The sequence below is a fragment of the Xiphias gladius genome, chromosome 20 (genome assembly GCF_016859285.1).
Source record: "Xiphias gladius isolate SHS-SW01 ecotype Sanya breed wild chromosome 20, ASM1685928v1, whole genome shotgun sequence".
NCBI classification, from domain to species: Eukaryota; Metazoa; Chordata; class Actinopteri; order Istiophoriformes; family Xiphiidae; genus Xiphias; species Xiphias gladius.
Window position 1 is genome coordinate 23637464 of NC_053419.1, and position 144179 is coordinate 23781642.

The following is a 144179-nucleotide window of genomic DNA, read 5'->3' on the forward strand; positions in this document are numbered from 1 at the left end:
GCGGCCGCTGCGGGATTCGGGGGCTCGCCAGCCTGTGAGTCAGCCACGGCGACGCCTTCCAGCAGCTAACACCAGCTTCTTCTGCTTCTGATCAGATGACACAGTCGCAGTCTTTTTTTTTTTTCTTCCTTTTTTTGGCTGATTTTCTGGAAATTTGATTAAAACTCACTACATTTAGACGGAGAGCCGACTAATGAGATCGTATCAAAAATGGGGTCTGATTTCATGAAAATCTTAAGGATTAGAACTTTCAGAGATGTATTCTGGGATTCTTACATTAAATTACTTACAAGTGAGAAATGTTTGACAAAAATTCTAAAAAGTGCTTGAATCACCTCATTCTACATTCTTCACACTGCGTCCTGTCCCCGACTCCTTCCCCTTCTCCCCTCCTTGACTCCTTGTTGTGCCACTTCACACCCAACGTCTCCTCCTTCCTCACCATGCTGGATTCTCTCAGATGATCTTTGGGTCTTCTCTCTCTCCGTCCCACATCTCCCGTCGTCTCCCGGCGTCACCGATCCACGCGCATTTCGTCTCCTATCTTCCATCGCGTCTTCAGAAGCTGTCACGTCAAAAAGGAGGAGAGAACGGGACCTGTCGCCGCGTTTCGCGGCAGAAGGGGCTGGACATCGTCTGTTTGTATTTACATCGCCTCCTCCTGGGCGGAGAGGGAGGGAGGAGAGGCTGAAGAGTTAGGGCGAGGCGGTCGGTCTTGGTTCAGAAATGTCTTTTGCGGGGCCTGTCATATCGATACCTCGTATTCACGAGTGTCCTGCTGTTGGTGAAAGAGAAGGTGGAAGAGACAGAGGCAGAATTAACAGCGCGAGTGTCCCCCGTAAGACTTGCCGTGGACGGTTAGCTGTTCAATGCACTGGAGACTCACCCCTCCTGTCTCATAGAGCGGGTTGTCAAACTCTGTCTCTACCGTGATCTGTCGGTAAGGGTGGGGGTAGATAAGAGGCAGCCTCAGGTTGGAGTGATATCTGCACCTGATGCACAGGACGAGGGGGAGACAGAGACAAGAGCAAAAGGTGAGGACAATTCGGCTTTCAGGGTTTATCATCAATTACCTGCAAAGCTAGCGACGTTCCCGTCAGCCTCAGCGTTACTCTGTGTTTAGTGCTAGTTAGCAAGCGTTAGCGTGCTAACGCGCCAAACTAAGGCGGTGAACGCGGTGAACACCACAACTGCCAAGCGTCGGCATGTTAGCATGCGTCAAAGCACCGCTGTCTTTCCTTAACTGACTTTATCGATTCATAATACTGTTCTTACTTATAGAGACTGCGTCATCTGATCCAAGGCGAGAGAAAAAGCGAGTAAGTGGAGCTTTAGCTGTGATTGTTTCGTCAGCCGCTGTTTCCGAGGTCGAGAGTAAACTGCCGAGCTCAACTTTTACACAAACACAGACGAGAAGTCCTGTAGTGCTGCGGATAATACGCACCCCCTCTTTTTTAACAGATCATGATCATCGATCAAATAATCTCGTCTCTCTCTGTAAAGCTCTTTGGTCACCATGTGATGTTTAAAGCTTCTCTACAAATAAACCGGGACTTGATTGAATCTGCTGATTAAGGCTTTTGAATACAGTTAAAAGCTTCAGAACAAGTGAGTCAGAGGAGCTTGAGTTTTCCTTTCTGTTTGTCCACTGACGAGTTGCGTCAGTGGATTTAGACTGGATTTTGGATTCAGATGACATATGAGAGAATTTGAATTCACCGTCGGCATTTGACACTATTTCTACAAGAGAATTTCTTATGTTTTAAATGAATAAAATAAATACTGCAGATGTAATCACTCCTTGTTTTGGTATATGTATAATTCATGATTTTTATGCTGCTCTCCGGTTATCCCCAGACCCAGTATTGGAAGAAATATTCAGATCCTTTGCTTAAAGACATAGTTTGACTTCTGGGAAAATAAACTTATTTACTGTCTGGCAGAGAGTTAAATGAGAATATTGAGTGTGTATTGAGCAGCGTCATTAATGTGTTAATCAGTGAGCTTTGGAGCTGCTGGTACAGCAGGTAGGATCTGGTTGGCCAGGTTAGCGGTTTCCCCGTCAGCCAACACCAGAATAGGCCTTTGATTATCAACAAATGAATTATCAAAATGACTTTTCTGTCGATCATCTTATCGATTGATTGACTAATCATTCCAGCCCTACTGCTCTTTGTGCTAAGGTCTGCTAACCTGCCGATAACGAGAGCTGTATGAATCTTCTCATCCAGCGCTCCGCCGGAGAGCGAGTAGCGCATTTCCCAAAGAGTCAGACGGTTTTTCTTAAAAGTCGTGCAGAGGTCTTACCGTGTGACGTAAAGGTAAGCGCCTCCCAGCAGCACAGACAGCAGGAGAACGAGGATGAAGATGGCCAGTGCTATGTTGCCTCCATCCAGAGTGGAGCCTGCAGTCGCCTCTGCAACTGATACACAGCACACGGATAGAACCGGGTAAATTAAAGGCAGGATCTGATCGAGAGAGCAAATGAACCTGTAAAAAGTCCGGTCGAGGGCGGCTTAGCAAACGTAGGTGCGTTCTACAGGTAAACAAATGAGTAACCACAGGTGGACGGACAAACACACACACACACACACACACAGTGGGGATGAGCTTGGCAGGCAGATGTTTGCTGACGCAGGCAGAGCAGACACACGGAGGCGAAGCGCCTGCGTGGCCTGTGTGAGGGTTTGTTTGAGGTTCTTGTCAGTCTAGAGAACAAACTGTGTGGTCTTTTCAGCCCACAGCATCAGAGCACACCAACATACACGGACGGACTCACCTTCCAAAGCATGGTTGCCAAAGCAGTCATGGTTGGCTGCAAGACATCATTCTGTCAGTCAGTGCACATGAAAATTGACATCACACTTTCTGTGGAGCTTTCTATTTGCAACAAGGCTGCTGTGAATTCTGCTGCGCTCGTCTCACTGCTACCACCGCCGTCAAGCTCCCTGCTCTCGCTTCAGCGCTGGAGGAAGCATCCAGAGCCCATCGCTTAGAGGAGAGGTAAAAGTGCCGATACCACACTGTAAAGTCCTCCACCGCGAGTAAAAGTCCCACACGGAGAATGTTACTCAAGTCCAAGTATAATCAGGAAAACGTACTTGAAGTATTAAAAGTACTCGGTGCAGGAAAATGGGTCCTATACTATTACACATTATGTCATTAGATTATTATAACTCATTGATTCGTGCGTAAGCAGCATTTCACAGCTGGTTATGGTGGAGCTCATTTGTTTTTTAACCCATATTACACAGGACTGCAAATAATGATTATTTCCGATAAGAATTACATCGTATATCATATCATATAATAAGGAATCCCCTGATTGTTTTTGACCAACTGAACAGAAAACAGAACTAGCCAGAGCCCAAAGTGACACCTTCACAGCGCTTGTTTTGTCCAACCGATAATCCAGACCTCAAAATTATTAGAGATAAATTGGATTAATGAAAAGAACTGAAAGGGAGAGGTGCAAATCATCACGGTTGAGATGCTGTGACCCTGAAACGTTTGGGATTTTTGCTTGAAAAATGTTTTAAACGATTATCAAAATAGTTACCAATTATTATTATTTATTTTTAATTTTTTTGACCAACTGACTAATTAATTAATCAAGTAACTGTTTCCGATCCACCTGCTTATACAGGTAGTTTAACCTACAACAAAGCGTCAGATTTTACAAGCTCTTCATATGTTTTATATGCAAACAGCCTAATGTATAAAGGCTGTAGTGGAATAAAAGTACAATATTTCAAAATACTCCAGTAGAGTACAGGTACATAAAAATTGCACTCATGTCCGGTATGTGAATAAATGTACTTAGTTACATTCCACCTCTGCTCAATGATTGATCGAGAAAACAACTTGCCGATGAATCAATAATGATTATGAATGAATAAATCGTGCAGGTGTGTGCGTAAGTACATGACTTGAGTAAATGGGCTTCATTTGTGACTTTACACAAACTGCACATAAACAGTTTAGTTCTAAAATAAAATGATGAAGAAATGACATTCGCGAATCCTGTGGATTTTTAAAATATTGGCACAGAAACAATTCTACATTTATTTTATGATACGATTAGAAATAATCAGCTCAGGAGTGTCTTCTCTTGTAAGAGCTCAATTATCTTTTTTTTTTTGTTCAATATTTTCCCAACACGGAGAAACTCTGTATCATTCATCGATTTATCAACGGGTCTAAATCTAGTCAAGAAATACTGGAATCAGCCTGAAAAACATCCGTCGCTTTTTAGTTTTCACGGGAACCCTCGGCGTCCTCGCTGGCGGCTACAGCCGGGACAAGGCCCTGACTATTTCTCTGAATGGAGCGCTTTCGCTTTTCATACTTCAAGTTCATTTGGCGAAGACTTATGTACTTTTACTTCAGTAACATGTTCCGGTGGATGACTTTTACTAGTAATAAGAGTATTTTTACAGTGTGGCAGCCTATGACAACTCTTACTTGCGTAAAAACTATCTGAACACCTTCCTCCACCACTGCTTGATCCATTCCTTACACTTCTGCTCTCGTGTTGCTGGTTTTTTGGAAAGGGCTAAAAAATAAGGACGGAACCCTCCGAACTCTGCAGAGGCTGTGACTCAGCTCGGGCGGGCTGGGCCGGGGCTTGACGATCAACGTCTGGGAAAAGGAGTTTTGGCCAGCTGTCAGTTGCATGCAAGTGTGTGTGTGTCTGTGTGTGTGTGTGTGTGGGGGAGGGGGGGGCTCTTGTGTACGTGCATAAATCTAAAGGTAAAGAGAGCAAGGGAGCGTTTCATTCCACACCAACGCTGCGCAAAACAAAACAAAACACCCAATTGTGCAAAAGCCTCACCCCTGCAGAGAGGAAGCGGGCCGCTCCAGAAGGACGGGTTTCCCAGGATACATTTAATCGCCACCTCTCCAATGAGCTCGTAGCCCTGGTAACAGACAAAGGTGAGCGACTCGCCGGGCAGGTAGAGCCTCTTGGACAGGATCTGGTAGCCGTTGTCGGGGAGACCGGGGTTTTCGCAGGAAACCGAATCCTCGGCTATGAAAGAAAGATTAGAAACGGAAAGAGAGAGAGAGAGAGAGAGAGAGAGAGAGAGCTGGATGGATGCCGTCAAGTTCCTCAACAAGGAATCCGAGGTTTTGCGTCAGCGCTCGACCGACAGATCCGACGGGCTCCGGCTGATGTGACATGACTCACGGATAATCCACTCCCCCTCCCGCAGGTGGCTGAGGGCTGATTGCTACGGCGCATTAGCACGGCATTTGCATATCAAACACTTCACGCGAGCGCCAGCAGCACCGGCAGCGCACGCGTGCGCAAACTAAGACGCACGCGGGCGCAAACACCTCGTCGGTCCTGAGGAGGGAGAACGCGGGAGACGAAGCGGAGGCGCTGTGATCTGTGTCAGCGGGAGGGGGGGGGGACCGGGCCTGTTCTGCCAGAAATCACACAAACCCACCCGTGTTAGATCCCACGGCGGCGGCGGAACTGTCACGCGCAACCGTCTGTCCTGACGACGGCTCTCTGAAATCGCGGGGGCCGGAAAAGCCACCGGTGAAAACCGAGGCACGGGCGCGACAAGAATAAACGACCGGTCTCAGGGACACTCACAGACGCAGTGGGGGAGTCGGGACGTCCACACCGGGGTCCCCGGCTCGCGGCCGTAGCAGGTGATGGTGGCGCCGCCCTGCAGGATGAAGCCGGGGCTGCAGCTGTACTGGATCGTCGTGCCCACCAGGAGTTTGGGGTCCGACAGGGACCTGGTGGAGTGCTCCACGTGGCCGGGATCCGAACAGTACATGACTGCGGGAGGAGACAGCAGAGGAAATGAGCAACGTGATTTGTTTCCATGCCTACAACAAGTATATTTATCAAACCTTATCAATATAAAGAAATGGCTTTACAGCAGCACAGAGATAATCAGAAATGTAAAACGTCAATTCAAACTGGTGTCGGGCAACAATAAATGTGAATCCTAAGACTAGCATTACTACCAAATGTCTGAAACCAGGCTAGAGACCCTCACTGAAACACTAAACGTGCTATTCAGTACCAGGGTTTGAGATGAAAAGGGTTCATCCTCTGGGGAGAAAGAACGTGCTTGGTTCATTTCAAGGAAATCTGTTGAATAGATTAAGGTTGCCCCCCCCCCACAATGCTGGAGATAAATGACATGATTTGTCCTCAAGATTTTGGTAAATCCAAAAAAAAACCCAACAAAAATCTCCCAAAAAGCTTCATTCTCCGAGGACCCTGAGCGTCCTCAGTAAATGGAAACTCATTAAAGCCCTCTCAGACAGTGAACGGTTGCTGCCGCCACCATTAGGCCCCCGGTGTCAGCGTGACGCACGGCAGCCGTGCCCAGCTATTTCCCACCGCCATCTGAGTTGATTAAGGTTCAACCCGCCGCGTCACCGTGGCAACCGCAGAGCCCGCGGCCAGGGAACCTGCGCGGGGGCTGATTTCCCTGGCGTTCGAGTTCCTCGAATTATCCACCTCTTCACCAGCGGGGGACAGAGACATCAATTAACAAACACCAGTTTTAGGAGCAGCATCCGCTTCCAGGTTTGATTATCTGGTCTGCGACAATAAACAATGTTTATGATATCACTTAGTTAAACTCGTTGTATTTGATCATGCCGTATTGCCAACCATTTCCTCTATTTTAAGCCACGACCTGCCCCGCTGTGCCATGAGATTAGAGTAGGTGGATAGCAGCAGTAACGTATGGTTGTTAGTAGGATCGGCAGTAGCAGGTGGCCCGCGGCGGTGAGTTGCACCCTGCTGCCGTCCATAAAAATCTCGCCGGAGAATCTCCAAAATACAGCTTGATTTGAATCCACCTTAATTCCCCTCGTTTTTGTTTTTTTTCCCCTTTGGCCTTGGCAAAGGCATGAAACGCTGGAAAACTGAAGGTGATCTGTGGCAGGGAGCCTGCACACAAATGTGAGGTGACATTCGAAGGGTACTACATGTTTGCATCGTTTGTACTGTCTTTGCATCGACTGTTCATTTAACAGCACCGTGAATAATCAATGCTTTCATCGGCTCAACGCGAGGAAACTTTGTTATGGCGACACTTTCTTGTTTCATGCCAGTGGTGGAACGTGAATTTATCTACTTGTAATGTAATTAAGTGAAATTTTTGAGGCACTTGTACTTTACTTGGGTATTTCCATGTTATGCTGTTTTTAGAGAGAGAAATAAGTACTTCTTACTCCGCAGCACTTCTCTGAAGAAGAGATTTGGACACTGAAATTAGTACAAACTATCCTGTGAGGACCATGAAAATGTTAAATTTCAGAGGTGATTCCTGTAAACAACAGACGATAACAGCACGCACAAACGCAGCTGTGCGGTAGATGTATGAACAGGACTGGAACTGACTCTTTTCACAGAACGGGGGCTGCGAGCTCCAGGAGAGGTCCAACTGACAGGTGAGGGTCTCCCGTCCCACTAGGTCATAACCGGGATCGCACTGGTAGGTGATACGAGCCCCTCGCACCAGTGCAACATGGGATGTTGTCTTCCAGCCGTTCTGGATCTCGGGCAGGTCTGGGCAGGAGTCATTTCGGGACACCTCTGGGGAAAAAAAAGAATAAAAAAAAAAGAAAAGAAAGAAAAATGTTGATGAATGGCTCCATTATGACGGTGTTATTGCTTGTGGTCCAAGTTCGGCTACAGTGAAGGGGCAAGAAGCAAACAAGATAAACAACAGTACATGTGATTTTGACAGGATCCTGGCACATGCTCTCTGTGAGGAGGAATCCATCTCGGCGTGGAAGATTGATGGACTTATTGTTGGACTACTAGACCGTGTGACAGAATGATGGATTTTATCTGTGTTGGACGGTCTTCAAATATCACCTCCTCAGTGTTTCTACTCTGACAAGCAGAGCTGGTCACTGAAGCTGCCGTTTGAAAAAGCCACTCAAGTTTTAAGTCAGACACTCCACTGAACCAGTCCTCAGTAAAATTATCACAAGCTGTCAGTTATCTGTCACAGTTGTGCTCATCTGACTTTTTTGACTTCTTTGTTCCAATTTGACAAAATAATTCTAACTCAAGGAGTACAAGAAATTTCATGCTCAATTTTTTTGTAGGTGGGAGTAAAATTGCTATATATTGATTTTATTTGTGTTTTTTAAAAGAATCTATATTCCTCTGGAAATGATCAGTTTTATTTAAAATCACAAAATCAGAGTTGCTCAAGACCTGAAGCTGTGTCATCTTCCTTTAAAGCAGCAATCCTCAGTTTTTTTAGTCCACTTGGGGGCAGAAGTTCACAACAAACTGAACATAGCGCACAAGTTTGACATATCTTCACATCATTTGCCTATTTACACACTCAGCAGACATGGAGCAACATTAGCATTCATTTAGAGTTGCTATTCTATAAATGTGACAAATCTAAGTCCAGCACTCCCCCTCTTTCAGCTCTGTTTTTGGTCTCAACCAGCTCCTGAGGGAAATATCTGGCTCTTTTAGCTGCTAAATGCTCCGCTATGTTCACTAGCTGGTCTCTGACTGTGTCTGTCCGCTGTTTGCTGCTCAGCAGGTAGAGAACAGTAGGTTTTTACAGCTTATTTGGTGGAAACAGCTGCCTGTCGATGCAGGAAATGAAGCCCCGAGGCGGAACCAAAACAGTTAAGTTGTGGGCCATTAAACCAAAACATTTAGCTGAAAGACACAAATTGCTCCATACAGCTGAGAGGAACTGTAGAGTCAGGTGATAATTGTCTGTGGGTTTTTCACTACGAACAGCACCTTTTTAATTTACACACAGTCATAGGACCCATTGTTCATATGAAAATATTGATGTGTCACTTTAAAGAGGCTGTTTTAAACTCTCAGTGCACCAAATGCTCTCCCTTATGGTGTAGAGTCAGGTGTTGCAGAACCCTGTTTGTTTTACTAAGTGAAAAAAAAAAAAAAAAGAAAAGAAAGAAAAATGTTGATGAATGGCTCCATTATGACGGTGTTATTGCTTGTGGTCCAAGTTCGGCTACAGTGAAGGGGCAAGAAGCAAACAAGATAAACAACAGTACATGTGATTTTGACAGGATCCTGGCACATGCTCTCTGTGAGGAGGAATCCATCTCGGCGTGGAAGATTGATGGACTTATTGTTGGACTACTAGACCGTGTGACAGAATGATGGATTTTATCTGTGTTGGACGGTCTTCAAATATCACCTCCTCAGTGTTTCTACTCTGACAAGCAGAGCTGGTCACTGAAGCTGCCGTTTGAAAAAGCCACTCAAGTTTTAAGTCAGACACTCCACTGAACCAGTCCTCAGTAAAATTATCACAAGCTGTCAGTTATCTGTCACAGTTGTGCTCATCTGACTTTTTTGACTTCTTTGTTATGTGCTGATTTTTTTTTATGATAAAATGTTTTTCCAATTTGATAAAATAATTCTAACTAAAGGAGTACAAGAAAATTTCATGCTCAATTTTTTGTAGGGAGAGATTTGTGTTTTTAAAGAAAGCTATATTCCTCTGGAAATGATCAGTTTTATTTAAAATCACAAAATCAGAGTTGCTCAAGACCTGAAGCTGTGTCACCTTCCTTTAAAGCAGCAATCCTCAGTTTTTTTAGTCCACTTGGGGGCAGAAGTTCACAACAAACTGAACATAGCACACAAGTTTGACATATCTTCACATCATTTGCCTATTTACACACTCAGCAGACATGGAGCAACATTAGCATTCATTTAGAGTTGCTATTCTATAAATGTGACAAATCTAAGTCCAGCACTCCCCCTCTTTCAGCTCTGTTTTTGGTCTCCACCAGCTCCTGAGGGAAACATCTGGCTCTTTTAGCTGCTAAATGCGCCGCTATGTTCACTAGCTGGTCTCTGACTGTGTCTGTCCGCTGTTTGCTGCTCAGCAGGTAGAGAACAGTAGGTTTTTACAGCTTATTTGGTGGAAACAGCTGCCTGTCGATGCAGGAAATGAAGCCCCGAGGCGGAACCAAAACAGTTAAGTTGTGGGCCATTAAACCAAAACATTGAGCTGAAAGACACAAATTGCTCCATACAGCTGAGAGGAACTGTAGAGTCAGGTGATAATTGTCTGTGGGTTTTTCACTACGAACAGCACCTTTTTAATTTACACACAGTCATAGGACCCATTGTTCATATGAAAATATTGATGTGTTACTTTAAAGAGGCTGTTTTAAACTCTCAGTGCACCAAATGCTCTCCCTTATGGTGTAGAGTCAGGTGTTGCAGAACCCTGTTTGTTTTACTAAGTGAAAAAAAAAAAAAAATACATACATGGATGAATGTTTTGCCCCTGATTAATCTGCTTCATCATTTGAGATCCGAGAAGGCGTCGCACACCAGCATGTCCTGATTACACAGGCAGAGAAGCAGCAGGGAGCTCAGAACAATCTCCAGTCTCTCGGATCGTTCTGAAGATCTTTTCGAATCAGGAGCCAGGAGTGTTTTTTGTGTTTTTTGCCACATCGTTGCCACGTGTTCTTAAAATCAATGGAGCTTTAGAGTTTGCTCCAAGTCAATAAAAGTCCACAACCACAAGAGGAGAAAAACTCACCCTTCAGATCAATTTGGAGTTGAGAAGACAAAAAGTTTACTGCATTGGCGGTGGCTCTGTACAGCTGTACGAGCTAAACATCATCATCTTCCTTCACATCCCTCTAGCAGATGTGGGCATGTTTCACCGTGGTTCAAGTGATAAATATGACAAACTGGTGGCACTAGAGGAAACGTAAGGGGATCACCTATGATTCATTCTCCGCGGACCATGACAGAGTTTACAGAAGTTTTAGCAACATGCTCAGCATGACAGTGTCGACACAGGTCATGCTCACAAATCTTAGTGTAGCAGGTTAGCGATTAAACAAATAATTATCACTAAACAGCTCGGGTGGTAGATGGGGTTGTTCTTTAATAATAGGGTTGATGTCCACATATCAAAGTGTCTATGAGTGTGGGGGAAAAAAATTTAAGTTGCCTTAGATGAAACTGTCTGCCAAATTGTAAGCTCTATGTAAGCTGAGGCTGAGGTCATTGGTTCTGCATTGGTTCTTGCCACAGACCATTTAAGACAAGGTGAAAATTTTGACCCAATGATGGCACTTGATGCAAAGTGAGGAGATCCCCAAAGGTGTTACAGTTCATCCCCTGGGGACCATAGACATCAAAAAGTTGTGAAGATATTTCCCTCAAAACCAAAAATGTCAGCTGCGGGTGGTGCGATGAAAAGTCAGAGGATCACCTGCGTCACTAGGAATCATTCTCTTGGGACCATGAATGTTCCCACCAACTTTCACAAAAAATCCATCCAATAGTTGTTGAGACATTTGAGTGTGGAGCGAAGATGTTTACTAACCGACTTCCCATCCCTGAAGCCCAGCTGCTACCGTGGCTGAAAACTGGAGCCATGCCAGCGTAATAAAGTGGCTTTTGTTTTATTTTTATTTCAACAAAAACATCTAAAATCCAAGCAGCAAATTTGTGTTTTGGTGAGATGGCGGGCAAACAGCTGCACCGGTGACATGGATTAGCTGGTGAAACAGGATCTCGCTTTCTTAAAACTCACTTTGTACATGGAGGAAATATCTGCCAAGAAACGAAGGCCTGATTTCCTCTTGAACGGGGCGGACACATCCTCTGCACTTTTCAAAATATCCTATTTTTGTCCCTCTCACTTCTATCGCTTCAGATGGATTTTCTTACAATTGAACGTTGTCCTCTGACTGTCCAGCCCCCATGGTTCAGAGGAGGGAAGAGCTGAGTTAATAAAAATGTCTTTACACTCATCTGAGTCAGCTTCAGTTGTTACCACACACTCAGAACAATAGGTTTAATGATCAGCAGCAGGTGGAGCCTGCGGCCAGTGGTTTAAATACTTCTTTCGCCCTGGGTTTCGTCTCTCAGGCTACATACAGTCTGTCCTACTTTAGTGGGGATGTATGCAGCCTGAAAATGTTTTTTCTTATATTTCATTTTACTCTCTTAAATCCAATTTAAATGTGTCTATTGATATTGTCTTTTTTCTATTGCCTTTCGTTTATTTTCTCGATGCGCTTTATGTTCTATGTGAGCACTCTGAATTGCCTTGTAGATGAAAAGGCGCTGTACAAATACACTTGTCTTGAAAGGGGGGAATGGGGTGACACAACTCAGGGCTGAGAAAAGGTTCCACATGCTCAAATGTGAGAATTTGCTGCTTTTGCTGGGTTTTGGATTGTTGGTCAGACAAAACAAGACATTTCGGAATGTCACCTTGTGCTCTAGGAAATTGTGTTTTATAGACAAAATGATTAATTAATCAATTAATTGAGAAAAATAACTAGTAGATTAATCGATGACGGAACTATAACGGGAAACTAAAACTATTTTAAGTGAGGTTGCAATACATGTGTTTACGCAGCATTTGTCTTTATTGTTATATGACCATTATTATGGGAAGAACAAAAACAGGGTTTATCATAAAACATGTGCTCGACTGACTTATGATTTTTTCTTTTTTTCACTTCATTGTGAACTTCTGAAACCAAACCTACGCTCTTCCCAAGGAAACATTGCTGCAGTTGCATCAAATCAGCTGAAGGTTTACTCTCACGTGCCGTCACAGACTGTCTCCGTTTTTCCCTCCCATGCATAGATTCACGGGAGCATTTGTTGCTCCGTGATTGCACAGTGTCTCGAGTGTACAGTAGTCTTGAACCAAAGAAGAACAAGACAAGATCACCTCCGGCAGCCGCTCGAGCCAAGGAGAAAAATACAGAACACTGATAACATTTACACTGATTAAAGCTGGGAACAAAAAAAATCATTACAGCCTGGAGAAACATATAAATAAGTGGCCTCCTGTTAGGACTGGTGTGTGTCTGTGTGTCTGCATATGCGTATCTGGTGATTGGTCGGGCAGCATACAGTATTGCATTACATTGTACAATATAATAGGCCTACAGGGATTTGTAAGTCGAAGTTCCTGGATCAATTATTCATTTACTATTGACTCGGTTCTCCTCCTTCGTGCCGCCTCGGTGTGTGTGTGCTCGGTAATTTATTCTGAGCACAAACACACACACACACACATTCGTGCACACACACATATAATCAAAGATACTAGCCTACGTATTCACGCTGTGTCTACTTGATTTACTCCTCTGGGAAATGTGTGTGAGTTTGCGCTGTCGGGAGGGTGACAAGTAAATTGGACGGTGTGTGCGATTCTAAATTGGTGTCAGGTGTTGGATGTGGGCAGCACTGCAGATTACGGTGTGTAAAAGGATCGAGTGAGCTTATTTGGCTGCTTGTGAGACTCCGGGCTCGTGTGTAGATGAGGGCCATTGCGACATGGTGAAACAAATGGGATGTGATTGAATAAGGGCAGAGGGAAGTGAGAGAAAAGACAAATAAAGATGAGAGGAGAGAGAAGGGAAGATGAAAAATGGAGTGGGCAACTCGAGGAGAAAAGGCAAAATCTAAATGGACGGGGGGGAAACCGAGAGTAAACCTTTCCAGATCTACTTAAGGGATAATTCTGGTGTTCTACTGTATTCTTGTTATTGTCAACAAATCCCATGAAAAGACCAAGGCTGAAGGCTGCATTAGCCACTACTGGTGTAACAGACCCGCATGTCCAACCAAACTGTGGTTTAGTTGCATTTTGGGAAATGTAGGCGACGCGTTTTGACAAGGAAGAAAAAAAGACAATATCCTCTGGTCCTGCTGCATCGATCCATCCATCACGAGTCCGACGATGAGTGCGTTTACTTGTGCACCAACATCCCTGTTTCGAGCCTTATCCTGGTATTGATGTTATTCGGGATATGATGTTTACGTGGAGCTTGAGAAACGTGGTTATCGATGTCTCTGTACACATGATTCTAACGGAAATGCTGACTGGATCTACTGAGGAAGGTCAGTCTATTAGCCATGTGACTCTGCTACTCTGTGTGAGAAACTAGTAAACAGTGCCGTGAAACAACACCGGTGCCATGGTAACTGTACGCAACAAAGATTGAGACAGCTTTGGCCGCAAAATGCTTAGAAGAAGATGAGCCTGAATTGTCACTGACGAAAACTGGACCAAAGTCTCTTTAGCTTTTGTGGACTAAAGATAACAGAAGTCAAGCTCCGAAATGATCTCTGTGTCCAGGTTTCTGAAAGCAGCACAATATTCACATGCCCAACATTTAACTGGGATACTCCAAAAACCTGATCCTAACCAGGATACCGCACATATGTAAACGCACTCAGTATTGCAACTGATGCGAAATCAGTTGTTACTGGTTAACTTTATTTGCAGTGGTCATGGTTTAAACGTTGTTGTTTCAGAAGCATCCATTGGTTCACAAATTAATGCAAAATCTTCTGTGACTGCATGAAACCAGTGAGTGGTCAAAGCCTATGAGGAGACTGTAGGACGACACTCTGACAGCTAAATGTAGGAACGGACACAGATTTAGCTCCCAGTTAAAACTATTTCTAACACCATGTCCAATTCTCTTTTTATCTTCACTGGACAACGTCTGCAGTCGTCTGATACAATCGGCTCAATTTTCTGATACCGCCAATAGGGACGCATCACAGTCGCATCATTTTCGGATTCTAAATATGCACTAGGGGGCTTTGAAAGGAGAATTAATTTAAAATTGTATGCTTAAAAGATAAGGCTAGTGCTATTCTACATTTTCTTCTGTCACCAAATCCCATTAAAAGACTAAAACTCTCCCCTCCCTTATTTCTCCAGTATCACACCGTCCGTCTCCACTCGCCGGTATGTGCATTTCACTATACTGGCACTTGTAAAGTTGTCTTTAGCAAGCAGTGCTAGCTTAAGGTTGTGCTAAACTAAGCTAACTCCTGTTTGGTCTACGGATTTATCCCATTTGCGGAGGAGCCAGTTCGGGAAGCATTATCGTCAGGTTCTGATTAACTGTGTATGTGTTTCCGTCTCACGTTGCTCTGCTTTATGTTTTTTTGTAATCCTCTGAATAAGTGGAGATCCAGAGAGATCTCAGAGTCATGGCGTCTTCATTACTAACCAACGCAATGCAGAGGCTCAGCGGTCACAGATTTAATGGGATCAGTTCACTGTTGTTTTGGTCTTTTTGTCGGAAAATAAGAAAAACGCAAACTTTCGCCAGACTTATCCTCTGGGGAGAACTGGCTTCGGTTGACGTTGAACTGGCTCAACCCTCACCCATATAGTTGATGATGAAGCCCTCGCCCTTGCCAAAGACGAGCCCCGCCGGGTCGGAGTGGAAGGTGACGGTCAGGTCGGGGGTGGTGGAGGAGAGCTTGAAGGGGCTGCTTCCTCCGACGTAACGTCCCAGGACATGCGTCGTGACCTCATCGCCGTCGGTGATGGTCAGCATGTCACTGTCGCTGATGTTCAGCCTGAGGACGGGAGAAGGAGGGGAGAGGAGCAGACAGAGGGAGAGAGGCGAGTGTAGCCGGTGGTATCAGATCGGGACACGTTCTGGTGACTCAGAGCGCAGTCATGTCGACAGCCGACTGTGTGGGAGACAACATGACCTCAAAGGCTAAATGCTGCATTCATCCACAGGTACTGAAGTGTTTAACAGTCTGTAAACAGAACCATGTTTTCATTGCCCCAGAGACGTGTGTTTCACCGCACCACAGAGGCGTCTTGGAAATTGAAATATCTATAAATATGACAGGACATATTTCCACCAAAGGACTGAAGTGTGTAATTGGATTAGTGCTTGCTGGGAGTCACACCTCATACCGCAGAAAAAACAAGTTAAATGAGTAGAAATTCATTTTACAGGATAGGGCCGGTCTAATTGAAACCTTACCGTTACTTACTATTACTGTCATTGTTATTGTACCCATTACATCTCGATTCACTTTCATTTCTTACATTAACCTCACTTCTTTCTATGTTGTGAAATGAAGCCGAACAATACGCTGTGGTAAATTAAATACTTTGAGGTGGAGTAATTCTACTATGTTATTTCTGGACTGTTGCCTTATCACATACCAAACACTATTAATACTCATGTTCACGTGTACATTTTTAAAGAAATAGCTTGGCATTATGGAAAGTAAGTGCATCCACTTTCTTGTTAGATGAGAAGCTTGATACCAGCCTTAAATCTGTGTGAAGTACGAAGCAACGACTGGGCGTCGACTAGCTTAGCTTAGCATGAGACTGAGAGCAGGGGGAAGCAGGTAGCCCGGCTCTGTCCAAAGGTGACAAAATCCACCTACGAGGGCGCCTCTAAAGTTCACGTCATATCTTGTATGTTTGATCCAGATGTTTTCAAAGTGTCTATTAATCTTGATTCCTGCACAATTTCTGCCAAAGAGTCAGTAATTTGGGAAGAGTTTTTCATCCCTTTCCTACTTTTGAACCTGTCTTTTCTCCACTTACGTAACGTAGCCAAGACGGGTCCCATTTTATCCAGTTCAGACGAGAGAAAAATCCTTGCTCGTGCTTTCATAACATCCAGAATTGATAACCGCAATGCGCTTTTCTCTGGCCTACCCACGACGGCATTAAGGGGTCTTTATGTTAGTCCATGTTGATCATATTACACTTATCCTGATCTGTCTTTGCACTGGCTACCAGTGCGAGCCAGAGCTGATTTTAAAATCCTCTTTCTGACTTACAAGGCTTTAAATTGATAGGCAGTTCTAGTTATTCAGTCTTGTTGCTCCATATACTCCAACACATCTGTTATACTCTCTTGATGCTGGTTATCAAACTTTTTCCTAGTTTTAACAAAAATATTTGGAGGGCATAGCCTTTGCTATTTGAGCTCACCTTCTCTGGGGTAAATTCATCCTGAAAAGTTCAGGAGGCGACTCTGCTGAGATTTTTTCCAATTTTGCCTTAAAACCCATCTTTCCCCCCTGTGCTCTGGTCCCTCCTGGTTTCACAGGCTGGGTAAACACTGAGGAGATTTTTCTACTTTGATAGCTAGTTACTTCAATTCTGTTTGGGTGATGTGCACTCGACCTGGAACTGCCTGAGACATGAAGGAGGGGGATAGATGAAAAAGTAAATATTCCATCACGCAGCATCACATGCCAGCTAAAGTAGAGAATCAAGACGAGGGCAGAAATATCATTTGCAGTGGAATTCTTACTCGCATGCTCTCTGACGTTGTCGAGTTTGGAATTTAATGGTTCAGTATGAGCAGGAAAACAGAATTATCAATATGCACGTCGAGACCGGGTGCTGGACCCCTCACTGAGCCTCCACACTCAGAGACCGATCAGCCACAACACTGAAACCAGTCTAACGTTGCAGCCGGCTGGCGAACATTTTCAGTGATAACATTTGGCTCTCGGTTTGGCCCAACTTTGGACCGGAGCCGAGGTTTCGATTTGTACGAGTCTGTGTGTGCTGGTGTTTTCCTCACAGTTGTACATCGAGCAGCACTCGTTTGTCCTCCCCGACATGTATCCTCCAGCTGCAGTCCTCCCCCTCTCCGTACCACTCTGGCCAGTTGGGAGACAGAATCACCCCTCCTGGGCCAGTCAGGTCTCCTCCGCACTGTGCTGCAGAGAGACAGGAGGAGGATAGAGTGAAGAGTGGGGAACAAGGGAGACTAAAAGAGAGATGGAAGATTTAAAGCAGTAGCTAGAGTTTTACGTGTGCTGGTAGGCAGATTTTGTCTCCCGTGGTTAGAGCCAGGCTAGCTGTTTTCCCCTGTTTTCAGTCTTTAGGCTAAGCTAAGCTAAACTGACTCCTGACTGCAGCTTCACATTTATTGCACGAACACAGACAGTGGTATCAATCTTTTCATCTAGAAAACTCAGCAAGAAAAGAAAAATAAGCCTATTTCCCAAAACGCTGAACTATTCTGTTATGGAGACTGCAGCAGTTAAAACATCAGACACACATTAGACGGTAACACTGTGCCTCATGCAGGATCCTCCGCCGGTACCAGCAGATTATTTCTTATCTGGCAAGTACACGTGATTGATTTTCTCTTTGGTACAAACAGTGGGTGCTAATTCCTGCAACCTATAAATCCAGATGAAATCGGTTACTGTGCTTTATATAAGGCAGAGCTGCATCATTTCTGCACTTTGACTAATGTTTTTGAATTAAACATATATATATATATGTTTTGTTTTTTCTAAATCTGAAAACCGTGCAGAGGAAGTGGCGGGACTTTTTTTCGCCCCGAGTAGCGCCTGCAGTCTTCCTCTCAGGCTGCACACAGCCCAGACGACATCCGCCAACAGTGCCATGGCAGCCTGTATGTTGCCGGAGAGGCGACGTCAGCAAGGCGCTCGCTGCTGCTCCCTTTGAGCGCACGGTCGTGGAGGAAACAAAGTAGAGGCTAAATTTTTTTACGTTATATCTGCTGATTTCTGACTGTGAGGGATTTGTGTTCTTCGTTTTACTCCTGGGCGATATTTTTTTTTTTTAACAAAACTTGCCACAAACGGAGTGGAACAGGTAGCCTTCTAGAGCAACCATCAAGTCTCACAAACGTGCACCCACTCGTGAACAAGTGGCATTCATCTGGATGAAATGAGTGATTTCACTTTGTGCAGTAAAGAGAGTTTACTAGATCCAACTTGGAGCAGTCGTAAACACAAACCTCAGAGAACAATGTAAGAGAGTTTCAAGATAAAAATACAAACATGGTCTTGCTTGACGCCCATTGCCTCTTCCTCCTGCCCTCAGTGTTACCTTTGCATAGCGGCTCTGTGTCATTCCAGTATGGATCCCTCGCACTGATGCACTCAATAACGGGGGGGCCTTGTTCCAGCGAGTGGCCCGGGTCACAGGTAAACTGGACCACGGCCCCGACTCCGTACAACGGGTCAGAAGTTGTGAAGTTTCCGTTCTGGAGGTACGGCTCATAGCAGTGGCCCCGCTCGAAAGCTGGAGGAGAACATGAGAAAACGGACCAAGTGAAGGCTCAGTCCACTGGACAATTATTCGCAAAATGTGTCTTATTAAAGTCGCTAAACATGACTTTTTGAATAAAGTTTTTTAATTTCCTCTGTGATACCCCTGTGTGATTTCCGTAAACAGATACCCAGGCGATTGATAGCGCCTGTGTTTCCACTTGCAAAGATGGTTTTTTGGCTTAGCTTTTTTTTTTCTCCTTACTGATGAGGATAAACATGTTGGTGGAGATTTTCCCATCCCTCCACAAACTGACATTTCCAGGAACTCTGAAAGCTTTGGCTCAGATTATGTTGAACAACCAGCCCTCTTCCTGGCAATCCAGTCAAAATCCACTTGGCAGTGAACGATGTAAACAGAAACACAGAGCTTCGCAATCTTCTCAGGAACAGTCTTGTTTACAAAATTATACTATAATTTTAGAAATGACATATACAACACATCTTAAAACGTCTAAATTGGCCTGCAGACATACATGTTTTATGTATGTGTGTAGGTCTACAGTAGCTTCTTTACCCTCATAGCGGATGTTGAATCCTGTGTTGTGGTTAGGCTGATCAGTGATAAACTGGATCCTCACAGCTGGGCCTTCACTGATCACCCCCTCAAAGGGTATCTGCCCACCCCGACCCGAGTCGAACAGCACCACAGAGCCGGCGTCCAGCCCGCTCCACAGCACCAGCCTGCGGGGAGGGAAAGACTGTCTGCATGAGTGAATGTGAAAGTGAATGTGAAAGTGAAAACCTTTAAAAAAAAGTTAAGCTGGAAGAATCTGACCACCCAGCCACCATGCGGGGACCCGGAGGAAAAAAAAAACACCCATGGTTTCAGGAGTTGCACAATGTACGTACAACTGTAAAAGAGATTGTGGGATATACCATCCTAAAAAACTGTGCTGTGAATGTACAGGGAACAATCACGAGAAAAATATCTGAAAAGAATTTTGTTTGTAGCCTGAAGCTTAAAGCTCTGCAGCCTTGAGCCTAACCTAAAGCTGTGTACTGCTGATCTTCCAAAGAAAAGATAATATCTACTGGATATTGTTCCGTTTCATGTGTTCCGTGAAAAAACTGACATATCTCTTGAGTTTCACCTGCATTAAGTGATTTTTTTTTTCACATGGAAGAAACAAGCTGCAAATACAGTACGTAGCTTATTCTACATCCAGCAAACACAGAGCAACTTCATCATTCATCTGGAGTCATGTTTTCATCCCACTAATGAATCTAAGTCTGGACCCCCTCTCTTTTAGCTCTGGCTTTGGTCTCCACCAGCTCCTCAGGGAAACATCTGGCTCTTTAGCTGCTAATTGCTTCACTATGTTCTGGAACTAGAAATGAGAATGTATGTCTGAGTACCCTCCGACAGCTGTTTGTTCCATGCTTTATTGTACTTGTGCTATTGTCACATGTTTTTTCTAGATCTGAAAACACAACAAAACATTTAAGTATAAAAAATAGATTGAGAACGTTCAGACTGATGGACCGGGTAGCTCACAGCTGCCTTAGAGGAAACATGGTCCCAAAAAACACTCTCACATCTGAAGACAGGTGCCCCTACCTGTCAGTGGGTCCCAAGGCCAGTCTCTCCAGATGCAGGTGCAGCCGCTGGTCTTTGGGTGCCTCCAGAGACCAGGAGCAGGAGCAGTCCTGGGTGGCATTAGGTCCGTGGTGGGGAGAAGGGGACAGCACCCTCCCCACTGTAGCATTCTTCACTGTCCCTCCACAAAGAGCTGCGGAGGAGGAGGCGCGTTTACTGCACTTTAACATGCGGCCAAATGGGGCATCTTTTTGCTGCATATTAAAAATTTTCAAAACGTCCTGTCAAACGGTGTCTTGCTCTACTTTGAAATCACACTCACCCCTGCAGACGGGCTCCTTGCCGCTCCACGCTGGCAGGGAGGCGTTGAGGCAGGTGAGCAGCGGCTCCCCCTGCAGGTGGTAACCCATGTGGCAGTGAAAGCGGGCGATGCCTCCAGGGAGCAGGTCCAGCACGGACACCTCCCCAAAGTGAGGCCTCTTCGGCAGGGAACAGCTCAGCCTGAAGACTACATACAGGGAAAAAATGGAGAGGAGCATGACAGGTGCTATATGTATGTTATGACTGCAAGTAAACATTAAATATAGTATAGTAATAACACTCTGCTTGGGTCACTAATACCGGACAGGCTTTCATAAAGAGACGGTCACGCCTTCTTTACTGGGCAGATATACGCAGGCCTAAATGAAAATGCATAATGATGTCGAGCAAGTTCATTTTTCCTGCGCAGCAGCCCGGCGCTCTTTCCAGCTGATGCCATGGCGACACTCATTCCACGAGTCAGAAAGAAATATCACCCCCGCCGCCGCCCCCACACTCAACGCACACCCTTTTTCCATTCTCATCCATAGCCAGACTTAATGCTAAATTCAAGAGCACTCAAGAGCAGGCCTATTTATGTTGTTTTTATTCTCTTACCGTTGTTGCTTATGCCTTTTTATCGTGGCCACATCTTTCTCTGCAAAGATATTTTAATCTCAGTCAACACTCCTCTGCTCTGTTCTCCTACCTGCTAGTGATGTAAAAGGATTAGCTGGCCGTGATTAATGGCACAGGTGGGTCTTAACACTCTGACGCCTCCCCCTTACCAGTCTTTGTCATATCCATTATGGGCCTGCACAGCTAAGCGCGCCCACACACACACACACACACACACACACACACACACACACACACACACACACACACACACACACACAAACGACACACGCACGCACGCTCTCTATACAAACTCCCATATTCTCAGCCTGCTAATGAGATGAGAGCCAATTAATCAGAGCTCTAATCAGCTAATTCACACGACAGATTCAATCACCGTGCTAAGTGATTAGATGAGAAGATTTTTGATTATGCAATTAGCATGTACACAGTGTTCAAACAGCCCCTTAGGCCCTAATGATGAATTCACATTTATTGAATATGTATAGCATGTTTGTATGTATGCGTATTCCTATTTGCATCATGACATACTTGAGTTTGTGTACATAGCGCCTGTGTGTGTGTGTGTGTGTGTACACATGCGGTGCGTGGCCTCACTCTGATAGTGCAGCTGGAAGATGCCCATGTTTCCCTCCGGTGCAGAGCAGTAGTAGACGGACAGAGTGTTGGTGGGACTGCGGATCACCTGACCTTCAACCAGCAGCGTCTGGTTGGCCAGGACCAGCAGGGACCCTCGTTCGTCCACGCCCCTGATGGACAGCTGCTCACCCTCCGACAGGTTCACACTCTTCACCTGGACACACAGGGAGACGCAAGTGAAAGAGCCAAGGTCGACATGCCCGAGATTGTTTTACTGTTCAAAAGGCTTCCAAGTTACTAGTCCCTGTGTTGTTTCGGGCTTTTAATCTTCAGATGTTGCAGTGGTAAATAAGACAAAACGTTCCTCAGGTTGCACTTAAAAGACAATATAAAGGGATGCTTGTTATAACCTCCCGATAACACTCACACAGAATCACTTCCACCAAAATATCACAGAAGAAATATTAAAGCTGTTCTGAATAATGTGTGTGTGTGTGTGTGTGTGTGTGTGTGTGTGCTCGTGTGTTTTAGACCCTGGGGTTAAGATTAGGCATTCATAGCTGACTGCAAACGGGAGGTCACGAAGTACTGACTTAGTAGGGTGCCCACACATTTGCACATGCCACGATTACAGTTGAATTTTTTTTTTCCATTTCTTAAGTTCACGAAACAAAACGCGACAGAGAATTAACATTTGAAGAAAGGCTCATTTTCAGTTTCTGTTCGCTGCAGTGGGTGGATTTACTTCTTTTCACTCCAAAACTCAACTAAAACATGTAATGTGGACAGGGGTGCCCCGACGTTTGCATACAGCGGTAGTTAGGGGCTAGGGAAGGCTTTATGTCAGTCAGGGTCCTCACGAGTATAGAAAGACAAAGGCGTGTATTTGTGTGTAAGAGAGAATGTGAGCGTGCTAATGTTGTGCTAATGTTGTGCTAATGTTGTGCTAATGTTGTGTTAATGTTTTTCCCAAAAAAGATGGAAATCTGCTGTTGAGGAGTTTTTAAAAGAACTTAAGTATCACGAATTGTCAAGTATTTCCTTCCTCTTTATTCCTTCCCTTCATTTTTTCCTTCCTTATTCATACTGTGCTTCGGCAACCCTGTCTCTCACAGGTCGGCAAATAACGGCCCGTGGGCCAAATCTGGCCCTGCACCCAAAATATTTGGCCCCCGACAAAAAGCTAAAGTTTTCCATTTTATAGGTTGTATCAAAAACTTTCATATAATTTTAAACGTCTCACTGTAGGTAACGTGATGAAAAAAACAAAACAAACAAAGCTTGTTTAAAACCCCAATAAACAGCGACCTTTACACATCTGACTGTTCTCAATCATTTGCATCTCAAACACAAATAAGTGGCAGGTAGACATTGTGTGCTGATAAAAAAAAATTAATTTGAGGGAACAACAACAAGGGTGCTTCCACTTAAGCATAAAACAAACAGAGGACTGTTTGTCATGTGTGAAGAACCAATCAGTCACATGTCAAGTCTTGCAGTGCAACACAAAACGACTGTTGACGCAAGCTGCTGTGACTCTGTAAAGGGGAAAATGACATCTGCCCTTGGCGACATTATTAAAACAACCTGTTTTATAAATCTGTTATACTTTTAAAAGACTTAAAACAATCCGGAAAAAAAATTCTCTCAGAACAACAACAACAAAAATCAGCATGTACGACTGTGTCCCCACTGCACCTGTAAAACTATGTTGGCCCCCCTATTGAACAGCTGTGAGAAGGTCCACGTGTCTGACTGTGGCCATGCAAATAAAGCCGGAGAGGGAGAGAGACCATAGCACCTTTTATACGCTCTATGTGAAAGGTATGAACACGGAATGGTGGTGGTGGCGGGTGGTGGGGGAGGCCTCGTTGTTCCGGCAACAAACCGACAGTGGATGTAGTCACAGAGCCGGAAGGACGGGACAGACGCCGGCGCTCTTGAGTTACACATCACACCTCTGACCCTGGAGCGCACACTGGGGCGGCATTACGCCGGCTTTGTTGGCTTCAGTGTAAACAAGCAAAGCTGGCATAATGGTGGGGGGGGGGGGGTCGGTAGCAGTACCAGCTGCTGTCGCTAGGAGGCAGAGTTCACCCTGGGATCAGATCAGGTTACTGCAAAACTTTCTTACTGCAAAATGATGTCCAGCATGGTAACCAGGGAATGTGTGATGGTTCAGCTGCAGTCTGTGTGTGTGTGTGTGTGTGTGTGTGTGTGTGTGTTTTATCCTCATGCTGCTGATGTGTACCTGCAGCTCCACTCCGTAGCCGGTGTACACGGTCACCGTGTAGGTGCAGTGTAAGAAGGTGCCGTCGGGCAGGGGGGGGTCGTCAGAGGAGTCTATGTATCCCTCTGGGTCGGAGAAATTCACCACGCAGCTTTGCACGGCTGAGGAGAGAGCAGAGGAGTTTATTTTGCACTGGACTTCCCCCCCCCCCCCCTTCTGTACCCTGCCTTGTAATCTCTTTAATGTGAGCCTTACTAGAAACTCAGTGGAAATCCCCGCTGTGTATAATTAATGATGGAAATTACAGGGCTCAGGACCGCTACACAGCAACACAAGGCGCAGCGGGGACCCACGGCTGTCACAGTGACTTGAAATAAATAATCACCTCCTCTATTTTCTATTTTTGTAAGATCGGTTGTGGGGAAAGTATTCAGATCCTTAAGTAAAAGTAGTAATACAACAATGGAAAAATAGTCCATTGCCAGTAAAAGTCCTGCATTCAAAATGTATTTCCTTTTTCTGGTTCTTCATACTTGCACTCTTGTACTTTACCACACAAAGTAACTAGTTACTTTGCAAATAAAAAAACGCATGAGCAAGTTCTTCTCCAGAACCAGTACTCTTACGTTACATGTTGATACTTGAAGAACATTTTGCTGATGATACTTCTGTGCAGTTACTTAAGTAAAAAAAAAAATTAAAGGCAGGAATTTTATTTCTAATTTAGTATTTTTTATGTTGTTTTATTGGTACTTTTTTTTCAAGTAAACAATCTGAGTACTTTTTCCACCACTTGCTGAATAAAATGTACTTGACGTATCAGAAGCGCTCGACAAAATGACCCCTGTCAGCGTTGCATTGTGACTTATTATAATATCGGATTATTCTCTCTGAGGCCTCAACGCACAAGCAGCGTTTTAGTCTACAGCCATGCTAGCATGGCTTTGAGCTAAATGCTAATGTCGACATACTGACGTGCTCACAGTGACCATGCTAACAAGCTGGTGGGTAACGTGTTCCTAGTTTAACAGTTTAGCGTGTTAGCATGCTAACATTTGCTCATTAGCACTTAAACACGGAGTACAGCTGAGGCTGATGGGAATGCGATTAGTTTTGCAGGTGTTTGGTCACGAACCAAAGCATCTGACAAATTTAAGTTTTGACCTGATGGTGGCGCTGGATGAGAAGTCGGGGGATCGCCAAAGTTAATACAGCTCATCCTAAAGCGGAACATGAATGTCTGTAGAAAATGTCATTGCAATCCATCCAACAGACGTGGAAACATTTCACTAAAAACCACAACTATCGACCTTATTGTGCCGCTAGATTAAAAGACAGTACGATTCATCCTCTGGGGACTGCGAATGTCTGTGTACATTTTCAATCCGTCAAACAGTAGCTGAGATATCTCAGTGTGGATTAAAGCGGCGGAGCGACCAACAGTCGACCAATGTCAGTGTCAGACGGGCCGACACTGACATCCATAGAGAGAGGCCGCTAGCATCTCTGGAGTCTAAGGTCTGCCTGGAAACAGAAAAACAAATAAAACAAAGCTTGACTGAACGGACTTGATTACGTTCCACCAGAGTGTAACCTTCCGTCGGAATTAAGACCCGTGTGCACATTTCAAACTAAATGACTGCCACTCAGACCTGATGAGGGTGTCCCCGTCCCGGCGTCCAGCGTCGTGGCCACAGTGGTGATCTCAGCCTCCTGCTCAGGAGTGCGTGTCTGTGTGTGAGGCAGCTGGGAGTGTGTGTCTGTCGGAGGGGGCTCAGTCGGATCGCTGCCCCGGCCTGACGCTGCAGCTGACGCTGGGGGTTTTACCCTCCTCAGTAATCCCCCGCTTTGATGCTCCAGGGAATGACTTCCAGGGAGGGAGCTGATGCTGAGTCCCCTGCCCAGAAGAGGGAGCAGGTTCTGGGGCAGAGCAGAGGGGAGGATCTCCCCTTTCTGGGAGACAAGTCGTCCCTTTTTAGCCAGCACTGACTGTATCAAACCTTCGGCCATGGCGCTGGAGCTTTTGCCTTTGGGGCTGCTTTCATTTGTGCTCCCTGGTGTCACCACTGGAGATGGAGTAGAGGGGGCGGCTGCGGGGACTTCTTTATCTGAAAAGAGTAGCAGACAAGGGATGAATCACTTCAACTGGCAAGACAGGCCAGAAAAAAAAAGTCTTTGAAAATGCCGAGGGAGTAGAGCTCTGGGTGGTTCTGTCGCTGTCCTGCTGGTCTTATCGGGAGTGGGGTTATCTAGCCGGCACAGCCAAAGCCCAGTCGAGCTTACCTCCAGTTCGCACACACACACACACACACACACACACACACACACACACACACACACACACACACTCACGCGCACGCAACATACTGAGCATGCACACATACACGCAGTAAGACAGTGTAGTGGAGAGACAGGGCAGTTAAGCATGACGGGAGCTGTGCAAAGAGGAGGAGAGAGAAACTAAAAAAAAGAAAAGAGAAAGAGAAAGAAGAAATGCAGAGACAGGCAAACCGCTCTGCCGTGCATGCTAAAATGCCGTCTCCAGCAGCTTAGTTCATGAACAGCACAGACCAGCATGTGCACACACACACACACACACACACACACTCACATACGCCCCGTCTTCTTGCCCACATCCTTTGCAGTCCACCCTCACAACAACAAGCGGCCACACCGCACACCCGTAGTCCCCTGAAACACCGCTCATGGTGCAGTCTCAGACATGAATCCACATTTGAGTATCATTTACACACCCCTCGAGCAAAAACGCGTAGGCCAAAGCAGCTGTCGTTTTTATCAAGAAGGAACTAAGTCAGGGGAATATATCCTCCCTGTGTTGCCAACAACACAAGCGCTTTCTTCTTGTTTTGCGGGTTTTCATCTCGAGGGCGGATAATAAATAGCCTCTTTTATTTCCGAATATACCGGCGTTACGCGCAATGTGTCAGACCGCCATCATTAGGAAACTCATTTCAGCTTTCACATCTCGCAATTACTTAGGCAGTTGCTGAGCAGCAGATGCTGACACCCACACGCGCACACACACTTCTAAAGACACTGACAAACCTTTATCCTACCTGTGGTTCTGTTCCATAACGCTGCTTTTGATATTTGAAGTTGTTAATTTGACGGAAAATCACACTGTGTGTGGTGATCCATCCATCCACTGGCTTTACTGCTTATCCTCTGAGGGTTATTTATGGTGACGTGAACACTTAATATGAACAAACTTTTTTAACGGAGATCCCTTGAGTTTAGTTATGAAAGAATCATGGCCCAGAATTTGCCTAAGCGGAACATTTTACAATTGAAATTTAAACTCGTTGGTTGCCCCTCGGGTGGACAAAGTATGTGAAAATCCTTGTTGTTGATTGTCCAAAATACTGTGCGTGGCCTAGTGACGTACCATACTGACCCGAACATAAGAGGATATTTTCTCCTGTGGATAGGTTTGACACAGCGGGGGTCGGTTTATATTTGGGGTCTATACAGTTACGTATTCACAAGGTCAGACATTCTTTTAGGAAGGAGAGAGGGCCAGCGTATTACAGTCTTCTACAGAGAGTCTTACACTATGGGTTGTTTGTGTGTTAGCGTGTGTCATGTTAGGTTGGCGAGCGCTTTTCGGTCTGTTTATGGCGAGTCCCTCGAGAGTCAGTCGGCGCTTGAGGTGTCTCGCTAGCCCGGTTTGACCCGCAGGAGTTTCTGAAAGCCGGTGCAACGGGGTCTCTCCGCCACGGAGGAAACAAATGAATGGCGCCTAAAAAACGAGTTTGACGTCTTCACTGCGGAAATCTGTCCCACAGCCAGGAATTACGTCTGTCGCGGATGACGAGCTCGGAAGGACTGAAGCCCGAAACACATTAGCCGTCAGAGAAAATGATTCTGACCAGCTCGACAGTCTGACAGGAGCGAGTGAATATGTCACCGAGAGACAAACCATATTAATGTGGGTTTTACCTCTCACCGTATTTCGGGTTTCACTTCTACGAGCGAAAAGGCTTAAATGATGAGGACTCTCTTCTCCTTGGATTAACGGGATCTCAGGGAAACTCTCCCAACAGGACGAGCGTCAAAGTGCTTCCTGTCCTCAAGAAGTCCCTTTCCCAAAAACAGGTGCTGTTAAAGGAGGGTCATATTATAATAGGGGACGTCCTATCCCATCAACTGACACTGCAATAAACCGTGAAGATTAGCATGACATTACATTATTTCTGCCACCGAAATGAGCTACGTCATGCTGCATTAGATCATTACTCACGGGTGCAACGGAGCCCTGTCTCGCTGCTGAGCGATTTAGGTGAGGATCGGGGAAAGCATCGCAGCGATAGGGCCCACCTCACACGTTGGTGTACACCGCCAAATGGTCGGCAGTGAGTGATGTTCTGACAGAATGGCGTCGATGCTACAACTTCACGTCCTACTACGGTGGAAATGAGAAATGAAGTCTGTTCTGAAACAGGCCCAAAAGTCTTTTTCTGCACTTTGCTTCACACTTGTGCACAGCTGCACCTCTTTTAAAATGTCGCATTTCACTGGATTTAATGCATCCTATGTATTCTAATATATCTTTATCTTTACCTTATTATTAATATTATTCAGAAGGTTTTATTTTCCATCCTGTGTTACATTAATGATATCACTCTATCCCTGCTTTTATGTTCATTCTATCTCTGTTTTCATGTGAAGCACTCATTGCATTCAATATTCTTGTACGAGAGGTGCTATACAAATTCTTCCTCTTCCTCTTCTTCCTATTATTAATATTAATAATCACCTCCTTGTTCTTATTCTTATTCTTCACCTGCCACTGTGACCGGTGAGGAAGTCAGCTATGGTAAATGATTCATCCACTCTCAGTTAAGAGTACACACAATGTTTCATTGAAAATTTCAAGCCCACCTATGGATTTGTCTGTGGGTTAGTAATCCTTATGTTATATATACTACTCCGCTACCTGTGTGTGTGTGTGTGTGTGTGTGTGTGTGTGTGTGTGTGTGTGTGTGTGTGTGTGTGGGTGGGGCGGGGGTGGATGAATGATATAACAGTTGGTAAAGACTGAATCAGAAAAACTTCCCTGAACCTTGAAGGGAAATTGCCTTGTTACAGTTGCTCAACACTCGGTTAGTAAATGAAATAATTTAGTAAAAAGTAAGAACTACTCCAGGTTGTAATGAGGAACAAATACGCAGTAAGTGAGTAAAAAATGTAAATGTGCAGAGAGTAAAAAATAATGTGTGTGAGGATGGACGAAAGCGCAAAAATAGATATGTTCAAAGTAGATTAACAGCAATTTAAGGCCCGGAGCAGTGGGCAGCAGTTAGCGGGTCAGGTGCCTTGCTCAAAGGCACTTTCCTCATGGATGGTGGAAGAGGTGAAAGTGCCGTTCATTCACTCCCCCCAGCCATCTCTCTGTCTGCCTGGGATTCGAACTGGCAACCCTTTGGTCCCGAGTCGTCTTCTCTAACCTCTCTGTCCCCAATGGCAGCTTGAAGCTCAACTTAAAAGTGACCGTGCACGTGGACAATGTGCTCTGTGACCTGGACATTCCTCGAGTTAAGCTGGTGTATTTTTGACGTTACGTGACTCGCGCCTTTCTACAGCTTGGATGAACAAAAGATGAACAACTGCGTTGGAAAATATCTGGTTCTTGTTATAAAAAGTCAAAGCACAAACCCCTGGACATAAGAACTGCGACTTCCAAGGTGCGTTGTAGCAATAAACCTCCAAACTCATGGTTTTAAATTCTGTTTGGACGCGTGGAAGCTAAAGCCTACAGCGTTGAGGGATCTCATTTTAGGGTCTGCAGCTTAAATCAATTTAACAACGTCAGTAAGTACGGGGCCGTGTTTCACAGATTCAACAGCTAATTGTTTTGAATATGCTGCGGCTCCAACTGGCCTCTTCTCCATGGCAACAGCGGCCGAGGCTCATGGGTACGGTGGTATCGAGACCTGCCGCCGCACGATTTTTCTCAGAAACGGGGTTGACAGACGTTAAACCGACAGTCATAACAGGAACCTATTTTACTGTTACATAATCTGGGAGAGTCCTGCGTTTCCATGTTAGGTAACTTTCACAGGATCATTATGAGAAAAGTCTGACATGGGACTACAGAACGAGGGAGATCCAGAATCCGCGGACCCTCCTACCCTTTCAGACTAAATGACACAGTTCGTTGCCTGAGCAGCACATTCGTGTCTTTGTCAGCTTTAGAGTGTTGACCAAATTTTTCCAGGAAGTGTCTGAGCCATCGGTGGCTGACAATCCTTTTTCCTTAATTTGTTCTCCGGTGCGTGTGAAATTTTCATTCACCGTCCCTTTGTTTTGCTGCTGCACTCATCCCAAGTGCCTTATTTATAGTAAGAGGGTCATCATCTGACTTTGAACCATCGAAACAACGATGCATAATGAAAGACACACAGGAATACAGATAGATTAGGGTAGATAGGCAGAATCACAATGAGCTCTGGCTTAAACGTGGCCTCTCGCCTGAACCACACGACCCCACTGAGTACAACAGTGTATTGTGAAGGAGAAAAATCAATAGGCTTGGGTATAGACAGTGTTTTGGAAAGTCCATAAACTTATTGATCGAGTTTAAAAACCAGAAACTGCTGAACATATTGTACAATTAATTTCCTGTCATGTGTCAGAAAAGCACGCTGACAGCTTCCATGGCCGCGCTGCTTCCCGAGTAATGTGGTTCAGTCATCGGATGAGAGCCCAGATGTTGTGGAGTTTATTAATGCACAGATTGTGTTTAGATCCGACCCCCCCCCCCGACGTAGTTTTTAAGATTAACGTGCACCGTTTAGCTTTGGTGAGGTGACGACAGACATGTCGACGAGGGCGGTTTTTTGTGAGGTTGGTTTGATGGAGATTTGCTGTGACAGTTCTTATTGTGACAGCTACGGTTCGATGGGGCATTCGGCTTTTTGAAAAGACTGTCAGCTGAGAGACTTGTCACGCAGTACACGGATCAGACCGGAAAAAAACGGGGCGATTCACGGAAAACAAATGACGAAGAGGCCGAAACAATCAGCAAATAAACAACCTTAAAAAGGATCTGTCACAGTGGACCCCTTCAGCAATCAGATTCTGTGCGGTCTGACACGTGAAATCTTACTTTTAATCCTTAGATCTCATCTAAACTGCTACAGGGAGCGATGAGTTTGCAGATTTCCATTCCACTCAGAGAAACCAGAGCAGCTGATTCCAGTGATCAGCAGCTTCAATCGGTGGGAGGAAATAATCGGTGGAAGTCAGTTTGGGTCCGGGGGGGCTGACATCTAAGCGCAGGCTTAGAACTTTCCTCTTTGACACAGCCTATGGTGACGGCTGGCTCAGCTGAGCCCCGAACCACCCCTCGGTTCTGCTGCTGTAGGCCGAGGCTGCCGTGGGAACTCCCATGATGCACCCAGCACTTCTTCCTCTCTCTCGCTCCCCCTCTTCCCATGCATTTACATCACACTACTGTTATTAATATTAACTGGTGCCGCTATCATTGTCGCTGTTATTATTAAAGACACTATTGCACCTATAAGTATCACTATTATAACGACCAGTCTGACAGAGCTTGAATACAACGGTGTGTGCAGCTGTTCCTGGTCTCTCTCGCCCCCCCCCATTTCTCTCCTCTCAACCCGACTGCTCGAGGCAGACGGCCCCCCCCCCACCCCGAGTCCGGTTCTGTCGGAGGTTTCCTCCTGCTAAAAGGGAATTTTTCCTCTCTGCTTTCACCAAGTGCCTGCTCATGGTTCGGAACCGTCGGGCTTCTCTCCGTAATATCGTCAGGTCTTGACTTACCCCGTAAAGTGCCTTGGGATAATGTTTGTTATGATTGGACGATTATATAGATAAAATGAAACTGAATTGTTTTGAAATGAGGCACTGCTAGTTTTTCACCACACTGCTGGGACTGCGGCACTAATAGAGCACACAGAGAAGCAAACCCCAAAGAAAAGCATCACAGGCGAGGTGTATCGAGGAATGATATAAGGCAGAAAAATAAAGCGCCGCCAACCTGAATGTTGGGCAGAAAAAAAAGGTCGTATGACACAGCTGGGACGGGAAAAGAACCCCTGGGAGAGATTAAACACTTTAAAACTGATGAAGTGGGATTGTCGCCATCGTTGGAACGGCAGATCCCAAGCACTGGCGGAATATAGATAAATTACCCAACGCACACTCACGCTACATCGCAGCTGGAGGTCACCCGTTTGGGTTGTGAAAAAATAAATCACACGGAGCTTATCATATCTAGAAATGCCAGGTCAGCACTTGTTTTCATTCTGAAGAAAGCACCTTCCCAAATCGTCCTGCTCCGTACTTAAACCTGCAATAACTGTTTTTCCAAACTAGGGGGCAACAGAAACAAGTCGCTTGGTTATATGCAGCTTTCACGGAGCCACACGATGATTCACCTGGATCTGGTGTTTGTGTCACCTGGTGAATCTAAGTCCAGCACCCCCTTCTCTTTTAGCCCCGGTTTTGGTCTCCACCAGCTCCCGAGGGGAACCTCTGGCTCTTCGGCTGCTAAATGCTCCGCTGTGTTCGCCAGCCGGTCTCTGACTGTGTCCGTCTGCTGCTCAGCAGGTAGTGGACGGCGGCTTTTTAAAGCTGCCTCTCTGAAAAACATCTGCCTGCTGCGGCCGAAGACGAGGCCGTGAGAGCGGTGAGGGTGAACCGGAGCAGTGAAGTCCTGGTCTGGACAGACCAACAATGAGCCGAGACTCACTGTAAAGGTTCCATCAGTGACCTCTTTCACGGTCACATTGTTTTCACATTGTCATGTCATACATTGTTACTATAAAAATACTAATTATAGCCGCTTTAAAGCCACTTTGTGTACAGTCCTTGTTTTTAAAGCATCTCTCAAGTCGTCCTGATGTCAGAAGCTTTTGTTTGACGAGAAATGAGACAATTCCAGTCGAAGCTGGTGCAGTCTGTCTTCGGCCCATTCATCTCGCTATCATCCGTTTAAGCGCAACTGAAATGAGACGTCTTTTCTTTTGTCTGCTACATCACACATACAGTTTGTGCTCTGTGAATCACGTGTCCTGTTCTCTCCCCTGAGAAACATTGTTTGTTTTGGGGTTTTTTTCGGTTTCGTGCCGGCGCCCACAGTTTTCTTTTGCATTATTTCGATGAGATACCAGTGGTTCTCGGCCTCTTTTAAAACAGAGACCTTGTGTGGATCCCGCCATTCAAATGTTGTGCAAAGCAGCGATGTCAGCGTTGTATCATACAGGCCGAGCAGAAGGCCCCGCGGAGCCGGACGGCAGCTGCTGCTGCTGCTGCTGCTGCTGCACCGCGCAGGAGCCACAGGCGCTGAACAGCAGCCCCCATCAGCTGCCCCGCTGAAGTCTCCCCGTCCAACCTCCGAACGTGGACGCACACCGTGTCCTGCAACCGCAGCCGTGGCCGGGTTTGCTCGCTTTTGTCTCTCGTTCCCCGCCGGGGCTCAAGTCTGTCAGCTGCTGTCAATCAAACGCGGGCACGGGCACCCCCCCTCCAGCGGCTGAAAAGGAGCACTTCTAATATTTCCCATTAGTACAGATGATTAAAAAAAATATCGCAATCTTCACGGAAACTACGAGCCCCTGTCAGTCCTGTTCCGGTTGGGGGGGGGGCAGTTTTGAGAATGTGGACTACCACAATGTAGATTTTGATTTTGATTGGTAGAAAGCAGCTAAGCACATTTACTCAAGTACTGGTTTTAAGTACAATTTTGAGGCACTTCTATTATTTCTATTTCTATATCTAATAGTATTTCTCTCATCTGCTACTTTATACAGCTACTCCAATACAACCTGGAGGCAAATATTGTACTTTTTAGTCAAGTCAAATTTATTTTTAGAGCACATTTAAAAAGAAAAACAACAGGGGTTGAGCAAACTGCTCAGCAGAGAGAAATTAAAATACGAGCCACAAACGAAATCAGGACAGGCAAATATTAAAATTAAAATAATTATTTGACCGAATTTTATAAAATTAGAAAGTAATTAATACAAACTGTGACGGAAAATTAAGAACAATCACATCAACACGTTAATAATTATGGAACTGAAATGCAGCGGCGTTCAGGTGGGTCTTTAGCCAGGATTTAAAAGTGGCGACACAAAGGAGAGGACCTGACGCAGTCCGGGAGCGGCAATGGAAAAGGCATCAGAGTACCGCAGCGTTTCCATACGTCAAATATAATGATCCGGTGAGACTATAATGTTATAACGGACACTTCTTCCACCACTGTCAGCGAATGAGTGTAAGTGTTACAGCCGGGACTCAAACGTGACCCTCAACCTGCTGATAATAAGTCAGGGTCTGGTCCCTGCCACTGAGTAACCTTTTATAGGTCTGGCTGTTTCTGCTGCACGTGCGGCCCCACACTGTCTGAAAGCGCGAACGAGAAAGGTCACTGTATCATCACAAGGCCGCAGGCACTCTGAAGATAGGCCTTTTGGTTTAGCAAAGCCTTGATGTGCGCTGTTTCAAAGGCCTACGGTGTAAGTTGTGTGGGGGCTCCCTGGGGTGCGGTTGTAGCTGGATGACCTCTTGATCTCAAAGAAGGGATGAAAGCGACCACTTGCCGGTCCTTGGTAAGGGTTTTGTGGAAAAACAGGACCATGTACTGTAGGTCACAATAATCGTGCCTATTTCAGGACGGCGGTGGAGTACCTGGACAGTTTTATTGATTCTGAGTCTCCAAACAGTTCAATCCGTGGTCCCAGCCACAATAAAAACAAGGCTCGCTGCTTTCCTGTCTAGACTGCCATTACTGAGTTACTACAGTAATAGAGCAAATTCTGAACAAAGGGCACATAGCTCCAATGCAATTCTTTTTTATTTAACAGTGGCAATAACCGATATTTCTATATCAACGACAGAGCTAAAGACTTCTTGTTATTTAATAGGAGTCGTTCTTAATATCGTCAGCCAACTCTAGAGCTGAGAGTGAATATTGGACCTGCGTTCATCAGCACCCCTCCCGATGAATGTCCCTGTTGCTCTGTGCCTCCCTAATGTGTAAATATGGCAACAATGTTCACCAGATCCATTTTTATAGGCATGTCCCCCGAGCGTCCGGAAGAAAAAAAAAAAAAAAAAGGTCTATTAATGCCGGTTGAAGTTTTAGAGAGCAACATTTTGGCCCGTTGCCCCTTTTAGGACGTACTGCATCAGAGTGCAACGCCGCTCACATTCACCCCGAGGGTCCAGGAAAAATACGTCTTTGCATCCGGTCATGCGGAGGCCTGTGGTGGCTCTGTGGTCCCTCCGCATGAGTAATCGGTTTCGGGAGGTTTGCTGTGCTGTGCAGTACACACACACTCCTACGCAGTCCCTCGGTGTTCTTATGCAGCTTATTCAAGATGAGCACGGCACAGTTTTCGTTAACGCTGTGCGTTCGTCAGTCACCGCTTCCTGCTCGGCCTCGGTTTGTTCAGCCAGTCGCAGAGTTGTTGCTGTTTTATGCATTGACGAATCAAAAAAGGTTTTTTTTAATCAAACAGGAGAGTTGCGTCTCGGCATAAAATTAATAAGAAACTAGTCTGATAATCCATCAAATTGTTCAAGGGATTTTTTGATGCTTCAGCTTGTTAATTTTATGGTTATGGTAAATTGAAACGAACAAACAAACAAAAGAAGAAGACATTTGTTGGCCCCACACTGGGCTCTGTAAAACCACGACGGGCATTTTCACGGTTTTCTGATGTTTTATTGACCAAAAGATGGTCGTAAAAAAAAGCATTAAATTAATTGATTCTGAATTTAGTTAATCACTTCTCCAGTGATGCTGAGACAAGCTTGCTCCGCTATAAAACATCCTTTGATAGTGACCATGTGGGACATCAAACGGGGGGAACTGCACAGATTGCAGCACAATCGGGCCCAAATTTCTCCCCTAGAAGAAATGCATTCAGTCGTCCGACAGCCAGATCTCTAATCATTAATTGGATGATGTGACCCTCCTCACACTGAACGTCAGACAAAAGCCGATCCTGCGGAAATGGAGCCCGATTCTAAAATGAATCGGGTGCCACCAGTTAGGGGTGAGAAACTGGGCCTGATCCATTTAGTTTCTGTCCAGCTCTATGTGGACTTAAGTGTTCCTGACCACATCCAAAAGTGACGCTGGTGATCACAATCATGCCTCTTTTGTTTCATTTCATAAAAGGAACTGTCCACTCGTGGTGAGAAGTGCCAGTCTGGGAGCTGGGGACCATTATGTTGCCGCTTTTGAATTCCCTGACTGTGCAGGAAATGAACTGTGGCACGAGCGAACGGGAGATGCAGTCAGTTTCGTCAACGTCGATGTGGTTTGTTATCAGATGGACGATTGAATCCAGGACTTTTAGGTGCCAGAAATTTCATTTAACCGTTCATTGCCTTTTCAGCACGTCCCTGTCTTGGCTCCATTTGCAGGTGCATACACACAAACGTGCCTCACTGACATGTCTTCGCCCCGAACACTACGTATTTCTGAAGCAGTGCTCAAAACATCACCCTATTAGCAGCATTTAGTGCCTGGTGTGTGTGTGTGTGTGTGGGGGGCTGTTTCTTACAAATTAACCAGTAACTGAAGAAGAAAAACAAAGGCGACTGTGTGTGTATGTGTGTGTGTGTTTATTTGACTGAGGAGGAGAGGAGAGCTTGAGCTCACAGCAGAATGACTGTTGTGAAAGGAGAAAAAGACTGAGATGGAGGCAGAATTCAATAGTCCTCAGTGACTGCAGACTTTCATTGCCCCTCCAATACAATCAAGTCTAAGGGTGTGAAGTAATGTCAAAAGATGGGAGAGAGGGAGCCTGACAACAATGAAAATGTGCTTCTTTTGGCTTCTGTGTGCGCGTGTGTGTTTGTGAGCCTGAACCACTGCACTGAAATACCGGGAGAAAACTCATCTTTTTGTTTTCTTTGTTGCTCTGTTTAATTTGTATTCTAGGAGCTGGTGGCTGTTTAAAGTGCTTTATCAGACCCGAGACTGGCAGCAACTGTATCTGGAATACATTCCCCGTCTACCATGTCCGTTCTCCATGGAGACTCACTGTGATAACCACACACACACACACACACACACACACACACACACACACACACATGCACACACACACAGACAGACAGACAGACACACACACACACACACACACGCAGCACGACTCAGCTGTCTGAATATTGCGCAGGCTATCACAGACAGTTTTTGGCTGCACTAAAAAGAAAGGTCAGGTTTTTATTTCAGCTGCAGGAATAACAGGTTTTGCTGCAAGCGTATCTCATCTGGTAGGTACGACGCTTGTTGAATCCCTCCGTTTACAGGATAATGTCTGGCCGTATTCGACAAAGCAATAGCTGAGATCTCGCAGCGGAGACATCACAAAAAACAAGTGCAACAGGTCAAAAAACACAAGCAGTCAGAAGATGAGACAGGTTGTAAAGAAGTCAACACTTATTTGCGGGTAAAACTGAAAGTGTCAGCGACGATCTCGCACTGGTCCTGCTGCTTCTGCTGCTGATCAACCCGACTGCCAACGACGGAAGAGTAGGAGTCTAGTCTCAGGCTAGGTGTGATCGCACGTGCTGAAAACACCTGACCACCCCCCAGCTTCTGCTGGCCACACAGAAACTCGAGAAAGTGGCGCAGTGAAATCCGTCCGAAGGGTCTTTGGGAAAGCTGTGGCTCAAGGGGCTGGGTGTTAGTCGGTGCAGTAGCGAGTGAATTTTATGATTTACTTTGCCCAACAAGCGAACCCGTGATCTCTGAAAGGAACCGAGTTTGACGCAGCATCTCACCGTTCTAAATTCCGGTGCGACATGACCGTTGGTAAAACGAGGCTTGCTTTACTTCAAGTCAATGCCAGCGCGTCCTGTCGGCTTAGCCCGCAGGCTTCAACATACCGGTCCACACCCTGCAAAAGTACCTCGCTGCACAGGAAAAACTGAAAAATGCACGAACAGATACAGCTAATAGGGACAAAGTTGAGCCCGGAAGCCTGTCCAAATTTTGTGACGGATGTTTACATCAGAGAGTTCGGGTTATGAATGATCCTCCACAAAACTCTGACAGACCTGGGGGTTTGTTTATGACCCGTCAGATCGCCTGTCGTGTACCTTGCAGCGTCGGACTTTTTTAAGTGGTGTCAATCTAGCAACGCTTTCCCAGGTCTCACCAGCAACAGTGCTATTATCATCAAAAAAAAATGGCCGAAACTACAAAAAATAAAGATCCCAGGGGCAATAATTATCCTTTAGGAGACACTTGTTTTAAATACTAGGACAACTTGACCGTCGGTGTGGCCCGGTGTTAACTATAAAAGGTTCACTGGTAATTGGACGAAGCCACTGGAAGCCAGACTGTGGTAAAAAACGCAGCAGTGGTGACCTCAGATGTGTAGGCCTCTCAAATCCAGGCGCTGGGCTAGCACACTGCACCGACTTAATGATTTCCAGTGTGATAAGTGACGAGTGCCAACACACGCAGGCGCACACACACACACACACACACCAATCGATGTTATCTTCGCGCTGACGCTTGAACTGCGCCCGGGGTCGGCGAGCGGAATGACCTGAAACTGGAAGCAGAGCTACTATCGACCCGACCAAATCAACGATGACCTCGGAGCAGGGGAGCATGTAGATATTCCCCTGCCTACTCATATGCACGCAGATGCAGTGTAAACGAGTTACCTGCACACGAGCATCTGTATAGTTCACGCTTTCACGTACACAGATGTTAAATGCTCGCAGCCTAATTAAAACTGAGTAACCCGGTGAGTATGCTTTTTCTAATGTCCCACATCAGGGATGAATGAATTTAAGGAATAAATAACAACGTCCTTCACCTGATGACGCAAAAGAGCGGTGGTAGCACTTCTTAAGCGAGCTAATTAAAGTTCATTCATTAAACCCGGCTGATTGGAAAATCAGTTAACAGGAAATGAGCGCCAGTAAAAACCAAACTGGGGTTTAAAAACACCAAAAGTACCAACCAGGTCAGAGGGAACTGAAGTTTTTGACTGTGACTTTTTTTAAACAGCCCTCATCGAGTACCACTGTCAGGACAGGAGATGTGAAGATGAACCGACGGGAGCTGGGAGACTGATGCAAGAGGATCCGGGTACATCGATACACAACCGCAGACCGGACCCAAATGTTTCATGAAATCCGTACAAATCGATCTTCCCAGATAACGCTCTCTCTGCGGTGCTGTGCTTCTAGTGTGCCCGCTCATCGTGCTCCCCCAGTCGTGTTCCTACTTCAAGTCATCCACAGCATCCGCGCAATGAAAGGAGCTAACGTGCACGGCCCCGCCTGAAATCTTATGAGGGCGATACGCGCAGTTAACACAGAGCAAGAAATGCTGGCGTTAGCAGTTAATGGTTCTTACAAATGGCCCCAGATTAAATGGCTTCATTTTCACATTCTTTTACTCAAAAAGCAGAAACGAGCTGCCGGAAGACTTCCTGAAGCTCATCTGATCTCCCGTCAACTCTTTATTTCTGGTTACGACCATTTGTGTGATCTAGTTTCTTTGTCCCTGACTTATGACTTAACTCTGGAGCTGTATGTTATGTTTCTGCGGGAAAGAAACAACCTTCAACTGGCCCCATCTCCTCCCGGTTACTGAAGCCATGTGGCGTTTCACTTAGAGGGACACGCGCCCGTACAGCGTTATTTAAAACGGACGGGGAAGATTTGTCGTGTGTCTTATCGCTGTGTTTATTTCTTCTGCTGTGCTCAGGTCTCCCATGCAAATGAGACCTCGATCTCAGTGAGACTACCTGATTAAATAGATGTTGTTATATAAAGGGAGACGGCATCCAGACAGCAATAGTTCAGTGAAGAATTCATCCTCCTCGGAGACCAGCCATGGGGTTTTCCACCGTATCCCTGCCCATATTTACCGTTGTTGGCGGGGCAGAAGATGTCATTTCCTAGAGTATTCCTGATTCAGTATTGGAAGAAAAAATCTAAGATATAATTCAGTTATTTTAGTCAGATTTTTATCGTTAAAAAGTAGGGTTTCAAAAAAAAAAAAAAATCAGCTCCGACACACACTTTCTACCCCAGTGGTAGGCAAATAGCACCTGCCCACAGCTTCAATCCCAAAACAAACGGTTTAATAAATACATCAGGTTCTTTTAAACAGTGCATACTGAGGACGTACAGACTTGTGTCTGCACTTTCTTTGTACAACTTTGGCCCCCTAATGAATAGTATTGAAAAAAAGGTAAGATAAATTCATTAAGTAGTGATGTTTCGGTCAAGAAACTCTCTTCGGGCAGCGTAAACAAGCTGATCTCCTGCACACCTGTCTGCATGCAGATGCGCATAGACCACTTTTTTCGGCATTGTCTGATTATTAAAAAAGGTGAAAATATCAAGTCTGACTGAGCTCATTTGAACTGAAACAGCGCCGAGTCACAGCGTATTGTGTCGTTACAAATGTAAATCTGGATATGAAACTTTAATCGTCCGAGAGGGAGAGATACACAACCCCAGTAAAGCTGCGTTCAGACGCCCGCGACACCTGTGAAAAATCAGCGCTGCCTCTGCTTAAGGCTCAAAAATCGATGCTCTAACATCATGGTTCCATGCCATAAAGGCTCAGCTGGTGAGTGTGTGTGTGTGTGTGGTGTCAGAGGCAGGTGCTACTGCAGCCAGGCATGACCAGCCTAGTTGAACAGATGGCATCATCTGTGGGATGTTTCTCCTTCACACCATCCTCTCCATCGTTTTCCTCATCCAACCCCACCACCACCACCACCACCACCACCCAAGTCATGACCAGCCTGTTGGTGCAGCTGTGCTTCCCTCGCTTCCTTCCACTCACCATCCTGTCAACTTCACTTTTACCCTTCCTCTCCGTTTTCCCATCCCTTTTGTTTTCCACGGTCGCAGCCTCTATGACTCTTTTTTTCTGCGTAAGGACACGGCATGTCACTGCCTCTGTGTTTCTCCCTTGGTGAACACATATGATTAATGGGCAATAAATCCTGTTGCTCAGCCATATAAACTTCTTTCCCCATTGGATTGTAGCACAACAACCCCAGAGCTTTATTCTAGGTGGGTGTCCTTTCCTTTTTTCACCCCTCAACAGCATGTACTACAGTGAAAAATGCACTTTTTATGGTCTCTGACATTTCTGAAATTACTTTTTCTGTTTTTTCCCACAATCATTCGTAACATTTCATGAACTAGGCGCGACTGAATGCAGACTGATATTATATTACACTGATATTAGATGTTCACAGGTATCTCAGCATTGGCGTATATATATGTCAGCTGCCAGCGCAGAAATACCACACGTCTGTTTCCCGGTAGCTAATAAAATGTAGTGCTATTACATCCTTTGTCCACTAGAGGCCACTGACAAGTTTATTATTCAGCTGTAAAATGTCCCGCTCACTACGTATCTTGTTCGCAATTCTTTAAAAAACACAAAACAAAGAAATTTAAGGAAATTTCATCAAAAATTTTATGTTTGGGTAAAAAAAAAACAAAAAAAACCACATGTCTCACATCTCCAATACACCATCCTCAATTCACCGAAAGATTTCAGTCATCTTGCCTTCATCAGGCTGAAGCTGTTTCCACTTGCTCTAAAAACAATTCACGGATCAGTCATGTCACCTAAGTCACCACAAATAACAAGCATGCAAAAAACGCGGCCGTCGTCCTTCTCTTAAAAAGTACTGCTCACAAAATGTCATTGCTTTTAGTTGATTTAAAAAAAACGCAGGGAAAATATTTTTGATAGTCTGAAGAAAAATGTAAAAAAAAATAAAAATAAAAAATAAAACCAGAAAGAGCCAAAAACGGTAAACGCTCAACCCTAATCTCCACCTCACTTCACGTCTGCTCTCAAAGTAAAAAACTGTAGAAGAAAAAAAAAAAACAATGAACAAAAACAAAACATTTCCCAATACATATTTTTATCAGATTTTTTAAACTCTCTGCCTCAAAAATCCAGTTTGGTTCTTCCTATAGCAGTTAGAGTGCCGGGTGACAGCGTGTACAAGTGTTGGGCTCGTGCACATTTGGCTTCAACTGCTGAAAATCAGGTTCCCTGTCCAGGTTTATAACGAGCAGGGTTTTTCTCCTACACATTTAATGTGAACTAGATGTGAGATCGGGCTGGCAGACATTTTTACCAGCGTCGCACTGCAGCGGGAAAGGCACGGGTGTAACCGATGACATCAACAGCGGCTCCACTTAGACGTACTCGTTGCATGACCCGGCTGCTGTGCACGCTGGCTCACTGACAAGAGTTACTGAGACACGTACATGGAGCAAAGCCTTCATTAATTATTAGTTGTGCTTTTCCTGCCAAATAAAACTACATGCTAATGATGGAACGTTTCTTACAAGGAATTGGATTTGTACAGTGAGTCACTTTGTAGGAGCTGGCTGTTAGAGGACAATGTTCAGAAGATTTGGTGCAGCTACACTGGGGCTGGTATCCACAGGAGGCTCGGCACAGTTAATTCTCTGACTTTACTGACTGAAATAGCTCAATTGATCGATTTTTAGATTAAAATTTAATCCATTTACTATGAGGTAAGGTCACACGGGGGTCGCTTGTAGTGATGCTAGCCCACAAACTTTATGGCACGTTTACTGTCAAATTCATTCTCACTGCTCTCATCAACCTGATTCCCTGCAGCAGCAAACGGCAGACAAAGTTAGCAACTGCTCGTGTAAAAACCTACACAGCCAGACAGCCAGACATTTCCCACAGGAGTTGGTGGGGACCAAACCAGAGCAAAAAGAAAGACGAATAGCGGACTTACAGTAGTCGTATTGCTAGAAACACGACTCCGAACGGATGCTAATGTTGCTCCCTGTCTGCTGGATCTATAAGTATGCAATTATTTGCTAATAAAGTTGTGATTAGCCATAACAACTTTATAAGGTAAGGTATGTCAGAGCAAGAGACTCTCCAGGGACTGGCCCGACCTGCACTGCCGCTGGTGTCGTGTTGACGTCTGTTTCCCCTTTGAGTGGCGGGGCGATATATTTTAAACCGTAACTACGAGCAGCCCCCGACTGGTAACGCCGAGTCAGGAACTACAGACGTGTCACCAAACCGTTGGCAGATTTGCTGCAAATGCAGCATCGATGGCGGTTATATGAAAGTGAAATACGGGATTAACACTAAATGCAATCCGTTCAGCTCATTTTATAGGAGCTGTGCGCTGTTTGTTTGGATTTGGTTTCGCTTGGTATCAAACTTGCTACAAATACGTGACACAACAAAAGTGGCTCGTTTGGGCTGTTTATCTGCTGTGACCTCAAGGTTAGCACCGGGGCTATTTACCTCGGAATAATGTGTGAACGCTCCCAAGTCGGACTAACGGGCCTTTTTTCCCGTTCTTCCCGTTATGCCGACACTGTGTGAATGCGACTTTAGCTCTCAGGCTAGGTTATGGTTATGGTGAGCCTGCCACAAGTCTTTATCGTATCTACACTATAAATTTTTGCATTCATTTGATATTTTTCTATATTTAAACTAAACGGAGGTGACGGGATGGACACAGTGGGCTGATTAACAAGCTTCTCAGCTCTGTGCTGCAGAAAGTTTGAATAATTTTTCAAGTCTTTTTTCCCGTATAAAAGTGGACAAGCCAGCGGTTGGCTACAATGCAGAAGCCTACTGATGCCTTTGGCTTACTCTGTGCGTCACGTGACCCCTTTTTTCCAATAGTGTTCCGGTAACATAACAGTGAGATAACTCACCTTCATGACTCTGATTGGTTTAAAGAATTGTAACAACACAACACCATGATGTGTTCATCTGTCGCGGAGATGCAGTGGCCTCTGCCAGCTCTGGCAATGACAGAAAGGTTTTACATTTTCACTGAATTGGTTGCCTTTGGTTATTTAAGTGACTAAAGGTTTTAAGACTTAAAATAACCAAAGTTAAATGTATATATATATTATTTTAAAATAATTAGGAATCAGGATTAGGAATATAATGTTCACATGATTTAAAAATGAGACGATCCCACAAACATTTGTGGGCACTTGTTGCACATTGTAACCGTATTTGCAGCGACGCTTGGCTACAGTTGTTGTGCCAAAGCTCACAGATGGACATCGGTGACAGAACGATGACTGTCAGCACCTTCTGGGATGACTGAGACTCACATTACACAGCCGCGATTGCGTTGTAGAAATATGTTTGTCATAGCAACTGGCTGGCCCCGGGACGAGCGTGACGGCGTCTCTTGCTTTGTGTTTGAGGCAATGAGGTGTGACTGTTTGTGAATGCACCAGGAATGAATACACAGAAAAGTAGAAAAAGATTTTTAAGTAGTGCGCTCTTTGCTGCCACAGCTCTATTGCTCCGTGTGTCTCCCCACTAGAAAAACATTTAATCCTCAGGAGGATTAAATGTTCTCAAAAAGAAAGGAGGAAGAGGAAAATATTCCCAAATCAGCGCCTTTTCACTTCTCTTTCAGGGCTGCTTCAGAGTTCGATGTGGGTTTAAGGCTAAAATTAGGACAGGATTACGTGGAAATGTCAGAGGTAGCGGTGGTAAAGGTTAGGATTAGGGGAAATGGTTAGGGAATGAATACAGTCAATGAAGTTCCTAAAAGTATGCTGCAGTAATACCAGTGTGTGTGTGTGTTTGTGCTGACATGTACACGTTTGTTAGCCGCTCGGCTGAGCAGAAACATCGCTATGTGAGTGCACTCACAGCCACGAGTCATTGAAACTCTCCTCACACTCCCGCCGGCCTCCAGTTAGGAGCGGGGGGGGTGATAGAGGAAAGTCATGCCAGTTGATGCCAGAGGAAACCGACAGCTCTAGCTCTCCGCAGACTGGGAATCTTGCTGCGTTTCCACTTCATGAGACATCCACATCAATGGAGACTTTCCATTTAGTTGATTGTGATTTGAAAGCACCGGTGGCTTTGCGTAATAACTGCAAACTGTATGGATTTTACATCACTGCTGTTTACCTCCTGACGTTCAGGTCAGCCACCGCTTTCCATTCATTCCAGTAAATGATGAAAACCAGGGCACCTGTTTGCAGAGACGTGCCTCTGGTCGGTTATTCGCGCAGCGAAACATGCTTGATTTTTGTTGCAGTTACGGTTATGGAGTTGTAAGCAGGGACTGGTGGGAGAGCAGGACTCTGATCTAATAGAATCCACTCAGCTGAATTTCAGACAACCTTAATGAAATTACCATGATTATCTTAAAGGAGAATTCAAGCTTATTACAACTTGGCCCTTATTTTTTATAGTTCTGGCCATGATTCCCGAGCTGAGGATGGAAACACGAAGCCACCACTACGACAAAGTCCACTGGGGCAAGAAACACGAGCAGTCAGACCCTCGGACAGGTTGGAAACAAGTCAACGTGTGATGCGGATTTTACAAGGACTTTAATTCGAGGTGAATTTGAAAGTGAATGCTCATGAAATGTTGGTAATAACCCTTCATTGCTTGGACAGGAGAACCGTGCGCACGCAACTGCAGTAGGTACAATAACGTACCCGGAATTCAGCAATTAACTTGGTGAGAAAAGAATGAGAAAAGACCCGAGTTGTAACAAACTGGAATTCCCTGTAATTTACCACTTTTATTTTCTACTGGATTTGATTTCCCAATAAATCTATCTTGTCAGCACAATTCTTTATTTTTAGATCCTTAAAGGATGAATCCGCTGATATTCCCTATTTTTCTTACTGCCCCATGTAAATCCCACGACATGATCAAGACTGCTAATGAGTCTGTCTACTAACAAGTGTTGTATGTGTATCAAAGGCTGACATCTCTTATTCATCTGCGCCATAGAGCGGCATTGTTGTCCAGGAACGACTCAAAACAGTGAGCCACGCTGTTGCGCTGGGCGCCACGTTCCTTCACTTCCACCAACACACACCGCCGTAGTTCATTTTGACCCGGTCCCACGCGCACCCCCCCGTCCTGCTGCCAAAGACTCTCACTGGGGCGCCACATGTGGATTAAACCGCCGCTGAAATTCGTCCTCCTCGACAATCTTCTCCCGCTTGAGCAGCGTTTTGATTAAAACCCCCAGCGACCTCGCCCGGCTCGTCGCCGTGCTAGCACCTAAATTCACTGGCGAGATCCCTCCAAGCCATCAGGCCTGCAGTTAGAAATGTGAGTCAGTCATTAATCACGGGTAATGGCTTTCTCAGTGTGCGATAAGTCATCAGCAAAAGTTAATCAGCGGCCTATAAACTGTAATAAACCATTAACGAATGGTTCTACAATATTCCATTAAATGTTTAGTTAGAAATGTTTATTATCAGCTTCTAAATGGATTTTGGTCCAGACGTCCTTGCAGCTCTTCTCCAGAGGATAAGTGGTCAAACCGTCCAGAGGTCTAGCTAATGAATTTAAGAGCCATAAAGAAAAGCATGGTGCTGGTTTGGAGGACGTACCACAACCTGGCAAACCTAAAAGGTGTTCAAATTATTACTACTCAGAACTGATCTATAAAGTGTTAGCAAATTGTTTATTCTCGGCAATAAATCCATTAACGACAGCTTATAAACTCTTTGTACGCGGCGCCTCATCAGAAAGTGGTTTAGCGAAAAATCTCCTGGTGGCGTGAACTCATAGCTCACTGTCGCGCAGCGTGCGCGCGTGAATGTGTGTGTTCGACGGCGTGTCTCGTGGGCCCGTCGCGGGTACGCGGGCATCTGTGCTTTTAATTCACGGACAGAAGAAAAAAGGTTGGACGTATCTCTTCGCCAGCCACATCAGATGTGGAGGGGGGCAGAGAGCAGAGCTGAGAGGAGTCGAGGAAGAGAAGGAGGAATGCTTTTAGCGCGAACCTCTGGGTGGCCGTGTCCCAAATGTCAACATGGAGAGCGTTCTGTCATAAATTATGAGGCAGAAAAGAAATACAAGTGCACGGTGCTAAAGAAACACACAACGTACTATTGTGTGTTAAAAACCCAGATATGTAGCATTTTCAGCGGCATTACACCGTAATTAACAACGAAGCCTGACGTTTTTTTTTCTTTTCTATTTATCTTTTGATATAAGAATTATTTTCCACAGTGTGATTCAGCTATAAAAACACCAACCTGAGCGCATCACTGCAGCTTTTACGGTAAGGAATAGTAAATGTGCTCTAAAAGCAGAGGGTTCATATGTCTTTTGAGAGCAGAGGTTGACTCTATCTGTTTCTATCCGTTACAGGCTTTATGTAGGACGTTCTAGTGAGGAGCTATTTTCATAAAATGTGTCATAAAAAAAATATTCCACTTTAGGGCTCTGATCAATCAGACCTGACCTTAGCGTAGATCGATGACCTGCTCTATTTTTCAGAAATGCCCAGCGGCGATGCGCCTATCCAGGCCTTTCTGAGTAAATCATCAAAAGGCAGATGCTAGCTCAGTAAGAATTGATCACGGTTCAGGAGATCCACAAGGTGACGACAGAATCGGGCTGTTAAGGACGATAACAGTGTCAACCGGCAAAACGTCTCACATGTATGGAGGTTATATTTCACTGGAGACTGGAGTTGAGCAGCAACGTGACTGATTTTGCCTTTTACAACATCTGTGGGTGCTTTTCAGCAACCAAGTGTCAAATCACAGATGTGGTACCAAGAACTTTAAAATAAAATATATATATATATTATTATTATTTAGCAATGGCAGTGGCATGGCTCTGCATGGATGGCAATGTCGCCGATGAATGTCCTCAGGTGATGTCACCTGAGTCAGCGGTGGTCGGGTCCGAAGACTGCGAGTTTGAAAAAAGTAAAAAAAAAAATAATGGGGCCGGGGAGTTAGAAAGCAGCGAGCTGACCAGACCTGGGTAGCCCGCTCCTCATCTCTGCTGCTGGCTACAGGCTGCGATAGCTGCTTCTAGCATGACACACACCTGAATCTCCAGCCTAAGTGTCGGGGGTCGAGTTGCATCGTGGGTAATGTAGGCACCAGGTTTTGACGAGGAGGAAGAAAGTGTGGAATAAAAAAAGATAAATCTGGATCTGTTGCATCGATTTTGATCTTTATTTCTAAATTGTACTTCGTGAGTCTGACAATTTTATAGGAGTGAAACGCTAAGTCAGTGGAGCGCTCCGCTCAGGACGCGTCGTTTTTCCTTTTTCTACTCTACCACAGAGTTCTCAGTGTAACATCTGCAGTTTAACAGTTAAAACATGATGAGTTGCGCGTTACAAAACCAATATGGACATAATAATAGTAGCAAATAGATGAGAATAAAGCACAAAACAGCCTCACAGAGATGAGGCTCTTAGTCTCCCTGACACAGTTTTCACAAGTAACTGCAAGACAGTGAAAATACAATTCTGATAGAAAGAATAAAGGCAACAAAATGATGCCTGTGATGGATGACTTATCACCAGTAAATTTCAAGTCTCTGCAAGTGGATTTTCATTCTGTACACAAATTACTGGAAAGCAGTGATTGCCTGCAAGGCAGGGAATCAATCAAAAAAAAAAAATATCTATAGCAAAAATAAAACCATGCAAAACCAACAGTCAAGTCATTTAAAACTTCTACCCTCAGACATTTTCTGCCTTTCTATCTAGAGCTGGCTCACTGAATCCAGTTTGAACAATGTTTTCATTGTGCCCAGGCAACAGCAGAGCCTCGCTCAGATTGAGTTTTTTAGTGATGTTTTTTAGGGCTTGAGAAACTATCTGGCAAACGTAGGAAGAAGAAGTCGGTTTCGGCTTCGGCTTCAGTTTTAGTGGATCTACACAGCAGCTCAACCCCCCGTCCTCCACCTCAGAGCATGACCGGCAGCCATCATTCCGCAGGAAGTCGAGGTCTGGCTTTGCTCTAAATTCACCCTACCTCCTCCCTCACAACTGTCGCACCATAAATTTCTCAACACCTCAGAGGGGCTTTGCTGGTGCGAGGGCTCCGCACACCCCGTGACAGGAACCAATCAATCAATCAATCAGTCCCCCGACCAGGGAGCGGAGCAGCGCCGCGACATTGAACCTCACTGCCCAGACTGGAGCCCAGACATCCTTTAAATCCCACAATGCTCAGCTCCTCCCCGCAGCCTCAGGCCTATTCGAGTCGAGGTTCGAGGGGGACAAACACACTGACTCGACAGCCCGACAGGCAGGGCTGTCAGCGTCGCTCTGAGCGGCGTGCGGCGTGGATTATCGCACACACAGATGCGGTTGGTGGAACGTGTCAGACCTACTTCCGTGGGACTCGGCACATCAAAGGCAGATAGATGAGGGAGCGGAGCGGTGGCTCAGCGTAAACGTTGAGGCAAATGGGAGCTGAAATATTAACCTTTTAAAAGGCTTGGCTGCAGACATACTTGATTCTGCCAGTCTGCTTTGAGTGAGTTTGACAAGGCAAAGTGTAAGAGCAGTTTGTGTGTGTGTGTGTGTAACTCAGTCGGACGAAAATCCAAATTGTCGCTCTAATCCCAGACCGTATCAAATCTCTCTTTGGATCAAAATTCATCATGTGCTGTTGAGCAAAAAACGGACAACATTTTCAATTTTCTTTTCTAAGTACGCCTGTGGAATCGGGCATTACATATGGATCTGACTCGACGAATCATTACAAGAGATTTGGCTTGTCCTTTTTTCCTCCATGGCTCGTCGTGGACTGTGAAGAGTTTCCGAACCAGTTGGATACTGACATCAAAGCAGGGGCCCTATTTATCAACCTAATAATAATAAGAATCATCATCATCATCATTTTCGGCATTTTTGTGCGTAAATGAGCCTGTGCACAAACACATGGATGTAGAGTAGGTGAGCTTTCATCGTCCCCTGCGTAAAAATATATGTGAGACCCAATAACTTGGCCAGATACAGTGGCCTCAGCCTTTTGGACCCCACTGTTTCTTCCTGGCCAATATATCGGCAAATATTAGCTTAATGAGATATATCGCTATCAGCGTATATGTTGGTTGACAGGGACCGAGGAATCTCCGTACAGCGACGCCGAACTAGGTTTGAGGTTAATTTAGAGATTCTGTCACCATTTCATAGTTTCTCCACCAAAAGGCACTGACAAGTTGATTTTTCCTCTTTAAAACGTGCTCCTCATTTTATCTTTTTAAAAACAACAAAGAACAAAACTAAGGGATCTCTGCTATCAGATTTTTAAAATTCCCCAAACACCGATATGAGTACCGGCCTCAGAAATCCCCTAACTGTCACATTTAACGTGAACAGAACAAGTGGGAGAAATTCGCATAAAGTTCTTCCCTCCAGACGAATCATGTTTAGCTCACAGACACATTTAACACACGTTCTCTGCATGCTTTGATAAATGAGGTTCCGGGAATGTAGAAGGACAACAGACAAAAAAAACCTGATTGGTTTAGTTTCAACTGCAAGCACACACACACACACACACACACACACACACACACACACACACACACACACGCACACGCACGAACACACACACACACACGCCCATTGCTTAAAACAGACATACACAAAGTTAAGCCTCAGTTAATTGCTTCTATTGTAGAGAAGTGTCAGCAGCATCCGTGCAATCCCGCGGCCATCCTACAGAGGATAATCCGGGATACTGAGGCAAGTCACACACACACACACACACACACACACACACACACACACACACACACACACACACATTCAAACTGTTTTAAACAGCTGCACTGTGTCACAGAGGTCTAAGCAGGCCTGCTGTGGCGGAGACATCACTGGCAGTAAGACCGACTCATGGGTCCTCTTTTGATGTCAACACCACGCTCAGAGGAAGGTTGGCGCCAGGGGAGACGCGTAACCCCCCGACCGACTCCTCCGCCCGCCATACGCACACACACAACTCTGATTCATTCACTAAGATGTTGCTGTCTCTGGTAAGATTTGTTGCAGAAGCCCGGACCATATGTCGCAGTGGGTGAGAGACCGAGAAGCGGCGGCTCTCACTTGTGGCCCTAATGAGTCCAGGAGCTAATTGAGATAGCGGCCTGTGCTGGGTCTACACTCCTCCAGCTGCAGCAAACACAAACAAGGATAAACACACAACACACCCCCAAAATAAAGAGGAATCAGGACAAAGACCCTGAGCCAAACAGCTTTCCTACGGTTGTACGAGAAAAACTGCTGCTCTCAGCTCATTGGTTCCTACGAGAGAATCTTTAAAAATACTCACAGATATATCGTTTCAAGCAGCCGCTCAGAGGAAGAGGAGCATTTGTTGGGGACTATTTTCAGCAGCGGATGAATCCATATTTGGTGCTGTAGTGAGTATTTCTGGCAGCAGGACGGCGTGTGTGTGTGTGTGTGTGTGCGGGACTGAGTCAGAATAAACTCCAGTGTGTGCGTCCATGGTGATGAAGGAACTCGTCACCCAGAGCAACAGTGAGACTCACTGATGCGTTTTAATAGTTTTTAACAACAATGGAGCTCTACGGCTCAGGGTGTCAGATATATATTTAATCAGAATTTGGGTAAATATGAGTATTGATACCCAGGCTTAGAGAACTCGGATCAGGACCGGGGCCAATAAAATCGATCGGGGCATCTCTAACTCGATAGACCAAACAACACGTGGCTCCGGGGCTGAAGTCTGTGTTATGAGGATTTGACACCTCTTGGACTGAGTGAAAGAAAATCCAGGCAGCAATTATCTTTCCTCCAAAAAGCAGCTTGCAAAGTAAATTAGTAGCATGTAAAATGCATTTTGCTATGCTGATGAATTCACACTACAAATACAATTCAATGATAAGTAGACTCCATGTTAACGCTGCAATGGATCCTCTATCTCCTCTGAGTCTCCGCAGGTTGAGTTTCACGCTGTAGCAGCGTTACCTGCGACCGGCAGCTGCCTGGAAGGTGCGGCAGGAAATCAATTTAACTTCCATTATGCCTCCAAAAGAGCTGTGCGCTAATGCAACATACAGACAATATGCAGGTAATAGTATAAAAGCTGCTAAACTACTGCTTCGGTCTTCTAAACCTGGACCGCAGCTATGTACTTTATCAGAAAACACAGCATTAGCTCTTCATTAAGAACACACTGATCTCTGTAATCATGTTAATCAGGGGCTCATATTCTGAGGAGCTCTCCTGGAAACGAAAGGTTAAACCCCGCTAAGCCCACCTGTGCTCCGCTGCTGCTGCTGCTGCTGCTGCTGCTGCTGCTGGGCCAAAGACTGCTGCTGATTAAAATGGGGTCACCTCCAACTTTCTGCTGGTTCCCGCCTACTTTTGTCTCATAAGCACCACTTCTCTTCTCTTTTCTTCCTGCTGCGTCTCCGCAAACGGTTCCACCTGCCGTGCCTTTTGATTCCGCCGGCGCTTGTTGTAATCAGATAGCATTCATAGATCAACTGCACGATCCATTTCACAGGGATGTAAATTAATACGGATACGTGAACGGATAAGAAAGGTTCCCACCGCTTTATTTTCAGTCGCATCCCAACACAACGAACGTCAGACTCACACTGCTACCTTCATCAGTGGTATCGAGATCCACAGGATCAATTCACTCAATGTCACAAAAGGTGAGGGTTTCGGTCACAGGACCAATCAGACTAACACCAATGACCAATCGGAAGAGGGGAGTAACAGGCAAAAAGGTGTCCCACATGACATCCTCGGCTACCTGGGCGCGGTCACACGACTTTCAAGAAAATCGGAATGAACGCGCGGGACGATGCGTGTCACATGAGTGTGTGTGTGTGTGTAAGTGCAGATCATTTTTCTGCGAAATAGGACAAAGTAGGTTTAAGTCCAGTATTCAGACGCTCGGCAGGATTCATCCTCAATAACTTCTCGACCGTCTCCAGGTTTGTTGCGGAGCCGCAGGACGAGGCTCGACTGATGTTGCACAGGTTTTATTTCCATTTCAGATTCCAATGAGGTTTTTTCTTCATTGCCGAATCTGAATAAGATCCCGTTGAATGTAATCTCCTGCGCGGATACTCAAGCCTGATTATCTGCGCCGTTTGACAATAGAGGAGGTGAAGTTAGGGACCGTCTTAAAAGCGCATCCGCAATGGCCAAGGGAGCTTTTCAGATGTCTGTCCCAGTTTTCTATGGTTTTTCCTCCAAAGCCTTAAAACCAAATTCATTTTTATCTGGTCCTCCACCCAGTACATTTGAAATCTTGCAGTATGACCCAATGAGCCAAGATGGCCAGAATTTTCTCAACAGCTTTCTTACTATTTTTTATTTATTTAATTATAGACAATTCAAACCAACTTTACATTCATCTACGCCTCCTCCCCTTAAATACACACTTCCAGTTTCTAATGAACAATCATGCAACGTGGCCCAGTGTAACGCTGACATGTATATTCTCCTGTTCTATTTCCGCTTGGGCCGTTAATGGTTACACAGCTTTTATTTTGACTCAGTTTAGACTTTTTGAAGGAAATACAAATCTCGTCCATTTAATTTGAAGTATTACCGTGACGACGTGAATATAAGACAGTGTTTTTCCGCGGGAGTTGCGTTTGAACCTTAGTGCCGCTGGGCTAGCGAGGGTTTTCGGTCTGTTCATGGCGAGTCTTTCAGAGTTAGTCAGCATTAGAAGTGTTCTGTTTAGCCTGTTTCACCCGGAGTTTCTGAAGCCTCATGTAACATGTCTTACGTTTTGCTTTAATGATGTTATTTCATGTCTTACTCTTATTAGAGAAAATGCTTTGAGGATGAGGACGGATTTCTCCTTGGATAACAGTATCTTGGGGAAATGAAAGGGTGGAGATGATTTCTAAAAACTTCCAATTTAGACCTCGACCGCCCGAATTCCGATTCACCGTATTTCTGGGACAAACTCTAAACAGATAAGAACAGCAACTTTGCTTTATACCCCTGCTGTTTCATATTATCTTTCTCAAACCTCCCCTCGTGTTTCTCTCTCCCTCAGCCTTGCTTTGTCCCATTCAGTGTCTCCTTCTGATGCTTACTTGACAAAATAGTCTCAAAAGTTTGAGGCCTGCGGATCTAGTTGCATAATTAGGCCAGGGTTATTCATCCATAAGAAACAATCTAATCTGCCCCCCCCCCAGTTCCACTTTTCTCTCCTCTCACCCACAAGTAATGGGAGGAGGGGAAAAACAGAGGAAGACTGAAAGAGGAACCGAGGAAGGTAGCTGAGGAGGAAACAGGAGAGGAAACAGGAGAGGTGATGTGATGAGAGGAGAAAGGCAGATTACAAGATAGATGAGTTTTTGAGAGAAGGGGAGAGAAGATCTGGATTTTGTTAAAGTATGCAGACATGCCTCGTTGATAGTGGTACAACAAAATGGAAGTGTGGGTCGATAAAAGAGCTCCATGTTGCTCTCCGGATGGAAACCGCAGTTGGCTGTGCTTCCCAGCTGGAGCTCTTGAATCTCTACTCAGCTGTCAAGCTGTCTTTCTAGCAGATTATCGCTCTCACCCCGAGAAATTAGACCATGCAGTGATCCAGCCTATCTTCATACACAGGCACAAGGCAGGCATTAAAGAAACAAAACAAAACACACACACACACACACACAACGCGTAACCACACACAATCACAAACCTGCCCTGTGACATTACATCTCCGCTGGGTGATCTCATTAAACACAGACAGCGATGGTGAGATGAAACCAGTGATGCAGCGCGTGATACGGAGTGTGTGTGTGTGTGTCTACGGTAGGTCTGTGTGTGTGTGTGTGTGTGTGTGTGTGTGTGTTAGTGGCTGCATTTACAGATCGAACATTTGCCCACGTACACAGAGACGGGAGTGACAGGGATTAACTAGAAGACTGAAGCCTGCTGAGAACTGACCGAGGGCTTCGCGTTAACGTGTGTTTGTGTGTGTGATGGGGAAATTAGTGAAACTGAACTCAGCGGGGAAGGCCTCATTAACAGTCACGGGACATTCGGCGGCACTGTGAGACCAACTGTCGCTTTGGATTTTCAGAATAAAATCACAGAGTGGACCTGACCGAGTCTGCCGGAACGGGACGTTCGGTGAGAACCGCACGAGGCGACGACGGGCGTCAACTTTTTTGACTGACGCGATAATTATGATATCTTGTAAATGACCTGTCACTGACACCATCCACGAACCAGCGTGCTCGCAGAGGAAGTTCATCTGCAGGTTACTTTCTGGAGTAATCGTTTAGCAGCGGTGGCACGTAACGTGCAGGCTAGTACTTTTACTCCAGGACTGTACCCGAGTACAGTCACGAGGCACGGGTACTCTGCTTGAGTATTTCTACCTTACGCAACGACTCCGCTACGTCTCCGAGCCAACTATTGCACCACAGCATTGCTCTGACAACTTTGGTTACCGCTCGCCCCGTCCAATGAAAACCATGTATCTCCAAATCTGATTCGTTATCCTGAAAATCTGAAGGAGCGAACGCTCCCTTCGTGAGCGGAGAAAAATTCTCCCCGTCCTTGGGCCACGTGAACAATCTCCGATTAGCCCGAAACTGCATCGTCACGAAGCTGAAAACGGGTGTTTTTCTCAGCTCAGGGAAGGTTCACTTTTTAGAGATACCTGATACGAGTGAACAGCAGTAAAATGCATTTTAGCTGTTTAAAAATTGTTTAGTTGTTGAACCTGACGTAGGAGGAAATGCTGGGTTCGCATTAGCAGTAACTCGATACAGCTGTATTAAGAAAACCGCCAGGCTGGTGTCAGCGAGCTCCTTTCCATCCACTGGTTCTGTGCACATTTTCAATTTGTGCATAAGAAAACCAGAGTGGAAAGACTGGAAATTAGAGAAAAACTTGAAATACTGCAAAACGTTTTTTACGCTCGGCTGAGATAGAAAACAATAAAAGCAAAATGTGACAACGTGTCAGTGAATAAACGCAGGAAGCGACTGAAACGTCGCTCGTCGCCTCCAGTGAAGAGAGGAAACCGTCGGGTCTGTGAGGAGCCGTGAGGAGGCTGGAACCTTCCTCACATCAAAACATGGAACCAGCAGTAACGTCAGGGTTCCATCACGTTCTCCAGGTGGTTCTCCATCGTCCGAGCTCCGACCGCAGCTCTTTTAACGACCTCGTCTCTGCGGTGGTTCAACGGCGGCGACTGGAGGATCGGCTCCACCGGCTGTTTGTCGGTCGACGCGTACTCACGCAGCGGGAGTGGACGGAAACGAGCATTAAGTTTCATTTTCCTTTTCGCCGACCTGCTGGAAATTCGTGTGAAATTTGGCTGGGTTCGGAGGGGGAACCCTGGATCGCTCGCTTCGTGGACCCCGCACCGAATAATGGAAACTAGCCTGTAGAGAGGAGATACTGAATGCAAATACACTGAACGACCACCGCTGGAAAACGGGTTCTGATTTCACGAAAATCTGTTTTCCGATCCGCCACCACTACGGTTGAAATTCTAATCCTTCGGTCTGACCATTGTTTAGGGTTTAAGATGCTGACCGTCAACGTCAACGTCCACAGTTGGGAGTCCAGCTGGGGACCTTTCTTCGCATCTCTCTCTTCCTCATTTCCTGTCAACTCTCCGCTGTCGCTGCCTATTATAGGCATAAACAACAAAAATAATAATGATATCGGTCGTTTTTATGAAGGCAAAGACAAAGAACAGATTTTATCGTTGGCTGGTTGCGGGTTCTCAGATGTGTGGACTTGACGCTTGGCTTTGTCCCAGGTGGGAGTAAACTGAATACCTTTGGGTTCTGGACTGTCGATCGGAGAGAACAAGCCACTGATCAGGTTTCTCACCGTTTCCCAACATTTCAAACCCAGAGAGTTGCTGGCACATTCACTGATAATGAAAAAATAAATAAATTTAAAAAATCATCAGCTGCAGTGCAAAGTCCACACCCCCAGGCTCGTAAAAAAACAAAGGAAGCCTGTCATATCCAAGACCCGGACCAGATGACTCTGATGACATCAGCGGGGTCGTTTTCTGAGACCAGGCTCCTACCGAGGCGCAGAAGATAAAGGGTGTCTACTCGGGGAAGTGGTGGGAGCAGGCATAAGCAGCCCGTGCTCCGGTCCTAGCCTTGTCACGAGACGACGCACTCCTCGACACCCGCAACCTTTCTACACGTCAACTTTCCTCCCACCGCGGGGCTCTGCCGACGGCCGCAATTCGCCCCTGCCCCCGACGGTCGAGGCTCCCACGCACACGAGTGGGCTCCGGTCCACATGGACTCCGAGGACGCTCGGAGCTGCTCGGAGCTGCCCGCACGGCGAACGGCCACCGGCGGCGTCTGTTTTGTCAAAGACTTCGCTCGCCGCTCCCGACTCTCTCCCTCCTCCCACGAGTCGCGAGGGGAGACGTCTCGGAGCGAGACAGGGACGCCCGGAGAGACGAGTTGGGCTTTTTTTTTTTTTCGCAGCGCAGGAGAACTGAACTCGAGCTGCTGTCATTCTGCTTGGACACAAGCCAAGACAGAGGACGATGCGGGGGGGGGGGGCATGCAGAGGGTTACACTAGGGCTACCTGGCTCACGATCACACGGGAGACACCGTACCTCCTGCCGAAGCGCCGCTCCACAGCAGCCCGATGCACAGCACCGCGGGCCAGGTGTCGCGGAGTCGGTACCCGACCGAGCGGGCGGCCGGTGGCATGGCGACAGAAGCCGGTCCGGGGAAGAGGCTGTATCTGTCGCGGAGAAGCGGCAACAGGGGACGGGCTCCCGGGTCTGGCGGCTGGCTGATTCGCGGTCAGTCGGTCAGGTAGAGCCGGTAACGTCGTGGTCAGGATCAGAGACGGTCCGCCTGCGAGCGCAGCATCCTCCTGACTGCAAGGAGCGCCTCCTGCTTTCTGCCTCCGATCTGTCCTCCTTTTCTCCTCCGCGGGCTCTTCTGTCCTCTCTCTCTCTCTCTCTCTCTCTCTCACACACACACACACACTCAGTCCCACATAGTCTCTCTCTCTCTCTCTGTGCGTGCCCCCTCACCCGCCCACCCCTGTCCACACACAACCTGACCTTAATGATAATGAAACTTTTGCTAGAGAGAGAGAGAGGGTGTGTATATGTGTCAGGTTGACTGTGGTGGGCTGCAGTAAGATCAGGACACACTTACATAAGATAGAGAGAGAGAGAGAGAGAGAGAGAGAGAGAGAGAGACACAGAGAGAGAGAGAGAGAGAGAGAGAGGGAGGCAAAACAACACTGTCCCATGTGGTGCAGATTTAGGCTACTGGACGGATGAGGGGACGGAAGATGCGTTTGGAGGGGGTGGAGGGTTAATTTAGGGGCCATCCCGTCCAGAGCTGGTAATCCGTATAAGTAGCTGTATTCCACCGGAGCAGTCTGCCGCAACCCGAGGCTCTCCCGCGAACCCTTAGGCCCGAACGCGCTGCGGGGTGACCACTAAAATACTGGTCCTCATCGAAAGATCTGACCCATCGAGTCTGCCCGGATGCAGCCTCCGCGACTGACATTTGAACATTTTGGTGGCAGCAGCGGGAGAGCTGCGGCGCCAGCAGCTCGGCTCCAAGGCGAAGTCGGACATTTCGGGGAATGCGATTTAGTGGCTTCCTTGCCAAGTGCTAATGAGCGAGAATAATAGCAATAATAATCACGATGAACTTCATTTGAATTGCACCTTTCCTACGAGAAATGACAGGCAGCGAGTCCTACACGTGCCAATAGATATAAAAACAGGGATGTAAAACCTTTCTGAATAATACTAATAAAACTAAAATTAAAAATAGAATATATAGGGCGCATAAAATGAAGCAGAAAACAAGATTTTAAAAGAGTGCTGAGCAAAGGGCAAAAAAGAAATTCGGGCCTGTATCTGGAAAGTCACATCGAGTTAAAGGCTGAAGCGAAGAGATCCGTTCTTAGCTTTATTCTAAAAAACGTTCAGCGAGCCGCCCTCCCCGGTGTCCATAGGCGGCGTGCTCCATAACCGGGCTTCCATCCAGCAAGACCTCCAGTAAGCCAGCAGCCGACGACGGCGGTGTTGATGAGGGCAAAGGGGTTGCAGCTTGGTCCCGGCCCATTAAGGGCTTTGCATATGAGGAAGAGGACTTTAAAATCAATTCTAAATGTTACAGGAAGCCAATGCAGAGCAGCTAAAACTGGACTAATGTGCTCTCCCCCCTTGGTTCTGCTTAATGGCCGAGCTGCATGGTTTCAAATGAGCTGAAGTCTCTGTGTGTGTGGGGTTTTTTTTGTTTTTTGTTTTTTTGTTGTTTTGTTTTTTTGGGAGGCCAGTAAAAGGTGCATTACGTTGATCGATGACAAGACGATAAGTTAGAAGTTAGAAGATCGATACCACTCTGACGTCCGTACGATAAATACGAAGCTACTGCCAGTAGCCGGCTAACATACTTAGCACAAAGTGTGGCAGCAATTTCCTCTTTTTCTAATGGAGATGCTGAGCATGTTCACCACGTGGTGCTCAGAAGTCTGAAGTCCGCTCACTGTTTACTGATCTTCACCTTGCTCTTCTTGGTGGTGGTGTGATGATGGATGATGAGGACTTACCACATAGGCTATAAAGTCAAACTCAAATAAGGTGTAACTTGAAAAAGGGCTTCAGAGGGGACTCGAAACTTCCCAGAGTAACAAAACAAATCGGTCATAATTCATCGCTCCGCAGTCGTGCGGCTACCTTATTTATTCCTGGTAACGTTGCTACCGATAGCGTCGCCAGGGGGGGTGCTGCTGCCTGTATATCAGTAAAAATGACAGACAAAGACAGGAAAACAGGTGGAAACAGCTAGCCTAGCCCTGCCCAGAGGTAACTAAATCTTTCTGCCGGCTCATAATGTGTACCTTCATTTTAACAAAGTGTAAAAAGGAAAATAAAATAAGCTACTCTTTTATGAAACAAGAGAAAGTGGTATACGTGCCATGGACGCTACCTTTGTCCTTCCATGGTGGAATCTTTGAGGGCACTATATAGTGGATAAATTTGCACGCTCACAATTCGGACAGTCAAATAAAACGGTGGACAGTAAATGAAGTGCACTATCTGGTAAATAGGGAGATGTAAACAACCTATTTCTGTGTTGGGTCCAGTAGCACTCCAGAGTCTCTGCAGGCAGCCGGGCAACTGATCCAGTCCAGTTACTGCCGGGTCGAGTTACCTGCAGCTCGTGGGCAGTGAAAACGAGATGCGAACACAAAATCACCAAATCGTCACCGTAAAGGTCGAACTTTTCAGCAAACAGCTGCTTATTTCCACATCCCGCAGTTAAAGAGCAGCACGACCATTAACCTGGAGCGGTGCTTGTGTCCACCTGATGAGTTTTCAACACGATCAAAATTCACCCCCTTTTAGCTTCGTCCTGGTCTCGTTAGCTATTAGACGCTGCGCTGTTGTTCTCCAGCTGCTCCCAACGAGCCCCACAAATCGATCGACAGAACACGTGGTTTGTCGATGCCCTCTGTAAAAAAAAAAACATCACTGTTGGAAAATAAATCTGTTTTTTTAAGATGTGCCAACGCTATGGTAAATGTTTGGCTAGGTCTAAGTAAAAAAAAATGCTTCGGTAAAGTTTAAGGAAAGATCGTGGTTTGGGTTAAAACGACTTCTTCATTAAGGTTAGGGCAACTTCGTGGTTCAAAGAAAACCAACGGTGACCGGCAGAGGGACACAGGAAGCAAACAGCGGTCTCCTGTGTCAAAAGTCTGACGTCTTGTTGCCAACAGACGACAACGTCAACTGACGACCTCCTTTGCTCCCCCCATAATTACCACGGCCACTAGAGGGCTTTGTCACTTCAGCGTAAACATATGCTGTTTCTGGGCCCTCTGCGAAAACACCTGATTCTGTTGCTTTTCTTGGGACGGCGGTCCCCCCTAGTCTCTAACTGCGTCTGTCTGTTATGTCCTGCCGAGCGGGCAATGGACAGTGGCCCTTTTACGGCTTCTCCTCTGAAAACGGCTGCCCGCCGTGGCGGAAAGTGACCCCCGTGGGAGCGGTGAGACGGAACCAGGACAGTAAAGTTGCGGTTCGCCAAACCCAAGACAGTGAGCTGAACAACGCTGAAGAACCTTCCGTAGAGCTGGTTACGGTTCTCCGTGGGTTCAGCCCTACAACTAATCCCTTTCTCATAGCGGTGGTCATTTGACCTACTGTAAATGTGAAATCACTGATTAATGCAGCTTTAACTTCAGACGTTACAAATGCTGGTATGGTTGCCCCGTTGTGGTTGTCTGTCTGATCCAGTGTGGCCCCACTTTACTGTCATCTGTGGCATTGGCAGTTTCATGTGAAAACCCACACATTTCTGTAACGGGCTTCCATCTGGTACTGGCCAGGGGTCTACTTTCAGCCTGTCTCTCTCTCTCCCTCTCACTCAGTCGGCCCGTATTTAATGCATGACACAAATGTTATCAATGATTCAGTGGTATCGCTTCGAAAACGGGCTCTTCGGACAGATAGGGAAGCAGAGTCTATCGGTCTGTCAGTCTGGAGTTTCAGGGTTGGCTTCCAGTAGGAAGGGAGTAACACACACACACACACACACACACACACACCTCATTAGACACTGTGCTACAACAGCTGTCTCCCCCCCTTCTGCATGATTTTTCACTTGTAACTTTCAGCGGCTGACACATCCAGATGGGCTGACGGGGGAAAAAACAGAGCGTAGACACGGGACATGAGGGAAATACAACAACAGGACACGACTCAGCAGAAGAAAAACACCGTGCCAACTCTTTGGAAGCAAAGAAAGGCTGTAATTATTAGACTCATAAGCAACTAAATACCTAATTATGAAATTTAACCCACACCGAATGGGAACTCAGAGTGTCTGCAGAGGGAGCTGCGTGAAGCCTGTCACCTGAGGCGGCGTCGGTCGGGCCCGAAGACTACGAGTTTGAAAAGGTAAAACAATCTGGGGGTGTGGGGCTGGAAAGAAGTGAACTTACCAGACCTCTGTAGACCCCCCCCCCCAGCTCTGCTACGGGCTTCAGACTGCGTCGGCCCGTTCTCGCGTACCGCACCCCGGTCCTAGACCGGACCGTCAGCGGTCACGTTGCGCTGTTGGTAACGTAGGCGCCAGGTTTTGATCAGGAAGAAGACATCTCTGGTTCTGCTCCACCGGTCGTCCATCTGGAGTCCAACAGCGTGGGAGAAGTGCAAAGGCTAAACCAGAGACTCTTTGGTGGAGACTCTTTTAACTAGAGCTCTAACCATTCATTAGTTATAGTTTATTAGACACAACCAAGATCTTTCCCTAACTTTAACACCATCGTTGCCATGCACGGATGATATAGACAGTGAACCAGTTCAAAACGCATAAAATTGGACGCATTGTTGCATTGTCGCCATGTTCCCAGATCTCAGCTGTTCCTTTAGTGAGTTCAAAGTTATCACGTTATGGAAGAAATGAGGGTGAAAACCATGAAAACAAGAACCGGTTTTAATAAACCACAGCTTCCCCTCAACCCACCATGTTCAGAATATCCTCACTGTATCCACAGCACATCCTGTGTGTTACTAATGTCCTGCCATTTTTACCATCCTGAGACCCTAAACGGGATCATTGTCGACATGAATAAACGCCTTGATTTCTGCCTCTCCGTGCTGTGACAGGCAGCGCTGTGTGTTAGCTGAGTGGCTGTCTGCCAACATGGCAGAGCGCTGTCTCTTCCATCTCTGATAACCAAAGAATAAAATGATTAGACAACGGCCTCTGAAGGAGAAGAGATATCATTATCATCAGCCCACCCCCCCCCCATCCCCCAGCTCGCTCGCTGTGTCATCCGTCCTCATCCCATCTCATTCCCCCTCTGTCTAATCCCTCCCCCTTCTTCCATCTTACCCCCAATCTCATCTCTTTTATCTCTCTACTTCCCTGCCATCACTTCTGGTTCTCACGCTGCTGTTGTGTGTTTTCTTCACAGATGCATGTGAGGGGAGATAAGCCTCTGCAGTGAGCCGGGCTCAGCGGCAGCCTGCTCACTGTTCCTGCGTCTCTTCTTCACACTGCATGGCAGAGGTGCAGAGGTCACATTGAACCGTGAGCCACGCAGGGGAAAAAAAGAAGAAAGAGAGAGGAAAGACGGCTTCTTACAAAAAACAGGGCAGAATGAACAAACAAGCAGAAAACATTACGGGAATTACAGTCATTATACCGCAAACAGGCTGGGTGGTGTAGCGGCACATAAAACGGCGGATGAATGAAGATTTGCAGGCAGTGATCAGCAAAATGGAAACAACCCTCAGTGAAAAAGAAGAGTAAAACATGTCCCTTGTGTTTGAAAGCAACCCTGTCTCCTAGAAACTGTGTTTACATACTAATAACGTCCTTGGATGACATCTTTTATCGGCACAATAAGGAAACACTGTTAACGAAGGAGTCTGCCTAGTCGCAAAATATTGGTACTGAACATCCAGAACCCGGTGAAGGTTCACCACACGTTTCATTTGCTTTCCCTACGACAACTGAGCGTAGCAACTAACTCACGATTCAGCTCCTTACGGTCACGTTCAGCATTTTTTACATGCAGCCTAATCCAAGTCTGGAGACATTCTGTATTTTCCTCTTGTCAACGAATCTCATCAAAAAAAGACCAAAATCAACAAGAAATGTATCCGACTATCGAGAACTGTGTGTGTATCCAAACCCGGATTTATCCGATCCCTCTGTGCCGTAGAGCTCCGTTGCTAAAAAACTATTTAAACAAAACAAAAAAAAAACCATTCACTGAGCCACGCTGCTGCACTGGGTGACACATTCCCTCATCACCATGAACACACACACCAAGTCACTGTTTGTTCCCGTTAAAGTAATGTTTGCTAAGAACTACTGAGACCAGCTGTTTTAGGAAATCTCAGAGGCATATTCAAAAAATGAAAACTATATATTTGTGAGGTGTTTTTGAAGATTTACATCTAGTAGAGCCACAGGCAGAGTCGAGAAGTCAGAAAGTGTAGAGCGACGGACTAACGCACCGTTAGTCTTGCTTTTTTTTATGGGGTTTTTCGACATCAAGCAGAATGTAGAATTTCACAAGGCTTCTCTTCTAAAGCGCTTCTGTCTAACCACATGCAGGACTCAGAGTTTGGACCCTGGTCGTCGGTAGCACTTCCCTAACTGCGAAAGCATCGCCGGTGAATATAGTACAGGCCGGGGAACCAGAGCTGCTTTGGCAAATTAGTGACATATACAGTAGATGTAATTTCTTGGGAGACGTTTTCTGCTGCAGAAGCTCCACGGAACCGAGTTTAACTGGCATAATTGCTGACAAGCAGGAACACGGAATAAAAACAGGCAGCAGCAACAATAGATAAACAACACCGCGCACCCACCCCTTCTATTGTGCACATTCACCACTTACACAGACTACAGTGAGTCCTACACAATGCCTTGTCCACAAAAGCTGCTGGGGACAATGTTTTAGGTCATTGAGCAGGACAGTTTACACACTGAGCTCTGCTTGCATCCATGGCCTGTCTGGGACTTTGGAGGAAGACATAAAATTAACCAGCAACCCCTCCTATATTAGCTGCAGGACAAAAACACAATGCATTTATTTCCCCTTGTATATACAAGCTCTTTAACACACACACACACTGGCTGTTGTTGTGTGTGCGTCTGCTGCTCTCAGTGTAAGATGGTGAGATGCCCTGAGGCGGTGAAGATTTGCTAAAGTGGGGATCCTCTATAGGTCCCCTATTGTTAAGATTCCCTAACAGGCCTGCAGCGGTCAGATAATACTCAATGGGAGAGCTACGGCCAACATTTGTTTGCCTCACACAAACAACAGCTCGCTGATCTATGGACTGTATTAGTCGGCATATAGGAGACGCATCAGTCATCAGCTGCTTGGTTTTAATTTTATTTGCCTTCCCTCATCAATTTCATTAACAGGACTCGGGGAACATAAACAAGATTTATCCGAAGTCGTTGACCGCCGACAGTATGTTCGATCGCCGGAGTCGATCTCACAGGCATCAGAAAGTGAGTGAAACACCAGCTCACCGCTGTAAATCATACGGCAATTACAAGTGAGGACAATCAGGCTCAATACGCATAATTTCTGCTCAATCTGGATGTAGCAGCGAGAATTTGTGGCAGCAGAGATGTAATCACAGAGGAAGGTCTCCTGCTGATGTGGCATACCTAATGTGCAGCTGTTCCCCAGCTCCTAATGAGAACTGGCTGTTTCACCCGGTGGTCTTGGGTTTCATATCCAAAGAAAGATCATGCAGGGGAGTACAGACCACGCACGTGCACACACGTGGGTGCAAAGGCACACGCGCATGTACGGTGTGTCAGCTTTAAAAAAAAGACCATGCACGGCCAGAGTGTCAGCGCTCTCTTTCCTCGCCCCCGCGGCCGCTCTCGATTTTCAGTCAGACCGAAATCAAAATTCATTTCTGCAAAGAAATCGGCATTTGTATGGGGCTGGTTTTGATTTGTGTACTTATTGGGTCGAAACTGTCATTAACTTAAAAAGAAAATGTAACTTTTATGAATTTTCCCGGCGTCTTGTTCACAAATGAGGCCCTGAAGGCGAAGCCAGTGAAGAAAAGGCTTTCCTGCGTAGGGTGGTTAGGCTCAGCCTCAGAGACTGGGCAAAAACACAAAGAAATGTAAGATCGTAAACCGTCCAACGTAAACCGCAACCCAAAATTACTATTCCAAAAGACGACAAAGAGCCACAATGTGAAATGCAAAGAAATGTGATTCGCGTTTCACACTGTAGCTTCGGTGCGAGTGCATCACCTGTCTTTTCTTATTTCAAGTTCGTGAGTCACGGTTTCTGTGACTTTGTACGCTTAATGAAATCACATCAAGTGACCACATGTCGTTGTGCGTCCCACATTTATCAGGTAGGACGGGTCTAATGAAACAATTCTACCGACTGCATTGTGGGAAATGTAGGATCCAATGCTCCTGGAGCTTAACCCGTGTTAGGGACTAAAAGGACTACTAAACTTGCGGAGTTCCCCTTTGAGACGTCAAATGAAGCCTTTAGGTTTGTTATTTATAACATAATAACTAAACAGTAACCGTGTCTGGGCTTAAATCAAATTCTTGCGTTTGCTTTGGTTCAATATAAATCGCCGTGGAACACTCCAGACTCCGGTCGTCTTGGAAAAGTCGCGCAGCACTCAAATCAGATTCTCGGGGGATCTGCGCTTCGGAGGAGCCACTTAAGGTAATCAGGTCAAGACTTAAGCGTCAAACCAATCGGTGAACACTAATTTATGATGCTTTTCATCACACTTAGCCTAGGTGTGGAAGTGGGTCACAAGTTTGTTACGAGGCATTTAAACAGCTAGTAGAGTTCAGTGTAAAAGTTAAAGTCCAAAATTCCTCCCAGGCCTTTGGGGGGAAAACATGCTACTAAGAAATGGAGAAATCTGTCTGTCTGTCTGTCTGTCCTTCGACTTTCTCGACAACCGCTCATCCGATTGACTTCAAACCTCACGTGCGTGTTGCTGGGGACACAAGGAAGTGCAGCGTCGGTCGCGAGGGTTTTGGGATGAGCAGTTGTCGAGAAACATAAAAAGAGGAACATTAAAGGACAGTCGGTCAGGGGCTGGGGCGACTCACCCACGCGGCCGACAGCGCATCTCAAAGACGGCTGGATTCCCTGGAAAAGCTCGCAGAGGATCATCTCAAGCCTGGAACTATTTTAGGCACGGACCCAAAGCTCTGCGATTGGAAATGACTTATCACAGCAGTGCAACTGCCACGCGCAGTCACTTGAAGCCAAAGCATCCCGGGGCACTTCGTTAAAAACACAGCGACAGCAAGACAGCACCGTTCTGTTTCCTTTTTAAGCTCCACTCAAACATGATATATTAGGATTATAAACAGGCGGAACAAGTCATTTATGTACCGCTGCTGTTATGGCAACGTAAGTGCAGTATAATACAACAGGGCTGCAATAAATCCTCCCTTCATGAGGGTTATAATGTTCAGCTTTTATTGAATCTGTTTGAAAGAGGTGTTTATTTATTTATTTCAAGGGTCATTTTGGAGACTGTAATTTTTGGTGCTGCTGAACTGTGCTGGGTTACACTGAGAGGTGTTCCCAATACCTCGTCAACCTTAATTCATATAAATGGCCTCCAAAATGACCATTAAAATAAATAAACACTTCTTCCAAACAGATTCAATAAAAGCTGAACATTATAACCCTCATGAAGGGAGGATTTAATGCCTCTTGTATTATACCGCATTTGCTTTATCTAGCTTTACCTAATAGATTGGCGAGAGAGCACAAACATCTAACTTCTGACAACAAATTCAAAAGCAGCCCAGTACTTTCTGATCATGTGTCAGGACACAAAGGGTCTATTATTATTATTATTAATATCATAACACAGCAGTGATAAGGAAACTAGATGACGGTGATTAGATGGTTGAATAAAATATTTAACTATTAATGAAGGTAACAAGCAGGTTTTGAACGGGCACTGCACTAGTTCAATATAGCAGCTGCTTAAACCCAGACCTTGAGTCTAATATAAGGTTTCATAGAGGTTTCAAGCTCCACCTTTGAGAGACGGATCAGGTATTTAACAAAACCATCATCAACCATAACTTGGTGGGTCTCTCAGTCTTTGGACTTGTCCAGTATGAAGTTGAGCTGAATTACCAGTACAATAAAATGTTTGGTTTCTTTTCTACAAAGTCTTCTGGATAATGTTACATTCAATGTTAAAAGTCTTTGCTTATATGAACAGATGTAAACTTTTTCTAGAACCAGGGAGCATAAAGTTGCCAAGGACTCAGTGAGTTACGCCGTGGGCTACAACATGGGCCCCGTTTTTGTGGCCTATGTTTTTTTCACATGTTGGCCAGGTAAATCTGCCGAATTAGAAATGGGCAGCTCCTGTTTGCCATGTACCCATGGATGCACTGGCCACAGTCACTGGATTACGGTGATCCTGAAGAAAACTAAGAAACAAGAAAACCCTCAGGCAAGTTCCGGAGGAGCGTGTGTTCTCCGTGATTTCTAGGCAGGTTTAGGGGCGTTAAGGTGCGACGGACATCGGAGGCAATGACCTCCTCGGAAAGTGGAGTTCATACCGAATGTAAAAATATGTGTAGCATATCTTGTCAGGTGGGTTGGTTGTTTTTTGACACAAACTGCTGCAATCAGGCCTCTGGGGTTTGAAAGTGTCCTACCTTAATGTCCTCCATGAGCTGCGTGTCACCGCCACCGCTGCTGCAACTGTTGACCCCGTTGATCGGCAGCCAAACTACATTAACTAACTTCCTGCTGTTTTTAGATCACCTGCGCGCACCTGTCCACCCCAGCTCACGCACAGTCTCTGCCTCATGTCCCTCCCCCTGCACCTCCCTTACTGTTTGAGGAGCCGAACTTTTCCTAGGTGGTAGCCGCCCTGGCGGTACAGTATCACCCCGCCCAAATCAAATTTCACCTGCCAAATTAAAGGAAAGGTAGCCCCCCCTGCAGAAAACCACCCGATCGTGCAACACTGTCTCTGGCCTCTAAAATCTGCTGGTGCCGGTTGTCATTTTTAAATCCTGGACCCATTATTTAAAAATCATTAAGAATTTGAAGGTGGAAATCTGCCGCCGTCACCACTGGGTCAGTTGGCCTGTTGTCAACTCATTTTCCACCCTTCGCCATGGGAAAAAAAAGCTGCAGCGCTCCAGTAAAACGGATTTTTTTTTCTTTCTTTTTCTAATTTCAACAGGAAAAGAGCTGTACCTTATAAGACTGTCACCTTCAACCACAGCGGAAGAGCGGATCAGTGAAAACAGCTGCCGCAGTGGATGGAAAAGCTGCAGACTCCTGGGACCTCACAAATGGGGATTTTGAACCAGTGGTACAGGACGTTGTGTTCAGTCTGTTCTTCTTTACCGCAGTTTGCGTCCTCTTCGCTCTTCCCACCACTTTTCTCTCTCTGCAAACAAGAAGAGAAAGTGGGGAAATGAACTGCTACCTTCGGAGTTTTCCGAAGGTCTGAGCCCGTCACACAGGTGAAGTCCTGGAGGCAGTCACGGGGTGTGTTTATTATTGTGCCGGGGTAGAGCTGGCATTCAATAAACAAGGCCCGAGTGTGTGGAACCTCCATCACATCTTTAGATAGTGTAAATCCATAATCTATAATATTGATCCTGTAATTCAAGAGCCCGTCATCAGGACGAGGAGATATTCTTGAGAAATAATGATCCTGGTTGCCGTGACTCTTCTCGCCGACATTAAGGTTTCATTAGGCACAGCAGCCTTAGACTATGTGCTGGGAGAGTAGCATGTAAAAAGAACTCGGAAAAACCTTGAGGTCTCTTCCAGCTGTTAGTACTTTGAAATCACGGCTTAAAACTTTGCCCCGGCCTTTGCCTACATTCATCTGTGGGCTTTTTCAAGTCTTGCACTTCAGTGTAACCGCGCTTTTTTATTTTCTATTTCAGTTCATTCTTTCTAAGTCCTATCTACGTGTGTCTTTCTTTATGTCATTTTGCGTTCTCTAATATCTGGTCTTGATGTCCTTTCGTATCTTACTCCGCCCCCAAAAGCTGCTATTCGAACACACGTGTCCTGCCCGTATCGATTCCACCAGTGTCTTTTGCATTTCCCGCGCGTGTGCAGGAGCTCCAATGTTTCTGAGGCTTATCAATACACTGACCAATAAAACACATCATCAGTGACAAGAAGAGTTCTAACATAATTTCAGGAAGGGTCTTTCTTTTCTATTTGTCCAGCTAAAATGTTACAGTAATTATCGACATTTAAGAGGTCAAATTTTTTACTGTACTCTCTATTACATGAGAGCTTCTCCAGACACTGTTACATCATATGATGTCCTTATTAAAGGGGAAACGCTTCTCTGATTTTTGAGAGACAACACAGCAGAACTATAAGAAAGTATCTGTAGGATTAAAGCAACACTGCAAATGGAAAACAGTACAGGAAGTAGCTACCAACTCTAGATACCGTAGAAGAGTCTGGTAGGAGGTAGCAGGACGAATATGTCGGTGGTATTTGGCTTTGGCTGTTATGCAGGGGATAGAATTTTCCTTCAGACCAGGCAGACGTGCATCTGCCGCACTCAGACGTGTTCCGCCTGCTGCAGATGGTTTGCGCTGGAGTTACTTACAGTAAATGTTACCTCTCGCTGAACTCTGGCTCAGCTCATGCAGAGCAACAGATGGGGATAAAGAACATGGGAAACATATCCAATAAAGCGCTGACAGTTTGGCTCTGACCCGCAGACACGACCAAAAGCTTACTCTCAGCTTAATCGGGAGCGGGCACGGCCCAGTCTGAAAACATCCACAACTGACCCCTGCACATAAGGCCGGAGTCTCAGTTCACGCATCCAGGGATTCAGGACATTTGAAGTGTTGACTGGGTAATGCTCGGAAGCTTCTCAAAGTTTGTAACCTGAGTGACAGCGGCTTATCGCCCTCTTGATACTCTGAGTCCCCAGGCAGACTGGAAAATGAGGCTGGAGGACCTGAAAACCACTCTCTCCCGGTCTCTCTTTATCAGCTACGGGTCCCTGGTCAAGGTACTTTACCCTTGACTCCTCCAGCTGCTGTGTGTCCAGCGTGACACTGGACAGCTCCTGGGTGTGAATAGTGCAGCTGTAAAACAACACAGCGTTCAAAAAAAAAAAAAGAAAAAGCATAAAAAATATATCAAGGAAGTTTTGGCAAAAGTTCAGTAATGAAGACTTTTTCCTCATGTTCTGCTGTTATTCCTCTGTGGGTGAGAATCTGCTATGTCCTCCTGTTCCAATTTTCTCTACGCTTCACACACTGCCAGATTCCCTACATTCACAATTTAGACATCATCTTTCTGCTTGCATTCCTCCAGCCAATCAGTCCCCGGACGCCGTTCTTTAAATATCTTTGCATTTCTGTCACTCTGTCTCTCAGACCCACTTCTGCACAGCCCACCACCTCCACATCCCCACCGTGACCTCCGGGATGCCCAGGGAGACCCGACTGAAAGTTCCAACTTCAGTCATCAGCCACATGATGGCTAGACTCTGTGGGATCCTGTCCTATATCCTGTCTTCGTATGGGCCTACGCTTCGCGACGAGGCTTCACAACGATGCGGTATTTGCCACAAATCTCTATGTGTTGCTAACCGCTCAGTGAAGCAGTTCTAAGTAGACTCGGCTCGCAGTTCTCTGCTGCCGGTCCACAGGGGGACATAAATGCTGGGTTCCGGTTCTTTGAGCTACTTAACTGGCACAGGTCCAACGTGTTATCGAACTCTGACTCATCTAGATCAGACGAGAAGAGAATGAAATCCAGCAGGGAAACTGGTTCAGATGACAGAACTGATGAGTATACTGACTGGCAATGCTAGCGGCTCTACGAGGCTGGACTCACAAGCTGATGTTTAGCAGGTATAATGATTCCCATGTTCAGCATCTCACTTCTGCCTTTTAGCATCCTGCAATTTGCTTAAATGGCAAGAGGATTGTGAAAATTCATCAGAAGAAATCGTCTGGGAACCACTAATATCTGTTGTGGCGATCCATCTAGTAAAAGCTGTGATATATCACAAGGTAAGAGAAAACTTTGACCAGCCGGTGGCGCTAGAGGAAGAGTCAGGGGGTCACCAAAGTCATTAGGATTCATCCTCTGGGCGATGGAGGGATGTTCCTATCAAATATCACGGCAATGCATCCGACAGTCACAGAGATAATTGGGTTGGCATGAAAGTGCTGGAAAATCTAACTGACACTGCCAGTTATAGAGCCAGGGATGGTGTTAGCATGGCTACAAATACAAATTCACAAAATGGGCTTTTCATTCTTTTTTATTCATATACAAACGGTGCTTATCTGAAAATACAGTTAACTGAGTGCTTGTGGATTGAACAAATGTATTTTCGGGTGGTTTTAATATCAATACGGAGAAAGAAACATCCCTGTTGACTTCTGAAGTATTTCATTCAGCTTTGATTGCAGCTCCTGCAGTCTTCAGCCTTTCTGTGAAGCTCGCAGCAGGACGCGGACACACGAGGAGGCTGAACGGAGAGAAGAAAAGGAGATAAGATGGTCAGAATAGAACAGAGGATGTGAGAGACGGGGGTATCATGTGCACGTGCAGCCACGCACACGGGTCCGGGCCTGTATTTATCAAACGCCTCGGAATCGCTGAAGGTTGAACCGGGACTAAAAATACCGCTACCGCAGATAGTATGAATCATGCTACACCTTCACTCAGGGAGCACAAGCTCTCATTTGGGAGACAGTGACGCCACTGGTTTACACAGACAGAACCATGAGAAGAAATTAATGACAGCTTCTTGTGGGTTTCCTAAGAGGTTTCTGTGTTCTGTCACAAGTCTGTGTCCCCATAGTGATTGATCTCATAAGTGAAGAGCATTTTTTTTCCGAGAGCATTTCTACCAACACACTGAAATTTAATAGGTTTCCCAGAGTAGTACTCTGAACCGAATCTCATGGCAGTCCATCCAATAGTTGTTGAGATAATGATGTTTCCATCCTTCCAGCCACGCCACTAGCTCGACTGATAAAAATACACAGAGCATCTTAAGTCATGATGCCTTTGGGAAACACTGAGAAATTCTGTCAGATGGATTTTACGATCATCTTAGTCTTGAGATGTTTTTCGGGAAATGGGGCCATGATCTAGGAACAACTGGATGCAAGAAAGACTAAACTGAAGCAACTTTATGTAGAATTTTTGAAAATGTTCTAATATGGCGCCCCTAGGCGGTCATAATACAGACCCCCATGTCTACACACCTGAGACCTGAGCTCTCATCTGGTTCAGTCAGTCTCCTTCTTCAGGTATCTCTTCATGACTGAAGCCACGTCACCCCCCTCGCTGCCCTCTGCCTCCAGTCTTTCTCCCTGTGGCCTTTCAAACCTGTGTCTTGGCCCCACGCCCTGGGAACTTCCTCCTGATCCGCCTGAGCTGGAGGACTCCGTCTCAGAGCTTTTCCTGCTGCGGGTCGAAGGAGGCAGCTCTCCGAAGTGGACGCTCAGCGCCCTCCTGCCTCCCCTGACTGAGCTGGCCAGGCTGCTGGTGGACTGAGCTCTCCGAATGGCGGGCAGGACGTCGGAGGCTGAATCGTCACGGCCGTTGTCCCCAGTCAGACGACGATTTTGGTAGACCATGGATTCTGAACCCAGAGAGCCTTCAACTCCGTCTTCTGCGACGAGACTCCCCAGCATGCACCGCCTCGGTGGCTGAGGGGAGCGCTGGATGGGAGTTGTCACGGAGCGGAGGGGTTCGTCTGGGTCCTCCTCGGGGATGGAGATGGAGGGAGGGCGATGGCGAGCGGAGGAAGCCAATGAGGAGAGGCGAGGCAGCGTGGGAAGCGAAGAGAGGGAATCGCTTGAGTTGAAGCGAGAGAGTTTGGCTCCAGCTGTAGAGGCGGCGACAGATGCCTGAGAGTCGGTGATGGAGCGAGTACTGGCAGCGCGTGGCAGGAGTGGGGAAGATGGTTTGAGGATGCTGGGGCCGGGCCGGGGCTCCTGGTGATCTTCTGGACTGAGAGAGAGGGCTGAAGCTCTTCGTCTTAGAGTTGAGGCTGCGGTTGTTTGGTAAATCGGCAGCGAGACGGTGCTGCCTGTTCCATCTCCTGCCTCGCCGCCAGCTCTGCGTTTACGAAGTCCATCCAGCAGTTCGGACAAGGCTGAGGAGGACGGGGCTCGACTGGGACCTCTGGTAGCAACTCCTTCGTCATCAGGATCCATGCAAGAACTTTAGAGGGACAAAAGAGACACTTCAAACTCAAGTCCACCGTAGCAGCTCATATGACTGTCATGAAGGTTTGAAAAGAGAGCCCTACAGTCCTCAACCTCAGGATATTTCATTTACTGTTAATTTTGACAAACAGCAAATCGCCACACTTGAGAAGCTGGAACCACAAAGGTTCTGTCATTTTCGCTTAAAAAATGACTGAGTCGCTTAATCAATCATCATAGGAGTTGCCGATTCTTTTTTCTTTTGTTCAACTAATCCATTTAACTGGCTAATCGTGGCAGCTCTACAATCATTTGTGAAAGATCCTTGGATACTGGGCTTACCGGAAGCTGTAGGTGCTCATGGTGTCAGCAACAGAGTGGCGGCCGCTGTAGGGAGAGCCGCCACCACGGGATCCCCCTCTTGGCACTCCTAACCAGTGACGAATCCCCTCTCCGACATCCTCTGTGCCGACGGAGCCGACACTGGACGCCGAGTCGCTGCAGAACAAAGAAACCCCTTATCACCCTGTCAAAGCCAGAATGGAGACATCTACCCTCCAGTCCTTAGCTGGCCAATATGCACGATTAGCTGCAACGATTAGTGCAATTTTCCTACCTTCCAGGTTGCCAGGTAGCCATTCAAGTCAGTTTGATCAGTATGTCAACATAAACAGACTTAAAACTTGCACCCCGTGCATAATCCATCACTGAGCGGCATATTGTTATTTACATTTTTCACAATTACATCGTAGGTGCAGACCAGTTATTGGTTTCACAACAGGTCCTTATGGGTGTATTCAAATGCTTATGGAAAAGTAGGAAAAATGCACATGATGATGCCACAGTAAAATCATACTTAGATTTAAAGTTGACTTGTAATTTTCAAGTTATTATGGAGGAAATTCAATTTTTTTTTTAAAGCGGCATTGCAGCAGTGGCCCCCATGGACTGTTAGTAGCCGTGCAGGCAGCTGTTTTCACTCGATTTTTCATTCACAGCCATTTTCATAACATTTCGAGTTAATAGCTGAGATCTGAGACTGTGGAGAAATCGGTAGAGAGAAGTCCGACAGGTTGGGAAACACGAGCAGTCAGATGATGAGACAAGGTTGTTAACAAACCTCCAGGTCAAACAAACTTAAAAGTATAAAGCAAACCGTCAGCTGTAAACATCCATCACAGTTTACAGATTAGTTCCTGCTTTCCCAGTTGTAATGACACGAACACGCCATATTCACTTTTTCAAAGAATCGAGTGTGAATGAATGAAAACGAAGGAATGAAAATGGGGTCAAATTCATTCAAACACAACCTATTTAGCCCAATCCTAAGCTGCCTTGCGGAACGACGCGGTTCTGTCCATTTGCGGTGCCTTCGCTGCCTCACTGAGCAACAGGATAGCTTCAGATTTCTGTCATAATGTTACTGTAAGGCAGTTGAATTTTACTTCCAATTTCTTCCTCTTTGATGGTTTTATTTCAGAATTATTTGTACAGTGCTGCCAGCTGGTTACCTCCATTTTGTGTTAACAAGGCAAACCGCCATGTTGTAGTTTACTGAGGACAACAGGGCACGCACTGGGTCAGACGTACAGGGAATATTACGGACTTCCCCCTGCTGGAGAACATGAACTGGCCTGCTGTACTTACACGCTGAGAATTTTGAATTCATACAGAACGTTACGGATCGAATCTTCATTTTTTTCCCCCGTGTTGGACGATGCTTCGAATTTTGAATAAAAAGCGACAACCACAGTTCGCACGCAGTTTTCCTGTGCGATAAGGGATGGTTTCCAACATTTCAAATGTTCGTTTTCATTTTCACCTCCAAATAAAGTGGTTTATATAATCTAGATAAACCGTTGGCTTGTTCTCAAGCTGTCTGATCATCTGCTTAATGATCTGCTCGATCTGTCAGGCTTCTTAGGGATGCGACTGCATTCCCAGATCTCGGCAGTTACTTTGGTGAATACAATGTTGTTATTAGTTATAGAAATGAGGGCCACTACAAAAACGAAACCTAAATTGTACTAAAGGGGAATTATCCATTCACAGGCCAGGTTCTCCTTCATATTTAATTCAACATTATTACAATGAGATGTTTAATGATGACACTTCAAGGCCTGATGCAATGTTCAGGTCACACCCACACACCTGTACAACCAGATACTTTAAAGTCAAGGAGAAGGCACACACACACACACACACACGCACACACACACACACACACACACACACACACACACACACACACACACACACACACACACACACACACACACACACACACACACACACACACACACACACGCATACGCACACACACACACTACCAAGTCACACACACATTCATGAGGTTCTTACAGGTCTTTCTTTCGAGTAAGGGAATCCACAGCAGTTTGAACACTGGAGTGAAGGGCAGAGCGGTGAAAGTTTGAGTTTCAGTGATGGAAGAAATATTCTAATCCTTGACTTAAGCAAAAGTACTAATACCACACTGTTAAAATACTCCATTACGAGTAAAAGTCCTGCATTGAAAACGTTACTTAAGTAAAAGCATGTAAATATCAACAGGAAAATGTACTTAAAGTAGTAAAAGTAAACGTGCATTAAAATGGCCCTCGGTTAATTAACTGATCGCTCAAGAGAAGACTGAGAAGTGCCCATCACATTTACCCAAAGGGAAAACTTCACAATGTGGGTTTTGTCCAAACAATAGTCAAAACCCCAAAGACAGAACCTGTTCATCGAAACTAATAGATGCTATTAACATTTTTAAAAAGTTAAAGCAGCAAATGCTCCCATTTGACAAGCTGGAACAATGAAATGTTACAGGACAAATGACTTTTGACAATCAAAGTAATTGCCAATCAATCAATCTGCTGTCAATTGAGTAATGTTTCAGCTCTACTTGAACGTACTGTTGGGTGATTTGATCTATTGTAAAGCATCATATTTTATAAGGTCTTCGCATGTTTTGCCTGTAAAATCTTAATACGCGAAGGTAATTGCTAAATAAAGCTGCCAGATAAGTGTAGTGGGGTAAAAACTCTGAATTGTAGTAGAGCAGAAGTAGCTATAAAGTGGCATGAAAAGAAGTTACTCAAGTAAAGTACAAGTACCTCATATTTGGAGTTGAGTGCAGTAATTGTGTAAATGTACTTAGTTACATTCCACCGGTGCTGAGCTGACACATACAGACACGATGGTTTAGGCAGGAGAGGCGCCTCGCCGAGGTCAAATACCTTTCGGTGTCACTCTCGTCGCTCGAGTCCACCTCCTCCAGGGCGGCCTGCAGATCCACGATGCGGCGGATGGACGTCTCCAGGTCGGCCTGCAACGCCTGTCTGACGGCGGTAAGCTCCTCCACTTGCATTTCCTGGGACCAAACATCGTGAGATTAAAGGACGTCCGTTGGACACGAAGGCAAAGAGCCAGCTCGCCTTCCACGGGCCAGCTGCGCGTGTCCCCCTCCCCCCCCAACAACCTGTAAAGACCTCGAGGCTCAATCCGCCACTCTCGCCCATACTACCTCACTAGTCAAACACTTAATGTCCCACGGCATGTCCCCTCTCACATGCTGTCCTGCGTCCCAGCGTCTGCCGCTGAGATTTCTACCTCTCTGCTCGGCTGATATAGAAGAAAACTGTTACATACGCACACTGACACTGGGAGAATAGAGGGATTTATTAATTCATCTCGTCTCTTTTTGTTGTTGTTTCACTGTCGCTCTAGCATCCTCACACACACACACACAAAAGCTTCAAGGCTTTCAAAGTTATTGGCTTCCTTGGCTTTCAGGAAGCGGGTGTCGGTGCAGTGGTTGTCATGGTGACACGTAAGCATGTATCTGTGTGTGCGCGCGTGTCCATAACCTTGAAGAGACAATGAGGATTAATCACAGTCAGAGAGAGAGAAAGCGGGATGAGGCAGAGATGACGTTAAGAACGTTGAGGGGAGGTGGATGGAGGAGGAGGAGGAGGAGGAGGAGGAGGAGTGTGTGTGCTGTTCTGTGTATGAATATGTCTATTCATGAGGGCTGTGTGTGTGTGTGTGTGTGACTGCATAGTTGGTTGGTGCGTTTTTAAAGGGCATCCTTGTATATATGTGTGTGTGTGTGTGTGTGTGTGTGTTGCTTTTGTGCTAATAACTGAATAATTATTGAGGCTCCTTCTCTTCTCCGCAGCTCATAGGTCACAAAGAAATCTGCTGTGAGCAGGAGCGAGAAAGCGATTGAGTCTGTAACTCTGAGCATAACTGGCCTCTTCACTGAGCAAAAAACATGTTTGTCCAAGAATTCATGTATTAATTTGTGGATAAATAACATTATTACAATGTTCTCCAAAAACCTGCTTCTTGATTACTTCAGATCTTAGTTTAAGATTTCTTTGAGGCAGAGAAGAGAAGCAAAAGAGTTGACTTTTCAGATTTTGATATTCCGGTTTATTATCTTGATCCTTTTGGGCGTCATTTCTGACATTTATGATAACACCGTACTCTCTAGAAAGTAATGATGAGACCTGGGAACATGAAGGCGTCGCAGCAACAAGGCCAGACAAGCCGTCAGCCGACCGTACAGGCTGGAAACAAACCAACCGTTTATCCAGGATATCTAAACTACTTGAATCGGCGGTGGAACCGAAAGAGAGCGTACCCAAAGTATCACATGGCTATGGTCGGTACAGAGGTAGGAAAGAGTTTGGGCCCCCCCTGGCCAAAGTTTCTCTGACTCTGAACGGCATAAAGTTAAAGCTGAAACATTCTTTTCAACATTTTTAACAAAGAGCAGGAGCGGGAGGAAGCTAGAAGAAGAAATGGAAGCAGAGTTTCACGAAAAGAACACCTCTCCGACTGTTAAGCACGGGGGCGGATCGATGGTGCTTTGGGCTTTCGCTGCAGCCGGTGACACGGGGAACATTTCAATGGTAGAGGGAAGAATGGATTCAATTAAATACCAGAAAATCCTGGAAGCAGGGCAGACGCCCTCTGTAAATAAGCTGAAGAAGAAAACTAAGAAGATAATGATCCTAAACACACCTCAAAATCCACAATGGCCACGGCCCTCGCAGTCCCCCGACATAAACATCATCAAAAACCTGTGGCTAGACCTCAAAAGAGCAGTGAATGCAAGGCAGCCCAAGAATCTCTCCGAACTAGAAGCCTTTCGCAGGGAGAATGGGCGAAAATCTCCCAAACAACAAGAACTGAAAGACTCGTAGCTGCTGCGAAAAGCATTTACAGCTGTGATACTTGCCAAATTTTGAAACCGTAAAAAGTAATCTTGCTGAAAATATTAAAGAAATGTTTAACTTTATACCTTTTGTAAATAGGTTTCTCATATTCCCAGTAACAGAGATCTGGATCAGGGGTGCCCAGACTTTTTCATGCCACTGTACATTACCTCAAAGTTGAAGCAAGAGGCTCGTCTGTGAACGGGGATGGATGTTCACAACGGACAATGTGGGGAGTAAAATGAGTCGTAAGTTTGTTCACATAGCTCTTATCAAAATCAGCTGTTACAAAGGTGCTTTGGAACAAGCCAGAGGCAGAAGAAGTGTTCAGATCCGTCACCTGGGTAAAATGTAAAACAACGTAAAATTCCTGCATTCAAAAATCATACACACAAATATCAGTCGAGATATTCTAGACTTTATATTACCAGTGTTGAAACTGGAAAGTCTGGAAGACGAAAAGCAGATTGGTTCAACGTGACATCTCAACGTTATAGAAAATGAGTTTCATTTTGTTCTCCCTAGTTCTTTTTACTGGGAACCAGTTCGTTCACCGAGGTAAAGACTGAAGTTGATTTTTTTTTTTTTTTAAACATGGATGACGCTCAAAGACCAAGTTGGCCACTCACATATGAAACACTTCATCCAGCCAGTCACTTGGACAAAGCCCAGGAGCCTTTTGTCATCTCCCTTCTCTCTTTGTCGACTCTGTGTACGACGTATTTAAAAAGAGAAACATGTGTAACCTAGAATTATGCAGATGTATACATTACGGATGGATGGATGGATGGATGGATGGCGGATACACAGCGGTGTCATGTGTGATGGGCCTGATGTTTGGCCTGACACTAAAACTGCATATACAGTAAATGTAAACATACTGTATGGCTGCATACGTACATACACACATACTGTGGACACACGTGCACACATATTAGCCCGTTACAACCAGACGCTAAAAAAGCCTTTTGATGAAAGTGGGTTTTAAGAAACAATTTAAAAGAAAATACTGATCTTTTGCAAGTCTGAGTGAGCTGATGGTGCCTCGAGAGCCAAAGCTATGTCCCCTTTGGTTTTAAACCTCAACTCGGGAACAGCCAGCAGGTCCCCGCATCGGCGCCTCAAACTAAGAGTCTTACTGCTTGCCTTCGCCTTGCACAACCTGTCTGATCATCTGATCAAACTTAGCGGGTAAAATGACATTACTACCAAGAGAAATGAAGGCTAACAGTAGCAAAAAGAGGCCCGAGTTGTCATAGAATTATTCTTTAAAAACCGAGACCAAGATCACGATGCTTAATTTGAGCCAAGCCTTTAAGGGCTTGACCTACAACAAACTGCATTAATTCATATTATTTATATTATTTATATATATACACACACAACATGTGACCTCTTGGCCCCAAAAAATACCTAACTTAGCTGGCAGTTTATGATACAGAAATAAAGTTAGTTGTTCAACATGTAATGTTAAGTCCCAGTGTCTTTGTAAAAAATCTGTCTGGCTCCATCTCATCAGAGTAATTCTCAGAAAACGTATTTAATTTACAGCTACGCATCAGCTCATTTTATGGTTCTCTGGCCAACGTCCGCCAACGTCCGCCAGCTGAGGGACGTCCTCGATGATTAGCCCGCCTGCTTTGTCACCAAATCCTGAGAGATATCGCATTTCCTAAACCAGGATTATTAAACTAAATGTTAAAAATGTATCTTACCTATAAACATGTTCTTATTACAGAATGTTTAAGCGTGTGTCTGCGTGTTCACGCTGCTCGGAGAACGTGCTGAAAACCTTCCCTCCTGCTGTTAGTGCCGCTGCTATGATCAAACTTGTGCAGTAATGAAAGTGATGTTTTCTAACGCTCCAGATAATACACCAGCTGTCGTTTTTGTTAATGAGAACAGTGGAGATGTGACTGTCCTGGAAGTGCGGTGTACTTTCAGTCATAGCTTGGAGGAAGAGTTTTTTGCCAGGGCTTTTTAAGTACGGGCCTCTCTAATATAATGTCTCACAGCTTGCATATGAGAGATGCCTGTTGGGGTTTATATTTAGCAGCCTCGGTGGTGCCCAGGAAGAGCGGCGGTGATCTGTCTGCAGGTGGCAGGAATGCCAAAGACGAGAAGTGGTGAGGAACTATTCTGTCCCAGCAAATATCTCCATTTCTGGGCAAGGAGCCGCTATTTCTGTCTGTGTGATGACACGTGTTTTTTTTTACCCAAAAACTATTGTTGGTCTTCTCTCATTTATTTATACAGTAGATAATTAGAGCGAGACATTAAAGAATATGATAACAAAGGCCTGAGAAAGAAAGGACAAAGGAAAAAAAACATGTAGACCTCATGAAAAAAAAAACAACTGCCGTGATACGCAGAGTAAACCAAGGCGTTATTGACTGGATATCCGAGATGTGTGTTTGTGCACATCTGTGTGCCTGAATGACAATCACAACATTTACTAATTCGCACTAAAACGAAAGTGTCATGTCACGCAGGTCATTTGGTCATAAACCGAAGTATTGGGGAAACTGAAATTTCGACTTTTGAGGAAAAGTCAGACAATCACCAAAGTCATTAGGATTTATCCTCAAGGGACCTGGGATATCCGTCGCAAATCTCATGGCAGTCTACCTAATAGTTATTGAGATATTTCACTCTGAGCCACAGCTGTCAACCTCACGGCGGGGATCACCAAAAGTCAGTAGGATTCATCCTCCGGGGAACACGAATGTACCCAAACGTCGAGGCAATCCACGATACGATAGTTGTTATTCTAGTCTCGAGACGTATGTGGTGGCGTACCGACCGATCGACCCACACTGCCGTCTCTACAGCCATGCCACCGGCACGGATATAAAATAGGAACAATAAGAACAGCCGTTTCCACTATCGCCACCGTCACCACGGCCACCACCCTCTCATGGATACCTTGAAATAAGACTGGTACCCAGCGGCAGTGCGAGGTGGGGCAGGGAGATCTCCGAGGCGAGCGACGGCCCTGGCCCCCGGCAGCAGAGAAGAGGGAGCTCCATGATTTTAATAATAAGGGCCTAAAATAATAACTTAAGCTTTAGGGAAATGTGCTTATTCGTAGAGTTGGATGAGAAGATGATCAACACTCTCTTATTATCTCATGTCTGTCAACACCAAGCCGCAGCCAGGAGACCACCCCTTGGTGAGCACTTTAGATTTTTCCCTTCCCTTTTCTTTTCTGTGACGAGCTGTCACTTGCCAAGATGCAAGTCTGGCTCCAAAGAGCTGGCATGGATACTGTCTGATGATGAAAAAAGGAGGAAGCGCCCCGACAGGGAATCGGCTGCCCTAAAAAAACAGAGAGACGAGCAGGCAGGACAAATGCGACACAACGTAGAGAGCAGAGCGATAGGAGCCGGGACGCTGGAGAACGGCAGGTGGAAAACACGTATCTCCAAAGTGGGTGAGGTGGAATTTCTCAGATGCTCTGAAGGATTAACTTCCCCGCCCGCTTCTTGAGATAAACAAACCATTTAAAAACCCACGGGATGATCTGGTTTTTCATAAAGCTGAAATCAGGCCTGTTGTTGTTGTCGACTCATGAAAAGTTGGTGTTCTGGAGACGTTTTGTGTACGTGTGGCAGGACGCCGCTGACAACATTAATGGAAGAACACTAGGTGGAAAAGACAGATAATAATGGCAGCAACTACAACATCTGCTGTTATTTACGGTCCAGTAAGACTGTGGTGGAGCGAAACGCAGCAGTGGACCGAGCATGTTACCAGCTCCATGCGTCTGCGGCCGCTGTCCTCCTCTCTCTGGGTCAGCTCCTCCATCTCCAGCCTCATGTCCTGCAGGCGTTGCTGGTAGTAGCGGGCGTTCTCTCTCTCCCGAGCTTCAGCCTGGGCACTCTGCTCCAGCTCCTCTCCCAGACGAACCACGCTGTCCCTTAAACGCAACACCAGCACCTGGGGCACCATCACACGATGGGGCCAAGAGTTTAGATGAGGCCACGCAGAGAATAAGAACGTCGAGCATGTTGATAATTACCGCCGGTGTCGAAATGGGAAAGGAATTATCTGGTCTTACCTCAAACCTCTTGACCTGTCCTCTCTGAAACTCCAGCTTATTTTCCAGGTCACACACACGTGCCTCCTGTTTACTGACGATGCTACGCCCCACAGTGGACGACTCCAGGAACTGCACCCTCGACACTGACTGCTGGAGCTGCATTGTGAAGAGGTGGAGAGAGGAGTGAGCCAAGAACATTTGGAGAGGCAAATTATGCGCCCACAGATGAGCGACTGTGACAGAGCTCCACCTGAAGCTCGCAGTTATATTGAGCTCTGCAGCAAGGCGGCTAAATGATCCAGAAATCCATTACAGTCTCATATCAGCCACCTTCAATAGCGCATTTGGCTCATAAACCTCTTAGTGCTGCATTTATTTTCTTATTGTCAAACAAAGATTACCTCTTCCTGCAGAGAGTGTCTCTGTCTCTTCACCTCCTCTAGTTCAGCTTGTAGCTCTCTGATCTGAGAGATGTCACTGGAGGACTGAACGAGAGAAACGGGGAGAGAGAGGGATTTGCTTTTACGGTGCGATTTAGGTCACTAACGGAGGCAGAAAGACAGGCGGCGGGCCAAGCACTGAGCATTACCTGCGCAATGAGCGCTTTGTGCTTCTTCATAAGTTCGTTGAGGTCTTCCTGGTCCTCCTCGAGCCTCTTCAGCAGGTCCATCTTCTCGTGCAGCAGCAGGGCTAACTGCTCATCCACCTGCAGGCACAAAGACAGGAGAAGGCAAGGTGGCTTACATGCCTACAGCATACCCTCCCCTTTCACGATCTCACTTTGATCAAAACGTGTTGATATGGTTGTCCAGATCACCCTTGTAGGATACCGTGAAACGCGGCTTTGGTGGATCTTTGGCCTGGGTTTGGCCTGTCAGGCTACATGGAGACCACCCTGCAATTTTACTGTCAGAATAAAATATGCTGTGCTTGACTCTCGACTCTTAAACCCTTTGCACACTTTATTCTTTCATTTTATTTTGGTGGTTACCGGGTCTCTCCGTATCACATCATTTGGAAACTGTAAAGCCCTTTGTACCTTTGTTTTGAAAGGCACATAACTAGAGTTATTATTATTATTATCATTATTATTTGATATTGACATTTTATGGGTTCATTAAATTGGCTACTTCCAGATTAGCACGTTTCAGCATCTACCCTTGCTAATACTGTAACTTGTTTTTGTGGTAAATATCTCATTATGCTAGAAGATCCCATGTCCAACACGCTCAATAATGCAGGCATCCCATGATTGGTCTGGATTTAGGGTTTTACTTTGATGACCTATTTATTTATTTATATATGTGTCAGCATAAACCTCCTGATGCGCCAGAGTAGCTGCTGATCCAGGTCTCCTCCGTGTTTTTGATGGATACTGAGGACATGACATTTTCTCACTTTCCTGTGGTGTAGGGTGAGAGGGGTTATGACGGAGTATACTGGCTGCTTAACTCTTCCCAGAAGCCTCATTTTCATGACACCCTTCAGTGAGTCCTTGTGCCCTGAATGACGGCATCTGCTTGCGTTAGGTTTCCCTTTCATTCGTCGACCCTGACCGTACCTCCCCCAGTTGAAACCACACTCACCGCACTCTTCTGTTTGCAGATAGTTTCCAGTTCGATCTGCGTGTTCTCCAGCTCCTGGTAGAGAGTCGTCTGAATGCTCTCGGCCTCGAGGCGCCTCGCTTCGCTCTCCTCGAGCTAATTGGAGACAGAGACAGCGCAGGAATGTTTGTCAGACGAGGCAGAAGGTGACGCCGCAGACTCAGGCGAATGCACAGCAGAGCTGGGTGTACCTGACAGTGTAGGCGCTCTATCTGCTCTTTGCTGCCGTTGGGCAGGTTCTGTCCCGAGCTGTCGATGGTGGCCAGAAGCAGCTGGGCGTCGGCCAGCAGGGCATGGGTCCTCTTCAGGTCTCTCCTCAGCTTCTTCTCCACATCGAAGTCTCTGTGTCCCACCTGCAAGACGAGAGAGCTTAGACTAACCCTTCCAGTAAAAGAACTGAACATCGCACTGGAGAAAAAATGAATCGCACTCTTCATTCTAAAAGCTTCGGGAAGCTTGAACTTGAGCTGTTTTCCCAGCTTGGTCACGGACCAGGTCCACTTATCAGCAGCGACAATTACATCCTTCTAGCGACAGAGACCTATCGCCTCTTCGCTGAATATGCTTGCTGTGCGGTGCCTGCGATGTAGGACCGACATATTTATCCGGACACTCGTTCATTCGGTTCATTCAGATTAAACTTCGCACACACTAAAAGAAAACAAATAAAACATAGCGATGTACAGTGTATGGGACACAGTTTGCACATTTCAGCAACGAGACCAATAATTTGAGTAGTTTAATGTGTGTACAGTATATTAGATATGTGTGTGTGTGTGTGTGTGTGTTCTGTACCTGGTCACACAGAGTTGCAATGAGTCCTTCCAAGTCGTGCTTCTCATGAATCACCATCTGTTTCTCCTCATACTCCTGCTCCAGCTGCATCTCCAACTGCCTCAGCTACACACACCACACACAAACACAAGAAAAAAAAGAAAAAAGATAAACGACTGGTCGGAATGAGTTTAAATTGTCTCTGACAGGAAATTTTCCCTGCAGCAGGATGCATAATGATAAGCATAAAAACATCATCATCTGTGGAGGAGTATAAAAATAAACAGCACAAAATAACAGAGGCCTGCTAACCACCTTCTGTTGAATAAATCGACCAGAGTTTGGTGTTTGAAACTTTCTGCCAGAGGGATGAATCCTAAGTTCTTCATCCGGGAGATTAAGAGGAGTCGGGCTTTTCTTTCACCCTGCAGGTCCAATACTATGTCAGCTAGCTGCCTCAGCTCCACATCAGTGACCCTCCTCATACCCAAACCATATCCTGCCACAACGGGAGACTCTCCAGTAGTGATGGGTCGCGATGGCCGGTCCCAGCTTGGATCCAGGCTCCAAGGTTGGCAAAATACCTGGATTTGTTAGCCAACGAATCCCATATTGAATCAACGGCTTGAGCGTGTGAATACACTTCACTGAAGTCAAACAATCAACAAGCAAAAAGTCCCCCGCTCCAATATTTATCCACCATCTTTCCTGTTGAAGTAAGAACTTGCGGCATGTTTGATAACTTGAAAGAGATATAAAGTAAATAAAGTGAAATTAAGATCATTGCCTCTGTGTTGTTTTTGCTTCTGCAGCTGAGGCAAAGCCGTCTCGGCGAGGAGCCAGGAAGTGAGTGAGACGAGATACAAGGTGCGGGTCAAGCGACTAGCAATTACTGACTTATCAAAAGATGCTACAATGGACACACGTCAGTAGGAACCAAGCGAAAAGTTCTCTAAAACAACCGGAACAAAGAAATCGGAAAGTAACATAAATATAGGGGATCTTTCCATGTGGCTTTCAAAGTAGGATTTACTAGAAACTACGTTTCCAGGAATTGATGACGAGTCATAATTTCATATTTTGGAGGAAAGTCTTTGTTTTTCTCTTTGCACTTTGTTTCTTTCATAATCATAATTGTTTTTACACTTGGAAACATTTGCACTGATCCCATTCAGTTCCCAGTGACGAGGTTCCCGTTTTGTCAAAACTAAACAGGGGTACAAGAATAAAGAAATGCAGCAGGTTGATTAAAAATCTTACAGCAATTACAGCTGAAACGATTAGTTGATTGAGGGGAAATAGTCAGTAGTTTAGTTTTTCATGATCAATTTGTCATTTCTTCTGTTCCTCAAAATGTGATGATTTACTGATTTTCTCTGTTTTATATCATTGTAAACTGAATATTTTGGGGGGTTTTGCCTGTTGGTCGGGCAAAGCAAGACATCCGAAGACGTCACCTTTGGCTCTGTGAAATTTTGATGACTTGTTTCCTTTATTTTCTGACGTTTTACAGACCACAGAATAAAGGATTGAATGTAAAAATGAGGGATTAATCTGCATTTTAACTTTGCTGTGGAGAGTCACCTGCTGCAGCCCTGAAAACTCTGCTTCTACTATTGCCGCTGTTAGAGCAAGGCCAATGGCTTCATCTAACGTCTCATAATTTCATAGCCACCTCCACCCCCTGCATCCACCCGTGTTGTCGCCCGGACGCCAAATATCAGCTCAGTACATATTCACATAGTAATCCTTTCCATGCGAGTTGGCTAACTGGAATTACAACCCGAGCGCCACAGAAGCCAAATCGCTGATCTGATCTGTGCGACGATGAGTTTGCTGAGAAAAAAACCGGTGGAAATGTTGAGCTTGTGCGTTGATTCAACTGCTGAGATGTGATGTAACTGCTGTCTGGTTGCATAACATTAGGAATTAAGGCATACAAAAAAAAAAAAAAGAAAAAGCTAAGAGGATCATTCAGAGGAAAGTGAAGGCGTCCTTCTTTCGGCCAAAGAAGGACATTCCAAAAAGAGCCATCTTCACACAAACAACCCAATACTGAGCTCCTACAGAACTGAGCCCGTAAAGTCCAGTGCATTTGTACTCAACATGATTACGCTCGTGACTAAAAATGCATAGTGTTTGGGAAATGTTAGAGGGACATGTTCTGATATTTTACAATGCCGAGTTGGACCTCATGTTCAATCCCTTGAACTCAGGAGCCCAAACTTTTTATTTCGCTTTGGACTGATATCTACGTATGTATACTGTCCGATACCAGCATGAATCTTATGTTTGCCTCCTACTAAACCAATCTGGCGGCAACACATATCAAATTCATACTCAGAGACCAAACTTTCTCTTACTAACGATGAACGAAAGGTCTGGCTGGCAACGACCGTGGACGCTGACTGGTCCTGACATCAGCCACAACCCATATTCAAAATGTACACATCTCATTTCTCACTCGAAAAATCTGTCGATGGAGCAGCAGTCGTGAGTCTCATCTCCCTAGAAGTAGGAATACCACAGTGAGGAAATGCTCAGTTTTTGTTCATTATTAAAAATGGATTATTATTACTGATGGATTACTATATAGGTGGTTTAGGTGGGGCTATTATTAACTGCTTTATACTATATACTGTCGGGTATTTCAATCCATAATAGTGCATCTTGTTTTATGAGTAGTAACTTCAGCTGTTAAATAAATGCAGTGGAGTAAAAAAATGCAATATTTCCCTCTGAAACGTTGTGGAGTAGAAGAATAAAGTGGCATCATAATGAACTACAAGTACCTTAAAATTGTTCTATAATACAACACTTGAGGAAATGTGTTACACAAACCGCCGACTGACGCGAAATGCATGCTGGGATACAGTCTAACCCAAGCTGACACACACAAATCCGCTCCAAAAGCAGCCTCAATAGAACAAGTGAAGCATTCTAGCACTTCCAGACATTTGGACCGCACCACAGTACTAGAAACCTCTGACGAGCGGTGGGTCCTGAGCGGTGCCGAATCGGTCGGATGGTGTTAAACCCACCCGTCTCTGAGAGGACCTGTGTACGTCCTCCAACTCCTCTTCTTTGTCCTCCAGCTCCTTCTGATGGATCTGCTTCATCCTCTCCATCTCCATCTCGAACCTCATGTGGACCTATCAGAGAGAAGAGATGTGAGGCGTGAACGGCGGCGCTGAGTAAGTGTACCTGAATGTGTCTGCGTGCACCGTAAGCACCTGTTGCTGCTGCTGTATTTTGGCAGTGAGCCGGGCGATTTCCTCCGCCCTCTCGCCGGCCTGGCTCTCCAGGAGGCGAAGCTGTTTCTTGAGGTCAGGCAGTGAATCCGAGGCCAGATCCACGGGCAGGCTGAGGTCACGGATCTGGGCACACAACTCCTCCTTCTGCTGCTGCAGACGACCCACCTCTGACTGGCTCTCCTGCACACACCCGCACGCATACAGTGCGTGTTAGTCGTACCGAAAACCTTTTGTTCATCTTCCGGCTCGGTAATTCCCTTTTCGTCTGGCGGCCTTTCTGGAGCCGGCGCAGGTCAAGTGGCCTTGTCTCGCTCGAGAACACTTTGGCACGTTTGCCCACAGGGGAGATGAAACCGCAGCTCCCCAACACGTAGCAACGCAAACACAGAAACGCAAAGCAAAGGAACGGCAGAGTTTCTCGTGGAAGCAGGAGGAAACACTCTGGCTTGTCCTGAACTGGAGCAAAAGATGATTTATTTTGTAGGAATTTCGTCTGGTATTGAGTAATTAGATTTACTTACTTTTTACTTTGACTTTGAATAGAAGAAACTTATCGATCCACTGATCGATATTTTTATTAACACAGAGTGAAACGACTAATTACAATGTGACCAGGGTCCCTTCAGATTTATGACCTAACTCTATAGCTCTACAGAGCCTCTTAGCCCCGGTTTGTGCCTCTTATGCACCAACGTACGTCTGAGTCGCCGTAGCAACCGTCCGTTTTTTAGAAAGGTAACCACCCGGCGATCTCCGGAAAACCCAGAGGTTCGCTCAGCAACACTCACTGGTGCTTCTGACCGCGTCCAAAGTCGCTCCACATTTACCATCTAGTGTACAGTTTGTACCCTTCGCCATTTTAGTCGAGTGTCTGAATTCCGAATGTGTCGATGCATCCTCTGTACAGGTCCCTCAAAAGTTCGAAGCAAAAAGACGAGGACTAGCGAGTGTCCCAATTCTCAATTTACTGCTCATCGTAGAGTCAGCTCTTTAGGGTTTATGATATAGGGAGTAGAGGGAATGAGTGAGTGAGGGGGGTGATTTCGGACGCAGCCCCTTTCCTGTAAGAAAGGATTTTGGAGAAACATCTGTCAGATTTAAATGTGTTTTCTTACATATGAATTCAAGTCCTCATTAGTATTAGGACAAATGTCTTATTTCCTCTTTCAAAAGTTACAATAGTTCCTGCTTTATAGTTTCAAAGATACACACGGGTTCATCTGGAACCGTTTGAACTTAAACATAAAGCCATCTCCTGCCAAATAACAATATTCCTTTTTTTCACCTTCAACTTTATTTACTCTTTTTCTTGTCAGTGACTGTTTATTGCTTTTTTTCAACGTTTCTTTTCCCTCCTGTCCTTTGCGCTCGTTTCCCATATTTGTTTCATCGTACTTGCTTGATGTTTAGGATTTCATTACATTCTTACTGGGGGGCCTGTGTAGGCCCCTGGGCTTCTTTTGTCCCTTGCACACGTCCATGTAGTTTTTTTTTTTCGTCACGTGCACGTCTTTTGCCGTCTGTTTAACGGCGTAAATGAATAAACCCTACGGTAAAGCCCGGTGACACCAGCAGAATTTGGGCTCTTTTACTCCGTATCAGGCTGTAGCATATCACATTAACCTTTAGTGAGCCACGGGCTGCCAGGAGCACAACATTTTGGGTCAGTCATATGTCAAATGCGCTGTTGACTGCACACAGTCCCCCTAACAAGTCTGTCTCCGGCTCATCAATCTCCAGTGCAGTCTGTGTCCTTTACCTGCCCTGGCACCATCTCCTGAATCAGATGTGACAGCTATAATTTCCACAACAGATTATTTGCTCTTTTCCAGGTTAACTTGATGAATGACGGCCCTTGACATTTTACCTGAGAAGCACACTATTTTATCATCGGTGTTTCTCTTTGTTAATGCCCGCTTGACCCCCCCCCCCCCCCCCCCCACACACACACACACACACACGCAGCAGACAAAAGCAGTAGAGAGCAGAGATCACATTCAAACACAATAATTACTCATAGTGTCAACATGTCATTAACGGCGATGCACTGCAGGACTGAACAATGGGAAGTACTTGTAATCTCACACTCATTATTGATCAAACCAAACCTACAGTCTGTGACACTGGGAGATGAATCATTACATGGAAGAATGGGTGCTGTTTTCAGTTTTGTGTTGCTTGTTGTTTTATAAAATATAAATAATAAAATAAAACAACACACACAGTGGTAGTATAAGGCAAGATATATTAGCCCCCCCCCCTGTGTGTTCTCCTGGAAGGCTTTGTCCTTTTGCTCCCTCTCATTGTCAGCTTCCTCCAGAGCCTGAGTCAACTCACTGTCAAACCTGAATAGACACAGAAACAGAAAGAGGTGAAATGCTGCATGTAAAATGGGGACAATAACTGGTTTTTGGTTTCAAGGGGCCAAAAAAAGGAAAAAAGAGTTCTCAAGTTACAGTTTCAAAACAAAAAAAAAAACAACACACAAGTCAGACTGGTTACATCGGACATAAGAAGACAGTCATACTGCAGCGGTGGAGGAAGAACTCGGATCGCTTACGTAAGTAAAAGTAGCAATAATCAAAGTAAAAATACCGCATTCAAAATTTTACTTACGTTAAAGTATTAATAGCAAAATGTACTCAAAGTGTCACAAGGACAAGGACTCATTAGGAAGCTGAACGGCACATCTCAGTGTTATGGTATGTATTATTGAATCATTATTATTATTCCTGATGCATCAACTTAGCCCACTTTATATACTGATGCATCATATTTCATAAACAGATCCTTTATTTTGTAGGTAAAACCTGAATCAATAAAGTAATTAGTGACTCGATCTGTCAGATAAAAGCAGTGCAGTAAAAAGTGGAAAAAATTTCCCTCTGAAATATGGTGGAGTAAAAGTATTAAAGTGACATAAACTGGAAATACTCAAGTAAAGTGCAACGACCCAGAAACTGAACTTTGGCACAGTATTTCTGTACCTACACTACTACATATTGCCACAGCTGTAGTAACACTAACACGTAAACTTAATCAAATTCCAAAAGGAGGTTAGTGTCGCTCAGGAGCCCGGCTGGACACTAAACTTAAAAACAATGTGTTTAATACAATCGGTCGATTAAGCAGTAAAGACCTGACTATAAATGATGCACCTGAGAATGGGAACAAGTGATAAAGATGAAACAAAACAAATGCAGCAACAATGCGTATTAAATGAAAGTAGATTCAATATCTTAAAAATAAACAACAAAAAACTAGTCGTCATTTGTAGACGACTAAAAACCCTCTCTAGAAGACCCTCAAACTGAAGTCTGGTTTGAATTCTCCTCCTGGGTTCTTTCCTCCCAAACCATTTCTAATAAATCTGTAATCAAACCAATACCAGACCCAGCTTTCCAATAAACTCCTTAACCCCGTTTCTGTCATTTGCGGTAATGCTGTTACCCCAACATACTACAGGGTAAATATCAAGGACTTCGGTTCTGTGAGGTTTAAAAAAAACCTTAACTGTCTCGTTAAACCTGCAGTAGCTGCAATAAAACATCCAGTAGTTACAGAGCAACACTGATGAATCTAAGCCAGCACTCCCTCTCTTTTAGCTGTGGTTTTGGTCTCCACCAGCTCCAGAGGGAATACTCTGGCTCTTTTAGCTGCTAAATGCTCCGCCGTGTCCACCAGCTGGTCTCTGTCCGCTGTTTGCTGCTCAGCAGGTGGTGGACGGTGGCTTTTTATGGCTGTTTCTCTGAAAAACATCTGCCTGCTGTGGCTGAAAAACACACCATGAGAGCAGTGAACCGGAGCAGTAAAGTTGGGCTTCGGACGGACAAACAATCAGCTGAGACTCACTGTAAAGCTCCGTGAAGCTGAGGGGAGGCGCAGCTTCAGCTGGGAAGTCTCTGTGGGTTCATCACCACCACAGACGCCTCTCACATTGTCATTGTTTTCACTTTGACATTAAAACATCGTTATAAAAATATCGATTATAGCCCCTTTAAAGACAATAAACATTACACACAGTTCAATTTCAAATAAATTTGTACCTCTGGATATTTGAAAGAATTTCAACCTGCTGATTTCGAAGGGAACTGGTTATGCTGTCAAAGGTCAATAACCTGCTCCATCGTCCTACTGAGTTTAAGGTTGAGCTAACTAGCATCACACCATCAAAAGCCATTATTTGTGCTTACAGACGGTAAAGGACAGGATGATGTGGCAGAAAGATGATTTCATAGTTTAAAAGAGGAACAGTTGGACACAGACCTTCTCTGTTTGCGGTCCAGCTCATGCATGCGGCTCTGCAGGCTGTCAGTGAGGACTAGGGCGTCCTGAAGGTCAGAGGTCACACGGCGACAGTGACGTTTTAGTTCTGTCGCACTCCTCCTGGACTGCTCCAGCTGGGCCTGCAGCGTGGCCACCTACACACACACACAAAGTGCTATTATCTCCGGACATTTAATCTCTCATCCGTGTTGCCGTGCACGTCAGAGTGTCCCGTCTCACCTTGGTATCGAGCTGTTGTCGGGTCTGTCTCTCCGTCTCCAGTTTTTCCTCCGTCTGCTTCAGTCGTCTGCGGACAAATTCAACCTCCGTCTGGCAGCACTCCAGCTGCATGGCCAGCTCACTTTCTGTGTGGGGAGTGATGGATGTGACTTTGTCAGGTGATGCTCAGGGTCACTTTAAGTCTGGTGATATTTTTTTGGCTTGAAACCAGTCGTCTCTAATTATGTAGCATAGAGGCCCAGGATAATGTGGTCTTTTATTGCAACTAAACCGGGCCCTGTTTCTCCTGAGGATGTAGTCGCTGCAATGATGGTGGCTGCTCGGGTGGTGCAAAAAAAAAACGTGTTACCGTTAAGTCCGGTCGTGTGTGTCACTTCCTGCTTGTTACCAATCACTATGCAAATAAGAAATCCACCGCTTCCGCCAACACGTTCTGACGTCTGCCGAGGCAGCACGCCATTTGTGTTTCTCTTTGTGACCTCTGGCTAATCAGAGGGATCCTGGAAACTGCAACACTGACAAACCAGGCCCGGCCCCACATCACTTTAGTTACTACATTACTAACTTACTATCTTTGCAAATTTAAATTTGTTTTTGCGTTTCGACCCCTCCAACAGGGGTGCACGTCTTCTCATGCATGAAACTATGCAGAATACACTGTAAGGAACAATTTATATAACTTTTTTTTTTTTTAAACAATTATATGTAACTACCAGGGACAGCAACAAATGCAATTTGAGCCTGTGTGCAGATGAAAAACACTAAAGAGCAAAAAATATTAGAGTCCTGAATTTTCTCCTCAGAAATGTATTAATCTGCGGCCATTAAAAAAAACAAAAACAAACAAACAAACATATTTTTGCTGCTGCTAAAAGGTTATTCTCTGTTTTACTATCACACAACACTGCAGACGCTTAAGTGTTACAGTGACACGGAGGAAGAGATCCAATGATATTCAGACTCCACAGGTTTGTGCGGTTTACAGAATCTGGTGAATCCCTCAAAAAAAGTATGAGGTGAATAAGAAACTGTCTTTGCACCGGGGCGATTTCGTTTGCTACCAAATCACAATTTGTTCTTTTCTTTTCAGATTAGCTGAGCCACTCCAGCTACTTTCCACTCCAGAAGGGCACTGGGCTCCAGCAGAACAACCACGGACACATGAATGAGTTTGGCTTTCGCGCTCTCAGCTCTTAATAGATGACATCCTCCCCCCGGAGCACAGGTGAGCAGAGTCCCGTGATCTTTACCTGTCCCTGCTCCCCTCTGACTCTCAGCGGTCTGAGCTTTCTGTTTCTCCTCCTCCAGCTGCTTCTCCAGCGTTTCCATGGTGACTTTACACTGGTCTAGACGAGCCTGATGTTTGAAGAGAAGAGATGTTGGACAGCGAAAAGGATGCAATAGTTTCAGGTATGTGATGGACCAGTAGCGAACAAGCGGCGCAACGAATCACCGCCCCCCCGGGGGAGGAAAGAGACGCGTCGTCACTTTGCACTGAGGAACGAGTAACAGATTACTTTTCAGTCTGTCTACCTGCAGGTCTTTGTTCTCCCTGCTGAGCCGAAGTCTCTCTGCCCTCTCCACATCCAGAGCCTGTCCCACCGCATCGCCACGGAAACGCTCGTCGCTCAGCTCGGATGTCACAGCCGTAACCTACACACACGGGTGGCAGCATGAACAATGCGTGCGTGTGTTCGCGCGTGCGTCTGCCGTGTATGTGTGCGTGTCTGTTGCGGCACAAACCCTGGTCTCCAGGCTGTCTGCGGTCTGCCTCAGCTCGTTCCTTTCCTTCTCTGATTTCTCCAGGCGTCGTCTCAGAGCTGATACCTCGTCCTGGCAGAGAGAAAGAGACCATCGTACAGCAGCTGACACATCCTTTAAATCACGTCTCAAGACATTTGTTTTACGGGCTGTTTGCCACCATTATTTACCATCTAATCTTTCACTGTGATGAGAGTCCACCTGTTGCTCACAGAGGCTGTACCTGGCAGTGGAAGCGGGCGCTCCCACTAATCAGTTGTCTATTTGCTTCCTCGTGTCATTCTATGTTTACCGCAGACTCAGGCTGGGTCTAAAATACTCTCTTCAAAAGTCTGTTAGAAAACAACACAGCGTGTCGTTTGAATCAGACACCGTTCAGGTTGCGTTCTGCACGGTGCATGATGATATCCGGCACTTTACAATTGAAGATCTGAGACGTCTTTACAGAGAGGTGGGAGGTATGTGCAGAGAGCAATTTCTCTCGTAATCGATGTGCTTGAACTTATAATAGCTCCTCTTGAAACAACCACAGGTGGTACTGGTGCAACCAGTAACCTGCACCAGTACAACCTGTGGTTGTGTCAACTCCAACCAGTTGGGGAGGCAGGAAACCAACAGACACTCCGGGGATTGACTGCACCGGGCCAAGAATCGGTCCAGCGCAAAACCTCTCGTAAAACCACCAGGTCTTCACACTTCGGCTTCGTACGGAGTAAACGAAGGAGATATAACGTGTTTAGTGTTTAGCTGTTTCCAGTCTCTCTGCTAAGCAAAGCTAAGTGGAATCAATCTGGTCACCTAACTCTCACCAAGAAAGAGAATAATAATAATAATTCCCAATACACCAAACTATTCTTTTTACTAAAAATAACTGTGTGTGAAGTCCCCTATATGTGTGTGTGTGTGTGTGTGTGCGTGTGTGTGTGTGTGTGTGTGTGTGTGTGTGTGTGTGTGTGTGTGTGTGTGTGTGTGTGTGTGTGCATGTGCCTGTGCGTGTACCTCTTTGGCTCTGAGCCTCTCGTTGTCCATGTTAATGTTGAGCAGAGGACGAACTCGGCAGAAAAGTTTCCACCAGTTCCACTTGGCCACGACCCTCAGAGCCCGCAGGTTCATCTGCAGGCAGCTGACCGCCATCTGCTGCACCTGGAGACAGGCACACACACACACACACACACACACACACACACACACACACACACACACACACACACACACACACACACACACAGGTGTTTCAGTAAAATCTGTGAGTTAAAACTACACTTGACCATCATGTCATATTCATATTCTCTGCCGTGTGCATTTTCAGGGGCTGTTGCTTAAAAATGAAATAGTACCTGGATACATTTTTTTTTTATCATCATCATGTTTTTTTCTGTCAACTTAATTCACACACACACCGAGCCACCAAATCTGGCCTGATGCTTTGATATAGAAACAGGTTTAATCCCCAAACTGACAACAGTACAAAAAAACCCAACCTTTGAGTAGAGAGCAGAAAAACTGCATAAATTATGGAATTAATGCCACCAGAAGCATTTGAAAGATGCTAGAATCGCTCAAAAATCCTACGCATGGTGACTTTATGAGGATAAATTGAATGTTTTCAGGGTTTTCAACCGTTAGTCCGACAAAGCAAGGAGTTTGAAGACGCCACTCTCAGCTCCGAGAAACTGCGATGGGTGTTTCATTGGTATTTTTTGACATTTTATAGACTAAAAGAGAAAATAATAAAACAATCGGCAGACTAATCTCGTTCAGACGAGAGCTTGGCGGCGTGAAGAGGGACACCGACCTTGAGCTTGCGGTACTTCTGACGGGCCAGGTGTCCCATGCAGGCGGCCTGTAGATAGACCAACCAGCCGGTGACCTGCTGGTCCCTCTGCTGCTCCAGGTAGCTCAGCACACCTCGCTTCATAAACACCTGAGACACAGCAGGAAGGAGACCAGAAGAGTCACATCGGCTGGATTCCAGTCCCGCTGCTTGATTAGATTAGTTCAAACCTGTTCTCACCCTGCTGGCTCCCACGACGGTGCACCTTTTATCCAGATCCAACTCAACCAGCAACTCCTCCACCGCCTGAGACACGGAGAGAGGAACACAACTCATTTACCCCGAGCTCAAGATCACAGACATGGTGTTTTGTGAGAGAGCGCGAGCTGCTGTGATGTGCCACCGGACCTTTCTCTCATCGTGGCTGACAAACATTGAAGCGTAACGTTTCATAATGGGAGGGGACAATGCCTGGAAATGACACCTGAAGTCACTCAAAGTCATGTGCTCTGGATAACCTGGGACAGAGAAGCAGACAGAGAAAGAAATCCAGAATTAGACCCAGAATTGTTTTCGAAATGCGAGCCTTCGTCTGGAGTGGCAGGAAAAATGAAAAGTAAATTAAAAGTAAAAATGAGTCCAAACAGTTTGTGGATAAAAACATGTTGCTCTGCGAGACGAAACTTTATTGATCCCTGGAGAAACCGTAGCGGAAAAATGCGACACATGAGAGCACAAGCCGCTCACGACATCTGGGGCTTGTTAAAGACCAAGTGAGTGTGTGTGTTGCTGTAACCCAGTTCAGACTGGAGGCGAAGGTGTCCCCATCAAATTCACCTTGACCCCAAAGCAGAACTGTGAGAAATGAACCGTAGAATGACATTAATTCCAATTTTCTGATGTTACTGTTTAAAATTCATTCGATTGTGCGGTAATATGTTTGGCAGACCAGCAGTTCCTTTTAAAAGTGCATCTTTTAGCTGGAAAAAGAAAATCAACCCCGTACAAATGGCAGCCATACAGATTGACCGATCCTCTATTTTTCAGCATATCCTCCTATCAGTTGTGAAATGTCTATGACCTGAGCTCAGTACGTTTGCTTGTTATTTCTGTGGTTTTGGGCAACAGGAGCGTTGTTCATGGACATCGTGTTACGGTGATATTCTGCTCTCGGTGCTTCCTGTTGACTGCTGCTGTGCAAATATTTCCTACATTTCGATTTGCTCTTGCATAGTTTTTTACTTACTTCTATTCTTATTTATTATTATCATTATTATTATGTTATTTGACTTCTTATTCATAGACGGCTTCTTCTCTATTTATCTGTACTTAGTGCCCCGTCACTTTGCTGCCGCAACACCTGAATTTCCCGCATGGTGATCAATAAAGCCTTATCTGATCTCATGTTATCTTAGTTCGCACACGGTACAATGCAGTCAACGTGGTTGTACGTCTTCACATTAAATGCTTCAACCGAAACAGGATTCTGTGACTCTGGAGAGACGAAACGACGAGACTGTCACAAATTACATAGGCTCGGTTTAAACGCATTGTTGGTAGGTTGTCAACAAAAGACCCAGGAAGGTTCGGCTTCCTCATCAACTCTGCCGCGACTCCTGTTCATTAAGTACTGAAGGAGAAACTCTTAGGCCTGGTGTGCTAAGAGCCTTGTGTTGTGAACTCTGCTTATTTTGTTTCTCTGACTGTCAAATCACCAGGCTGGATGTTGGCCCTAAACACAGCCTGGGCTCAAAGAGGGGGGTATCGATAGCCTCGTAATGAGCAGCTACGCAGAACACGTAATACACAGACATCCTGTATTTATTTCCAAATGTATCATTCTTATAATGAGCAGTTTGTAATGAGTTTCTCGTTGAGCTGAATCCAGAACCGGTCCCAGATCAGCGCAACTGTTCTCACTTTAATCCTGCAGCATAATCTGTTTAAATTCAGTCTGCGGCTCCTTGGAAACAACTTGTGCTGTGGCTCCTGTTTACTCAGCAGCACTGTGCCAGTCCAGGTAAAAATAGGCAGACTTTATGAAAAGAGATAAGAAAGTGGAGCATGGACCTAAAAGGCTAAACCTGCTCGGATGGAAGGAAACCTCACCCGGAGCTGGAGCGTGGGCTGCCTGCGCTTAATTCCTCATCTCAGGTAGGCGAGTGCCAGTTTTCGCACAGTTTTGCATTTAAAGAACAAATTGCCACCAGTCTGAGGTTTGGCCAAACTTTTCATTTTCACCAACTTGTCATTTATTTCAAAGCCTCCTACTTGAGCATTTTTTTAAGCAGTAGCTAAACAATTAACACATGTTTTACAACACACTTTAATGCAGTTGTAGGAGCTATTAGGGTTTTCGTCAATGGATTTGTCAACACCTAGAACAATCATATAAAGCATAAATATAATATATCACAGATGTAATCTTCATGCTTTATATAAATATGAAACACAGTGTCTTCTTTTTCTATATTCATCCATGTAATTTACATTACATGGATGAATTAATCGCATTCATTACAGTTCATTACAACTAGATTTCTCTATTTTACTTTCAACATTATTATGATACATGTCGTCATGAGTTTTGAACCCTTTTATGAAAAGTTTTAAACCCACCACCACTAATTCTTTATACATGTGTTGAATTATATTCTATTAAACATGGTAACAGCTGAGCTTTACTGTCTTATCATTCATTCAATAACTGTTCATACGCCAGTTAGAGATATGATATGATTAGTTACGGAGAATGAGAATGAAACACCTTTCAATCGGCTGGGAGTTTGAGGCAGATGACGAAGACAGTTAAGAGTTTCTCTAGAGCGGATGGCATCCTGAAACATTCTGTTTAAGGGATTGGAAATAACTATAACGGCCAAAACCCAAAGCGTATCCACGTGTCTCAGCCCAACATCAAACTAAAACGCGTCACGTGCGATCACAAGCGATTCCATGGACAGAGGGTGAAGGCTACGTGAAGGACGAGGCCAGTGCCACGAAGGTGAAAAGTTCCACTAAATCAAGAGCGCCAGTTATTAAATCTTGCACAAACATTTTTTTCCGTGACACCTCTGGGATTCTGTACATTACGGTGTGTTGTAAACCGTTTATCGATATTGTCTATATACTGCTCCAAAAATGCCCGACAAGGGCGGATTCCAGCAAAGTGCTACCGGTGGGAACGCGCTGACCTGTGCGGTAGAGCTGCAGGGCCGACAGGATCTGCGTGGAGTGCAGCTGGACTCTCAGAGCCGGGACGTCGAAACTTCCGGTGTCGGTCTTTGCACTCACACACTGCAGGAACACCGGCCTGGCTCGGCGAATCAAGTTCACCAGGGCGTCCTGCGGGACGGGGACAGTGAGAGAGGGGCCCAGTCCAGTTTTACTACATATTGCAAAAAGGTGATAAGGCGTGTACTGGAACACTTACTGCCTGTAGTTTCACTGCAATACACTGGGAGTGTCTGCGTACGGCTGCCATCCCCCCGCTGAAAGTTTTCCTAATGGTGCCGTTCCTCTGCAGAGAGCGCTGGCTGCCGCCCTCCAAACCCCCCAGACCTTGACACATTGGGGGCACAGAGATTCTGGGGGTAAACATGGCCTTCACCACCCCTCTGAGGAAAACAGAAGGAGAAGAAGAAGAAGAAGAAGTTGGCACATCACATTTGACACGAGAGCATGTTTAAGGGTCAGCAGGTGCAGTAATCAGATTACCCAACTGCGCTCACTAACGTGAGTGTCCAATACTGTCAATAAAGGATAAAAGGTCCCCACCATGCAACCGAAATGCGCTCATTTATTTGGATATACTCGTTGGATGTGAAACCGGAGCAGAAGTGGAATCTGCAAGTGCATAGTCAGGATTGCCAGCGTACAGGAAAGTGTAACTGTTTACTGAGATGTGTGATTGAGCAGAAATCTGTGTAGCCCACACACAGTGCAGATCGGAATACAACTTACCAACTCTCCACCCCCGTAGCATTTCACTGTCTCAGGTATCCATCACGAATGGACACCCATAAATCCACTCTGGGGTTCTAAGAAGAAAAGACGCTCCTCCTACCTGCAGAACCTGCCTGAGAATCGCCAGGTTTTGAGGTTTTCCTCAGAATCACAGTGATCCAGTGACAGATGTCCGGACATCCATTGGTACAGTGCAAACACCGACTGCTAATAGCCAATTTGGCAGACTTTTAACGGTGCCGGTTTAACAAAATGTGAGCAAATAGGGCTGAAAAAATGGGGCTCCAGTTATAGCCCACCCTGAATCCACAGCAACATTACACCTCACATCCCCTAAAGCATTATGGGAAGCATTGAGATTTCCCATTTGGCCATTTTATGTAGTTCTAACGCTTCCTGTGTGGCAGTGACCCCCAGCCTTCTGGTCGAAATGTGAATCTTAATATTTACCAGGCCAAACAGTAAGATGTTCACTTAGACGTGACATCGCCGCGTATCGGCGTTCTGCCTCCCGGGCCTTTAAACGGACTCACATGGTGGAGTTCTGGAGCAGACAGATGGCGTTGAGAGCAGACGGGTTGTTCTGGATCAGGCCGAACCATCCAGTCAGGTCGTAGCGGACGGGGTCGCAGCCCATCAGATGGTTCACCTCACACTGCAGCGGCTGCTCGCACTGACGCACTGCGGGGGCAAACGAATTTACAATATCCAACCCTGAATTAACACTGCATGTTTTATGGATCTCACCCTCACACACACACACACACACACACACACACACACTGAGGGAGACTCTGTGTTTGTGTGTCTCTCTAGATTTTACCAGTGTTGTCGTAATACTGGCAGACTCTCCCCAGGGCGCTGTTCTCGCTGGAGCCTGGTGTCACCATCTCCTCATCCAGAACCCATAACAGACCTCTGGGGTCTCCATCTGCCGCCCGGACCTTAAACACAGACACAGGCGCGCGCGCGCGCGCGCACACACACACACACACACACACACACACACACACACACACACACACACACACACACACACACACACATAATATAGGATTACCCCAAAAGAGCAACACGAGCTGTCACTGTTTTTCAAGCATAAATTGAGCTAAAGCTTTGAAAATTTCTGGCCCTGTCAAATGGTGGATGGAGCGGAAAGAAAGAGAGAAATATTTTTATACATTCATCGTCTGAGGAGGAAACGGCAGGGTAGAGCAGTCTTAATTGAATCTCGAGAAACAGTTCACCACAGTATGAGATAAATGCTGCCAAAAGAGAACTGGGCTTTACTGTTTTATATTTAATTGAGGTCTGAGATCTTGGCGTCTTTTGTAGAGCAGTAACAGCAAAAAAAAAAAAAAAAAAAGATTAAATGATGAACAAGCAGAGAAAGTGGAAGTACTTCTCTCAGGCTGTTTACAGCCCCAACAACCGGGACCAGATGGCTAGGGCAGACTTTATGTAGCCTGACGGGCAAAACTCAGGGCTGAAGTCCCTCCGCCACACAATCAACATTTCTATAAACCCCTCTCTTATCTGGTCTACTGGCTGGTCAGTAGGATGCACCTGATTAGACAGTTCTTAGATGAAAATCTGCAACTATGAAAGTGGAGGATTGGGAGAAAAATAGCATTTTGAAAAGTGAGAGGGACATTTAGCCCCCAGTCCCCTGGGGCAGTTGTTCCTTTGCTTGGCGTGACCTGCGGTTACTGCAGGATCTGGCACGCTTTACAATCTGTACAGCACATTGTAAAACACCCTCTATCCATAGTCCCTCGACTCGCATGAGGAGAAACCCGGAAAAAAAAAAGAATGCAGGAACGTTTCAGATGGATTGTAAACATAAACTGTGCGTAGAATCTGAAATGTTGAAAACCTGCTAGGATCATGTGGCTGCGATTCTCATTCCCAGGTTTACGTGCAGATGTGTACCTGAGGAGGCGGCTGGTCGATGGCAGACACCACCTCCGCCGGGCTGCTCTCCGGACACTCAAACTCCACTGGGATCTTCTCCTGGAACAGACAACGCACCGTCAAACTGCTGTATCGTTATCTATCTAAGTGTGTGAAGGATCAATGTGAATGAAAACTGTTGATTTATTTATTCAACTTTATTCAACTCCACTCCACTACAATTGAGAACTATAATTACCAGTGACTTGGGGGGGTTCAGATTTTACATATGAAACTCATGCTCATGAAATAAAATATGATGGATTATTATAGATGAAACTACTCAGCAGAACACAGAGTGGTCAGAATTAGTCCCGACTTGACCTGCTGCGAGATTAAAATGCATCAATAATAAAAATAATCCAATCACATCACATATATATATATAAAATCTGGTCTCAAGAGGGCCACTGTGTGTGTGTGTGTGTGTGTGTGTGTGTGTGTGTGTGTGTGTGTGTGTGTGTGTGTGTGTGTGTGTGTGTGTGACAGTACATCTGTGGAAAAAGTACTCTTCAGTAAGAAGATGTGAACCTTCTGTAACTCTGTTTTTGAAAACACATGATTTTGTAGCGTATTATTACCAACATTCCTTTTCTGTGTGCAGAGCTGGGAGACGTGAAATGAGAGGACAGATGTTCAGGCTTTAAACCAGTTGGACCCGTGTGAGCTTAGACCCCACGGTACCTGTGCGTATCTGTCCAGCGTGTTCCTGAAGGTGTGTGCGTGGAGGTGCTCCAGCAGCCTCTCCTGCAGGTAGTTGTGGCAGAGCTCGGACCAGCCGGCCCCTCGTTCCTCTGCAGAGTGCCTCGGGTTCCTCAGGCCCGGTGTGTCCACCACCATGACAGAGGCTAACGTCAGCTGTTGACCGCTCAGAGCCCTGCCAACAAAGCATATCCCGCTTCATGTGCGCCGCGCATGGATGCGTGTTATGAGCAAACAAGGGGTGGCTGCTGTGAGCGGGTACAGCCACGTGGAAAACGCATGAGGAAGTAGAGATCATCTGATCCGTACGACACACGAAAACGGAAATGTGGCCAGAAAATGAGGTTCCTTACCCATTTTATATAGAAGTGTACCACGAGACCAAGAAAATACCAGTACACCAAACAAAGCCCGAAGGCATGAAGGCACCTGGCATGTATGACTGTTTCAATATGTTTCACGGTTGCTCGGTAACTTTGTCTTTCAGTGTAAATGCTAGACCGCATCATTTCAGGACCGAGTTCAACGAACGGTTCGACGTTTAGGGAAATCTGCGGATGCGCGTCTTTTTTCAAACGGGAACAATGTTTTCAAAATGAGCCGAGATGCATCCACGCACCTGTTGATGAGTGAGACTATGGCAGCGAAGAGTTCTTCGTAGAGTCCCGCAGCCATTCCATCAACACACTGGGCAGCCGTCAACCTGGGACCTGCAGAGACCAGAAACAAAGGAATGAAGACGTGGTCTAAGAAGGTTTTCTCACTCTTAATGAACATGAATGTGCGTGTGGTGGCGGTGGCCATCTTAACTGGCTGGTCTGGCTGTTCAACACCAGGGTGAAATTGCTAGATTGGCATGAAATGTGTTGCAGACGTTCATGGTCCCTTGCTGGTGAACCCTAATGACTAAGAGATCGTAGCTGTGGACCTTAAGAAGGACTGGATCGATCCTCAGTCTGGTCTACTCTGGTCCACCTCTGCTCTCTGAAGGACCCCCCTCAACCTCGGGCCTACCCTGGTTACCCCTGCTTTTGCCTCCCAAAGGCGACGCCTTTAGCGGGTGTTTGCTTGTGTGTGTGCGCGCGTGTCTCTCACCCTCCTCCGATTCGGCAGCGGGATTTCTCTCTCTGCTGCCTCCGGTGGCTCTCTGCAGCAGCTGTCGGAGGTGATGTTTGAACACAGCGGTGTGCAGCTCCTCTCCCTCACAACCCAGCACGCTGCTGGCCGCCTGAGCGCTGTCGAAGCTCACAAACTGTCTCCTGCCCACTGCGCAAAGGAAGCGCAAACACAGAAGCGACGTGATTGTGACAAAGGCTACCGAGGGAGGACACCGGTCACGGTGTGAGGGTCGGTTCAGCAACATTTTCAGGGAAAAGCGTGTCACTCCAGTGGTAAAAAAGCAACAGAATCCCCTCACGTCGTGACCGTTTTGGTGATTTTTCTTTACCACTGATGGCTGAGGCATTTTGGTGCGGAGCCCTCGGGACGTGTTGTGTAGGTCAGCAGTTTTTAAAGGATTTTAAAAAAGGTGACGCTGCGTGTTTCTGTGCACCAGTCAGGATTTAGCAAAACCTGTCTCAGAATTTGATGAGGCTTGTTAAGTACAGTTGGCTGTTTGCTTATTTTGCCAGACCTCAGCACAACCACACGCATCTGGTCAAGGAGATGAGATGAGTTTTGTGTGTGTGTGTGTGTTAAACTCTAAATAAATAATACAGAATTTTCCTGAGCTTTAACTTTGATTGTTGCTTTTTTAGTTATAAATATTTGACGTTATAGAGAAAAACTTATGATTTGATTCCAGGTTTTCAGAGCATTTAAAGGACACATGCAATCAAAAGGGAAAGAAATGTACCTGTGCACCTGCAAGATTCACAAGACAGGAAAAGAATCAGAAAGAGAGAATAGGAAGGAAATAACAATAACAACTATAATAACAATAATAATTGGGGGTTAGGGGGTTGGGGTTAGGATTAGGGGGTTGGGGTTGGGGGTGGGGGGGGGTTAGGGTTAGGATTAGGGGTGGAGGTTTGGTTTAGGGGGTTGGGGGTTGGGTTTAGAGGGTGGAGGTTAGGGTTAGGGGCTGGGGGTTGTGATGGCAAAGGTTAGACGCAATATCACAATGAATGTCCTCACCAGTATAGAAACACAAACACGTGTCTCGAGGGCTTACTACCACTGTGTGACGAGGAATCAGTTTTACCTTTACAGGCCCCGGCAACTCCCAGATGGTAGATGCCGGCCAGAACGTGCCATATCGCCTTCTGCTCGCCGGCGGAGAAGCCCAGCGTTTCCATGGCGGTCAGCAGCTTGGTGAAGGCGACGGACGCGCGTTGTTTCTCCTCAACCTGAGGACAGACAGACAGACAGACAGGGAGGGAGGAGGGACGGTCTGTCTTTGCTGTGTGTGGAAATCAGCCACTTGATAAGGAGGAAGAACAGCTGAGTCACAGCTCATCTCCCGTCTCTTCACTGCACGGATTTGCCTCTTCAAAACCCCTTTTGGCTCAATTTTCTATTTTTCTTCCCTCGGTACTTCACCCTGACACGAGCACTGTGTTGACAGGAACATCGCAAACACACACCGTGTTCCGGACATCTCACGTGTTGGCTTGTAATTCATGGCGATCAGGAAATGTTTTTTTTAATATTGCTGTGAACAGGGTTTAAAATACAGTCAGCTCAAGTGTATTCGCGAGTCAGAAGGTCTCAAGTTCTGAGCAAGTCCTGCCAGATCCACCGTCTTCCTACCCGGAGAAGTAAACTTTACCTTTCCTGTGATTTAGTGTTGCACCTTCATCAAGGTGGAGGACGTTCGTGGGATAGATTCAAGTTTTTCTCCCCTGATTTGATTTACTTCTGCCAGTCGTGTTGTGAGACTGCAAATGCGGGGATCACAGCTTCGACTCGTAATGATTTCCAGTCGTTCTCACCCACACTCCTCTTTTCTTAACTACAGGACGGTCACAGTTCCCGAAGGCCGGCGTCAGAATTTGCGACCTTCATTCCTCCGTGCTTCTAACGACCTGCGCCTGGAACCGCTACTTCCAAATCCTGCCCCCCACCCCCCGAACCCAAACACACACGTAACACTTCTGTTGCGCTGACTGTACCTTGGTGGGATTAACAATGCCAAACGAGTTGGATTCAGGGAACTGGTGCAGCTGCAGTTCTGTCCTAACGAAGAAATAACAACAGGAAAATATATATGTGAAACTGTGTTATCAAATCAGCATTGAGTTACACACGGAAGAGCGAGGTCATCAGTGGTGGAGAGAGTAAAAGTGCCAGTAAAACAATGTAGAAATCATCCCTTAGTGTAGAAGTAAAGAGTCCTGCATTCACAATCCTACTTAAGTAAATTTTCAGAAGTATCACGGTAAAGTATCACAGTAAAAGTACTTCCTGTAGTTCCAGTATCACAGTAAAAGTACTTCCTGTAGTTCCTGTATCACAGTAAAAGTACTTCATCTAGTTCCTGTATCACAGTAAAAGTACTTCCTGTAGTCCCAGTATCACAGTAAAAGTACTTCATCTAGTTCCTGTATTACAGTAAAAGTACTTCCTTAGTCAAAGTATCACAGTAAAAGTACTTCCTGTAGTCATGGTACCACAGTAAAAGTACTTCCTGTAGTTCTAGTATCACAGTAAAAGTACTTCCTGTAGTTCCAGTATGACAGTAAAAGTACTTCCTGTAGTTCCTGTAGTCACAGTAAAAGTACTTCCTGTAGTCACAGTAAAAGTACTTCCTGTAGTCACATTACCACAGTAAAAGTACTTCCTGTAGTTCTAGTATCACAGTAAAAGTACTTCCTGTAGCTCCACTATCACAGTAAAAGTACTTCACTGTGCAGGGACCCGTCTCCTGTGACTGGTCTCTGATTCTAATGGATCATTGATCCTGAGTCACGGAGGCTTTGGCAGCGTTTTACTGCTGGAGCTGCTTTTAGCTACGTGAGAGACAGGGACCAGAGTTTAGTCCACTGGTTCCCAACCTGGGGGCCGGGCCCCTCCAGGGGGTCACCAGATAAACCTGAGGGGTCATGAGATGATTCATGGGAAAGAAGAAAAAACAAACCTCTGGTACAAAAATGTATAATAATTTTTGGTCTTTTTAGAGTTTAGAGGAGAAATGTCTCTTGTGGAACTGAAAACAACTGATCAAAACTGTTGGCAACCACCTGTTTAATCTTAATGTCTCGTGTTTTATAAGCTGCTCATATGTCTTTTTAATGTAAAACCCGGAGCAACTGGTAACCAGTGCAATATATCCATCCTGCGTGTTGTGCAGTAGAAGTATAAAGCAAGACAAAGTGGATATACTGATGTAAAGCACCTCAAAAACTACTTAAGTCCAGTACGTGAGTGAATCTACTCTCCAGCACCGGAGGTTACCTCATCTCTGTGCTGAGTCCTGCCAGCATCTGAGAGAAGACCAGGAAGTTACTGTCTCCTGGGGTTTTCCGACACACTGTCCATTTGTCCAGCATCATGGTCTGAGGGAGAGGCAGCAGAGAGCGTGGAGGGTGAGAAGGTTGGAAAGGGACAGGAGGACACTGGGTAACTTTGACTCCGTGAAACGCGTTTGTGTGCGTGTTGCGTACCTGCAGGTGTCCGGCGGCGGCTTGTCCAGCGTGGTTAAAGTCCAGTGAGAAGACCGTGGCGAACCGAGATGAAGCGTCGCTGTGCTGGGAGCTCACGCAGCCAAAAGACCTCAGGATGGTGAACATGGCCTGCACGCGCTCCGCTAGTGAGAGAGAAAGAACATCAATAAACTGTCCGCGAGGCGCGGACGCGAAGCGCCATCCCTGCGGCCGCCGCGCTCACCGCTGATGTTCTCTCCGGTTGTTCCGGCTTGTTTGAGGAGAGCGTGCGTGAAGGCCTGGCACGCGGTGGTCTTCCCGGTCCCGCTGCGTCCCACCGCGCACACGCTGTGGTCTCTCCTGCTGCCCACCATGGACACATAGACCCGTTTGACCAAGGCAGCCAGAGCCGGAGGAGCATCCCACACCGACTCTCCTCGCCGAGACTTTGGGGTCTGACAGAAAAATAAGGGGAGGAAAGAGTGAATGAAAATGGTTTGGAGCTCAAACAGCGAGTTTCTTCATCCACTGGTTGATCAATAGAAAATTCATTGGGAACTATTTGGAGAAGAGTCATTTTTCAAGCAAAAATGCCAAAATATTTGCCTGCTCCAGCTGCTCCAGTCTGAGAAGCTGCTGCTCTTCCTTTTCTATCACTGTATCACTGATCAATCCCCAAAAACTAATCGGCAGGTCAATCATCTGCCTGTGAACCTGTGGTGGTTCGATCTCACCTTGCTGTGGGCCCGTAGCGGGGGCCAGAAGCTGACCAGGTTGGGTCCGGCGTGCGTGAGCGGCATGTCGGCTTTGGCGCGACTGGTCAGCGTGTGCAGAACCCCGCATTCATTCACCCTCTGCAGGTCGCTCAGATCTTCACACAGATCCAGCTCCGACGGGTTACACTGTGGAGGGAGGCATTGGATGCGTTAGAGGGGACGCTCGCGTATTCTACACCAAGGGGTTAGTTTACCTGGGATTGGGAAAACTGCTGAACCTTCGTAACCGGCCCTTGAAAACACGAATCCTGCGACAAACTGGGTGTGTGGAGTTGGATTTACCAGGCAGTGTCTAATGAAAAGATGCTCTGCTGGCTGCATTACGGGACATGTTGGATCCAGTTTTTTTAGAACTTCTAAAAGAAAGATTTTGGACTTAAGTGAAGGCTAAACGTAAAAATCCTCCACTTTGACTCCCAGACTTCTTTCTTCTTTTAAGGCGTTTATCAAGGGGTGAAAAAAGAAAAACTGGAATAAATCTGACAGCGATTTAATTTACAATCTCTGGCTTGATTGTCTAAATGTAAATTTATGTAAATTCTCCTTATTATATCATTTCTCTGACGTACGTTGTCTACCAACAGCAGAACATCTGGCAGCAGAATTCTGTTTCCATTTCAGCCAGTTTCCTCTTATTTCCTCCCTGTTTATATATTTAAACATTACAGACATCTTTTCGCTCACACTCAGCAAACAACTTTTACTCTAAAGCCGGTTCTTCTGTAGTATCATTCTCTGATACTGGATATCTCAACCTCTTCTGCTTCAGTTTTGACCTTTGTGTCCTCTGAGTCCCCCCCAGCTTTTTTGGAAGCGCAACATGAAGTTGGCGGAGACAGAAACGTGTCCAAATTGAAAAAAAGAACTGAGCTACCTTCTCGATTTCGTACTCGGTGACGTCATGCAGCGACCCATCCGCCTGCAGTCGGACCCTCACTCGGCCTTCTGGGAGTTCAGGTGTGCCTTCATCTGGCTTCAGCTGAGTGGCTGAAACGAGAGAACAATTATCAAACTCCCCCAACGACCAGAACGCCTGTTATTAACCCCGAGTGCTGGAAATGAGTCGCCCAGGGTCAAGTCAGGTCCACAGCGCACGGCTGTGTAAACACGTCTCTCCGGGCGAGCTTTAGTTTAGTCGTAATTCTCTGATCCCTGCGCATTAAAGAGCCGGGTCAGGGGTGTGGAGTCAGAGGGCCATGCGGGGGAATATGAAGGTCTAACGGGATTAGCGCACTGCGGCGCAGTAAGTGGCTGGATGGATGGATGGATGCGAGGTTGCTGGCTGGATAAAGCGAACAGATGGATGCGGAGCGGACCCAAGCAGCAGCAGCATCAGGAGAGACACAGGGACTCCGCCGTGACTTCTCTGTGACATGATACGAAGGTAACGTAACAGACTAGGACATTCCTGGAGATCGTGCGTGGATCAGTCCCCCGCTAATCCACGCACGCATCAAGGCCAAATCATTGAGACCATTTACACGTTCACACTAGTGTTGAAAGCTGAGCTGGAACAAGTAGTTGATTAATTAACTGGCTGACAGAAAGTCAATCAGCAACTATTTTGATAATCGATTAATTGTTTAAGGGGCCAAACATTTTCCTGCTTAACCTTCTCAGATTTAAAAATGTGCTTTTTTCCTGGTCTCTATGTTACAACTTATATGAATATTTGGGGGTTTTGGACTGTTGGTTGGGCGAAACAAGACACCTGATGGTATCAGCTTGGGCGGTAAAAAAACCGTGGCCGGCGCATTTAAACGGCCTTCAGATGTTATATCGGCAAAACAATTCATCGAGAAAATAATTGGCAGATTAATCAAGTGTGAAATTAAACACCTGTTGTGGGATTGACACGTCTTTTCTCCTTTGCTGAGACACCATTTTTAGGATACGTTTCAAAATGGATCTTTAAAATCTACGAATATGAAAACGTAGCTCCGCTTCTATCGTAGTGTAGAGGGGGAAAAGTGAGCTTTCAGAAAAGGTGCACAGACTCCACAGGTGCTCGGTGACCAGTCTGTCACCAGCGTGGCCAATTTACTTCAACTTCCCAGAGGAAGTTAATGACGGAGAGACAGAGTCGTTTGAACTGAGCTGAACTGAGTTGAGTTGCACCGTGGGAGAAGCCGCTGTGTCCACAAGTGATTCTCGCTAGTCTGGGCTCCAAAATTTTCTCCAAACAATTTCCTCAAAAGGACTTTCCTGCATGATGTAATGCCCTTGCAGCTCTAGTCCTTCATTTTGGCAGAAAGCTCTAAAAACTACAGTACCCATGAGCCTCAGCTGTCGCTGCCGCGGAGGGGAAGCCAGTCCGAGGTGTGGATCGGAGCGAGTGAACTCCAGACGCTTTGATGCTGAATTTGTGGACAAAGCGAAGCGTCATAGCAACTGAGCTCATCCAAAACTGACCCGGAATCTGAAAGTGAATTGACTGAGGCTGCAGAGTCTAAAACGACTTTTCTCCGGGCTGTAATCTTTAGCTCTTGTCCAGCCTTAGCAGAGCGTAACCCAGAATTTAAAGCTCTGCGGTTGGATCTTTCCTTCGAAATTGTACCTCGGGAGTCGTTCACAACTTCCCCTCCAAAGCTTTTATATCCACAGGCTCGTACCTTCTACTGTCTTCATCCAAGATTCAGATCTTTTCTATTGCGTCCTTTGTACTGATGATTCAACCGAGGGGGTTTCGTGCCGATCCCACCTGTAGAAGTGCTCCAACTGTGAGTCATGTAAAAACGAATGGGACTTTTTACCTCCAGGCACCGGGGCGCCCAAAATAACACCTCCCGCTTCACAGCTAACTCACCTGTGATCACTTGTTTAGAGTCACTGGGCCTCATTCATGAGATGTTTGTTGTGGTTGTATGAGAAAAATAAAAAAGCCCGGACAGATTTATCTGTGTTTCTCAATATGTAAAGAGAACTAACGTATCCGTGTGTAATCAACTGAAGCAAACATGTTAAATATGCTTTACAATGAGCTGTTAGTGAGCATGACTCGTGTGTGTGTGTGTGTGTGTGTGTGTGTAGGGTAGTGTCGTTTTCATATCTCACCCAGGGTGAAACCGTCCTTCTGGACATACCACACAGTTCCAGCTTCATACCACACGTCCCTCACCTGAGAGAGACAGGGACACAACAGAGGAGCAAAGACACTAGAGACTCCCCGCAGCATATTCATGGTCTGGAGGGAGCAGTAACTCCAGATACGCTGGAGAAATAATGAATAGATTTCATTCGTTATCATTAAAATAATGCTATTACAAATACATCGTTAAGCTCGACTCTCGCCAACACATGACACCTGACCAATCAGAGCCCCCCCTGCCGCCGCTCTGTCGGTTGGCTTGATTCGGACTGACTCCATGTGTCTACACTGAAGTTATCCCAGAACTAAAAACTTAAAAATGGAGCTTGTGACTCCACGTTAAAAGTCACTTCAAGACAGAATTAGAATTTAAAGGGTAAGTTCAGTGATATTCCATCATTTGCTTTTACTCAACAAATCCCATAAAAAGACCCGAACCAACAGTGAACGTCTCCTACTAACAACAACTGTCTGTGTGTCAGATCCTGATACGTCTGGAGGAGCTCCACCGTTGTCCAAAAAACACTAAAAACACATCGGTGAGTCACACTGTTGCTCTGGGTGACAGGTTCCTCCATCGCCACGAACACACACACTGCAGTTTTTTTCTGGCTCAGTCCCACACACACACACAAGCACACACACACACACACACACACAGAGCACCAAATGTGGATTCATCCGCCGCTGAAAATAGTCCCCCAACAAATGCTCTGTTCCCTCCTGCTTGTTTGGTGAAAAGCTACAGAGACCAGCTGTTTTAGACACAGCTGTGTGGGAGTATAGGAAGGGCCGGACATGGCTTGATCACATGCGATTCATCTGTCCAGTGTTGTGGTGGTGAAATCTGATGCTGACCTACAAACCCGCACCTAGGCCACAGTGAGGGAATCTGCGCTGTCAACCTTTAAATCCATCTTTATTCTTTCATGATCTTTTTGTTGTATTTGACTTTTGTGTGTTCTTTTTGCGTTAGCTACCCAGCATTGTCCAGTTTGTTCTGTTTCACGTCTTTCGACGATGAGGTCTTGTGTTGCTTTGAAGGTTTTTTCTTTTATTATTTTTTACTTTTCTTTTTATTGTTATTGTTTTTAAAGTGACTGTATGTAGAACTAGAAACCTGGACTCTTTGACAACCCCATGGGGGAAATAAACATCTGGGGAACACAACAACTGTCAAATTTTATTAAAGAACAAAAATGCGTGCCACCAGAACAACTGGAATGACGCCTTAACGCATCCTTCAAATGATAATTTAATGAATTTGTTTAGGATTGCTTTTAATTTATTCTCACTTAGTCACTGATTATAATCTAACTACACCTCAGACCTGCATTATGAACGGGGACAGTAACAGACGTACCTCTGTCCTGTTCTTCTCTGCTACAGCCGCGTCTGCTTGCCTTCCCTCTGGCTCCTGCCTCTCCTTCACCCCTTCCTCCTCCTTCTCCACCTGCTTCACCTCCTCTAGCCTCTCATTCTTCTGCTCGGCCTGTGGCGTCCTCCTGCTCTTCTTCTCTGACATCGTTTCCTGTTGCAGCCTGGGCGGCTCCGGTGTCACATCCTGTTTGGTTTGCTGTCTACAGCCGGGGTCGGGACTGTCTATGCGCCTCTGAGACGAGGACTTGCCGTCTGACTGGGCCGAGTTGCGTCCTTGCCTGCCGTTGCTGATCAGTTGCTCGGCCCGGAGGGACATCTCAGCCTCGAGGATCGGAGGGGTCTGATCTGGGACGAGGAACTGTTGCACGAGGTTGTCGCTCAGTTTGTTTGGCTGTGGGGGCAAAAACAAAGATCAATCCCACTCTCGCGTCTGCACAGTGAATGTGAAGTTACAACCGGCAGCTGCTTAGCTTAGCTTAGCATAAAGACTGGAAACAGAGGGAAGCAGCTCGCTCTGTCCAAAAGCAACAAAATTCCACCAACCAGCAGCTGCGTTCAGTAATTAACGTGTTATATCTTGATTAGTTAGAATGTGAGGAGCGTAAAAACGGAAGCTGTGGTTGGGGTTCCTGTAGGTTTCCGGGAGTCCCTGCAACCGGCCAACAAATAGGGGCAGGGGCCGGCTGCAGACCGCAGGTATGGGGACCTTCAGATCTGCGAGCCGACGGGAGGAGGGTCGGGTCGCCGTACGTGCGGTGGCGTCCATTCCTTTTGTGCAACGGATGTGTAACAGAAAACAGGCTTCTACTTTTATGGTTAATTCAAAGCCTTTTGGCTCAGAATGAGAGCCTGACAGTATCGTCTGTGTGAAATAACAATCTGCTATAACTGAAATAAAAATGCAAGAGAGACACACAAAGACTGAAATGTTCGGGTTTTGCTGGGAAGGTTTACAACTTTTATCTTCAGTCCTTTATAACGACTTTTGTAACTAACGTTGGCATTTCAACATTAAAAAGGTGCAGAAAATAAAGAGCAGGCACCAACTTAACGCTATCATTAAACATCGGTCGGCTAACGTGGAGATATTACATTATAGTCTGCTTCACATTTTTAAGGTATTTCAGCATAACATTTCTTTAACAGCTAATGCACTACAGTGCCCCTGACTATGTGAACGTTTTCAAATATGATTAAATAAAGAAACGAGATGTAATGTGGTGATGAAATGTAATTGGACTGCACTTATATATAGCGCTTTTCTAGTCTTATCGACCACTCAAAGCGCTTTACACTTCTGACACATTCACCCATTCACAAAGGGCTTTTCTATACATACACACACACACACACACACACACACACCAATGATACATCGGGGGCAGTATTGGGGTTCAGCATCTCGCCCAAGGTCACTTCGACATGTGGACCGGAAGAGCCGGGGATCGAACCAACGACCGACCCTCCGTTTAGTGGACGACCTGCTCTGCCTCCTAAACCAAAGCCGCCTACTGGTTAGTGGACTTTAGAGGTGCTGACAAGAGGGGTTTTGTTAACTCTGGACAGAGCCAGGCTAGCTGTTTCCCCCTGTTTGCAGTCTTTATGCTAAGCTACGCTAACTGTCTACCTTCTCGTCTTGGCAAGAAAGCAAATAAGCGTGTTTCCCAAAATGTCCAACTGTATCTTTAAGCAGCTTGGAGAGCTGATCTGAACCGAAAACCAATGAGAAACCACTCACTGTCTTGTCCTCTTTGACCTCCGGCTCTTTGTGTTTGGTCTCCTTCTCTGAATCTCTGACCAGCTGCTTGAGGAAGCCGCCCGGCAGCGCTGACAGAGGCGGCGGGGGGACGACCGCGGCCACCGGCTTGTTCTCCTCCTTTATCTGTGGTTTGATCGATGGATGGATGCAGGTAGAATTAGACGGAGAACGGCAAGTCATTGTGGGATCTGAATAAACAGTGCAGTGCATTCCAAACCGCATGCGGAGAATTTTACGGAATAAGGTCCAAACTGCATTGAAAACCTAAAAACAAAAAAAAACAAAAAAAAAAGCAAAAAACTAAAGACAATTAGCCTCGAATTTCACATTCACAATGACAAGACGGACGTGCGGATGCTAAGCAGCACGTTGACCATCTTAGCTTAGCATGTTAGCGTGCTGACATTTGCTGAGAGGCACGAAACACGGCGTACAGCTGAGGCTGATGGGAATGTCAGTATGGCAGGTATTTGGTCAGAAACCAGGGCACTGGACTAATTAATATTTTGACCTCGCTAGCGTGGCAAGGGACAACAAGAAGCGGTGTCCCTGCTGCTCCGGACTAACGACAGAACACGATGTCAACAGTTTTCATCGGGACTCGTTTGTACCGAAGAAACGCCGAAGCAGGGTCACTGTTTATGAAAGGAGACGTTGCTCTTGAATGTCTTTTTTTTTTTTTTTTTTTACAGTTGTGAGCACCACAACAGAAATGTCATTACGCTCTGGTGACAACCGACTCGAACCGGTTGCTGCTCTTCAGAGAAAGACTGCGGTCTTGGTTTAATCTTCAAAAAAGTGACATGAGACTCAAAGCACAACAAGTTCACTTCAGTAACATTTAACCACCATCTTCCACTGGTGCTTTTTTTTTGTCCAAGCCTAACCACAGACAGGACTGCAGCACCACCACGGCCGCCGCCTCCCCACGGCTTGAGTGTATTAAAAAATAAATACATAAATAAATAAATAAATGCAGCAGGAATGCACTTCTTTTACTTGAAAAAACACAGTCCAGGCACCAATCCAATTACCCTAAAATACATTTGACAAAATAAAGTAATGATTTATGAATGTGATCTCTAGGAGACTCGGTTGCAGAGACGGATGTCTCAAAACCTGGACATAAAACTACCTGCATGGCTCAATACCACCAGAGGTGAGGTAGGAGATATTGTATTCGGTCATTTGGGCGAACAGACTCCTCGCAGCACCGGGGAAGCGGCAGCACATGGTTCATAAGCGGAGACGCTGATCAAGACAAATTCATAACACCTTGGAGTGGATTCTGCACATTCACTGCATTTGCTTGTCAGGAAAAAGGCAGATCAAAACTGCGATTTGACCACGATAAACGACTTTTAAAAAATCACTGCTCTGCCAGAAACAGGGCAGGTCACCTTAGATGTTATCAATAGTTGTTATCTTCTAGAGTACAGGAAGCGGGAGTCAAGCCTCTCACCTCCAGACTGAGTGTCAAAACTCGGTCTTCAACTGTAATTGAGTCTAACTTTAAAAGTGCTCCAGTGTGTGTGTGTGTGTGTGTGTGTTCCCAGCTTTATGAGGGAACATGAGTCAGCGGCTATGAGGAGCATCATGAGGGAACTAGAAGTGCCAAGCCAGAGAGGTGGCCAGAGACCTGACATTTAACTAATAGGTATCACCTGCTGACACAATAGAGAATATCCTAAAGGTCAGCGGGACAGCTGCTTCGCATTCTTTGACGAAGCTACATCATGTCACCGTGAGAAAACTCTGAGAGGAACTGGCCGAGCAAAGCCTGGTTCCAACACTTTTGGTCGTACGAGGGTTACGCTGTTAACGTAGACATGGACTAAACTCAATTAATGGGTTTGTTTCAGCATCAGCCAATGCTAACTCGTCGTCAGTATCATTTTTACTCCTCACACAGGTCATAAAAGTCCAGTCCCGTCGCCGGATTTAGACCAGGATCCACACAAGTGTGCTTGAAAATGCTTTTATCAGGCTGCATACTGGATGACTAACCAGAGAGAATGTGCCAGCTACGGTAGCAGTTCTGTAAAATCGGCGCTGAAGTACGCCATGCCATGAACCCTGGCCGCTCTGTTCCAGACGCCCCACGGAGCAGGTTGTACTGAAAGGTTTTAATGCTGCAAAATGGGTCCAAAACCGTGTCGGAAGACGTGTTCAGATTCTTTACCTGAAGTGAGACAGCAACAACACAGTCTTTTCTCTTTCCCTGTCACACCACGTTTTAACATTTACCGTCATCCCATGGTTGTCACATTAGTTACGTAGTCGTGCTTTAAGTCCAAATAGCAATTCCACAGTGTAAAGCCGTCCCATTAAAACACTTTTACCTCTGTATTACATGAGAATTATCACTGAAATGCACTTTAGTTAGTCAAAGCGTTGATATTTAATAGGCAACGGTTTGCTAGCTTGTTCACATCAACGTTATAAGTTGATAATATCTCTAAGGTTGGGACGGCCATTTTCTGACCAACGGTCTAAAAGATTTTCAGATTCACTGACACACGAGACGAAGAAAAGCAGTAAATCCTCACATTTCCGACGCTAGAACAAGGGAATATTTTGTACTTTTGCTGGAATAATGACAAATAATTCATTATCAAAATAGTTGCCAAGCTTCTGTCAATCAACAAATCGACGAAATGACTGACTGTTGCAGGTCTAAATTTGTAGTTACCAGTTACTTCGATTGAGATTTTGCATTAAAGAAAACACATGATGAATTTGTAAAAGGCGAAACGATTCTCGATGATTGAATTAGTGGTTTCCAGCCTTTTCAGCTTATGACTCAGAGAAACTGTCTTTGGTTGTGTCTCCTCCTCATGTCTCAGATATCCCCTCAGTTGTTATCAGTTCCACCAAAGAGACACTTCCCCCCCTAAACTTCTCACACGCTTTCATTTAAATTGTTTTTTGAGACGCAAAATGTTAATGGGAAAAAACTTAATATAAACTTGTGTAACAGAATGTAGGTTTTCCCTCTTTCCCCTTCCCTTAATCATCTGGTGACCCCTCTGGAGGGGCCCCATCCCCAGGTTGGGAACCCGTGGACTAAACCATCTACCTGTATATGACATAGCTAGGAAAGCAGCTCCACCTGGAGCAGCTCCAGCAGTAGGACGCTGCCGAAGCCTCCGTGACTCAGGATCAGAGAGAATCAGAGATCAGTCAAAGGAGACGGGTCACTCTTACTTTTTACACTTGAGGTACATTCTGCTCGTAATACTTTAACGTAAGTAGGATTTTTCATGCAGGACTTTTACTTGTAATGAGGTATTTTTATAGTGTCGCAGTGGTACTTTTACTTAAGTAAAGGATCCGAGTACTTCTTCCACCACTGTTGATAATTTTAGCTGTCAAATAAATGTAGTGGAGTGAGAGAATAATATTCCCCTGGGAAGTAGTGCATTCAAATTTGTACCAAGTTGCTTTCCATCACAGTTCCGAGGGGAGGACTTATTGATTGTACAAAAGTATTAAGCGTCAACACGAACGGCAGCTTCTACCAGCTTCTACCAGCTTCTACCAGCTTCGAACCACAAATATCAGTGACGGTACGAGGCTTTAAAAAGCTCAAACCGGTACCACTAAACATGCAGCATGACTAACACGCCAATCCCAGCAGGCAGACATGCCACGGTGACATGCCGCGATGATTCAGGGTTAGAGAACGGGGTCGGCTCACCGTGTCATCGATGCTACATCCTACTACACCGCAAACACATGCAGTCAAGATTATATGTGTCGAATTAACGTTAGCATGCAGCAACTCTGCACCTCCCTTCTGCTCCCACAGTTTTAAGCGTGAGGACAGCGCCATGGTTTCACAGGGGGTCGGGGTGGAGAGCGGTTCAGGGATGCGTGGGTTGAGGGGGGGGGTGGTGGTGGGGTCACACGGATGTCAGCCAGATGTGATCTCAGAGTGGCGACGGCGGCGCGTGCGTGCGCGCAGGGAAAGACGCGCAACCTGACAATGGAGAGAGACAGTTGAAAGGGGAGAAAGCGACAGAAGCTCGTAGAGAAACATTTGTGAAGCCCCGACGTGTCTCCAGCAGCCGAGAAAATGATGAGGAGCGTCAGATCGGGCTTTCAGCTCAGAATCCGTAGAACCCATCTCATTCCATCAGATCAAATCAGTCAGGGAGAAGCTGAGGTGTCTCACTGCCACTTCCTGTCTATTGAGGCGTCAATATCTCTTAAGGAACTGTCTCCTCGTCCTTCTGTTGAGAGGTCCAGAGGCCCCGTTGTCACGTAATCCAGTCACGTATTCACGCCTGCTTTGATTTTCATTTTGTCGTCATCTGTTATACTCCTGTGAGCTTTTTACCTGTCACACAACATTACACCGGCAGCCGTGGTGTGTCTCAAACCTGACAAAACCGGTTGTCTGACCAATAAAGGATTAAGCACAAACACAGTGGCAGGAGAGGTTGAAATAAGTCGCCATAAAGCCGCCATAATCAATATTTAGATGAACAATCGATCAAATGTGCAACGAGAGAGGAGCTGGGTAAGAATGGACTGGGTTTCCCTCCAAGTGTGGCACAAATTTTAACCAAATTTTGAGAAAATCTGCAAAAGAAAAATGCAAATTCAAGTTTGCTTCCATCCACTCCTGTTGTGTGAATATGAGCCGACTGGTTCACGGAGATAACGTGGAGTACCATGGTGGAGCCGATTCTCCAGTCGCCGCCGTTGAACCACCGCAGAAGAAGAGGACGCGGCGAGACGAGTTCGTTAAAAGAGCTGCGGTCGAAGCTCGGACGATGGGGAACCGTGTGGAGAACGTGATGGAGACCTGACGTTTCTGCTGGTTCCATGTGTTAATGTGAGGAAGGTTCCGGCCTCCTCACGGCTCCTCACAGTGACGGAACTTTTCAGTATCTGTAAGAAATGCCTCGTCCGTCAGTGCAGTGATTACCTGTGACGTCCTCCAGGGGTCTATTCTAGGCCCATTATTACATTCAATTCATATGTTACCACTGGCTCCAGCCATTTCCAGTCACAACCTTTGTTTGGACCGTTAAGCTGCCCTGTTAAACACAGGTAAAACTCTCCCTCGGGACTTTCACTGTGCACAAGAGGCTACGAATCTAGAGGGAATTTTTCATTCTGACTTATTTGTATGTCGTAATCTAGTTATTTGAAATGTATTTTATTTGCTCCCACGTGTTCTTTTTAGTCTTTTTCATTAGGATCTGCTCACATGTCGGTAAAGCACCTACTGAACTTTTTTTTTTTTTAAATTTTATTATTACTGTCATTATTTTCGTCAGATCCGACAGTAGCTCACACTTTGCGACTGGTTGTGTCAGTCGGCGTCAACAACTCAGTAACTACCTTCAACAGAACGAGGCACTTTGCCAAAAGGGACAAGAAGACTTCTCACACAGAGACACACCAGCAAAAACACCAAAAACAATTCAAAATTATTTTCAGTTTAGCTCTGTGGAGTTCACAAGGTTTATTGTATATTTCAATTTCACAATTCAGGTGGAACCTTCATAAAAAGTTATACCACAGTTCCTGAATGACCAGCAGTATTTGTTTTAAACTGTAGATCCCACACGGTCTCCAGAGAGACACTTCACGATAGAAATCGAGCCAACGGTGGAAAAAAACAAAACAATGTTCCAGGGAAGTCAAAAGCATCTGAGTTGGTGTTATATTGTGTGTGAAGCTAAAGTCAAAAATCCCAGCCTGGTCATTGTAGCACACAGGCCCCGTCAGGCCAGTCTCTCAGCCAAATTCTCTATAAATACAACGTGGAGAACGTCATTGTAATCTGCAATTGTCTGTGGACACCGGACAGTAACAGAGACACAGAAGACGCAGCGGCATACCTTGAAAAACGGCAAAGAAACGGCTCAAAGATCCGGATGGTTAACGGCAGGTCCTGTGAGGCCAAATGAGGGTCCCGCTGTAACACAAACACCAGCACAGACTCACACTCACGCACACACACTGGGCAAGACGGACTGAGTGGGGCATGTAGCAATAGAGTCAGAAATAGAGCGACACACGGGGCTCTGCAGCCACTCACACACACACACACACACACACACACACAGATAGGCAGCAGGGCAGGGTTGACAGACGAGTCCTCTATAAATATCTGCAGGCTCAGGGGGGAGGAAGGGGAGACGACCCTGTTTTGAGACCTGGTTGACACCGAATGACAGAGGAGAAGAAGTGGAAGGGACATAAAACAATCCGTTCCTCGGGTGAAGTTTTTATAACTCCATCTAAAAACTGGTTTTCTAAAGGGGTGTGAATGCAGGGGGCTGGTAACGGACGCCGGCCGTCCCCGACAGAGGACACAAGTGCACATGTGCAGATCTGCACCGCATCAGCTGTCCAGTTTGATTGACAGCTCCAGCTGGGGGAGAGGAGCGGGGAGGAGGAGGAGCCTCCTGGCTTCTGTGAGGAGGGGGGAGAGTCAGCGACCCTGTCCCCCAGAAATACATAATTACATGCTAATGATTTTCAGCATTTTGAGAGAAAGTAATGCTGCTTTGTCTTGATTAGCCATGTTAGCTGCTCGGCTCCGGGGATGGAAGTGTCGTCTGTTAGTCGTCAGTCCCCCACTCCCCCATCTCAACAGCTACTGGACGGACTGCCCTGAAATCTGCCTCAGACATTAGCGGAACCCACAGGACGAATCCTGTTGACTTCGCTGATCCTCCGACTTTCGCTCCAGTGCCACCAGCAGGTCAAAATTTTGTCCTCTCAGCTGAACGACGAAGGCGGTTGTTTGTCTGTGCCCAACAGAACGAAACCAGAGCGTTCTCCGATCAAACCCTGCCTCCTAGAAAGGCGTGGTACCACACGGTTTTCCCAACTACGCTGTGGTGGCAGCGTACTCTCCGGCTGGATGGCGTTTTCGTTGAACCAACGAGGCCCCGCGTTTCTTAACAGCACTGGGGTTGTGATTCTGGCCATAGTTATGTTTCCTTCAAAACAACTTCGCTGTTGCAAATTAGCTGTACATAAATGTGATTTCTAGGAAACTGGGTGCTCTGGTCCGAGCCCACTATCAGCAGGACGACGTCAATTGCGCGCTGTCCTTATTCAAGGCTCGACAGTTGGATGGCAGAGTGACGTTTTCAAACAAACACAAGGCCTGGCTTTTCTTGGATATTTCAACAAAGGCACAGGTGGCAACAGAAATCAGAATTTAACCGATGCACGTTATACAAGCACAACGCAAGGCTTCAACCGTTGGAAACAGAACATGCTGACTCACAGGGAAAGCGGTGCTAATTACCAATTTAAAGCTGTGCGAGCTATCGACTGACACCTAATTTGCTGCGTAGCAAAAATAAAGCACCCATACTCTGTTTATAGCATCTGAACAGTGATAAAATATTGTGTCCGGGCCAACGACGTAAGAGGGTAAATTGCAGCAGGAGAACACAAACACTGAGATCTCTATCACGCCTCGTTAGCTCGGGGGGAAATTCCCTGCTCTGAGGCCGCGGCTGCAGACCAACACGGGAGTCTGCAGTTTTGAATGCACTCAAAAATGGAGCAGAACGACCTGTCTGCGCCCTCAGAAGCTGCGACGAATCCCTGCTGAATGACAAACCGGTTTGATGAACAGTGGCGTTGAGGTTTGGTTAAGTTCACGCGCAAAAATGACGTGGTTGGGGAAAAGATCGTGGTTTGTGTTGGAATTACTGCTTCGTTAACCTTTTAAGAAAATGACACGCTTTGGCCTCGGTAGCGCTACTTCAGCTGGTTTTGTTCTGTACTGGACTCAGTCTTAGTCTGCGTTGTACGGAAGCTCTAAGTCTCCTGACTCTACCTGTGCAAAGCGTTTTTAGGATCCTCGTATCGCCCTTTTGCAGCAGGTTAGCGCACAGGACAGAAAAGTCGCTCCTTACCTTTTCACTCGTTTGAGAGAGGTCATTTTCACCCGTGAGCCAAACATACCCGAGCTTTAGTCCAATAAACGTGTTGTCGTGGAGAAGGGGTCCAAAAACTCAAATGTTTGATCGACTGAGATTAAGGTTAGGGGAATAATAAACACCTGGTTAACGTTATGAAAAGATGATTTGTCCTGGGTGTCTATTCAGCTGGTCACCTAGCTTGCCTATACCCGAGGCCAAAACCCGAGAACTTTACAGAGGGGATCTCATTTATGCATCTCCTACATTGAGATGAGACAAAGCATCAATAAGCCCAAAGCAGGAAAATGGAGTCTGGTGCCTGGCGCAAGTCAAACACCATCGACTTAACAAATCAATCAGCCTGAACTTAGGTAAACGTTGTTGTGAAATGCTGCTCCCCTTGTTTCTGCGGCGGAGGAAGGACGCGTTGGACTCACTCAATTTTCCGTGGAAAAGAGGTGAAGAAGCAACAAACTCTGCTTTTCTTAAGCAATATTTTTATAGGTGTCAGTCAGGGGGGGCCCAGCTCTGCAGCTCCACCGAGTCCTCAGGCTCTTTACCAAAGTGTGGTCTGCGTAGTGACTGAAGGCAGAAGGCGCTTTGACTCCGTTCAGTAACAGTGAGCAGGGGTCCGTTACTATTCCGGCCTGTGGCCCCCCTAGCGGACAGTACGGCTGGATTAGCCTGTCTGGAGGCCCCTGGGTCGAAGATTTACTGACACCCTGTCGCAAGCAAGTTCCCATTAAACCCAGTACAACCAGTAGGCCGGAACACATTCCTAAATAGTTTTCGACCGTGCGCTCAGTGTGGCGATCCATGCGCAGAGATAACCAGGAGACACATTTATAACGATTACAAAACTGAAAATGGATTGCCAGACTGAACGCGCCGATTAAAGAGTAGCTGCCCACAGATGTTTTCCTACACTGACTGAATCCCAATTAGTACGTAGCGTATACTGTGCAGTATAAAATAAGTGGACTGGCCGATACTGCCAACCGCACTGACGTGGCTCAAAACAGGGACTCATTGTAAATTCCTCACCTTCCCAACAACCTTCATCAATGAGCGTCTACAGAATAAAGTCCCTTGTAAGGGATCGAAGGTGAATTCACAATTGATGCTGCTCTACTTCTCCCCGTTGGCTTGATTCATGTTGCTCGTGTCCACGAAAAGAAGATATACTGTGATGGTACTTCAACTACTTCCACTCACTTGTTTACTCACTGTCTGGGGAGCAGCAGCTGAAGCTCGGGCTGGAGGTTCCGCGCATCACCTGCAAACGGGCCTCCAACTGCAATATTCACAAGACACAACCCAAACCAGCTGCACGCTGCGTAGGCGTCCTCTGCCTCCTCACTGCTTCGGAGTAGAACGAGCTCAGATGTTGATTTTTCTATCTGATACTGAGGTGAGGCACAAGGAAACACACAGAATACACAAAAACGTTTTGCATGAAAAGAGATGGAAGTACTCGCGCCGGGTCAATTTGAGTTTAAGGTCCATTCGGACTAGATTTAAGTCTAGGTGAGGTAGCGTGCTTTTAACATCACCTGTGCTGCTCGGCGATTAAATCCCGTCCGCAGCAACGTCCTTGAATTTTCAAGTGGATCTCAAGTTTGTCCACGTTTTTTCAAGTTTAGAAATTTTACTTTTGTGGCAGATGGAAAACCCCAACGTAAAGGCAATACGGGAACCAATATGACGTAATGAGCCGTTGTAATGTCAGCGACAGGTAGGTACTGCTGTTCTTTTTTGAGCCCCGGTATTTGGTCTATATATTGGTTTACATCCTGGCAAATTGTCCCCATTAAAAGTCTGAATTATCTGTTAGTAGTTCATGTTGGCATACGGATACTGAAGAAAACTTAAAAATGTGATGAATCTCAGGCAAGTTCTGCATCCTCTCTTTTTCTCAGATTTCTAAGTGGACCTCTGGAGTCTTATTCTGGAGGAACATCAGAGATAATGTCGTCCTCAGGAGGTGGAAGTCAGACTGAATCCTATCCACATGTGTCTCATGTCTGTGTGTTCAGATCTGACTCAGGACTCTGAGGGGGAGATTTTTGTTTATTCTGGAAACATGTCACATGACTGACTTGGCTGGAAGCTCCGGAAAGCAAGTAAGCGGACCTTTAGTTGTTTTGTCAAACTACCATTTCCGGGGTCAAGAATGAACTTCAATCTTTAATCGACTGACCGACTCGTGTCACAACTTCAAACGTCACATTTTGTGTTAATCAAAAAATGATACACACTGAACATATAACTAAAAGAAAACCCGGTGTTTATACGATTAAAATATTCGTCAATACTCCAGGTATAAGTTTGGTGGGTAGACACTCGCAAAAGCAAAGCAAAGGTAACAGGAGGCAACACGGAAAAAGGACTTTTATTCATGAACTGTTTTTACAAGCAGTCCAACACGCAACTTCCTACCTGTCTCGAAAAAATAAAAACAAATAAACAAAAAAAAAAACAAAAATCATTCAAATAAAATAAATTTACTAATAATCATTGAATAATATTATCAATTATATATCAGTATTATCATAACCTTAATGGTAATAATAACCCAAAGCCAGTAGTATTTGTGTTTGTCTGTGGCATATGAAAAACAAAACAAAGAGTTTCTGATGGGTGTAACTCGGAGGATTTTCTACAGCGAGCTCCCGGCGGAGAGCTCATACACGTGGAGGAGAGACGGCGCGAGAGAGCTCCCCACACACGCAATAAATATGAAAGAGCAAAGAGTCCGGTATTTAAACAAAAATAATCATCTGGAACTCGCAGGTACAATATCTAAAGTCTTTATGTGCAAGATTCGAGCTGAAGTCTTCACCACAAACAATTATACTCACATCAAAACCCGACCTCAATTTTTTTTTTTTTTTTTTTTTTATTTTTTTTTTTTTTTAAATTTTAAATTTTTTCAATTTATATATACATATATATATATATATTTTTATTTTTTTTTTTTTTTTTATATTTTTTGTTTTTTTTTTTGTTGTGTGATGAGCTGATGTGTTGTGAAAAAAAAAAAAAAAAAAAAAAAAAAAAAAAAAAAAAAATGATACAAAGCGATAATACAATAACACGTATCATCACAAACACTCATCAAAAACAAAGAACACAAAAAAACAAAACCTTAAAAAGTGAGAGAAAAGTGCTGGAGCTGGTGTGTGTGTGTGGTGACCGGCATGTGGTGGTGAAGAGAGCCGCCGCCACACACACACACACACACACACACGGACGCACACACACACCTCTTCTCCAGGAAAACGTTTGGTCACAGTTTTGTACCCTTCAAGACTTCCACCGCAAAGTTCGCGCGTGTGAACGCGAGTGCGTGTGGCGGTGCTTTTTATTTTTATTTTGGCTGACGCCGAGCCCGCGGTGAGAAAGGTCAAAAGTTCAGAAAAGGAGGCTTCCCATTGGTTCCACTCAATCAGCAACAGTTATTTGGCACATTGAACAACTATTAAGTAACACATTGGGCTAAAAAGGTGCAACAACATAAATTTCAATGAAAACAGTAAAAACCATTTTGGTTTACAAAAATAAAAGACACCTTGAGAGGTGACAAAATTTCTCTATAAGATGATAATATCTCCCCCTGACTGGTAAAGGCTACAAAGAAAAAAATCAAAAACAAAAAAACAATCACAATTCACCCCGAATCAACCCTTTTCCTACTGTAGGTCAAACATCACAGCTGTAGAAATGCATGGACATCACAGACAAGGACACTGTACTGCATGAAAAATAAAACCCCTGAAATTTATGAATGTTTCCAACAAGAAATCGCTTCCTGTTCCCGCTCTTCTGCTGCGTGTTCTTTAACACTACGATTGTGCGCGTTTCTGCCCTTCGAGTACAAACTTCGATGAGGTCCGCGACGACACTGGCGAAACCGTAAAAGCCCCGGTAATTTTAAAAAAAAAGAAAAAAAAAAGAAAGAAAAGTTTCACCTAATCTGAACTGTGTCACATTCAGGAGAAAAAACAGAAAGACGCGAGATCGTAAAAAGACTTTGAGGAAAACTCCACCCTGAAACACTTTAACGGGACAGAAACAGTCACTGCTGACGCTTCTTGTTGGTGTGTTTTTCTTTTTCCTGCAGAAAACTGGGTGAGCGGGAGCAACCTGACGTCACACTAACATACAACCGCCACGGTGAAAGCGGTGACCTAAGCTCAGTTTTTACAGCTACGTCAAGTCTCCGTTTCAGGGTCAAAGAGCGGGAGGTTTTCCCTTCTCCTGTACCTACTGGGGCACAGGTGCCGCTTGTTTTTCTAGAAATACGAACAGTAAACCCCAGGAACACATTTCACTTTTGGAGAAAAGAAGAAACGAAAGAAACCCTTCATAAAGAGATTAAACTGAGTGGAAGAGACGTCAGTGCTTCGAGTCCTGCACGGGGTCGGGTACCCAACAGGCAACTTGCCCAAAAAAAAAAAAAAAAAGTTCGCAACATGTAAAAAGATGTGTGTGTTTGGATTGACAGGTAAACAACGATTAGCTGTGGAGGAGCAGGTGAAAAGCAGCAGCCTTGTATGTTCAGCTTGTCCATCGTAATTGGATCAATCCTGACGTTCAGCGGGAAAAAAAAATTCTCTGCTCACTTACATCTCCAAACCAGCTGCATCTGATTGGGTGTGGGCGCAGAGCGGGTACGGGTTGGCAAGGCTGGGCTCCTGCGCGACGGAAAGCCCGGGGCTGCGACCGTCACTTAAACTGACCACAGATCCACTGGGGACTGTTTCTATCGCCGCTAATGAATTGGCTTCAGTCAGTTTTCAAGCAAAAATTCCCCGGTTGCAGCTTCTCGAACGTGAAGATTTGACGCTTTTTTTGGTCACGTGTGATTGTAAACAGTATTCTTAAGGTTTCGGACGTTTGGTCGAATAAGAGCAGTTTTATGAATACACCCCCTCCGCTCGCTTGCTTCTTCACTGTTTGCTATTTGCTCTCTGCCCTTACTACCTACAGGTACAACATGCAGCTGAATGCTCTCTAGAGGCTGTCCAAAGGCATTCTGGGAAATATAGGCCAACTCAACCAGTACAGGACTACGTGTAGATGAGGCAGGTTTACAGGAACGAGAGTTAAAAACTAGAATGCCTGAAATGCCTCGAACATCGGAGATTATGTAGGAAAGCCGTGTTTGGTGTATTTGAGGGTGGACTTTTCCTTGAATTAGTTTCAGCTCGTCTTCTTCATTTTCCTCTCAGCACTCACACTGTCCACGACAGCCGACTGACTGAAACTGTAAACCTATGGGGATGACTGTGTGCGAGCGCGACGACGGATTCTTCTTTGCCGGAGCTGCGAGACGGGCACGCGCAAACGCAGCGCGGCGTCTGGCCCTTGCAGGGGCTCTCGCGCCTCCACGCGTTCAAACCGACACAGTCCAACTGAGGTAATGCAGCGCCGCGAGCGATCGAAAGCTGTCACGCTGCTGCCTGTCCACAACCACCCTCGCCCACCCACCCCGACCTCCCCCTCCCGGCAGGAAAACGAGCCGCCTCCTCCTCCTCCTCCCACTTCCCTTCCCCGAAAGCCAGGACAGATTTACAAACAGGCAGACAGAGAAGTCCCCGATAATGCAAACACGTTAGACTTAAACACTGGAGATGCACAGAGAAAGGGTTCCTTATATACACTGAGAGTCACTTCCTCGCCCCCCCCCCCGTCCTCGCTCTGCTATCTCTTCTTTTTCTGCAAGTGTAGCCTTCATACACAATAGTTACACCGTTGTCCGTGGTTACCAATCCCCAGGTATACCAGTCTTCATGGTTCCCATAGCAACCGGCTGCTGTTTTTTCGGCCAATGAAATCTCAGTCTCTATGGTAACTGGCTGTACAAGAGCCAATCTGAAAGAGTCCGTGGTCCTCGCACTTCCGGTTCTCTGCATTGGAATGATCAGCCGCCCCCACCCCACCGCCTCTGCGTATCGGGGGCGCGATATCGGCCACCGAAGCATTTCCTCCCGGGTGCTCAGGTGACTCAAGTAAATATTGATGTTGGCACTTACGCACTTCAGTAACAGAGGGAGGAATGGTTAGAGGGAGGGCTGAGAGGAACCAGCCGAGCAGCCTTTTTCTTTTCCTCTCACAGAATGACATTCCCCGCTAACGCTCGGCCTCATCTGCGTCGCCTCAGAGAGAGCGAGCGGCGAGAGCAGTGCCTCTTATCTGGCCAACACAAGTCAGATCTTTAGCTCTGTGGGGTTTTTGGAGGAGTCTGTCAGGCTACTGCGGGTCCTGGTTCCACATTCACCTGATTCAAACCGATTAAGGTGGTGGGGGGGACGGGAGGAGAGAGGAAACAGGGAGGACAGTGAAAAAGAGAAGGACGAGAACGAGAGAGGACTGAGCGTTAGTCCTCGTCACATTCACGCAGAGGTTCTTCACATGCTGAGTCCTCCCGGATGTTTCTCTCCCCGCTTCGTCGTCCTGTCTTCGTCTCGCTGACTGGCTGGGTCCCATGGCAGGAAAACAAAAACAAAAAACTATTACGTGCTTATGATTGGTCGTCATGTCGTAAGTGTGTGTGTGTGTTCAATAAGAGGCTTGTGGGCACGGTCCGTACACACACTGTGAGGGCCTTGTGGGCGGGTGGTGGGAAGGTATCAGGGCAAACGTCCTGCGGCCGATGAGGAGGGCGGAGGTGGGATGCAGTGTGTGTGTGTGTGTGTGCGTGCGTATGTGTGTCTGTGTGTGTGTGTGTGCGCGTGTGTCAACGTGTGTGTGTGTGTGTGCATTGTGTACTTATATATGTGTGTGTATTCACAGGCCATTGCTATTGCGGTGTGTGAGGGGGGGTTTGGAGAGCTCCACCACTCCGGCCCGCCCTTTGCCGATGACCTTGGGGGCGCGACGCAGCAGCTTCTGGGCCTCTGTGAACGCTTCGGTCAGCTCTTTCTTCCACTGCACGAACTCTGGATCACTCTGCAAACAGAACGGAAAATAAAGGGATCAGCTCTTTGTCTTTGTCTCATCAACGCAGTTCAGAAACAGGAGCCCGGAACGGCGGCCCTACCTCACACTGCAGCACAAACTGCTTCCCTCCTTTGATGCGCAGCAGAATACATTTCTTGTCTTTAATCTGCGTTTCCTCCACCGTCACGATCTGCTCCATCGTCAGCAGGTTTTGCTGCGAACAAAATCGACCAATCAAAAAATGAGAACAGGTGAAGCGCAGCGAGCAATGAAGCACCGGGGCTACAGCTGAAAGACTACTGCTCCAAAGTTGTCTTCCGGTCCAGTGGACAACAGTTACTGCGGAGCTGCAGAGGCGACGCTCGAGACTTGACACCCTATACAGGCCTGACTTGAGACACGAAGGCAAAAACGAAGAATCAAAAACGTGCTTTGAGAGGTCTTGGCCTCAGTAAAGGTCTGGATGCTTAAAAAAACAAAGAAACCATTAAGCCTTTGAACCCAAGCCAAGGCTTTCATAGTAACAGAGAACACTTAGGCCGTGTTCAGACCGACTTTGGCCCCACGTGAAAACCCTGGTTCCAAAGCAGAGGGGTTTGGCAAAAAACGCAGGGCTGTACGGCACAAAGGTTGAACCAGGCTCAACTGTTGCTAGAACACCATGTCATCCGCTGCGGTGGCCAATAAAGTAAGAGCAGGCAGTCCTAGGTTCCCGGTAGATCACTTGCCGGGAACTTGAATGACGCATTTCTACAGAGCACCTGCCGATCAAGATAAAATGACTCTCCAGAGCAGTAAAATCCTTCCCCGGAGCATTACAGGCCTCTGTGCAGTGTTTGAGCGTCTGACGGCCATAAAACTCCGGGCACGGCTCTATTAAATAAACTGAACTTCCCGAATTGTATTTCATCCGATCACTGGAACTAGGGATACCATTTCTGTCTTCACGATGTGTCAGGCTATTTGAAAATGCCATCATATGTCGAGTCAGTGGCACTGTACATGTTCCCGTTTTACCACAAATATCTGATCTATATCTACATGAATATAAACACAGGAGCGACTCAGAGCTCCAAAAATATATGAACCATGTTGATGGGACTGTTTTGGTAACTGAAAGAACAGGAAACGCGTTAACATATCGAACTCGAAAGTAGTGTGGCGTCCATTCGGTGTAACAGGGACATAGGAGACAACAAGAACAAAACTAAACTAAACAATGAAATGAAATGAATCTGTGTGAACTAACACTGAATCACTTGGGTTAGGAGGTACTGACTTGGACTTCAGGCCAGCTCGGAGTTTCTGCACCTAAAACAGAGGTCCAGCACGCCAACACCTCTCAGGGTGTCTCGCCCTTTTGGTTCATCTACTAGCAGCAGTTTGAGGAGGGTGGAAAGACTGAAACACACCACTGGGTCTGAAGCAGGGGAGGTGGACTACGCTCTAAACAGCTTCTGGATAAAAACAGCACAGCGTCTGAGGGCACAGCAGGGACCTGGACCTGGTGTTAACACTCACCCCGGCTCTCTGCTTTTTAAAATGATTTAGCCACCTCTCCTTCAGTGTGGAGTCGGGACGGACGGACGGACGGACAGACAGACAGAGACAACGTTCATACAACGACAAACAGATGAACAGTAGTAGAAGACGCTCGCTTCGGGAAAGACAGACATCAAGCTGACACACGAGAACATGGACATGGATACGGAGTGGAAAGTGATGAAAGGTGCGAGCTGGGAAGTAAACTCACCCGGGACTCGCCCTCTCCCCTCCACTCCACACGGTTGGGGAAGAGATAGAAGTATCGACGCTGCCACTGAGTCAGGAACGGGTTCCCCAGCTTCAACATGTAGCCGTGCATTATACAGTCCTTACCCAGGGCGTAGTCTGCAGAGAGAAACAGGGTCAGGACATCGTAATATGTCGTCCGCTGCCATCATTTTTTCTGGCTACTGTCATTACCCTCCTCGTGGCCCAGCTGCTTGTTCTTGGCCCTCTTGCGAGCCTCGCTCTTGTCCGTGTCCGAGTTGACCGCCTCGTAGACCGTCTCGGCCACCTCCTGCTGCCAGCGCTCTGATATGACCAGAGGAAAGTTCTTGTACAGCTCCTGGTCACTGTCCAGTAACTGAAGCACAAACAGACGGGGACAGAGAGCGGGATGTTTAGTAACCCCACCCTCTGGTAATAGGTACTATGTCCCATGTAGCTCTTTTCAATGACAGGACCGTAACAATGTGTTTATTTTTTCATGAAATTAAACGTTATAGTGGATTAACATGTGAAGGAATTGTCATATTTAATGTCTGTTTGATGCAGGACTTGTATTTAATTCTTTTCAAATAAAAAAAAAGAAAAAAAAAAGGAATTTGCCAGAACTTTTGCAATCCACTGCAGACGTCCTTTTGACCTTTTACACGTGATAACGTGAGATCGATATCAATCTACTCATCCGACTTTGGCAAGAAAGCAAAGAATTTCCTAAAATGTCAAATTATTCCTTTAAACGGGTTTAAAAGTTCTCTGCTCTCTGCAGCAACGTCCGGAGAAATCACGATCATTTACAAGTAGACTATGTCACCTAATGTCCCAGTGAAAGCTAAACGGGTAATGAATAAGTCTCTCTCACGCATCGGCACTCAAAGCTTAAATCCAACGGCACCGCGACAAATCCCACCTTCACCGAGGTTTTACTTCTCCCTCCCTTTTATATTAATAAGGGCAGAGAAAACATGAAAACCACCTCTCAGTTTAACACAGAACGGCGGTAGTCGATAGATGCTGCGGCAATCGCTACTGTCTCTTTAAGAAACTCCCTGCTCAGTTTTCTATCTGGTGTATTTGTACACGTTCAGACAGAAACAGTCATTTTGTTCTGCCTGGATCAACATCAGGGGACTGGAGCAATAAACTCTCCTTCCTCCGTCTTGATGCTCTCACATTACTATACGATGACTCCTGCGGTCTGGGGAAATGCAAGTGTCAGAGGATGAAGAAACTGTTACTGAAACCACATTAATGCTGATGTTCCGGGAGAACAAAGAAAACCACGGGGAGCAAACGGCTTCCCGTTGCTTTGAATTGCTCCATTTCAAACCCCCTGTGCTTCCCATTCTAAATCTACACCTATGGTGAGATGATCATAAGCTATCGCTGTCCCTACGATTCAGGAATGTAAGCACAAACTCTGACCTTTCTGTGGGGTTGGAAATCAAACCAGAACGTACTTGTAGTCTTGGGTTGTTCTCCCTCAAACTGCCGTGCGAGACGCAGCAGGTTGTAATGCTTTGTGTGGTTGCAGTTGCAAGGGTTATTCTGAGAGAATGGAAATCTGCCTCCCCTTCTTGTTTTGGGAAGTGGCTCAATGTTCTGGTTTCCTGTCTTTATTTGGAGGAAATTAAGTACTCATCTGATTCATACTGCAAATTTAGAAAGCTGTGAATGCTGCAAAAGTTCATCCACCGTCGGTGCTTTGTTGATCAGTTGGACTCGCGTTTGGAGTTTCAGAGTGGATGGAAAATGTTTCACCTTACGTTTTTCATTTCAGAGAAAAATCCCAAACAGGTCTGCAGAGTCCATTTTCATGATCCTGTGTGGCTGATAATCAATAGTCATTAAATCCCGTTCCGACATCGGGTTTTGCCCGTTCACACTGCCATCGTCTAATATGAAGTTTTAAACTAACGTAACAAATCTGGCATTTATGGAGCGACTGGTATATTTTTATTGTTGATTTATCTGCCGATTATTTTCTGAATTTACTGATCGATCATTTTTAAATTAAAGAAAAAAAGAAGCGAAAAGTACCCGGCCTACTTTCCCCAGAGGCCAGGGCGATTCATTAAAATTGCTTGTTTCGTCTGAGTAACAGTCCAAAACCCAAAGACATTCAGTTTACTATCGAATATGACAAAGAAAAAGCTGCAGATCCTCACATTTGAGAAGCCGGAAACAGAGAAAGAACGACTAAAATGATTAATCGATCATCAAAATGGCTGCAGATGAATTCTCTGAGGATCAGCCAGTAGATTAATTGATCAATTCATCACTTGTAAGTCTAGCATATTTTGATGGTAAACAACAGGAAAGTCACACTGTACATCTGAATGTTACAATCATCCAGAATGGGGGGGGCGACAAATATAATATTTCATATAATCTTACTTTTCCTTTTTTAAAGCTGATGTTACTTGTATGATGAGGACTTCTATGCCGTCTGTTGATGGTCCTGGACACTCAGTTTAACGCTCACAGGGCTGCAACTAACGGTTGGTTTCATTATTGATTAATCTGCCTACTAAATTCTTGATTAAGTGATGAAATGTTGGGTCCGTAAAATGTGGGAAAACAGTGAAAAATACTCGTCACGATTTCCTAAAACCAAAGGTGACGTCTTCAAATAACTGGCTTTGTCCCAGTAACAGTCTAAAACTCAAAAATTCACAATTTAAACCGATGTAACACAACAACAGAAAATCCTCACAACTGAGAAGCTGGAAATGTTGCCGATTCATTTGAATGATGATGGACTATTCCATTGACTGGCAAACAGCTTTAATTTTCATTTAACTTGGTGTAGTCCGTTTTGGTGGTTATTACTGCGACTGGATGCCGTTTGTCGCTGGAAGGCGTCATGTTAGCTAGCTAGAGCCGACGGGTGTCTATGAAAGTGTGCTGTGCACAGTGGTCGAAAAGATTTGGAAATCAAAGGCTGAGCGCTTTTTTTCCAAATACTGAAAACGCCCATAATTATGTTATTAGGACGCTGTGGTCATCAGTCTTCTCCCCCCGCTCAGCCACCTGATGGATACGCAACGCACAGGCAGCATCTGCGGTGAGAGAAAGTGGGTAATAAATGCAACGCATGGATGTGTGAGAGAGTTTTACCTTGATGCCTTTGGTGTCCTCCTCATCAAAAGAGCCTATGTCAAAAGCATCTGCAGCGTTCACCTCTCCCCTGGGGGGGATTAGAGGAGGAGAGTACTAGAGGCGGGGGGAGAAGAGAGGGAGACGGTTTCAGGGAGGAACAGTGAAAGAAGAAATGGCAGGAGGAGAAACAGGAGAGTGTGAGCAAAACAACAGGACGACAGTCCCACGGCAGCGCCTCTCTGAAGTGATGGGGTAACCATAGCAACTGTAAGTGTAGTGGACTAATGACTAGTGTAGCTCCATCCAGTGTTGCTTTAAACAGCGAACCGTGACTTGACCTGATCTGCTGCAGAAATAAACCAGAACATTTTTTTTGTCACTTTTCCTTTGGAACAATTTCAACAATATTTTACAGTCGGGCATTCGACGCTCAGTCTACTGTCTTAATGTCAGCATTAGCCGAGGTCATGGCTTTATCCAGATCCAGATACGATAGTGTCCTTGTTGTTTTCAGTGAACGATTCCAGAAGATTCTGATTATAACTCCTATATTTTTTTCATTAAAAAGGCCCAGTAGCAGTGGTTTCACGTGTTTGTACGTGTCGTATTTTCATGTGTTGCATGCAGCCATTGTTTTCTGTTCACGTCTGTTCAGAATAAAAATGAATTTGCAGACTTCTGAAACATGTTTGAGTTTCATGATGCATCAGCATGAACGTGAAGTCTGCATTAATTCTGGTTACATGTGATAAAACAGCCCAGACTTTTCAGATTACCTGACCAAATATAATGACGTTTTTAAAGGGGGGCTGATAGTTGTGTGTTAAGGGTGTACAGCATAAGCAGGCAGCCCACACATGTAGCTGCTGTTGTAACCGTGTAACCCCAAAGGGCAACTAAGCATCTGGGTGGGGGAGATACCACGTTGAGATGGCACGGAGCTGCAGGTTTCTGTCGGCGACGGACGTTATTGACAGTGAAAACGACATGAGGCGAGGGGAACTGAGGCTCAGAAACCTTCTCCTCTTCAGTGACTCACATCTAGCGCAGACTTCCTCGCCACAAACCTTTCGCTCACCGCGATCACCGCGCCCTATCACAGTGGACAAAAGCACGTAAACACGGCAACGGCACGGCAGTACTCTCCTCGTCGGTGGTGAGATAAAACAGAAGTTGCCCGGGACGCCCGCCACAGCTGTATCGCAAAGTGAATGAAAGTGAGAGTAAACGCAGTTATCGTGAGGCATCATGTACGACACACTGATGTCGACGGGTGACGCTCGGTGGCAGGACTCCCGTTAACCCCTTGTGGTAAGTATGAACCCACTTTTCAGAGCAGGTTGGTCTGAAAAGGCCCGCACTGCTGGACCACGCAACGCTACTGCAGCGGTTAAAAATGAAGACAGATTGGATGTTGAGTGCGATGGATTCTAAACTCTGATCTGGAGAGTCGTGCTGAGGGACGGGAGAATCACAGATTCCAAACCACGAGAGACACATTTTGAATTTGACACAACTGATGGAGAAATTGTGGATAAACGTGAGGCTGTTTGCTGCCTTTTTAAGACGCAGCTCATTTCAGTAACGTCACCACATGCAACAAAGTGGAAGTCAACTGCTCCACAAAAAGGATAAAAATGATAGAAACCGTCCCTTTAAATTTGAACAATCAAATCCAAACAACACAGAAAAACTTATTTAGATCCATTAGTATTAAAAACAACAGCAACAACAGTTGTGAGCGGGAGACTCGAGCACAGACCATTTTCTGCTGCATCATATCCATCATATCAGAAGTGGATCATATCATTCTGTATAGTATTAGTCAAAAAAAGACATCCACTGGAGTCAGAAATGGACTGGACCAAAACAACAGGCTCACTGATTCAATACAGAAATCTTTAAAAAACAAAACCAACAAAAACAACAACCCTGCAGCAGAAAGCTCCAAAGCTGATGCATGAGGACGTGAAGCTCACTCACCTTCTGGAGGTACACCTGCTGCCAGTCAATGCCTTTGAAAAACTGATGCTCCTTCACCTCTTGGGCTCTGCATGTGTGAGTGACAGAGAGAGACAGACGGGGGGGAGGGAGGATTTTCACAAATGTGTTCGTTTTCATTTGTACACTAGGTGGCAGTGTTTGCCACCTTACTCCCCTCTGACAAACACACTCACGGTCCTGCTCTTTTGCCAAATACCCAGTGCAGACAGCGATCCATCAGCCCGGTTTAGCCCTAAACTGACGCGAAATGACAGCGCTGATGAAATTAGTTATGAACTCAGCTTCTACCGGATCACTTGATGTCTGGTTCTATCCGTCCTCACTGGGCCGCAAACTACACCACCCAGTCTTTTCGGCCTTAATGAGCACATCTAGCAAAAACCGATTAATTCATTTGCAAGCCTGTGGACACAGACGCCGATATGGGACAGAGGCTAATGTGAACTTTTTATTTGTGTGTGTGTGTGTGTGTGTGTGTCGTACCCTCGGCCCTGGCAGCCCAGCCTCTTGGACACATCTCTCTGCAGCAGCCCCTCCAGCAGATCTTTGAGCTCTGCAGTGAAAGAGTCTGGCAGCTCCACATTCTGCAAGAGACAGAGGGAGGCAGGGAACAACGGGGGGAGGGGGTGGAAGTGAGATTGGGGCATTTAAAAAAAGGTCGACATCATTTGCAGCTATCACGATAGTAGAGAGGTTTTCCTAGACGTTTGACACTGTGGTTGTACAGACGACTGTCACCGGATCAGTGTGATGCTGACGAAAACGTGACGACTCTCAGGCAAGTTCTGGAGTTATAAGGAGCCTCTTTTTTTAATGATTTCTGAGCGTTTATCTGCAATGGACATCGGAGATAATGAAATCGTCAGGAAGTGCAAAAATCCCGCAGAACCTACGAATCATGTCTGATCAAGTCTGTGGTTTAGGATCTGACGGAGGTACAACTCTGAGAAGGAGAGCGGTTTGTGCCACAGGGGGCATTAATCAGGTGCTCAGGGGTTTAAAGTACTACTGCGGCTCCCTCTGTTGACCGTGTTTAGAAGCTGGAAAAATCAGTGGCCAAACTACGATAAGCAACTCGTTTCAGGACGCCGGCATACGCCGGTCTCTTTCACCCCATGCAGTATCTTTACCTCACTTCCCTCCCTCCTGGACCCCACTCCAACTCTCCAGTGGCCCCGCGGGGAGTCACCCCGCACTCAGAAAACCTCTCGTACAGCACAGGTCAGCCTCCACCCTCTGGTTTTCTCGCTGCAGCCTTTACTCAGCTGCTTCGTGAAGATGTTTCAGAGTTCAGAAAGCCATCTATCGGGATCTGTTCCATCCCTCCTCCTATCCATCTCTTCCTGTCTCGGCAGCTCTGTTCTCAGCCTCTTCTCTGCTGTCTGCTGCTATCATGTTTATTTAATGGGACCATTCATCATGTTTAATAAACACAAAGACATATAGAGCAGTATTTTTAGCCTGGTTGGGGCTGAAATGCAGCTTTTCCCCCCTCTCTGTCTCTCTCGCTCTCACACACATATACACACACGCAGACGAGGATTAAGGGGATAAACCAGATTAAGTGGCTGGATTAAAATCCTAATCTGGATTTATTGTGATATGAAAGATCATACTTTCTCTGTTTAGAGGTCCTGCTCAACCAAACAGCGCCTGTGTGTGTGTATTTTTGCGTGTGTGGGAGGGAGCAGCTACACTTGTCAACTGCTTCATGTCCTGACAAAACCCATAAACGGACTCAGATTTGGACATTTTCCACTGCGATGGACAACTGCTGCTGCTGGCAAGCGGAGTGCAGTGGAGCAAAACTCTGGTCAAAAGTCACTTTACAGTTTGTCATTGTAAACTTGTCTGTGCTCAAACATGTTGCCTTAGCAGAACTCTGCCTCGGAAGAGGAAAAAGGGGGGGGGGGGCAGGTCTGTCCCTGGGGGAGCTCAACAGTATATCCCTCGAACAGACAATGACAAGCTAAATACTCTGCGTGCTTCATACTGTCTAACACAAGGCCGGGAGTGTTGCAATATCTTCTAATTAAGGCTGGGTTCTTTTTTGGTATAGACTGAAATGTGTCCGTAGCACAGAGCAGCGAAAACTCGAGGTCACTTATCCTGTAACCCGTGGCGATGTTAAATTTTTATACCCGCACTTCTCTTCCAAACATTTGTTTCAGAGCCTTCCCCTCTCCTAACTACAACGCTAGGGCTGCGATTAACATTTATTTTCAGCGTGCAGGACGCAATTTTAGTTTCGTCTTACATTTACAATTAACAGTGTCTTAACAAGCTGTAGCAGGTTCAAGTTGAAACCAGCGACTGCTGATTTCACCAGCTACAATGACAACTGTGACCTGCAAATCTTCTCAGTTTAATTGACCTTGTATACCTACATTGAACAAGACAAAAACTTAAGAGAAACTCTTGACTGTTGGCGTCTCTAGTGTTTATACTTGGCCGTGGTTTTGTGGAGGTGGATTCATCACTATTTATAATTTTTGATTTAAAAAAAAAAAAAAAAAAAGCTTTTTGCTGTTCAAAAAAAGACCGACAGAGTGGCAGGTCTTTTTCTGTCTCGGTGATCGTTAAACATCCGTTTCAGACGGGAGCTGGCAGGCAGCTCAGGAGTTCTCAAGCGCAAATGAATCTTATTTAAAACCACAAATGTAGGCCTGTAGTTTAATTTATAAAACATATTCTCATAATCTGGAGAAATCCCACATCTCAGCTCTTAATTTGGTGAATACAATGTTGTCGTAACCGATAGAAAAGCTGGCCAAAACTATATACTCTAATAAATCAGAGCCATCCTTCAAAAATGTCTCAAGATTTGCACAGGGCCTGTTATAATTCAAAGACCCTCTCCAGGAACACACAGAAATCTTCTGCTAGGAACATTAATTTGTGTGTTTTTACACAAGAAAGAAAAAAAAAATCTAGACCCTACGATTATGCAAATATTTATCACTTCAAATGTTTAACTGCTGGAAACAAGATGCGTCCTGCTTTACTGAGAAGTCAGTTCTCAGTGTCTGTGACCTGCAGGCTTCACGTTTCCGCATCATCCTTGAGTATGTTGCATACTGGACCATGACTGGCTTCCAAACTGATCCGTCCAGGTGTTAAACTCAGACCTAAGCCGAGCACAGAGGAACTTTCCTCCTCCTGCACATGGATCATTCTCCTAGTGAAGGAACGAAGGAGCAAAACACATTTTTGAGTGGATGGGATTTAAATTTAATTGAAAACACACAAGGTCACAACTGCATTTTTAAGCTCCTGTATCCTTTTAAAAAACGCCTGGACCACAGATCCCTGACTCCCAGAGTTGAACTGGACCCCCTGGGTCCATTTGACCCAGGGGGTGTACTTTAACTTTCCAGCTTGGCTGCTAGCTCGGTTTATCTAAGATGGGTTTCTGTCGTATGCCTCATCTCCTGTGTCTTCCCATCACAGAGCAAAGCGAACAGACAGCTGAGTGTTGAACGGTAACAGGCAGACACACAAAAAGATGAACCAGAAACCTGCACAAAAAAGACATTCATCTCTGTCCAGGATGTGCAGACTACAACTACGACGAGACTGGCACCAGAATACAGCTCGCACAGTTGCATCTGTGTCTTCTAATTAGCGTGGATCAGGTATCCTTGCAACGTTTGTTCACACACAATACAGTATGCACAGGGTTATAAACATCTGTGTGCATTTGGTATTAGTGTAAAGTAAACACGGCCCAACCCATGTGTTCAGGGTTAAATAAAAACTAATATGTGCTTTACGTTGTGTTTACACACAGACTCCTTGTAACAGATGTATCCGCCATCATGTGTGTAGATGTGTCTTACCATGGTGAGCGTCATGCGGTCAATCTCGTGTTTGTCTTTGGTCTTGTGCTGTCTGAAGGGACTGTGCCTGAACAGGAGAGAGGAGAGAGAGACAGACAGATGCTGATACTCTGACTATAGATTATTGGAAAAAGAAGAGAGGGTGAGGTAAGGTGAGGTGAAGGAGGGCACAAAGAGGAGGGCTGAGCGCTGGACGTGAAAGAGAGCAACAGGAGGAAAATTCCAGAATAAATCACACCTTTCAAAGCTCCCCGTTCTTGAACATTCCTGGTGAAAACAAAAAAGCCGTGTGCTCATATACTTGGTCTCGCTACGATTTCTAAATGGCTTCATGGACGTGGCTGACACTGGAGATAATAACGTTGGGAAGAGTAAATTGTGTTCAGACTGAGTAACGACTCCAAGAAGGAGTACAATGTTTGACGCAATTTGCAAGTTTTAAAGTACCTTAATTGCCTTCAGGAGCTGTGTGTCACAGCCACTGCTGCAGCTCCAACTTGCTGACTGTGTAAATAAGCAGCCAAATGAGCGGCCCAGTAACTTCAGACATTTCTCAGTTCACCCCTAGTTGTTTCTTACTAATATTGTCTAGCTTTGGGTGCATCAGGCGGTCTGCAAAATCACTAACATGTCACATTCGATAAAACTTGGCCTATTTAGGATTTCTTTTTAGGACAAACAAAATTCACAAGTGTTCCAGGCCTGTCATACCAGTCATGCTTTGGCTTGGAAAAGTTCTGTATAAACAAATTTAATTATCATTGTGTACAGGCTGATCCCCTTTTTCAAGGGGAAAAGTACTTCTTGTCTTGAGAATTAAAAAGCCTTTGCGGGTTATGTGACCAAAGTCCAATCCAGAAAAATTAAACTCTATGAAAATTGTTTATTCTGTTCACTGTGTCTGTATGCTGTGCGTCATGGCTGCCGAATTGGAAACAGGTTTTTGAGTTTCTTTTCAAATTAATTCTTTTCATAACCGGCATGAAGATCGTGACTTCTTGTAATTATTAGCTATGAGGAGGGGTGCCTCACTTCACCTACGCACGGCCTCGGGCTCTTTCTGCCGATTGCTATCCAGGTGAACATCCTCTGTTGTCACTACTGATTTCTGACAGAAGGACCTGAAGCTCAGTATGAATTCAGGGTTGTCAATTAAGTTAATGATCGAATCTCAGGAACTCGCACTTCCCCACGAAGAGCTGGCATTCAACAAGTTGAAACAAGTGACCTAAGACAAGTTTTTGCCGTTAGGAGACATTTCGACAGGACTGACTTGGAACAGTCGTACAAAAAAACATCAGGTTTTGGCTAAAAATAGATAAATGTTCTTACTTGAGGACGGTGTATGTGCTTGGAGACATGGCAGCAGGTGGGACTTGGGTTCCTCGCCAAATTTAGTTGAAATTATTGGGAAATGGTTTTTTAACCATGAAAAAATAGCTTAAATATTCAACTAGGTCATAAAAAGGGTTTTTAGAAACACTTTTGTTGTCATGGTCCTAAAAGGCCGGAGGACTCCAAATACAGTACATTGGAAGAAAGTAAAATGTGTTAAGGATACTTAACAATGGCTAATTTACACATTTCCTCTGTGTATCAATAGATGTAAAGATAATCAACAAATCAAAGTCATCATTGAATTATTCTGTGCTGAAAATGTGTGTTGTTCTCAGTAACTGCATCATCCATTCTAAATTCACACACAAATCGGTACGTGATTACTACTGATTTGGTACAAATTAAATGCATGTGATTGTAGGTCTTCTTTCACTGTTATCTCACCATGTGTTGCATATAAATATTAACACATGTGTGCGCCTGTACAGTAAATTAGTTTTGTCTTAATGATCAGCAGCTACTGATTAAATCCATATGGTCCTCTTCACAGCACTGTTGCCACTGCTGGCACTTTAACTTCATTTCAGAGTGTTTTTTTGTTTTTCATTAAGTCAGCAGAGACCTTAGCGAGGCAGTCTGGGGCCAGAATGTTCCTCTGAATGCTGAAAAAACCACCCCAGCAGCAGAGCAGCTAAACTGGAAATCTCTAAGGGAGTTGAAGGATTAAACTGGAGATATTTTCACATACAAACACATTTTGATCCAGTACGATGGCAGCCAGCCCTCCTCGTGCTCCTTCAGATGCCCATATATCAAGCAAACATATTTATGAGACGGAACAGCATCTCCATCCAAGATTCAAAGAGCGCCGTACTCCGCTTATTGTAAGTGATTAAATGGCAACTGGCAGCATTAATGAGAGGATAGCAGCTTCCAAACTACATCTTCAATGCCTCTAAGTCTTCAGCCAGAGCCAAGTTACATCAAAAATGACTGCTTAATACTAAAGGGGGTGTTAACCAGTAAATCAAAGTCTGAACTTTATGGCTGCAATCATAAAACTTATTCAAGGATGCATCTAGAATGTATGCAACAAAGCAGAAAGGCCTGAATGCAAACGTGGTGCTCAAACTGTCCAACAGAGGCTGTGAGTATGTTGAAGTTTCTGACTTTCATGTTAAGTTCCGTGGATAAAGGTTCATTTTCCAGCAGGACAACGGTGACTCTAACCATGCACTGACGCTCCAACAGGCCAGTGTGAAGTTCATGGAGGAGCGAAGGAGCGCTGACCTCACATGACTTGAACTCCCCATTCATCAGACCTCAGCTCTGGAAATGTTTGAAAAGAAAAAAAAACAAAAAAAAAAACCAAACAAACACTGTCAAGACCACAAGACACTACATGGGCTGATCTATAGAAAGCTGGATTTCTATTCCCCAGTCACATGTAAGTCATTTCATATCTCGATAACAATATATATTTTGATAATATGCATCTTCAGGGTATTTGATTGAAAAACTGTATATAGATAAACTAGCAAAATGGGAAATCTGGTTATAAACAAAACTCAAATATTGTGATGTTTCAGAACAAATACCATAATCTTATTATTTAAGATAGTATGTGGGGATCAGTATCAGTGCTGTAGGAAATATTTCCAAAATAATTTGTAATGTGATTGTAATGACCAAGCAAATCGAGAGTGAGATGAGAAAACTGATGAGGCAGCGGTTTTCAGAGAAAAAGCTAAAAAACGCCACTGTCCACTACCAGCTCAGCAGCAAACAGCGGACGGACGCAGTTAATGAACATGGTGGAGCATTCAGCAGCTGAAGAGCCAGATGTTTCCCTTTGAGGCTGGTGGAGACCAAAACCAGAGCTAAAAGAGAGGGAGTACTGGACTTTCGTCAGTGGGACACAAACACCACCAAGGATCATGTTGCTCGGTCTCTACTGGATGCGTAAATAGACATGTTTTTATATATCAGCTATATAAGACCATAATATGTTTGTGATGAGCAGGTTGTTGTTCAGATTAATTCAGATTCGAGTACGGAACTGGAGTCCGGATAATGTTAGTTTAGCTTAGCATAAAGACCGGAAGCAGGAGGAAACCGCTGGCTTGGCTCTGTCCAAAGTTATACAGATACACCTACCAACACCTCTAAAGCTCATTAATTAACACATTACATCTTCTTTGTTTAACCCATACATTAAAAGAAGTGTAAAAACAACAACTGTGGTTTTTAGGGGGAGACTGAAAACCAAAGCCTGTGCTCGCAGATCATCGGCAACTTGGCACTATCATTGGAGACGTACTGGGGAGACGGATACAGTATTCATCAAGAGACAGTTTCACCACATAACGGCCCCTAAAATTGCTAACGCTGAAATTTTTGCATTTTTGTTCATTAAACAAAACAAGATACATGTGTAATTAAGGAGTGAACTCT

At 45.7% G+C, this 144179-nt stretch overlaps 3 protein-coding genes across 3 annotated transcripts in view; all 3 read right to left on the bottom strand.

Annotated features, from left to right (window-relative positions):
- Window positions 1-253: 253 nt before the first annotated feature.
- LOC120805952 (seizure 6-like protein) lies at window positions 254-57656 on the bottom strand. The gene is made up of 17 exons (XM_040156526.1): window positions 57560-57656; window positions 25815-26270; window positions 24184-24323; window positions 21951-22146; window positions 20737-20922; window positions 20436-20607; window positions 19392-19558; window positions 18654-18848; window positions 17368-17506; window positions 15177-15373; window positions 7379-7573; window positions 5603-5794; window positions 4835-5029; window positions 2780-2815; window positions 2308-2422; window positions 887-992; window positions 254-775 (listed from the first exon to the last, which is right to left on the bottom strand). Exons 1-17 carry the CDS (start codon window positions 57654-57656, stop codon window positions 746-748), a joined length of 2814 nt encoding a protein of 937 aa, XP_040012460.1. The 3' UTR covers window positions 254-745.
- Window positions 57657-71761: 14105 nt separating this feature from the next.
- On the bottom strand, window positions 71762-115979 carry LOC120806619 (unconventional myosin-XVIIIb-like). Its single transcript, XM_040157959.1, has 43 exons — window positions 115959-115979; window positions 114803-114946; window positions 113048-113455; window positions 111651-111714; window positions 109471-109583; window positions 108555-108722; window positions 108065-108275; window positions 107842-107984; window positions 107633-107733; window positions 106351-106414; window positions 105441-105585; window positions 104333-104503; window positions 103857-103947; window positions 103220-103412; window positions 102515-102595; window positions 101406-101526; window positions 101116-101263; window positions 100050-100233; window positions 99811-99961; window positions 97025-97134; window positions 96857-96922; window positions 96638-96766; window positions 95842-95985; window positions 94825-94914; window positions 94615-94734; window positions 94332-94437; window positions 93082-93206; window positions 92842-92996; window positions 90797-90920; window positions 88555-88755; window positions 88363-88473; window positions 85343-85447; window positions 84739-84900; window positions 84530-84643; window positions 83533-83649; window positions 83345-83428; window positions 82962-83099; window positions 82655-82840; window positions 76916-77049; window positions 76035-76076; window positions 74016-74171; window positions 72726-73689; window positions 71762-71980 (listed from the first exon to the last, which is right to left on the bottom strand). The coding sequence occupies exons 1-42, from the start codon at window positions 115962-115964 to the stop codon at window positions 72750-72752; spliced, it is 6366 nt and encodes a 2121-aa protein (XP_040013893.1). The 5' UTR covers window positions 115965-115979; the 3' UTR covers window positions 71762-71980; window positions 72726-72749.
- Window positions 115980-128276: 12297 nt separating this feature from the next.
- grk3 (G protein-coupled receptor kinase 3) overlaps window positions 128277-144179 on the bottom strand; it is a 63574-nt gene continuing 47671 nt past the window's right edge. The window contains exons 15-22 of the mRNA XM_040156707.1: window positions 140388-140454; window positions 137032-137132; window positions 136528-136594; window positions 134563-134658; window positions 131641-131803; window positions 131429-131565; window positions 129776-129889; window positions 128277-129684 (exon numbers count right to left, since the gene is read on the bottom strand). Of these exons, the coding sequence (XP_040012641.1) occupies window positions 129523-129684; window positions 129776-129889; window positions 131429-131565; window positions 131641-131803; window positions 134563-134658; window positions 136528-136594; window positions 137032-137132; window positions 140388-140454 (907 nt within the window). The 3' untranslated portion in view covers window positions 128277-129522. The remainder of the gene's footprint in view (window positions 129685-129775; window positions 129890-131428; window positions 131566-131640; window positions 131804-134562; window positions 134659-136527; window positions 136595-137031; window positions 137133-140387; window positions 140455-144179) is intronic.

Excerpts from the sequence above, each read along its gene's own strand:
- LOC120806619 (XM_040157959.1), bottom strand. Across the intron at positions 107,734-107,841 it reads CCGCCGCCGGACACCTGCAG|ACCATGATGCTGGACAAATG; the intron begins GTACGCAACACG and ends CCTCTCCCTCAG. Across the intron at positions 85,448-88,362 it reads ACAGGTCCTCTCAGAGACGG|CTGAGGCAGTTGGAGATGCA; the intron begins GTGGGTTTAACA and ends TGGTGTGTGTAG.
- LOC120805952 (XM_040156526.1), bottom strand. The coding sequence starts at position 57,656 with ATGCCACCGGCCGCCCGCTCGGTCGGGTACCGACTCCGCGACACCTGG. Across the intron at positions 19,559-20,435 it reads GCCTTGGGACCCACTGACAG|GCTGGTGCTGTGGAGCGGGC; the intron begins GTAGGGGCACCT and ends CCCTCCCCGCAG. Across the intron at positions 5,795-7,378 it reads GCCCCCGTTCTGTGAAAAGA|TCATGTACTGTTCGGATCCC; the intron begins GTCAGTTCCAGT and ends CTCCTCCCGCAG.